A 144,179-nucleotide genomic window follows, 5' to 3' on the forward strand; every position below is an offset into this window, starting at 1 on the left:
AAAATGTCCTCCCACCATTGGCCTGAAGGCAAGCAAATGGGGCTTCTTCTTGATTGATGACTGATGTGAAAAGATACACACATGCACACACGCACACACACAAACACAAACCCACTCCTTTCTACTGGCAAATTTAATAGTTAACCATGTCACTGTGTTTCCCAGAACCTTACTTTGAATTGAATGAAGTAAATCAAAAAACAAAAATGAGTTTTCCATTTATCCTTAGGTAAGAGCTTACACAGGAGAAAGTACAGCTTACAAATTTGGACTTCAGTTACCCCAGTCTACTGCAGGAGCAAGGGTGGGTTTAATAATACCTGCCTCCTAATGATTGGAAGGATTATGTTAATCCACATAAAAATATATATAAGTCCCAGTATGCAAGAGGCAGAGGCAGGCAGATAACAAAGGGTTCCAGGTTAGTCTGATCTACTTAGTGAGCTCCTGGCTGGCCAGGGATACATAGTGAGACCCTGTCTCAAAAAAGAAAAGGTGAATAATACAAACTTTGAATATTCATATTGAATATTAAATAACAATATTCAATAATACATACTAATAAATTAACAATAGATGTGCATACAAATCTGTATTTAATCTACTTTCTGAAATATTCTCATTTCTGAAATATCAAGTAGCACTCAAAATACTAAGAAAAAACATAAGACAAAAGCTGCATATAACGAAGGATGGAGAGATGGCTCAGCAAGCAGAGCACTTGCTGTTCAGTTCCCAGCACCCACACACTGGGGGACTCGTGACCACCTTTTAACTCCAGTTTCAGGGGGATTTGGTGCCTGTTTCTGGTCTCTGTGGGCACTGCATGCACGCACAGAGTATATGTACAGACATGCAAGAACGAACACACACACACCCATAAATAAAAACGAATGAGAATCTTCACTAAGTAGTTGCATATCATAAAAGTCAGGATGTTCGTTTGAAAAATATCCCCATTTACAATTAAGCCAAAGATGAAATGTGTCCTTACTGTGTCAGACCTCATTCTAGCTTTCATACCAAAATCAGAGTAAACATGTTTCAGTAAGACACAATGAAGCCAAAAATTGATTTACAAAACTCCACAGAACAAGCCAGAAGAATGTAAAGAAGTAAAGCTAAATGTGCCATTGTCTGATCATAAAATATTTATTAAGGAATACTCTTAAGGAATATAGTGAATATAAAATTTAGGATCACAATGTGAAGCAATTTCAGTCTTCTCAAAAGTCAGCACAGCCCTCATAATCTGCAGATGGAAAACTAGTAAGAATTACTAAAAGCGGCCAGCCTACAACAGAAGTGGCTTTACATGAACATTTACAACTAGAGCTTCAGACACCTCTGTCATTGCAAAACCACACCACATTACACTAATGCAGCAACAACGCATTCATATTGTTCTCATTAGTCATTAGTAGTCAATTTGCATAAAACACCAGAAAAAAACCACAATGGAGATCACAAATGAGTTAAAAAGTGAACCTGTTCTTGTAAAACACACACTGTGATGGAAATAGACACATTAAAAAAAGTACTATGCATATTACAGAAGCTGCGTTCATTCCGACAATCTCATCAGTCTTCTTTCCTGGAAAAGCAAATTACAAGAAACAGGCACAACTAATATTTGGGAGGCAGTGTGTAGCTAAAATCTCATTTAACTAATTAGTCAATGATTTTTTTTTAAAATCCCCATAAATCTTTTCTGTCCTGAGGTAGTTGCAAAATAAATCATAAATTGGGAATCAACTACAGTGGAGGCTTTGACTGTTCGTTATGAGTTGTTACTGAGAAGAACTACCTTTTGATATCTAAAAGACAGTGGAGAATGGGCCTCTTACTACACACACAGGAGGATGGCTGTGGGAAAGAGGAGCAGCTGCTTCCAAATGAGAGACATGGTCCAGCCTTGCTTTAACCACCCCCACTCATTTTAGACTCGATTCTGTCCAAAAGCCACCGGGAACAACAAAGAAGCAGCAGATCACCGCCCTTTGCTGTAGCCAGGGAAGAACAGGTCAAGTAGCGTCTGCAGAGTCTCATTTAGAATCATCACGTAATTCGGGCCGAGATCATGCCGGCAAGCAGGGCAGGAGAAAACCTGGGCCTTAAAGGAGCGCTGTAAGCAATCCTAAGGTAAAAACAAAGGAAAGGGGGAGAGGGATGGAGGAAGGGAGACAGAGAAAAGCAAGAAAAGAGGGAGAAAACAGCTACAATTATATGGACAATCACTCAATAGCAATGTTCTTAATAAAAACTAGACACTTCCTGATCGTTCCAAGAGAACAGTTCTGAAGGCCTGAAGCAGCACCATACTGTCTACAGTACTAACACTGTGAGGCTTCCAGTAAATGACTTAAGTAGCTTGTGCTTCGATTTCCTCAGCTAGTGAGGTGAGAGACTAGGGATGCTTCCCACTACCTTAACCTTATTTAATCTTGAAAGAATTCTGCTGCACAGAATTAAAATATATTATCAAATCATTAAACATAACAGTATATCTAGTTGTACTAAATCCAGAGCTTACTGACATATGGTTAGGCATGAATATGTATGTAGAAGATGTTTACATCTTACAAAGGAAACTAAAGTTAAAGTTACATTAGCACACAACACCACACATGGTACAGCAAGCTTTTAATCCCGTCTTAGCTAAAGCTTGATTTTTCTCTTCAAGTGCCTTAACAGGACAATACTCAATTTATCTGAACATCCTGTCAGTAAGGACATTTCATTAAATACATGGAGCTCTTTCAGTTTGTAGTACAGTGTGTAAAACACTTGCCAACTATTACAGAGAAAAAACTAGTGGTACTGCGGTGCCTTAGTCTCCACTCAACCCTTCCTCAGTTTATGCAGAATAGAATACATCTAACTATAGGTATGAGAATTACTGTTATTATGAAATCTTAAATTGCATTTACCATCAAGATGTAAATAAAGTTTTCTAACTAGCAAAGGGCCCATGGTTACTCATACGCTAAAATCGGTGGCACCCACTGCGTGGCCAGTCTACAAAGGGCAGGTGACACTGTACTCACCTTACAGACATTGTGCAAACACTCTGTTGTGACAGGCTGATACACCAGCTCCTGGCAGCACACACACATAAAAGACTGTTCCAGTTTTTTCAGAAAATTCTACAATGTTGCCCAAAAGGAGGAAAGAAGAAAAGATTAACAGCTCAAATATACTAATGAATTCTAAATGATGACATAAAGTCTTTGTGACGTTTAACAGGCTTTCTACTAAGAAATCAAGTAGTGACTTTCTAAGAATAACTAACTAAATGAAAGAAACTAAGTAAACTTTATCAATGTCCCTCAAAGCTTCCCAGTTTAGCGGTAATAACTATTTTATTTTGTTTGCTTTTTGTTTTATTTTGGGCATTGTACTTAACAGAGAGAGGTCTTTCCTAACACAGAGCGGGCAGCAAAGTATTTTTCCTATTGCATAGTTGGAGTTTCTGCCTTCTAAGTTCTGGGGTAACAGGAATGTGCTACTATGAGCAGCTATTTTTGACTTAAAGGGGTAGGGATGGGGGAGCGGGAGGCAGTCAGACAGCTTAGCAGAAAACGAGCTTCATGTCAGGCCTGACAACTGGAGATTCATCACTGAGAACTCATGGTGGAAAGTGAGTTATCCTCTGACCTCCAGAGGTATGCCAAGAAACACACCCATACCACGTCCCAAGGAATGTGGTGTACCACTTGCCCAGCACTGTACATACAACACATCACAAGGCCAATCAGTACTTTAAGTCCTTTTTGTTCTCTAAGTTATACTGCGCAGATTCCAGCAAATTAAAGACATTGGCTGGTCAGTATTTCCCTGTAACAAGCTACAATGTTTTCTTTCTTTTTTTAATAAACTAAAACAGCTCTAGGCAATAGCTCTATAGTGTCCAGTGTCACAAGAAACCTATTTTTATCTTCCTAAGATGCTGTGAACTATTTTGCCTCAACTTACAAATTCTGTATTTTCCAGGGGTAGTATTTATTTATAATGAAGTACAAGTGCAAACGTACTCAAATGATATCCTGTATCTTCAAAAGTCATCATTAGTTTCAATTTGTCCTGGCTGTGTGTGCCCTTTCTTCCTTTCTTCTTGAGAAAGGTCTCACTCACTATGTAGCTCAGGTTGGCTTGGAACTCAGAGATCAGTTTGACTCTGCCTCTGCTTCCTGTGTGCTGGGATTAAACTATGTACCACTATGCTTGGCTTGTTTATGTCTATTAAACTAGAAAAGGGTGGTTTTCCAACAGTCATAAAGATGATCATCCATTTGGATTTTTATAATAAGAGATACTCTTTAAGGTTTCTTTTTTCACTAGTAGGAAGAATTTATAAGCTCTTCAAATTAAAACATCAACAAATGTTACATTTTAAAAGATGTCTTCACATTAAATCAACTGAATTATAAACAAACCATTAATGTGATACACTAAAGAATATGCCACTGCAGGTTCATAGTAACTGCCAGCTTCAAGTCATAATAGTTGGATGAGGCATGTCAGGTCTTGTTGAGAGTCGGACATCAATGCCTACACATTCATGTTCACTCAGGTGGCTTCTCTCACTGTAGTAGTATATGCTACTCTGTCCCTTGCCCATCCTTATCTGGAGCTCACTGAAGTTATCCACCACTAACCAGCCATATCTTCCCCAACAAATCTAACTGTTCATCTAAGTTATGATTAACAACTGATGTATTTTAGTGTAGCCCAAGGGAAATGAGTCTGACCTCACTCTCTCTTTATAGCTGAGTCCCTTGTCTATAAAACAAGTAATACCTCTCACAGAACAAAATCACCATACCCAAGATACTTAAAAAACAAAATCTAAGCCTCACCTTATCAAGATTAACCCAAGATATCAATCACATAGATTTCTGATGTAAAGCCAAACAGTATTTGATAACCTTTTCTAATAAACTTAACACAACAATGGTTCTCAACAAAAAAGGTAAAACAATCACAGGAGGCCTTCCAGGCTAGATGGGCACAGATACCCTTTACTTTACTCCCTCTAGACACATGAGATAGTTTAACTGTTGCAAAAAAGGAAATAAAGGCAACAGCGAAAGGAAAAATTAGAAAGAGATGGCAAAATATAATTTACTTAGAGCTCACTCATAACTACCATAATACTACTTTAGAAAGAAAGATACAAAACTACATTATACATAGGAGATCAAATTAACAAATAAAATAGGAGATACAATAAATCAAATGAGGAAATTGCTCTCATTTGAAGCTTTTGATTTGGTGAGCTCAGCTTAACATGAAATTTACACATTAACCTTGTTAGCTCTCCCCCACCCCCTCTGAAATGGTCTCTCTATGTAGCCCTGGATGTTCTGGAAATTGATATGTTATAAACCAGGCTGGCCTCAAATTCAAAGGCCTCTGCCTCCTGAGTGCTGGGATTAAATGCATATACCACTAGAGTCAGGTTCATTTTAAAATTTAACGATTACAAAACCAAGAAAAAAAACTAGATTAGAAAATCTTTAAAATTATGTGTGTATTTGTATGTGTACTGAGGTGGGGTATCTGTGCATGTGTGAGAGAAGGTACCTGTAAGGATCCAGAAGACAGCAATGGTCCCCCAGAGATGGAATTACAGGTTATAGGTGGCTGTAAGCTGCCCAGCCTAGGTGCTAGGAACCGGGACTGGGTGTTCTGAGAGCCACAGCTTCTCACCATAGAGCCACCTTTCCAATAGCAGATGAGAAACATCTGAAGGGATCAAGACTGGTTTGCTTACTTAAAAGCTGAACACAAGTTTTGAAAATCATAGAACTATTTAGGACTTACACTATTAGCAATCTCTGAACTATAATAGGAATCTTTCAGCTGAGTTTTAGATTCAGTTGATTAAGTTTTACAAGTGAAAATTCTTCCCAAAAAGAGTACCTCAATGTAAGTTAATTAGTTCATGATTAAAAACCAGAATCTTAGAAGTTTAAATTTACTGACTCCTGTTAGTTCTGAAAGGTGGAGGAAACTGATTAGAAAACTACGTAAGACACAGTTTAGACTGACTTGAGAAAATCAGTTTCCATTTGTAATACCAGAGCATCATTAGTGAAGAAAAACGTTATACCGGTGATGTGGGATGCCCTTCTGTATGCTGAGAATATGTTTTATTACCATTGGTTAATACAGAAGGTGATTTGGCCAACAGCCAAGCAGAACAGAACCAAGTGGGAAATCCAAGAAGAGATATAGGGAGAAAGAAGGCAGGGTTTGTAACATGAGGGCCGGCTTGTTGGTGTCTCTGTCCCACCCGGCACCCTACAGCCGGTATACCCCAAAGAAAATCACACACAGGACTCCATAAGATTATAAACTGATTGGCGCATTAGTTCAGTCTTCTTATTAACTAATTCTTACATCTTATGGTAACCCATAATTCTTATCTGTGTTAGCCATGTGGCTCAGTACCTTTTCCAGTGGGGTAGGTTACATCTTGCTTCTCAGTGGTCTGGGCAGGAATGGAGGAATTGGCTTCTTCTTTCCTAGCCTTCTCCTGTTCTCATTGCCCCGCCTCTACTTCCTGTCTGGTTGACCTGCCTATACTTCCTGCCTGGCCAATCAGCGTTTTATTAAAATACATGATTGACAGAATACAGACAATTCTCCCACACCAAGGGTTGAGAGAAGCCAGCAGCCACCGGAGAAGTAAAATGCCAGAGCACTACCGGTAAGCCATGGGGCATGTGGCAATACACAGATTATTAGAAATGGGATAATTGATAAATGTAGAGTTAGTCAGTAAAAAGCCTGAGTCATCAGTCAAACAATTAAAATATTAAGCCTCAAAATGATTATTTTATAAGCAATTGAGCGAAACAGAGAAAAGTCTCCAGTTACTTACGGGTCCTTCAACAAGAGATGCAAGTACTTCATCCCATAGCTTCTGGTTCTGGCAGTCTTCTCTAATCAGGCGTTGCTGCTGAGGGCTGAGTTGAAAGGCCTCTACTGCTTCTGTGGACTCAGATGTCTTCAGCACTTTGGAGGCACTTGGACACTCATCTAGGTGTAGTTACAAACTGTGTCAGTAGACTTGAACAGTTCTGCTTAGACACGGTAACAACGGTTCACTGGTACCAGCAATGTTTAGAAAGAAGATGAGCACACGGAGCAGCATCCTCTGGAGTCCAGGATACTTGCTGATATGGTTATTACTCTATTAAAGAGACCCATCCCCTCAGAAAACAAACAAACAAAATCCCCACAAAATCCTTTTATTATAATTGTTTATGAGTCTCTCAATTTAGCCTCTCTATATGAAAATGTGCTACTAATATGCTCCACGTTGCCACTTACCATCTGAAGCTGGCCTCTTGGTGGCTTCTTTGGTCTGCTTCTTTGACTGTCCCTTTGTCTTCTTCCCTTCCTTATCTGATGGGTAACCTGCTGGATACTGATGAGGAGAGTAAAAAGAAAATGCTTATTTAAATTTCACAGGTTGGGAGGCTCCAGAATACACAGTGGAAAAAAGAAAGCTTCTCAAACAAATGGTGCTTGTCTAACTGGATATCAATATGTAAAAGAATGCAAATAGATCCACTTCTATGATCTTTCACAAAATTCAAGTCCAAGTGGATCAAACACCTCAACATAAAACCAGATACACTGCCCCTAATAAAGCAAAAAGTGGGGAATAGCTTTAAATGCATTGGCACAGGCGACAACTTCCTGAACAGAACACTGATAGCACAGGCACTAAAAATAACCAAAAAAATTGGACCTCATGAAACTGAAAAGCTTCTGTAAGGCAAAGGACACTGCCAATAGGACAAGGTGGCAGTCTACCGAATGGGAAAAAATTTATCATCTCCATATCCAACAGAGGACTAATATTCAAAATATATAAAGAACTCAATAAACTAGATATCAACTAACAAAAAGTCCAATTAAAAATGAGTACAGGCCAGGCGGTGGTGGTGCACACCTTTAATCCCAGCACTTGGGATTAAAGCGGATCTCTGTGAGTTTGAGGCCAGCCTGGTATACAAAGTGAGTACCAGGACAGCACCAAAATTACAGAGAAACACTGTCTCAAAAAAAAAAAAACCAGAAAAAAAACCAACAACAACAGGATACAGATCTAAACAGAGAATTTTCAACAGAGGAATTTCAAACAACTGAGAAATAAAGAAATGTTCAACATCCTTACTCATTAGGGAAATGCAAATCAAAACTGCTTTGAGATTCCATCTTTCACCTGTCAGAATGGCTAAGATCAAAACCACAAGTGACAACTCATGTTGGCAAGGATGTGACCAAGAACACTCCTACATTGCTATTGGGAGTGCAAGCTTGTACAGCCACTATGGAACTTAATATGGCAGTTCCTCAGAAAATTGGGAAATGATCTACCTCAAGACCCAGCTATACCACGCTTGAACATGCACCCAAAGGATGCTCCGCAACAAGGACACTTGCTCAACTCTGTCCAGAGTAGTTTTATTTTTATATAGTCAGAAACTGGGAAACAGCCCAGATGTCCCTCAACCAAAGGATGGATAAAAAAATGTGGTACATTAACACAATGAAGTATTACTCAGCTGTTAAAAACTATGGCTTCATAAAATTTTCAGGCAAATGGATGGAACTAGGAAAAAAAATAACCTGAGAGAAGTAACCTGTAGCTACCAAGGTTCTTCCCTTCTCCTGGCGATTCGCAGGGCCGCGTGACCTCCTGCTCCCTGGAGACTCTGCACTAGCTCTGGCTTGAGGGGATAATTTAGCAAGAACCTGGTTCTCTTTGTTATGGTGATTCCACTTGTATTCAAGGTTTTAGCAATGGGTCCATAGCCTGGCTCCCCAGCTGTCCCTGCCCAAGGCGCTGGGAAGACTTTAATCTTCTCCTCCTGCTCCTGGATGGGAGGAGACTTTGCATTTTCGATCCTTCTAGCCCACTGGTATAAATACCCGACTTGAGTTTAATAAAGTTGCCATTTACTCTGGTAAATGAGCAAAGGTCTCTTTTGTGTGTGTCTCTTTTTCAACCCTCAGGACAATCATCCATTCTCGTGGGCTCAAGTTCGGGAAAGCGCGCAGCCTGAACCGGGTGTGGGTATCCATTGGGAAGTGCAGACTTTTACAGTAACCCAGATCCAGAAAGACAAACATGGCATGCATTCACTGATAAGTAAACATTAGCTATTAAATAAAGGATAATCATACTACAATCCACAGACCCAGAGAGTCTAAGTAACAAGGCTCAAGGAGGGGGACAGGTAATCCATGGATCTCCTGGGAAGGGGAAATAGAACAGATTTCTGTGAGTTGATTGAGGGCAGGTAGGGATGAGAACAGGAAGGTTCAGGTGGTGGAGGTGGAGGGAGAGGGTACTGGGAGATATGACTGGAATTGAGGGGTATGGGGGTGCAGTGTTGAAACTCAGTGCAACAGAAACTCCCTGGAATCTAGGAGAGACTCTAATGAAGTTTCCTAGTAATGGGGAATACAGAGCCCAAACTTGCCACCTTCTAGAACCAGACAAGGCTCCCAGCAGAGGGACTCAGACATCAACCCAGCCATAAAACCTTGAACTACAATCTGTCCTGCCTCTAAGATGTGCTGGTATGATGGTGGTACAGAACTTGTGGTAGTGGCCAACCCATTACAAATCCAACTTGAGGTCCATGCCACAAGAGAAAATCCACGTCTGACATTGCCTGGGGTGAGTGAGTAAGTGAGTGAGTGTGTGTGTAGAATCAGAAGTCAAACACGACTGGCAAAAAAGAAAAAACATGCCAATGAAATTATTCCTAATGATACTCTACTATATTCATAGATTAGTGCTTAGCCCAACTGACATCAGAGATGCATCATCCAGCAACTGATGGGAGCAGATGCAGAGATCCCAGTCAAACATAAGGCAGAGCCATGGGAATCCTGCAGAAGAGGGGGAGAAAGGACTGTAGAGGGGTCAAGGACACCACAAGAACACAGGCCACAAAATCAATTAACTAGGGTTCTAGGGGCTCAGATTCTGAATCAACAATCAATAATCTGAGTTTTTAGCTAGGTTTTCTGCATATAACTTATGACTGTGTGGCTTGGTGTTCTTTTGGGACACTTAACAGTTGGGGGTGTCTCTGACTCTTTTGCCTGTTCTTGGGACCCTTTTCCTCTTACTGAGTTGTCCCCCAGTCCTGATGCAAGGGTTTGTGCTAGCCTTATTGTAATTTGTTATGACGTGTTTGGTTGATATTCCTGGGAGGCTTGTGCGTTTTTTTGTTTGTTTGTTTTTGAAAAATGGAGGAGGAGATCTGGGGAAGAAGGGATGTGTATTGGGGGAAAGGGCACAGGGAGGAATGGAGGAAAGGCAAACTGTGATTGAGATTCAATGTATGAAAGAAGAATTTTAAAAACTTGAAAAGAAAAAAAATTTCTGCTTGTCTTTGACAAGTCCAGATTTTCCCCAGCATAGTCCAAAGTCACACAGTAATATGATACTTTGGAAGCCACCTTTTGTCTGGCTTCCTTCTGCATCCTTCTAGTCTTTATGTCTCACAGTCTACTGACCAACTACTATGTGTAGTGTTAAAAGCCCAGAGATAGCTGTACATTCTTGTAACACATGAACAGTGCAGACCAAGATCTAACCTGCAATCGCAGACACAGTCTCCTTGATCGTTCTATTCCTTCTGAGGTCCAAGGTGCAGGTTCAACATCATCTCTTCTTAATAGATAACGCCAAACCAAGAAGCCATGGCTGGATGAAATCTCTGGCCAGTATTTCACGACCTATATCATAATATTTCAGCATTACATTGAGATTTAAAGTTTAGACTAACCATGACACCATCCTATTAATAGTTTAAATAAATCTGCTATAATTAATGCAACTTCAGAATATTTGCTTTGTTATAAGAACAGTAAATAAGTCAAGAACATTATTAACACATTGTTATGAGCTTATTTCCTATTAATCTAGTTCTTACATAAGGATATAATTGTACAAATTTAACATAGTAACAAATTAACAGAATTTTGCAAATTAGGCAGAGAAAATGGTGGTAGCTGATTTGTTTACTCTATATATAAGGACACAAATACATTTTTATAGTGTATGTATTCTGCTTTCAAAAATCTATTATAATTATTAAAATTAAAAGGATTTTAAAGATACACAGTAACCAAGATATATAATGGTCAAACTACTCACATGGTTTTATTGTACGGACTATATACTAAATATAGAAACCTTGGGTCTAGAGTGCAGCGCTGGCCCAGTGTGTACAAATCATGGATTAGAGCCCCATCAGTACCAAACAAGAAAAAAAACAAAAGGAAAGCCATCTGGGCCCAAATTATAACTCTGCCTTAGGAATTTTCAAAGCCATTTTTCAAAATCTTGAAGTTAAGAGTTCACTTCATCTATCTTTTACATTTGTGGAAGAGTAGAAATGCCATGGGAACAGCCTATACTTTCTCTAGCCCACCCAGAGTAGTTTCTTATGATAAACATGTCTTAAAAGCCCCAGAATGACCAAGGAGATGTCATGCCAGATAGAGCACCTTATAAATGCCATCATATCTGTTGCCTTCTTCTGGAGCATATTTGCTGATCTTCCTCCCTTTAAAACTGCGTATCACTCTGACTGGCTTACCAGCTCTCCAATTCCGAGATTCTGCTCCAATTTTATCATCCAATGGAGCATCACAGTTTAGGGCCAATGCCCTAAAAGAAATAAAACAAAGTCTTTATACCAAGCAATCTTTTTTTAAGCATATAACTGAGTCATTAGCTCAATTAAAAAGTAAATTATGCCTTACCTGATGATTAAGATTCTATGATTCTTTCCACATTATTCCAGACAATAGGACTATGCTTTCCCCCACCAGCAGAGAAGACAAATCAGTTTTCTGATGTCACCCCCAAGTCAGGGGGTTGGTTCCCAGATAGCCTGTAGGGTTCTTCTGAAAATAATAACATCTATGCCACGTATAATAGAGAACAACTAGAAATTCATGGAATCTGCTTAAGATAATGTTTGTTGAGAAGAGAGAGGATGTTGGGAAACTAAAGTAAGTGATTGCTTTAAAAGTCAATTTTTGATGAAATGAGGTAAATTGCTGGAATAATGTAGAAAGAAATCCAGAAAAATAATTTTGTCAGCAAAGAACAAACAGCTTTTCTAAATTTTTCACATTCCAGACAATAAAAATTCTGGAAAGTCTAAAGGATATTAAGAACAAGTGTGACATGAGCATATTCTCCGAAGACGTCCACAGAAGGACAGACTTAAGTGCATCCAATGCCAGGGAAATTCTGGCAGTGAAGAGATTAGGTCCCCGAGGCTGGTCCTTGATGACACACGAGGACCACTGTGCAGACGGAGCGAGCTTTCGTGGGAATCCCCCTTGCATACAGTGCTGAATCAATAGAGAACCTAAGCTTGCATTCCTAAAATCCCCATACAATGTCATTATCAATGTAAGATACAGGCTCACTGAAAAAACATGTCAGGCTATTTCTGACTTTGTAGGAAAACGATAGCAAGGATTATGCTCCTATTTTAGGACTGCGATTTCACCAGTACATCTGATGTATCTCCTCTGCTAGTTCAGTAAAATAATTCACTGCCAGAAATAATACACAAGATATAAAACCAAGATTCTATGTAACCTGGTATATAGTAAAGTCTTGAAATAATACTGGTATATTCTTTATTTGACATAGTAAAAAGAAATTAAAGGGACAATATTTAAAACGTGGTGCCTTATATTCAAAGTGCAAAAATAATCGTTTTTAACTAAATGCCAAAATTCTCTTTATAGGGCATAACACCTCTTAACTTTTATATAGTTTACAAAATTTTTACTATGACAAGTTATAAAGCTATCTTTGCTATCTAGAGTTTCCGTTATTTTGTTAACATCAGCATGCATTTATAAAATATTTAGAAATTAAAATTTGTATCCTGTAGTAGTAAGGATGACACTAGTATTTAAAAAATCAATGCAATATGGATCTTTTGCAGCATATTTTTATAACTAAGAAGTTACTTTATTAATACAAATCCTAAAAGTGCTTAGAGTGCAGACTGATTAAGTTACCTGACATTTCACTTACCTATTCTTATAAGGCTAGTTCACATTAGTAAGTCACCTCTAAAACAAACTTGTACATGAAAGATAAAGATAGATGAGGAGAGCATCACTTTGGTTTTTGATTTATAGTTACCTTACCTCCAATTTCACTTAAATAGTATAGCTTCCTTTCTTTCAAAGGAAGAAATGTCAACATGTTTCAACATGTATACCACATGTATCAAGTGAGGAGGGAATAATGTCACTTAAAAATTAATAGGATGTAAAAATGACCAAAGGAATTTCATGTAACTCCTAGTTGAAGATTTTGCCCTACAGCTGAAATGACAAGTTATCCTGATAGGGTCTAATTTTCATGTAACCCCGAGATCGTACAGTCTTTAGAACAGCACCTGTTCATGTTTGTTAGTGTTTGATCAGCCGATGGTGCACCGATTCTTTTATTACCAGCAAGGTTTTTACCACCACTTCCAGTGTACGTGAACTCATCACCTCGGTCCTACAAGGAAAGATTTGTTTAGAGTGAGATGCTTAAACCTGAGTATAATCTTACCAATTCTCAGTTTAGAGTCACACATTAATTTAATATGTTATTGACATGTTTCTCAAGAGAATTTACCAAAATAAAGCAAAATGTAACATTGTGTATAGTATACTTTCAAAGTTTTATCACTTGATCTAAAGATTTTGCTTCAAAGTTCTAGTTTCCATTATCTTCAAACACAGTTATTCTCATGTGTGTATCTAAGTTATACGCAACATTTACAAAGTAAGGGCTTATGGGCTAGAAACATTTCATTTAATTCAACAGTAACTGACATATCAACACTAGCTTGCAGGTTCTTTATCAACTGTGTCACTTTCAGAAACATTCCATGATGGAATTCTTGGCAGTCATCTACATCGTACAGAATTTTCCTGATGAACATTCATATTTGACATGGACATTAAATAAACTTTATAAAGTTAAGTTTACAGAAAAGTTTCACCTTTGAGTTTTAATAGTATAGTAATTTTGTATATTTTATATTATGAATTCATTTATGGTATACTTAGGTTAAAAATGTGCATTACTACTATTAGTAATGTAAGTCTGGAAAATAATTTGAAAACTAAATGTAGTATTCAGCATCGATTAAATTTGATAAATATGCCCAAATGAGATGTTAGAAAACCCTACAACCCAATAATTTCTGTAGTAGCTACAAATTTATATAGGTACAACTAAATCTTAGCCAATTCAAAGCACAAAATAACTCCAGAAAATTATCAGTCTATAATTTATTCTAACAGTACTAGCTGGCTAGTTATCTGGCTCTTTAAATTATATTCTAATTAATTTATTTGGATGATGGGGCATTTACGTGACTTACAGTTCTCTCCCTCTACCATGGGAGACCTTAGGAACAAACTCAGGATGCCAGGTCTGGTGGTAAAAGAATACCCACTAGCCCAGGACTTTTTTTTTTATTGTAAACTCAAGATAAATTTAAGACAATGATTTTTTTTCCTTATTAAATTCTTTGTTGAAGGTTGCTTACTTCCCATACTGTTTCCCAACTGTGTGCATCCTAAGTGTTTTTCTGAGGCAAGCATGGTGGGGCACGCTGTGACCCTAAAACTAGGAAGCGTGTAGAAAGAAGACTAGATAAAATAAGGGACCAATTTGGGCTACACAGTGCACGATGTTGTCTATGAATGAATCAATGAACAAATAAGTGTTTCTATAGGCTCCCAAGCCTCCAATTAACATTTGGTTTTGAAATATTTAACATCTCTATTTTTTAAAGTAAGGAGTTAAATTTAACCTATAGTGTATTCCATTTGAAGGACCTCTAATAAACATATCCATAATGGTCCAGAGCATGCACCCTACCTCCTTCTTTCCTTCCTCCTCCCCACTCCTACTTCCTTCTGTCTTTTGCTTGTTTTTGAGACAAATCTCAGGCTGGTTTCAAACTTACTGTGTAGCTGAGGATGACCTTGAACTCCTCATCCTTTTGCCTCTACCTCCCAAGTGCTGGGATAATAGGCATGTGCCACCATGCCCTACTAAAATACTTCATAAATTGACGAGAAACAATCTTTCACATTGTTTCTGGATTGATTTCAGAATACCCAAATTCATAATCACCAAGTTTTCAAGTTATAGTAACGAGAGTGCTATAACAAAAAAGTAGTGAGCACACAACAGAATAGGCACAATCTAAGCTCAAAGTGATTAAAGCAGCAGAAGAAAAATAATCCTGAACCTTCTTCAAGCAGCAAACAACTAAATAAAGGCTAAAATTCTATACTATACCACTAACACATTTGCACTTCAATCATTATGCCAACAAAAGCTTTCTATTAAAGCAAATGAAAAAAAAATCAGCCTAGATTTGTTGTGTTTTCTGGACCATGAAGTAGCTTGTGCACGGCTGCTGCCTAGGAAGAGTACACACAAAGCTATGCCTGCTCAACGATATGAGGCTGCTACCACCAAGAAACAGAACTTCCCATAACCCCACCCTGCTACCAAACCCATAGCCTTGTGTGTTCAAGGCAAGTACTCTACCATGAAGCTACATTCCCATCCCGCAATTTCCCAATCTCTACTCTACCTCACAATCTGTTAAAGGGGTTACCTAAAAACAAGACTACTGTATAAATTCCTGCCCTCAAACCTAGTCGTACAGACCAGCAATTTCATCCTCACCTCCCCACCTAATTATTAGTTCAAAGCTATCTATAGCCTTAATTTATCTCATGACACTCTGCCATGCCTGTAAAACAAACATATAATATTGTATGACCCAGAAATTGCACTTCTTGACATAAGCGATGTATACAACTGTTGACTAAAGTATTATCTGTAATAGTTAAAAACTGAAAGTAAACCAGGTACTCCTTACTAGGTAAATGGTTAAAGTGTGATATATTTATACCACAGACTCAGAAATAAACAAGGCTGAATTATTAGTACACACCATAGAATCATGCTGAGTCACACACACACACACACACACAAATCTATACCCAAAGTTACAGACTACATGATCAATGCATAAAACTTGTTGAAGTGACAAAGCTATACAAATGGGAAACAGATTACTGATTATCAGGGGTTAGAGGGCCTGGGGACAACATAACAAAATCTTGAGAGTAGAAGCATTTGGCATCCTGACTGTTGGAGTCAAGATCCTGGCTGTGATAGTATCTAGTGAACAATTCAGCAAAATGATACTCTCGGGAAAGGATGCATACCATTTCTAATGCTATTAATTGTGAACCTACAATTATTTAAAGAGAGGCTTAATTTACTAAAAAAAAAAGCTCCACAGAGCATGTAATTCTATTAGTTACCAACTGTACAGGCTAAATCAACATACGTAAAAAATAGACATGGTTAAATCTTATAACTTATATAGAATCAATCTTTTCAACAAAAACTACGTTTAAAAAGACTTTTTATGCATTTTTAGACACAACTTTTGTATTTTATGAATGATCATGATAGATTCTAAAGATCGTATCATTACTTACAACTTCATCTGCAAATCCTCCAGCCAGCACAAGAGAATAAGCCCCATCATTGCTGCGACCATGAATTCCACCAACATGAGGCCTGTGAACACCTGCTTCGCTCACCTGTAAGGTAAAAGAAATATAAGATCAAAGTACATTCTACATGTGTGAAATTGTGAAAAATTAAAAGTAACAACTGGGTTTAGCCTTACAAAATGTTTCCATATGTATTATTAAAATCTAAAGCCCAATTGTTTCACCTAGAGTTTGCTTTCTCATTTTAATTTTCCCAAATAAATCCTTAAGGTCCTAGATTTTCCCCCCAGTGCTAGCCCCAAATCTTGCTTTGGGACCTACACACTAACAGATCCTTCTATACTGTCTTGTTTTGCTCTGTTCTAATCCATTCCGTCATCAACAGGACAATCCTTTTTATGTTTATTTCTAGACAGAGTCTTACAAAGTAGCCATGACTGGCATTGAATTAAATACGTATATCAGGGCTGGCCTTCAATTTGCATCATTCTTCTCCCTTTGCCTTCCTAGTACTGGAGTCATAGGCATGAGCCACCAAACATGGCTTAAAGAGTCCTTATATGGGTAGTTTTTGGTTGGGCTGGGGAGATGGCTTAGTGCCATATAAGCAAGAAGACCAAAGTTTGGATAGGTATAGTGGTCTGCCTGTAACTCCTGCCTCAGAAAGCAAACAGGGAATCCTTGAAACAGGCTATCTAGCAAGACTAGCAGTATAGGCAAGCTATTGATTTCATTAGAAAACTGTAATTCTTCACATTATAAAGCTGGTCAAAAGCATATGGCTTGGGAGGTCAAAGACCCTATCAGAGAAGCTGCTGTTGTTTTGCTACACAGACATGATGCATCAAGATTAAATTGTCTTCTAAATAACTGTACTTACACCCACAAATTATTGCTGATATTGGCTTTTGTCATGTAAGTTTCTTTTCTGCAGTGGCTAGTGTTCACTGCGGACACGCCTAATGGCCAAAATAATAGGAATAAATGGCTGTTGAATGCTCAGTCTTAAGTAGGACATATATATTACCCAATCCAAGACTCAAGGAACATTGCCAAAGAAAGGATGGAAAGAACATAAGAGGCAGAAGAGGTGAGGAAAGGTGAAGAATTTTAGTACTAGATTAACGGACACTCAATGCCTCAATAGCTTAATATTTATTCAAGAAAAGTCTCAAAGAAAATGTATAAAAGTAATTCTAAATCAAATAAGAATTTATCACATAACTTAAAATTACTTTATTAATTTTCCTAAAAGCTTACCAGTTCCACACAGAACTATAAAGCAAAGTGATAACTAAGACGGCTTTTCTGTCTGATTATGTCTGGGAAAGACATTCTAACAAGTGAATGACATGTGCTCCTTATCTGAAACCCATTTTTAAAAAATATTTATTTATTTATTATGTATACAATATTCTGTCTGTCTGTATGCCTGCAGGCCAGAAGAGGGCACCAGACCCCAATTACAGATGGTTGTGAGCCACCATGTGGTTGCTGGGAATTGAACTCAGGACCTTTGGAGGAGTAGGCAATGCTCTTAACCTCTGAGCAATCTCCCCAGCCCCCTGAAACCCATTTGTAATTTAAAACAAATGTTAGCATCACTTCAATTTTAATTACATGAATTTAACCCTTTCAAGTAAACCAATTTCAAAGCATACCTGAACTCTGAATCTCCAAGTTGATCCAACAGGAATACCAGGGATAGGTCCATAATGATTTGAAGGAACAATCGTACATTCTTTTGTACGACCAACACAAGCCATTCCCTGTAAGTTACAAAATAAGCTGTTTGAAAACTAATTAGGTAAAATTTTTTGATGATTTCTGATGTAGGATGTCCTTCTCTGTAGATGTGTTGCTCTTATTGGTTGATGAGTAAAGCTGTTTTGGGCAATGGCTTAGCAGAGTAAAGCCAGGCTGGAAATCCAAAAAGAGATACACAGAAAGAGTAAGCAGGATTAAAGAGATGCCATGTAGTCACTAAAGGAGAAAGATACCAGAACATTACCAGTAAACTACAACTTTGTGGCCATATACAGATTAATAGAAAGGGGTTAATTTAAGATGTAAGAGCTAGCTAGGAATATGCTTGAGCCATGGGCCACACAGTATAGTAATTAATACAGTTTTTTGTGTGATCATTTGGGTCTGGGAAACCAGGAAATGAAAGAACAGTCTCCATCTTCAGATTTCCAATTCAGATAAGATGCAAATAAAATAACTGGATCAATGAAATCTTTTTTATACAATTTAATTATCACTTTTAGTAACAAATTGTTTAATTTTTTATACTACCACTATTTTACTATGAATTGTTAGTAAGAAATTGAGAGGGAGTTTCATTTTTACCCTTCCCCAATCTCTCCGGCTTTCAGTGCTAGCTGAAGGCATCTTTGCTTTCTTCTTGCTCATCTTGAGTTTTTCCCCAGCCTTTACAACCTCACTGGAATCAGTTTTACAGGAAGGACAATACCTTAAAGGAATAAAAAAAGAACAAAGAATATTTGGTAACATCATACTAAAATTAGTGAAAAAATAATGGTCTTTCTGAATCAGACAAGAACTAGGACATATTGGGTTATAATACAGAGCATCAACTGTCACCAAAATTTTAAACGTTTCAAAAATATTCACATAATAAAGCTAATAGTAAAAAAAAATTCTTCTATCAATTTTAGAGAACTTCAAGATTTTATGCACCCTGAAATTTAATTCAAAATCATGGTATATGTGTGTGTCTAAGATTCAAATGTTACCACAATTTTTACTAGCTCTAATAAAATAAAACATTCATTTGAAATTATTATAAAAATCAAAGGAGAAAGAATTCTAGGTCCAACAGCAAAATATGCAATGGATCATCTTTTCATATAATTTAGTTATTAGAATTTTCATTATAAAAAATATACAAGAGGCCAGTGAGTAATTCAGTGAGTAAAGGTGCCTGCTACCAAGTCAGGTAACAGAAGTTCAATCCCCAGGGCCTACATGGTGGAAAGAGAGAAATGGTTCCCTCAAGCTGTTCTCTGAATTACATACCTGTACTGTGGTACGCACAAATGCACGTGCGCGCGCGCGTGCACACACACACACACACACACACACACACACACACACACACACACACACATTCTAACACACAATAAGAAACCGAAATGCAGTATGTATGTGTGTGTATGGTATAGTTCTTTGACAGAGAATTTCAACACCAAAAAGTCTAGGCCACTTTAATAGATTTGCAGGACAGCAACTCTAGATCTACTTCAGTTCTCTGTGCTTGTCTGTCCTTTCTCATAAAGCTGCTTTACTCTTTCTCTAAAAACCAGGTCTATAGAATGAGATAAGGCTACTCTACTACCAAAAACTGGAAAGTCTACAACAGTTTTTCCCAATCTTTCTGATGCTGTGACCCTTTAATAAAGTCCCTCAAATTGTAGTCCCCAACCATAAAATTATTGTTAGAGGCTGGTCCTATGGAATCATAGCCACGGGATCTCCATGAACAACAGGATATCTGAGAGGAGTTTTGGAGTTTTGGTGAGGGTCCAGTGATGATGGTATACCAGAAGGCAGAGGCCTTGGCCAACAACACATTACACGATGAACATTTGCAAGTAAAGTTGTCTGTTTGAACAAAAGGGTTCACTGTGTGATACAGAGCAGGTCCCAATGCCACTAAGATGAATGAGGAGGCAATGGAGAGGAGGGAAAGATGGAGGAACAAAATGGTTTTCTGGGAGGCTTGCTTTCTGTTATTGTAATTAATATTCTTATTTGTATTTTTTGTTTTTTATTTTTATTATTAAGTCTCCCTTTGGGGGGAAGCTACAAAGGTGAATGACAGATACGAAGTGACTGGGAAGTGAGTGGAATTGGGGTGCATAGGATAAAATTTCCCCCCCCAAAAAAATCAAAAAAAAATTATGCAAACTAAAATTATTTTTATTATTATTTCATAACTGTAATTTTGCTACTGCTGTGAATTGCAATATAAATATCTGTGTTTTCCGACCATCATAGAAAACCCCTGTGAAAGGGCCATTCAACCTCAAAGGGGTCACTACACATAGGTTGAGAACCACTGGACAAGAGCATACCAACAAAGATATAATTCAGTACCTAATCCATCTTAAATTTTTGTCTTTCTTTTCATGACTATCTCTTCCATATAAATATTAGAGGAAAGAATGTATCTATGCCCTAGTCACTCCTAATTAAGAGATCTACACTAGTAGGGTAAAAATGCAAATATTTTAGTTCCCTCGATTGAAACAATTCTACCTGAAAGGGTACTAAAATTCCTTCCACTATTACATTTCCACTAAAACAAGAACAAATGAGACTTCAAAGGAAGCACAGTACTAGTCATGTGATTATGCAAGTCAGAGGCAGAAAGTAACAGAAAGGAGTCAAAACCTTTCTCCATTTTGTAGTTTTCTTTTAAATTTAAAAATTTTGTGTGTGCGCGCATGCACACACGCACATGCACATTCATGGCACACATGGAGGTCAGAAGACAACTTGAGAGAGTTGGTTCTGTCCTTCTACTATATGGATCCCAGGGACTGAACTCGGGTTATTCTTGACCTACTGTCTTTCTCTACTGAACCACATCACTGGCCCCTTTCTTTTCTTTTACCCCTGAAGTTTCTGTAGTAAGACAGCCATCACATTTTCAAAAGGCACAGAAAAGACTAAAGAAAAGAAGAGTTATCTATTCTTCACATCATATTCACTAGTCACTTGGACATTAGTATTATTTTACTATTATATCCCTTCCTTAAAAATATTCCACGTAGCAAAATGTGTGGGTGGGGGAAGAGCACCGAAAAAGTGGCTCAGGTGTTAAGAGCACATACTGCTCTGTCGGAAGATCAGTTTGATTCCTAGCTCCCTCATCAAGACAGCTCAAAACAGCATGTACTTCCAGCTCCAAGGATTCCAATGCCTTCTACTGAAAACTGAGGGTGCTGCATACGTACACACGCACACATGCACAGAAGCATACATAATTAAAACACAAAAACAATTTAAAAAATACTTCAAAAAAGATCCTGCAATGTGATTATTTAAAGGTTTATTATAATTTTTACTAGGCACCTTTCTCTAAATCTTTTAAGTGGTTTGTTTCCAACTATCACTACATATTTAAATTTAGTTTATGGTAAGTATATTTAATATTAGAGCCTTGTTCTATTTAAGAACTCTGTAAGATTAGAGATATAATACATATAGAACACTGTTAATATACATTAAGTATTTAATTGCTAAGAATATAACAGAAAATCCAACATACTAGGGGTAGACAGCCATTAGAAAGGCTTATTAGGCATAAGTGAAAAACTGAAGCTAAGCATAGAGGAAAATGTTTCCAGGAGGAAAATGACTCAAGTATGAAAACAGAAAAAGAATGAGACTTACAAAATTAAAGGGAACTGAATATGGCTAGAATAGAGAGTATTTAGGGAAGTAAGGGAGAAAAGTAGTATGGAAGGTAGATGGAAAAACTATGTATTAACAGCATTCCAGGTTCCTGAAAGGCAACTTAAGGCCTCGGAAGCAAAGGCATAATCAAATATGCACTTTCGAATGTCTCCATACTAGAATATGACCAGAAAGAAAAAAATATACAATCAGAAGCCAGCTGAGAGTTATCACAGCAAATGAGTAAAGCTGCCAGTGCTAGGCAATCGCTATCCATGACATTTTAAATACTTTAGTGTACTAAGTATCTTTAGAAATTCATGTTTGGCCAGTCCTGTAATCCTAAGCACCTGGGAGACATAGGTAGGCAGTTTTCTATCAGTTTGAGGCCAGACTGGTCTACACAGCAAGTTCCAGGTCTGCCAGGGACTACATAATAAGAAACTATCTGAAGAAAATAAAAAAGAGGGAGAGAGGGAGGGAGAGAAGGAAGAAGGGATAGGAGGGGGGAGGGAGGGAGGGGGGAAGGAAGGGAGGAAGGGAGGAAGGGAGGAAGGGAGGAAGGGAGGAAGGGAGGAAGGGAGGAAGGAAGGAAGGAAGGAAGGAAGGAAGGAAGGAAGGAAGGAAGGAAGGAAGGAAGGAAGGAATCCACTCTTGGAAGATCCATTTTGTAGAAAAACAGTAATTAAAATAGAAAAAGACAAAACCCGGTGATGGTACCAGTACTCTTCTTCCGGGATTTTATCCAAAGGTGGACTCAGGCAGTAGATATGATATGCCATATTGCACTCATCACACAGAAGTTGCATGTTGGGATCCCGTTTCTCTCCACATTTATGGCAAGAACACATGTGACATTTCGTATCTGGATCTCCACCACACAGGTCACACTCAGGGTCATTTTTCCCTATAAAGAACAAAATTTTGGAAGTTTTATCTTTTTATATCTATTATTCTCATAAAGAAAAATCCAATGAAAAAGCATACAATTTATTTTTATTTTTTTAAAATATTTATTTATTTATTATGTATACAATATTCTGTCTGTGTGTATGCCTGCAGGCCAGAAGAGGGCACCAGACCTCATTACAGATGGTTGTGAGCCACCATGTGGTTGCTGGGAATTGAACTCAGGACTTTCGGAAGAGCAGGCAATGCTCTTAACCTCTGAGCCATCTCTCCAGCCCCTACAATTTATTTTTAAATGAAAAGCAGAATGTACTGAGAATAACAACCCAAGGTGAGGTTTAGTAAGTGCCTCAGGCTAGAGATGGCTTAGTACATAAAAGTACCTACTGCCAAGCTGGGTGACCTGAGTTCAATCCCCATAGCCCACATGATGTAAGGAGAGAACTCCAAGAGTCCTATAACCTCTACACTTGTGTGCTGTGACACACATGGATAAACACACACATACACACACACAACACATTTTTAAACAAAACAAAACATGTATAAGCATTTGAAACACCATTTTACAAACATAACTACTACAAACTATTCTTTTTCCTTTAAATGAAGAAAATTTATATGGTCTACTATTTTATAACTCCTCCAAAATTATTCATTGATCAAATAAAACTAAATTTCCATTACACAGCAAATTGAGTGTAAGCCTAAGGGAGAAACGCATACTTAAAAATTTTCCGTCTGCAAAGGAAAGAGGACGGGCTCCAGGTTTCTCAATCTTGAAGATTTCATCTACAAACACCACACGGCAGTCATTTAATGTTCCTTCAGAACCCCTGCTTAAAAAGAGGAAAAAACATTAATCTCTATCAGCAAAATTTAAATTATGTAAAAATAACAATTATAAGTCATTGTAAAAATTTATTTTTCCAACTTATAAATTGAGTTTATAGCTATCATAATTACTTCGGTTTTTTACTTACAGTAGTTAATCCTCAAGGTTAGCTATAATTTCAGAGCAATATCAGGAAAAGATAAATTAAGAGACTTTATTCCTAGGAAAAAATAAGGTGGCCTGTTACTAGATATGTTTTTCAAATATGAAGCCACAGTTACTTTAATTTATACTTATATGCGTATTCTTCCATTTCCTACTATGACTGAAAACTTGTCTCTCCTTTAAAAACATTATTAATTATTTGAATATGTAGGTTTTTGCAAACACTGCATGTGAATACAGGTACCTGCAAAATCTAGATGCATTGAGTCGTCCCCTTGGAGCTGGAGTTAAAGAAGGATTGTGAGCTACCTGACATGGATTCAAATTGATCTTCTACAAGAGCAACAATCACTCATAACCACTGAGCTATTTTTCCAGCCCTCTTTATACTTCTTAATCATAGCTTTTGCTTTGTATTTAGAAGACATATTATTAGGTACACATAGATTTAAGACTTTTATTTATTTGCTTTGGCCCCTGTTTCATAACAACTTTTTAAAGATTTATTTATTTAATGTGCACTGGTGCTTTCTGTATATATTCTGTGTGAGGGTGTTGGATCCCTTGGAACTGGAGTTACAGCTGTGAGCTGCCATGTGGTGCTGGGAATTGATCCTGGGTCCTCTTGTAGAGCAGCCAGTGCTCTTAACCACTGAGTCATCTCTCCAGTCCTCCTTCTACTTTTTATTTAAAAGAGAAAGCAGCATCCATTTACTTAAAACTTTCTCCACATTTACCTTTTCTGAAAAATTTAATATCAAATATAAGATAGAAAACTATACAGATAAATAACTCAAGCAACTGTGAGGTATGGAGTCTTTGCTATCATCACTGATGACAGCAGATAGAACTGTCATGCTACCTCAGAAATAATCATTTCTTCACATCTTCTCAAGAGCTTCATTTAACATAATTTCCTGTAGCCTTACTGCTTGTCTACCACCCTTAGCATATGGCATAATTTCACCAATCCACTAGTCTATAATCTATAAATTTCCATACCCTCTTTTTCTTCCTTGCAATTGCTTAAGAACACTGTTTGTCCAAACGCTTCTCAGTCTTGGTTTTGACACTTGGATTTTCAGAGAATGGTGACCACTTAACTAAAGTTAAAGACTATAACCTAGCATTCTACATGTGCGAACAAGCCCACAGAAGGCAGAAGAGGGCACTGGATTCTCTGAAACTAGAGTTACAGTTACAGTGTTTATGAGATGCCCATGTGGGTATAGAGAACTATACCCATGTCCTTTAAAAGAGCAGTAAATGGTCCAAAGCCATCTCGAGACTCTAGGAAGATTTTTAACTGTGAAATAAATACCTATCCTCGAACCACCCTTGCGTTTACAGCTTTTATGTTCCTAACACTTTAGTAAGAACTGAGTAGTGTTTCACGGTGGGAACAGCTATAATGCAACTGTTATACCAATCAATACTATGCCTGTCCATCATTCTACTCATCCTTAGTCTAGTTACTGAAGTAATTTTCAACCTTAGGATCAGTTAGAGGAATCATTTATAAAATAGCAAATTTTTTCTTTTCCTATAAATTATTTATCTTTTTGTTCATTTATTTATTCATTCTGAGACAGGGTCTCACTATGTAGCCATCGATCTTACTGTCGATGCCTCTCAGTGTTCTAATTTAAAGATGTGCGCCACTTACCCCAGATCATTTCTTTTTTGAAGTTCATAGCTATGAGTTTAGTTTTATCTCCTATTGTACACCCCTTTTTTAATATTTACTGAAGCCAAGTATATAAAGGTCCCTATACAATCAAGTTATTCTGGTAGTTTCTTCAGATTTGTATACACATCTGAATGAATTTTATTGCTTATATTGAGCTACATATTTTTCTCTGTTCTCCTTCCTTCCTCCCCAATTCCCTTCTACCCTTTCCCAAGATCCCCACAATCCCAATTTACTTAGGAGATCTTGTCTTTTTTACTTCCCATGTAGATCAGATCCATGTAGATATCTCTTTTAGGGTCCTCTTGTCTAGGCTCCCTGGGATTATGAGTTGTAGGATGGTTTTTCCTTTGCTTTATGTCTAAAACCCACCTATGAATGTCTGTCTGTCTGTCTGTCTGTCTCTCTCTCTGTTTGTGTGTATGTGTGTCTTTCTGGGTCTGGGTTATCTCATTCAATATGTTGTTTTCTACATTCATACATCTGCTTGCAAATTTCAATATACATATCTGAAATTGTTTAGAAATCTGTAAATTAATTACATTCTTAGTTGAGTAACAGAACAACCACACTTATATTTCTGTAGAAAGGTCTGAAATTTGTTTTCCAAAATATGAGCTTTGATTCTAATATTCTAATATGAAAACAATAAAGTAAAAGTTTTCTTCAACACATCCCAATAGTCTTTATCCTTGTCTCAGGTTAGTAACTATTTTCATGAAGGTTCAGACAATAAGCAGTTTAGGTTGTGTGACCAGACAATCTCAGCTGCAGTTCCTCAAAGCTGATGTACAGATAATAATCAACAGGTGGTGCTGTGTTCCATTAACTTTATTCTAAGCACATGAGCTAGTGGGCTAAACCAATGTGTGATTGCTCCCAGATCTGTCACCTTTTGCCATTAATCCAGTTAACTAAAACATGAATATACAAATTTGGCTCTTAACAAGCAAAATCTGTTAATGTCATACTAGTATACCAGTGCTCAATACATCTCACCTTGTATATATTCATCATAAAAAATACATAGAATTTACAAGGAAAATTTAGATACTCTTTACTATAAATCATGTGGGAGTGATAACTTCCCAGGTGTAAAAGTTCTCTATGAGACCATGTCTACAACTCTATCATTTGAGGAAAATTCTGCGAAGTTACAAGCCAGAAAAGAGGTTAAGCTGTCATCTACAGCAAATATGTTAACATGGTTTTTCAGTATTTTTGTATATTATTTCATCTATAAGAATTCTAAGCTAGGTGGTGGTGGTGCACAACTTTAATTCCAGTACTTGGGAGTCAGAGGCAGGTGGACTTCTGTGAGTTTAAAGCCAATCTAGTCTACAAATCAAGTTCCAAAAAAGCCACAGCTGTTATATAAAGGAACCTTGTCTCCGTAAAACAACAAAAAAGAACTGTAGGAAACACAGGCTTTTCTTGTAAGACACTTTCATATACAATATTCTCCAAAATTATCATTAACCTTAGCGATGAAGATAGATTTGGTCTTAAAAAATTCTCAAGGATTTATAAAAATATTCTTATAAAAAAAGAAAATTTTCTTTAACTCCATCTTCTTTAATAGAAATATGTGCTTCCCATCTGAGAATTATACTTCTAATTGAATAACTAAACGGTACAAAAACCTTACCCCAGGAACACTTTCACATGAACTTCTTTTTTGGTCCTTGAGATTGTCTTCAGTGTAGTAATTTCAGCATCATACCAAAATCCTCTTTTGCCTGGATTTTCTACATTGTAATTAACCATTACCACATCACCAACATTCAGTTCATTCCATTTTAAAGTGGTTCTTGCTCGTGGTCGAAGATCTTTAACATTCATTTCTAGTGTACCACTTTCTGGATACCTGAGTGAAAACGAAAAGAAACCACACGATAGAGGTCAGAATTATTTTCCCAGGAGGCTAAAATTTCATGCAATATATAGAAAGACCTAATTTGCAGAGTTGAGAGAAAAAGTAAAATGTTCAGTGGTGGTGGCACATGACGGAAGGATATGCTAAAGAAAGGAGAATGAATTTGAGATCAGCCTGGACTACACCTTAAGATGTATACGTATCTATAAAGTAATCAGGCAGCAACAACCATTATTACTGGGTATACTTCTCGCTTATACTGTGACACTCACAGGCTAGTATCTATAAATGTGAACCTGAATGAACTCTCTTCCTCCACCCAACTAAGCATTAGACAGGGCCTTTTTCATGGCTTTCAAAATGTTAGGCAAATGTATTCATCATCGTATTAAGTTGGGATTTCTTTACAGACTCATTTTCTTTGTGTGTACATGCATATGCGAATATATACCTCATGTGTGAAGGTGCCTGCTGAGGCCATCATATCCCCTGGAGCTAGAGTTGCATACAGTTGACAATTCAAAGTGACAGTGCTGGAAGCCAAAGTCATTCTCTGGAAAAACTGAAAACATTCTTAACTGCTGAGCCGTGTCTTCAAATCCTGGGGTTTCTTTATGTAATAAATTTATTCTGTCACTTATTACTGTTATAATATGCTAAATGAGATTGTTTATCTTTCTTGATACTTAAATGATAAACATTAATGACTTTAATTATCACAGTAAAAGAATTCTTAATAAAAGCTGAGGAAGATGTTAATTATTAACTAAAAGATGGAGTATTTAAAACACAAACTCTTCTCTCATACTTAGGTTTAAGAATTACATCAATGGGGCTGAAGAAATATCTCATCAGGTTAAGGGCATTGGAGGACCTGGGTTCAATTATTAGCACTAACATCATAGCCCACAACCATCTGTAACTCCAGTCCTATGGGATCCGCACACTGGCAAACACGTGGTACAGGGACATATATGCAGACAAACAGCCATACACACTAAACAAATAAAGTCAATAGAGGCTGGAGAGACAGCACAGCCACAAAGAGCACTTACTGCTGTGTTAGAGCACAGACAACCAGAGTTTGGGTCCCAGTACCCACCTGGCCATTCACAACTGTCTGCAATTCCAGTTCCAAGGGATCCAAACCCTCTTCTGAGCTCATGGGCACCAAGTGCATAGATGGTGCACATACATATAGGCAAATCTTATTACATATAAAATAAAAATAAGTCTAAAAAATTTAATCATTACGATCATTTTATTGGTCCTAGATGTCGGCTTCTCCCTTAGAGCCAGTTTAGCAAATGTCATCATTTGCTTCATTCATGAACCTAGCTAACATGCCCCAACAGCTTCCATTTCCTCGGGAAAATATCCCTGTTAAAATTATTGTTCTTAAATGTAGTAATGCTTCCTAGTAATGCTTAAGACCAAATAAATAAATAAATAGATAAATAAATAAGCCAAATAAACAGAGCCCTACAATTTTATATGTAGCAGGAAGTAGAACCATGGGGGTAGGGAAGACACCAAACATAATCCTTTTTACCTTAATCCCTTAAAATTTATTTTAAGCCCAGAATGGTGGTACACACCTTTAATCCCAGCATTTGGGAGGCAGAGGCAGGCAGATCTCTATGAGTTTGAAGCCGGACTGGCCACATAGCAAGTTCTAGGATAGCCACATACACTATATAGAGAAGAGAGAGACCCTTTTTTTTTCAGGCCCATCTTACTGATATCATCAGGCCAAAGAAAACAATCAAACAATACACCCAAGCGCCTATAAAATTAGGATCTGCTGCAGCCTTTGTGCATTATTGATTACAAGAAAACGAGTAGTACCTGCTTTCACTCCTAAAGTGTTCAATCAACTTAGGTGAGTCACACTGTTATGGCGCTTCTAAGTGTGGTATACAAACTAGGATATTACCACCATCTGCAAACTCACTTAAGAAACACATTCTCATGCTACACTTCTGGCCCAAGTAAGGAATTCTGGAAATGAGATTCAACATTAAACTTACAAATCCTTTAACATGCCATAGGAATACATAAATATTCATTATACCCTTTGGAATCAGCATTACTAAGGCAGAGATTGTTGGGAGGTGGCAGTGCACGCCTTTAATCCTAGCACTTGGGAGGCAGAGACAGGAGGATCTCTTGTGTGTTTGAGACCAGCCCGGTCTACAAAGTGAGTTTCAGGATAGCCAGAACTATTACACACAGAAATCTTGTCTCAAAAATAAATCAAGATAGAAATAAGGTAGAAATTAAGGGAAGAAAATTAATACTGAGCCAAGTAAGAGTAGCTTGTTCAGATTCAAGCTGATCTCAAGTTGCAAGCTGCTCCATGGTATTTCCAAACCAAACAAGGACTATGGAAGCCCATAACTTTCATAACATATCTGACTTGCCTACCATGAATATACTGCATGAGATCTTTAATTACCCAATTTAATCAAGGCTCTACATTTCAGTTAATCGGATGAGGGAAAGTTCAGTATTGGTGAGGTGCCCCAGAGACATTCTGATCCATTTATCTTCAGTGCCATAATTCCCTTTAGCAAAGCTTCCAAATAATTAGCCTCTGTTCAGACTGTAAATGATGGAAGGAAAGACTTGTCCTGACACAGTCCTGATACAGGAAAGAGTAGGTAGCTGATACAGAAACAAGGTAAGTATCTGGAACTTATTCATGTCTTAATCCCATGAAGAAATCCAAACACTCTCCTCAGAACAGAAAGAGCATTTGACAGCCTTAAATCCCCCTGCCCACCTTAAATTATCTTCCAAAAGGTACTGTTTTTAGTGGATTTCCTTTAGCTCATAACAAAGTTTTATTTCTTTATTATCCTTGGGTCTTCATTCAAAATATGTTCCATTTTTACCTTGCCTGGGTTTAGAGTTCCAATTTGGTTTCTTGCTATTGTGTACTCTTGGGAAAGCTATTCTCAATCTGTGGCTACTCCTCATCCATAAAACCATGAACTTAGTGCTTCACCTCACCAGGTAGTTCTAAAAACTAAAAATTGTAGGACCTTTAAGGTACACAGTACATAATAAATATACGTTGCTAAAAGGAAAAACCTCAAGAAGGAATCTCTTTCACAAGTGCCATTACATTCACAGTTCTCTTCTAGTTCAACGGTCAACGGTCAAACCTGAATATAGAAATGGTACATTTTCCTCAGTGTATGAAATGAAGGAGTTAGATTTGTTTCCTTTTAGAAATAGGGTCTGTAGTGCACACTAACTGAAACTTACAATGGGATTACAGATGTGAGCCACCAACCCAGCTAACTCGATTTTTTAACTCTTAAATCATGAATTCATTTTCTGCTTCATATTAAAAAATTTCTGTTTCAGGTAGGATTATTTCCTCAGCTATAATGTGAAACTTATACTTTAATCCCATAACTTTATCATCAGTCTGAAAAGCATGTTTTAACACCATCCATTTGTTTAAGTTTTTCAAAAAGTACATACTCAGAATGTAGACATTTTGAAAAAACAAAGAGCTTGAACACAGTTTTTCTCCTTATTTGGCTGGTTTTTGCTGATCTGAGATAGGGCCTTACTTTGTTGCTCAAACTGTTCCCCAACTTGCAATTCTCCAGTCTTGGCCTCCCAAGTGCTGGAACTACAGGTGTGTATCACCCCAATGGCCTCCGATTTTACATATAGATACAAACAGCATCAACAAGTTAATTGCTATTGTGGTCATGCAGGCTTTGGCTTTTATGTTATGAGCTGAAGTTCTTATCCATAGGCAAGGGATTCACTAGACTCATAGAACTCCTCAGAACACTGTCCATTTATGGCTATCATACAGAATGACCAGAGGAAACATACACAGCAGATTCAAGCTTTGAAGGTACTGCTCCACACAAGACATGCTTCTTCCAACCAAACCGTAACATACAAAATATTTTACCATGCCAACACATTAGAGAGTACAGAGTTCTTAAAAGCTGGCCATATAAGACTCACAGTGCATATCAAAATTCCAGACTCCCCAAAGCATATATTCAACCTAAGTTATAAAACAAAATTCTCCTAAGATCTGTAAACAAACCTTTTTTAAGTATTGTAGCCTGAGATCTGATGTCCGTTCTCTCCTAGAAATGCTAAAAAGAATCATTTTTACTACCTATTTTGCTGGCTGACGTGTTGGGAAGCAGATGTTAAGATGGTGACAGCTCTAAAAGATAGGGAGAAAAGATCGTAATTAGGCAGTAAAGGACTTTAGACCATGATGGCTAATTGTGTACAAAGGAAAGGGGAAGTGCAAGACATGAAAGGTCTCAGGGACCTGGATAATTCTTGGTCAACACAATACTGAACTCAGATAAAGAAATTAACCAGAGCACCACACTACAGAAACTGACAAGCCCTAGAAGTCTTTGGAAAGAGTATGACCTTGGTTCAAATGCTATGCTTACAGAAGGTTATCAGCTAACTCAACTTCTTGAAGCTGATGGTAGAATTCTTTCTTAGAGCTCTGAGCAGCATACTCACCAAGGACACTACAGCTGCATTTAAAACTATTTACTCCTCAAATGATTTAAACTGTGATGCTCTTCAGAATAATCCTCTGGTACAGATAAAAGCCAAACTGGCCATGAGTTAATAATGAAGTCAAAGGATTCATTACGTTGTTCTCTCAACTTGTCAATCTCTTTACAGATTTTTATAACAAAACAAAAACACTACAAGAAAAACCTCTCCACATTTTTAGAAAATTCATGCTAACATTCAATGCTTATAAGAACAAGCATTCTTCTGCCCTAGCCCACCACACCTCCTGAATTCTACAAGTATTTCACAGAGGTAACTGCTTTTACTTCTCAGTCATTGGGGGGGTAGGAGGTAAGGAGGAAGACGACAGAGAGAGAGAGAGAGAGAGAGAGAGAGAGAGAGGGAGGGAGGGAGGGAGAGAGAGAGAGAGAGAGAGAGAGAGAGAGAGAGAGAGAGAAAGAAAGAAACCAACCAACCAACCCACCCAGGGCCCTAGGCATGCTAAGCAAGCAATCTACTACTGACTTTCTCTCTATTCTCAAAGCCATTTCTCAACTATCTCCACATCCCGAAACATTACGCTACTCTGTACTTTTTGGATGTTACTCTATCATATCCCTCACATCTACTCCACTCCCTCATACTTTTTACATAGGAATTATTCACAACAAGAATTATTCTAAGTGGCTATATATCTTTATAGCAATCCTATGACACGTAGCCATTTTATCCTAATCCTGCAGATAAATTGCAGAAGTAAAATAACTCATTTAAATAGTGATAAGCAGATGCTTCAAGCTTTTCTTATTCTAGACACCATACTTTTAAACGAAAGCAGATAAACCTTCCTTGTTCTTGTAAGCATGTGGCTTTTAAAGTCAGTATTTTTAACATGTTGACTTAATAGTATTCACAGCTAAGCAATGAAGTATAGTTTAATTAATTTTTTTTTGTTTTCTTTCTGGTAACTTTTCTTCTTGGTGTTGCTTAGTATTCTAGATTCTGCCAGTTATAAAACTCTATAATTAAATTTTTTAGATTCTCTACTATTCATCTGTGATTTTCAAAATTCCTTTCCTAGAATGTTTTATCTTTTCCATTCTGAATGGCCTAAACCAATTTCAGTAATTCATGGTGGTTTATCTCCTTCCGTTTTTTGCTGTGTTGAATACATTTCTTATATACTCCACACCTCTTTTTCTTTCTTCGGTTAAACACGGCACACTAGAAATGGCTAAACAACTCTCTAACACAAATTAACCAAGCCAATCATCCCAGGCCCTGTTCGTATGCCTACTCCCAAGGAACCCAGGAAAGTTAATGCCTGAACCTTTCCAATGCCAGTTTGTTTCTGGTCAATGGATTTCAACTTCTTTGGAATGTTTCCAGGCCCCAAAAGTCATTCCAATTAGTCGCTATCTGGAAACACCAGGAAAGAGCAAACCTGGGCTCAAACACTGGGACAGATCTTAAAAGTACTATGGTTGACAATTATCCGTTAACTCTTGAAGCTCATTAGAATTATTTTTTGGAGATAAAAGCAGGGTGTCCACCAATGTCACTAAAGACACATCTAAGGCCATTCAAACAAATGGTTCTTAGTTTTCAAAATTGTGTGCTTTCTCTTTTCCTTGCCCTCACAATAAAAGGGTCATTTATTTGTTCGTTTACCGTCTCTAGGAATGTCAAAAAAAAAAAAATCCACTCATCTTTCTCTGAATGTTTAACTAGAAATACTTACTTGTCATCTCATGCTGTCATCTGGGCTTGCCTGGAATTCACTATGTAGCCCAGCTGGGTCACAAATTCATGGTCCTTCTGCCCAAGTAACACTATACCCATAACTTTTAATTTATCTTTAGTCATTTCTTCCTGCCACACACCTTAACAATCCAGTCACGTGTATCTACTCTCAAGGTCATTTTACCTTTCTCCCAGTTCCCCTCCAGTTCCCAGAAACACAACATCCTCTAGCTTGTACTCCAATTGTAAATACTTTTAGCACAGCACTTACACAGTAAAATGCAAAGTTTTCACTGAGAAGCAGGTAGGTTGTTTTCACTTTACGACATTAGGGATAAAAGCATTGAAGAGTATTAGAAAACATGTCCAGATATTTCAGTAAAAAAAAAAAAACCCTGCTTTTATGTAATTAAAGAGTTTTTAAAAATATTTTTACTTCATGTGTATGAGTGTTTTGCCAGCATGTATGTATGTGGACCATGTGTAGGTAGTGTCTAGAGAGCAATCCTGGCTGGAATTGAAGTTATGTATGGTTCTGAGTCACCTTGTAAGTGCTGGGAACTGAACATTGGTCCTAAGCAAGATCAATAACTATTCTTGACCCCTGAGCTATTTCTCCAGCCCCAAAGTCTCTTAATCAAGTATTATGCATTGTAACCACTATATCTGAAACAGATTTCGATTATGCTATTCCTTTTCCTAAGGGTCCAGTGGCCTAAGCAGTTAGGTGGCACATTCATTAGTCTTTTTTGCATCACTGTAACAAAACAGCTTCATAACTTCATAAAGATAAGTTTTTCATTTTAAATTATCTTTAGTTTGTGTTCTGGGGTTCATAGTCCAAGATCAGGTAGGCACCATTGATTTCTCTTTGGTGAAGAACTAACAGATTTGTCACAGCGATGTGACACAATGGTGACAGCATATCTGAGACAAAATGAGCCCATCATGAAATACGAAGTCAAAAGACTAGGTTCCATAATACATTTCAAGGACATTCCTCGATACTGAGCTAAAGACTTAAAAGTAGGTTCCAACCTACAAAAGTTTGATGAAAACAGCTCTTATTCTGTCAATCAACATGTTCCAACCACATGACTCCTTAGTAACAAGACTTAAGCCATATCCCAACAATATTTATGAGAACAGAATTCTAGGTAGAATTAAGAACAAATATACTTACTTCAGTGCTCTCAAAATAGCAAGTAAAATATGTGTAAGTAGCTGAACTTTTAATTATACCAGAACTTGATAAAGTCTATTTAAGTATAAGCAATTGCTAATATAGCTATCCATTTCCCACGAGGCTTGAAGTTACTGTGAATTGTCTAGGCAGCTATTTCTTCCAGCATTTAAACTGAGGAAAACTGATTATGTAAACTACACCAAACACTCTAGGGAAATGGAAGCTTGAACAATTTCTAAGTGACTTAAAGTATTCATAAAGAATTGGAGCAATAGAGCAAAGTCAACTTTTCTTACTACTATACCAAAGTCCAATCTCTACTCCTATGGGAGGAAGAACCTAAGGTCCTGTCCTGTTTCTAGGAACCTGGAAATCAAAGCATTATTCCACAAGTCCAAGTGGATTTTATACCATTTCGGTGAGATTTAGATTCCCAATAAGCATTAAATAAAGCAAAAGTTTAAGTTTTCTTTAAAAAAAGTTTCACTGCAACCAAATGTAAGGAAATTCTTTAAGTTACCCTTCAAAGTAGGTGCTTTTAATTATCCTTAACAAAATGATACCAACTAAAAACAACTCATTTTGGATAAGTAATTCCATTACAGAGAAATGGAAATAGGTTTGCATTCAATACTGAAACTTCATTTTAATATGTGGCCTGTAAACTAAAAATTCTAAGACTCAAAACTATTAAATAGGCAGTTACCAATGAAACCCTATCTTCAAAACATTGCTTACTAGAGAAAATGTTTAAATAAGGACACCATTCATCTGTAGGCATGTTCTAGTTTAGAAAATCTTTAATGTCAAGCTGCATGCAAAAAAGAAAACATTTCATATTCTAACAGAAAATATTAAAACATCCCACACCTTAAATTTAGGGCTTACAGACAACAGGTTACTTAAAACAGCTTGTATTGGGATTTTTTACAAATTATATAGCAATACATCTCATTTTCAAAAACATTAGCAATGATGAATTACTATTTTTATAAAGGTAGAAACAAAATTCTGTTAAATATATCTAAGCCAAAAATACAATACTTTAAAATACTTACCAAAATAACTTGAGTTCATTAAATAGTTTAAAAGGGTAAAGCATTCCATTGTTAGGCACTTTTTCTCAGAGTTGTAAGAAAAAAGACACATCAAGTAGATGTTTACAAGAGGAAATTAAATCAAAAAGTTTTAGGTTTTAAATCAAGCAAATATTATTCTATTTAATGCACCCAGTATTAAACTGTCCTGTGTTCTTCTCTCGGAACTCACTCTGTAGACCAGGCAGGCCTCAAACTCATAGAGATCCACACTGAACACAGCCAGGGCCTTGTGCTCACAGGTAAACACTACCACTGAGCTATTATTACCCCAGCCTGAGTAAGTGCATCTCTCACTCCTCATCAGAGAAGCATCTTTTGGCATATGGTGATTAATACAAAGACTCACAACTGGTGAAGTGGTAGAGTAAGACTATCTTAATGCCCAGCTCTAAATGGGATGTACCTATGACAACCCCCTTCCCAAGGCACAAGGGTGATCGCAGAAGAGAGGATGGAAAGATGATAGTAAGTGTCAGAAGTAACAAGTATGCACAGCAGAACAGTATATACTGAACACGAAAAGCCTATTGCACGAATGTACAGCAGCTGTGAATGCATGCATAAATCCTGCACAAGATCATGGCAGCAAAAAGCCTACCATGGATAGGGAGGGCCCATGAAGTCCCACCACTAAATGAGGACTATTGCAACTGATGGTTGCCTGGAGAAGGAAAGTAAACTTTTCTTCAGAGAAGCAGCCTAAGAAACTACTCATGCTCCAGCAGATGGTCCTATGCCCATGCACACGTAAGCAGCACTAAGTGGGTTCTGACCTTAAAGAAAGAACACATGAAGTTGGGAGTCAAATGCAGTGGAGATGTGGGAGAAGTTGGAGGGTATAGAGTGGAATGTGGATGTTATTAAAATGCATGCATGTATAGAATTCTCAAATAATTAAAAATAAAATCTTACAAATATACTGAAGACTTGTAATTCCAATAAAACACTCAAAAATATAATACTGCTCTGGTATATTTAATAGGCTCTTGGGACATCTATCTGAAGGACAGATTTCTGGGCCTTCCCCAAGATTCACTTAGTACAGGTATGAGGAAGGATCCCTCAGGAATTTGCATACTAAACACCTTATTTGGATAAAATATTCAGTATTTATGACCATCATGGAAGACACACTTTAAGTGAAGAAATGCTATTTATTTAAAAGTCAAAGCCAACTCGTATGTATAAAGCCTCTTTTTGAGTACCAAGTTCTCTCACAACTCATGGAATAATAATGTCATATGTACATCTAATGTCTTCCAGTAACCTTTTGAATTATCATCCATTCAGAACCTTGTAATTCATAAAAGACTAGAAAAATATACTTGGAAACCTTTGGTAAACACATGAGTAACAAACAAGAAACAGGACAATTAGTCATTGCAGCAAAATTGATTCTAGCAGCCTATACTCAAGATCAACACGGCAATCATTTAAGAAAAGTCTCTATTAAAATCTAGAAAACATTCTATCTGGCTTTTTTTAATTTTTAAATGATCACAACATCAATATTCTTTAAAAAAATAATTTTTACTACTTTATAGAAATTGCTTCTATCTAAAAATACCACTTGGTTTATTCACAACTGAGTCAGCAGATTCTATTTGCAGTAGCTATACTTAAGACATGCACCAAGGCTGAGAATATGGTATGGACACTGGCAACAATAACAAGCACTGCTTCAATTCTTCTTCTTAATATGTTTATAATTAACCTCCATTTACTAACTCTTCTAATAATTCTTGTCCATAGCATATTCTGCCTTAATTAAGATATTAGGGATAGAGACAACTTTGAAAATGACAAGATTTATGATCCCTATAGATAAGAGAATTTTAATACTAAAACCTTGTTTGAACATGGGTGAACACTACCTTGGCATAGTAGTGCACATACCCGTGATACCAGAACTCACAAGGCTGGCACAGGTGGACCCTCCAAGTTCCAGGAACACATGAGTTCCAGTGATAGAGCTTCTATTGACTGAAAAGTTCCTACAAAACCAAGTATCCTCCCCAATTTCAATATGACCACTTACACATTATGAAAAAATTTGAAACACCAACAGTACACATATTACACATATCTATACCCATTACCATAACCTCACAAACAAAAACATGTCTGATGCCAGTTACTTTGGTAAATAGACGCTTAAACCTTATCCTAAAATTAAAGAACTTGAACTTGGAAATGGTGCATTTCTATAACCCCAGCACTTGGGAAATAGATTTGGAATTTAAGTCTGTTTCAGTTACATAGCAAATCCAAGGCCATCCTGAGCTACATGAGAATCTGCCTCAAAAAGGGGATGGAGAGATGGCTCAGTGGTTAAGAGCACTGCTCTTCCAGAGGACCAAAGTTCAGTTTCCAGCACCCATGCTGGGTAGCACACAACCACCTCTATGTCCAACTCCAGAGGATCCAATTTCCTGACACCACTCCCCACCAAGAAATGTGCGCAAATACACTAAAAATCTAAAAGTAAATTTCAAAAAATCGTGATGCTCTCTAGTATACTAAAAATGTGGATTTATATACTTCACATACTAATAATTCTGATTTACATCATTATTCTGGCAAACCTCTCAGGTGTTATAATTGCAATACTTCACATCATTAATCCGAGTAATTATAAAAGTTATTATATTCGGGGCCGGAGAGATGACTCAGAGGTTAAGAGCATAGACTGCTCTTCCAGAGGTCCTGAGTTCAATTTCCAGCAACCACATGGAGGCTCACAACCATCTATAATGAGAATTGGTGCCCTCTTCTGGTGTACAGGCACACACGCAGGCAGAACACTGTATACATAATAAATGTTTTAAAAAGTTATTATATTCATCCTATTGCAGAGTAAATATTCACCTTTCAGAAGATGCCACTCGATACTTTTTAATACAAATAACAGCATTGATAGCTGTTGCTATTATTTGCAAATGTGCTTCCTTCAGGACAACATACTACTAATAATAACCATAATTTTAAGTATGTCTTATAATAAATAATTCTAGTATTGCTTATAGAAATCAGGAGTGTTCTCACAATTTGAAGGTTTTGGATTTGTTTGACCTAAATTTCTAGTTCATTACTGATAAATTAAGGTAGTGGGGCGTAGTGGTAAATACTTGTAATCCCAGAACTTGGAAGATAGGAGTACGAGGCTTTCAACAAACCCTTGGTTGGACTTGATTGTATAAAACTTCATCTCAAAAAACAATAATCTCAAAAGTTTGGTGCCATTAGTATAGCCATAAGCTTGTGATGATACTACTGTTAATTTTTGTTTCTTTTTGAATAATTCAGGTAGAATCCTGAAACTAGTGAGAGCCCCTAGAGATAAAATCAGCAAGTCAAATGTTAAAGTAAGCACAGACACTAAGATTTAGGGAATAACTCATATTTCTCCTGACCTTTTAATAAAAAGTATTTACATTAGATAAGTAGTCATATAGTAACCATTTCCTTTATTTCTCTTTAGTGTCAGGGGCCTGAGAACAATGGATAAAGGTGGGTTCAAATGAATCATCAAGTGGTCGTCAAACCTCAACATGAAAAGATCTAATTATAAGACTTCAACTCTTTCCCAGGCCAATCCTGGAGAGTGAATGACAGAATATTTTACTAAGGCCATTATGTACATTTATAACAAGTTATGCTAATGCTCATGGTGAGAGACCATACTTTACAAACTACTAGTCTAGCAGGGAGGTGGTGGCCCACGTAGCACTTGGAAGGCACAGGCAGGCAGATTTGAGTTCAAGAACACCCTGGTCAGACGGGCAGTGGTGGCGCATGCCTTTAATCCCAGCACTTGGGAGGCAGAGGCAGGTGGATCTCTGTGAGTTCGAGGCCAGCCTGGTCTACAAGAGCTAGTTCCAGGACAGGTACCAATAACTACAGAGAAACCCTGTCAAAAAAAAGCCAGGCCTCACACAGAAACCATCTCGAAAAAAAAAGAACCAAATGAATAGAAACCCCTACTAATCTAATACAGTTGTTATAAGCCATGTATATATATAATATTAATATATAATATTTAATATATATTATATATATTAAAATTACAGGGAAAGAAGTTTTGAAAAACTCTAAAGAAGTCCCAGTCAGTAACAAGTTAAAAAGCTTTTTAGACAATTCTAGCTAGTTATTTAGTTAATGAAACAGAATCTATCCCAAATCCACAGAGCGCAGACAAAGCTTTTAGCATACTACTTTGAAGCTAAGTGTTGAGTATTGGTACCATCTCATGGTAGCATCAGCTTCAGATGCTGATACACTTGTGGCTAATTCAAAGGGAGTTAGTTGTACATGTTCCAAAGTCTGAAGTTTTATATCAACTTGTGTTTGTTTGTGGCTTTTTAAGATAGGTTGGCCTCAAGCTCACTATGTAGCTGAATATGATCTGGAACTCCTGATCCTAAGAACTTAAATTATATGTATTATGCCACTACACACAATCTTTATGTATGCTTTGTATGTAATGGCTGATCTTTAAAGGCAACAGAGATGTAGGCTATTACTAATCAGGTCTACTGTGTTTTGAACTAAGGGTTTCACTATTGGTTAATTCTTAGGCTCTGCAGTCATACAATTTCATGAATGTAACCTTTGGAAAATTATGAAATAGGGTTGGTTTCCTCATGAGTCCATGTAACACTACTATGACACAAATTATATGATTATCAATGTAAGTTAGTTCAGAGTTTGAAACAATAAAATTTAGTATTATTGAAGGATGAAGAGGTAGCTCAATTGGTGAAGTGAATTCTGTACAAACAGGAGAACCTGAATTCAAGTCCCAGTACCCATATAAAAGCTGGGTATGGTGGTACACAGCTATAATCCCAACACCAGGGAAACAGAAACAGGAAGACATCTGGGTCTCAATGGCCAGCCTGGCCAGTCTAAATGGTGAGGTCAAGGTAAGTTAAGAGGCCATGTCTCAGGAGGTACATGGTATTTCTGAGGATGACACTCAACTTATTCAATGGCTATTTCTCAAGTCAAACTATTCTTTCTCTTCAGAAATTTGAAGTTTGAGTGTTCCTGCAGTTTTGTACAGAAATTCCTCCTAGATAAAACTTTTAAAATAAAAGTTTATCATGATTCAAGTTCTTCAAGTTAAAGATTTAGTTCTCAATTTTTTAGTTTTCAGTTGCTCTTCATGATAAGTTTTACATTTTTATGTTAAGTTCTACTCTAAATATGTGCCATATCATAAAGGTGCTGTTTTAAAACACAGGAGCTGGAAGACAATAGCCCACACAAGGAATGACCAGTCCAGTACAACTATAGCACCACCTATACCATACTCAATTGCCTCACCAGGACCTTGTGATCCAGCAAAAATAATTCACTACAGCTTGTACAGTAGCATTAGCTTGTACCCATAGCTACTTTGGAGGCTGAAGCAAGAGGACTGTTTGAGATTAAGAATATGGGGCTAAACTGAGCAACAAAAAAGATTCTGTGTATTGTTTCTTTGGATATCTTCTTAATTTTAAACCTAGTATCTTAGTTAGGCCTTGTGGTGTGCATGTTTAATTCTAGGACTCGAAAGGCAAGACAGGCCAATCTCTGTTCAATGCCAGTTTGTTCTACAGAGTGAGTTCCGGGACAGCCAAAGCTACAGAGAAACCCTGTCTTAAAGCAAAAACCAAAACAAACTGGTCTTGATTTGTGGCTCAGAGAGGCCTTAAACACCGATCCTTCTGCATCTGCTGCTGCTAGTATTCACATGAGCCTCATGACTGACTAAATGGAAAAAATAAAAAGTTTAGAATCTACTTCCACTACTAAACCAATACTTTTCAATGCATTCTTACTCCAAAGATGAACTTGTCTGATGACATAGTAAAGACAACAAATAGTTCCTTCTGTTTTAACAGTAATTTTTGTAATGACTATAAAGACTTAACAAACTTTACTACCATTTCCATGTTATGTCACAACAATCTACCTTACATGCTTCTACCAATCTTCTGTTACAAAGAACTTTTGTTACAGGAGCTCAATTATTTTATGAGGAATATATCATATCTTATAGCTGTTTTCTCTTTATAGACAGTGTGATAGCATTTATCTTTCACTAAGCTTCTGATAGCTTTTGTCTCTCAAAAGTTCAGCTATATAATTAAGTTGCCAGAGGTGAAGCATTTAATTCTACCATGTAAGATTTACTGTAGACTTTCTGTGTATGTTGGGTTAGACTCACTTCTAGCATTAGTTCTATTCAAGGAAAATGTCAACATTAAAATATTAGGTTAAATAAATATGAAGGCTTTAATGTTTTGTGTTATAAAAGCAAACAGATATACAAGTCCTATGTTACTTTGGGGTAGTGCTATCCCTAAACCATTTTCTAGAACCTCTAAAATTATAAAATTGAATAAACATTGGTTTGTGTTTAGAGCTTCAGGTCCTATTCCTATCTGTGTCTGCATAATACTGTCTGCCAAACGATAACACTTATTAGGGAGAATAAAATCTCAGGTAGCAGTTTCCAATTTATCTTTTCAGTTTATCAAAAGATAAAACTCCAGGCTACAGAAATAACTCAGTGATTAAGAACACTTTCTGCTCTTCCAGAGGATCTGGGTTAAAGTCCTAACACCCACACTGCAGCTCACACCTAGTTGTCTGCTGTTACTGATTTCTTTTATGCTTATTTATTAAACACAATATAAAAACCTAAGGTGGGTCGCAAGGTATCTCCAAAAAGCCCTGTCACCACAATCACCACTTCCTGGCTCAAAAAGACTGGTGCATCCTCTGCTCACGTCCATCCTCAATGAAAACCCTGCCTTTTGGACCAAAATGTTCCCCTCAATTGGTCAGCAGACAGGTGACAGAATTCCTGTAACATTTTCCCTTTTTGTCTAATGAAGAAGGTTCTAACTTTAACATAGCAAAGCTACACACAATAAAAATTATTATCAAGTATTGTCCAAATAAAAAGGTAATAACCTTAATAAAAATGAAACTACATACAACAAGAACAATTATCAAGTAAGAAATACATTCTCAATGTCTTAATTCATAAGTAATTGGCAAATTTATAGAGATCACTCCATTAGTTGTCCTCTCCCAGAGAATCCAAAATTTTGTACTAATGTGCTTTTTGTCAAGATCTGGGAAACTGTTAACTGTTTACTCTTCAACCCCATCAAAGACCTGGGAAGAAAATAGTATTACTTGAATAATCAAATACTTGAGTAATCAAGAAGTACAAGCAAGCAATTTCAAAAAATGTGAGAAATGACAGAAACATCTGGCTGCCTGGTCAGTCATCTAAGGTTCTTCTGCAACATTGGGGCATCTTTTGGCCTACAGGCATAGAATATCTAACAGACTTATTTCAGAAGCAAGAAATTTTGAAGAAGTGTCCTACCCCATTGGCAAAGTTCGGCAGTCTCCTTTCTCTAAGTTCTGCTTGTCCACTCTGGACAGTGTACTGTTCGCAGTCAAAGCTAGGGCAGTTTTTAATGGCTAGGTTTTGCCACAAAGAAAGCAAATGCTACATGGAGTTTCTGCAATACCCACGGAATCTACTTTAGATCAGTGCTGCTGAGAGCAGATGCATTTTGTGTCAAGAAAGACTAAGTTATCAAAACATTTTAAATACCACATTCTATAGGTCTTTCTGATGTCAAAGGTCACTGTTTCACCCAGACATGTTTATCAGTTAGCCATTTTAAAGTTAGGGCTACCGACACCTTTGAGGTCACCAACTGTTTGGTTACAAACACCCTGAAACTGCTCTAGAGAATAATTTCCAAAATTTCTCCCTGAAGCATTCTTTATTTTATGGTTCATCTCTGAAGTTAGAGGACTATGTTTTCCACTGTTGTATTATATTGTGTCTCCATAAGTTCATTGCTATGTTGGCCACATATAATTTTAATCCTCTCTGTTCTTCAGGTCCTATGCATCCCACCCATGTTGAGCTTTGTTTCACCTGAGATAAAGTTCCAAGCTCTAGAAGCTGAACCTCTGAAGAGGCCAATTTGGATGTCAAGATTTTGGTGCAATTATACTTACATCGGTCCCTATGCCTACCAGACCTTCCATTTTAATGCCATTTATCTGTACTGTTAACTTAGGTCTTTGGTTGTTTATAGAAGTTTGCCAGAAATATTTGTTTTATGGTTTCTCTTGGAAATTTTGTTTTATCTTCTAAAGCTGCTCTGTCTTCCAGAGCAGTATGGTTTTTGTTTTTTTAATAGGCATTAGGTCCTTTAATTGTTCTGTGGAAAAGTTTCCCCCATGGTGATAGGGAATGATGGAACCAAATTTGACATGGGGTCTGCGAGAGGTCCTCTAAGGTGTTTCCTGATGGCAAAGGATTACTTTGCCTGCCCCTTGTTAATTTGCATTCATTGGTCCAATGGCGGCCTTTGCGTACCTTCTGCATACTCCAGAAGACTGGAGTCATATGTTTGGGCTATCTCTAGAAAAACACTGTGTCTAGGAACGTCTGCCTACAATACTTTTGCAGGTGACCTTGTTTATCACAATTAAAACACCTGACATCTTTTCTTCAAACCTTTGGAAATCACCTCTCCTATCCTAGTGTCATCATGGTTATGAGATTCAATATTGACTGTATGTCAGATCCATTCCTCTATGGGTGTTGTTCTTATCTTTAAAGGCCCAATTACCTTTTTGTATTGTGAATTAGCATTCTCAAAAGTCAAAGATTCAATTAATATTTGTTTAACTTCTAGATCTGCTATCATTCTATTTACAGATGAAGTCAATCTCTGCAAAAATTCAGTGAAGGCTTCTTTTGAGCCTTGTAAAATTTTAGTAAATGGCCTAGTACTCTTTTCTGATTCTTGACTCTTGTCAATCTGTCTTTCCACATCAGCATAAAGGCACTCACCAATAACTCAATCTTAGAAAATCTGATAACCCCTAACCCTACCTTGATGTTAGATGGCCCTAGCTTCATCTCTCCACCATACCTGGTCCACTGTAACTGAGGTCCAGATTCCAACACTGCTGTAACTAAATCTTTCCAGTCAAAATGGTATTTTCTTCAGTAATTATTTCTAGGGCTTGCTTATTATCAGTAGTAACGTTCTCGAAGGTTTGCATCCTTTAAGTACTAAGTATTTTTAAGGTTTACATTTAATCAATCATCTTTCTACATTTTACATCAGTAAATATTTCTAAATCAATTTTAAATCAGTAAATATTTCTAAAGCTTTTATCAGTCAAAATTGCATTATTCTCCTTAGTTAATTATTTATAAAGCTTGCATATTATCAGTAGGAGAATTGGGTTGTACAGATGTAGTGATGGTGTTTGACCAGCAGGTAGAGCCAATGGTTGGAGGACTGTGTGAATGTATTCAGAAATAGTGATGATACCTGACCAAAAGATGGAGCTGGTGAAGCACCAAGACAGCAACGGGAGATCCACAGCACTCTATAAGCTGACTGCCCTCAGGCCAGTGGCCACCTCTGGTGACAGCCTTGGAGAGGTTTGGCCAAGAACAGAAAGAATTGGCCTGAGAGCCTCAGCTATGTTACACATGCCTTGATTTTCTGCTTAGACTTTCCTGCCTGCTGCCAGTGATTTGGTAACAGCAGCTGTAAAGTTCCAAGTCTTGAGCAGGTCTCGAGAGGCAAAACTCAAGGCAGGCTGAGCTGCCTTGACTGGCAGTCTGCAGAGAGGTTCAGAGAACATCCAAACACAGGCCAAAGCAGTTTGGGGGCTGGATGCACTTGGACCAACAGTGGTCAATGTGCCTAGATGCGTTTTGTTTATTTAGCAATGCCAATTGTTGAAGGTCAGGTGTTACAACTTCTTTTATGTTTATTTATTATAAAACTAAAGAACAAAATATAAGAAAAAACTGAGGTGGGCGGCAAGCTACTGCAGAAAAACCCCACCGCAGCTGTTTCCTGGTTCAACAAGGCCATACTCTCCACTCTGCCTCTCCTCTAGGTCACCTCTATCCCAAATGAAAACCCCGCCTCTTGGACCAAAAGGCTCCTCTCAACTGGTTAGGGTACTGATTACACAATTTCTTTAACAGTAAGTATTATAATTCTAGAGAATCCTATGCCCTCTTCTGGCCTCTATGGGCACCAGGCACCCAAGTGGTATAATATATACATATAGGCAAAAGACCCACACACACAAAACTTATTTAAAAATTAAGATAAAATTCTTTCAAGAACTTAAAAATTACTTGTTGGCAATAGACATGGTAAGTCTACCACTACAGTAACTTGTCTCCATGCTCTATGCCACAACATTCATTAAATTCAGAGACTGCTTATCAGTTCACTAACTCTAGACCCTTTCTGCACTAGCACCAATTCACCAGTATTGCCAGTCCCAGCCAAGTCCATTATGTTTAAATGCACTCTCGCTGCTGGTTCTACTACAGTGGACTAAGATTAAAAGTAGTATGATGATTCATTTGAGATAAGTCGTATTGATAGGTTAGCCAAAACCTATCAATCAGAAAAGCAAAGATTAAAGGTATCCACTTTATCCAGATATCCTGGAAATTGAGTTTCTTCCATGTTGTTGCCTTCTTTTTAAAAATTCTACTATTGCTATTATTTTTAATCATCATCATAATTATTATACATGTATCAGAGTTTGGGTTATATGTACATCTGTGTGCCACATGCATTCCTGATTCCCTACAGGGGCCAGAAGAGGGCCTTGGATGCCCTGGAACTATAGTTACAGACAGTTGTGATGATATGGGAATTGAAGCTGGGGCCTCTGGAATGGCAGTCAGTGCTCCTAACCTCTGGGTCATCTTTCCAGCTACCTCTATTAAGCTTTCTTGTAACTAACTTGTATAGAAAAAATGCACTCATTCTAAGATTTTAGATCATAAGATGTAAGAACTTTGTATGCTTAATAATATTTAAGCATATCCAAATATTAACTTTTGTTTCTAATTTTTAGTAAGAAAACTTAGTGCTAGAATCTGGATTCTCAAGGCCAAGTTCCATCATAATATTTCAAAACATTATTTAAAGATGGAGACTGGCACATAACTGTCAATGCACATAAGACTTCTTATTTTTGGGTAATAGTAATGAAAAAAATCTAAACTTTGTGGTAATGCATAATTCTGTGAACATATTAAAAAGCAATGAATCATTTCCTTCAAATGAATAATCTGTATGTAAATTATCCCAAAAGCAGTATCTGTATTTTGCCTCATTCTAATAGCTACAATATAGTCTATAAAATGCTTAAGATATTAAATATAACCAACAAAGAGAAATCTGAACGTTCTAAGTAATAAGTCAATAGTAAAATGATTAAAAACAAGTCACTCATAAGCCAGAGATGACTGACAGTTAAAGGGCCCTAACTTGTTGGATAACAATCACTAACAAGCAGAAACAAAGAATGAATATGATCTCTAAGTAATTTCTTCAGCAAGACTATTCAAAATAATCTTGAAATGCAAAGCTTTGCTTCTATACACGAAAACATGAATGAAGTCCTCAATAATATGAGCACTTACTCATCATACTCGATATGATAAATAACGTCTTCATCAGCAGCAACAGAGTCTGAATTAGACGTAGAGGGTACATTGTCCAATTTATTTGTGTTCTCTTTGGAATTATGATTTACATTTCCATTAGTCCTTTTATAAGAATTGCCATTCTTCAGTGGAGTTTTGCCACGTGAATGTCCATCAGAAGCTCTAGTAACACTATGTATATGTGCTTCAAACCAAGCACCAAGGCCGGCATCTCTGGCATCCACCAATTCATTTACCTAAAAAAAGTTTAAAATTAGTTAATGAAGCTTAATTTCATCTATTGCTTCAAAAACTTTAATATAACTCAAGTTATTTGAGAGTGATTATGGCAAACAGTATTTGTTGCTACTCATGTTTGAAATGATTACAGATTAAAGCATACCTATTCTTTTAGATTTTATTGTACTGTCTTAATCTTGGTATTTACTAATATAAAAGTTGAACTTCCCCAATTTCCCTCTATGAAGATATTTTAATTCTTTTATACCCATGTCTACAACAATCTATTTTGAAAACAATGATTATGTATGCAGAAGTCATGTATGAACACTGTCATTACAGAACCAGCACTTTTAGCTATTAAGACATCAAAGTGTTCTATTAATTTCTTATAGCCCTAAAAATGACTCAATCAGTCCAAAAAGAAGTGAAAATGAAACTTGAGAATGAAAGAATTACTCATAAAGAATGGAAATATACACTGTTAAACTAATGTACACAAACTGGGAAAAGCTCTGTCATGGATTAGTAACTCACTAGGCAATTATGTTCAGTTATCCCTCAAAGAACAAAGATAAAACATAAGGAGAGAGGTAGAAGACACAAGACATCCAGTAATGATTCAGACCTAACTAATAACTTTTATAAACAGAAAACAGGGATTAAGTATATCAGAATTAATAAACAAGCAGGTTAAAAAAATTTCTAGATTCTTCTGATAAAAGTTTAAATTTGACTTTATCATGAAATATCTTGTTTTCTCCTTCTATGGTAACTAAAACTTTTGCTGGCTACAGTTGTCTTTAGAGTCTTCAGGACACCTATCAAGCCTTGTAGTTTTCAGTTTCCACTGAGATGTCAGGTGTTGCAGAGAGAGGGACAGAGTCCAAATTGGAGATCTCCATCAGGTCTCACCCCTCAAAACTCAAGGAATCCCGTGGAAGAGGGCAAGAAAGAATTGTAGGAGCTAGAAGGGTCAGGACACCAGAAGATAGCCCACAGACATCAATTAAGTAGGCTTTATAAGGGCTCAGAAACTGAAACAACAATCACAGAGATTATATGGGCCCGTGGATAGGTCCTTTGTGTATTTGTTATGGTTGTTAGCATGGTGCTTTTGTGAGACTCTTAAGAGTGGGAATGGGGGTATCTCTGACTCTTCTGCTCTTGGGGACCCCTTACCTCCTACCAGGTTGCCTTGCCCAGCCTTGAGATGAGGGTGTATGCTTAGTCTTAATGTATCTTGCTATGCCATGTTTGGTGGATATCCCTAGGAGGTTTGCTCTTTTTGAAGGGAAATGAAGTAATGGATCTGGAGGAGAGGAGAGGTTGGAGAGAAACTGAGGAGTGGAAGGAAGGATATTCTAAAAATGTGAGGACATTGGTAAGAGGCAGAGGTTTTGTTTGTTTCGGGTTTAAAAAAAAAAGAAATCTTTTAAGCCTTTCTTTTTGAAAGTCCTTACAAAGAAAATCTGAAATTGCCAACACAGGTTCATCATCTCAATTTAGCTTTCCCTTGAAGGCAAAAGAGACCACTTAACATAATTCTAACAGATGGTGTTGGCTACTTTCTAATGTCAGCTTGACACAATCTAAAGTCACCTGGAAAGGGAGAAACTTAATGGAAGAATTGCTTTAATCAGACTGGCCAATGGGAATGTCTGTAAAAGACTATCTTGATTGATAAGCGATATAGGTGGGCCCAGCCCTCTGTCAGAGGCACTATCCCTAGGCGGTGGGTCTGGGATATATAAGAAAGCTAGAAGAAAATCTACAGACCTAGAGAAGTTACAAGGGTCTGGGGAGGAACAACATACAAATTTCACTAGAAGGGGGAAATTTGATAAATATTTTGGGTGAACTGGGGGCAGGAACAGGAGGGATCAGGTTGGAGAGGATAGAGGGAAAAAATACTAGGAGAGGTGACTGAAGTTGGAGGGCATTTTTGGGGTAAAGTAGAAACCTAGTGCAATGGAAATACCCAGAAATCTATGAGGATGACCAAAAACTCATACTAATGGGAGATAAGGAGCCTGAACCAGTCATCTTCTGTAACCAGGCAAGGCTTCCAATGGACGGACTGGGACAACAATCCAGCCACAAAATCTTCCGTCTTCAATTTGTCCAGCATAGAAGATATTCTAGGGTAAGAAGGGTGGTATACAGACTGTGAGTGGACAACCAATCAATGACTGGTCAAGCTTGAGACCGATGCCATGAAAGGAAGCCCAGCCCTGATACTGACTGTATAGCCAGGAACCAGAGACTGGACAGTCCAGTGTCCTAGGATAGAACCAAACATGACTGGCATAAACAAACAATAAAATTATTCCTAATTATATTCTGCTATATTCATAGATCAGTGATTAGTCCAATCGTCATTAGAGAGGCTTCATCCAGCAACTAATGAGAACAGATCCACAGACCCATAGCCAAACACAAGGTGGAGCTCGGGGAATCCTATCCTAGGGAAGAGGGGGAGGAAGGATTGTAGGGGCCAGATGAGTCAAGGGTACAAGAAAACCCAAAGAATCAACTAACCTGGGCTTATAAGGGCTCACAGAGAAACGACAAACAAGAAGTCTGCATAGGCTAGACCTAGGTCCTCTGCATATATGTCATGATTGTGTAGCTTGGTCTTCTTGTGGTACTCCTAATAGTGGGAGCAGGGCTGTCTCTGACTCTTTTGCCTGCTTTTTGAGACCCTTTTCTTCATACTGGTTTGCCTTGTCCAGCTTTAATATGAGGGGGAGGTGCCTACTCTTATTGTGCCTACTCTTATTGCAACTTGATATGTTATGTTTGGTTGATATCCCTGAGAGGCCTGCCCTTCTCTGAAGGAAAAGGAGGAGAAACAGATCTGGGAGAGAGAGGAGGTGGGGGATAAGATGGAACTGGGACAGAGGGAGGGGAAACTGCAGTTGGGATGTACTATATGAGAGGAAAAATAAATTAAAATAAGAAAAGCTAACAGGGGGAAATCTAGAGATGAGTCTAAGCAGCCTTTTCCCACAGTTTCTATTTAAGTTTTTGCCCCAACTTTCCTCAAAAACAGACTGTGGCCTGGAAGTGTAAGTCAAATCAGCTCTGTTCTCTCCAAGTTGCTTTAATCAGTGTTTTATCACAGCAAAAGAAAGCAAACTAGAATATATATGGTATTGCTTGGAAATAAAGTGTGTTATAAAATAACTTATACTCACATGTGCCAGATAATATGCAATGTTCCTTACTTAGGTTTGCCTAATCATAATAAACCTATCAATTACTGCTTTATGAAAAAACTTTTATGAAAAAGGCATCATTAGCTTGTCATAGGCAAAAGCTAACAAGATGTAAATCTAGGTATTAAAGAATCTTGACCCTGAAAATAAGTGTAGGTTACACCATTATACTAAGTAAAACCTGTTAAATCTGACAAAAATAGGTAATTATAAACTTCAAAGGTAAGTGATAAGCTCAAACACACACACACACACACACACACACACACACACACACACACACACACATACACACCTTTCAAATCACCAAGCTTATGTAAAAAGGAGAAAGTACAAGCCAAAAACAGTAACTTTCATTTTGGCACAACACTGAACCAAAAGCAGTATGCAAAGTGAATACAGCAGCAATGAAATAGCTTAAAAGACAGGGTTCAATACAACATAAGAATAAAGCCTAAAGAGGGGGGGAGGGAAGGAGAGAGGGAGGCAGGCAAGAACTACTACTACTACTACTAACTACAACTACTACTGCTGCTGCTGCTACTACCAACCATCAAGAAGGTTAGGTATAACAAGGAATCAGATGGAACATGCTATTTACTACATAATTTGATTTATATGTTAAATGAATAGACTTAATTCTACAGTAGTAACTAATAAATTTAAAGACACTCTCTTGTAAGCAACAGCTAAAACAAAAAAACCAATGCTAATGTTTATAAGAATAAATAAGTTACAATTCATTCACAGTAAGCCAAATCATAGTGATGTTTAGCATTCCAACTGTATCATTATATATGGTTGACAGTAAAAGAACAGCAGTAAACAACGAACCTTTTGTCTCAAGTGTGGGGTAGGGTGTGGTGATGTAATCTGTAATCCTAGCACTCAGGAATTTTAGGCTGGAGGATCACCAAGTTCAAAGCCATCCTAGGCTATATAGAAAGAGCTGTCTCAAAAACAAAACAAAGCACCCCCCCATGAATAAACTCCACCATTGATCAGTGAGCAGCCAAAATGAAATGTTAAAATCTGTCTAGCAATATTTAAAAAGCCAGCAGGTAGAGCTAATAATTAGCTAACACAAAATAAAATTTATTAGTTCATAAAGATAGTTGCGTACAATAAATCTACCCTTACAGCTGGAATCTAAAGTTTTATTTTTCTATTCACCAAAGCAAGCCATTTACAATAATGCATATAAAAAATTTCTGGTAGTGCTTTTAAATTCTAAATATATTGCAAACTGCACAGACACGCTAATGACAATTAGGCTAACTTCCATGTAGAAGATAAAACTTCTGTAGAGTATGGGTTTTGAGGACAGTTCAGAATAAAAATTATTAAAACAAAAAAATATAAAAACAGGATACTGTCATGGTACCCTTCTATAACTTAGAAAGAATTAAGAACAAGAATAATTTAGGAGAGTGGCAAAACAGACATATGGTAGCATGTTCATGTAACCCCAGCCCAAGAGAGGCGAAAGCAGAACAATGCCAGTCTGAGTTACATAATGAGACCCTGTGTTTCAAAATATGAAGTTACAACATGACAAAAAAAAAGTATAAGTAAAATATTCGAAGTATATCATATGATTTTAATTTATAATCAATAAATGCAAAATAGAGATGTTAAGTGCTATTTAAAGAATATTTCAATTCAAGATCACATAGCAAAGCAGCAGGTTTAGTCAAGAGGCAGAAAAAGAAAAACTAAGAAAGATCACAGCACAGTGCCTTTACTTTCCCAATGTGTCTTCTCTGGGAAAAAGCAGGGCAGGACAGGGCAAATGATCTAAGGTTAATGAGTGTGAATGTGTTACAACAAGCTTCAGGCTATTGGCGGAGGTCTCTAGTTATCTGTCACCTTGCCATAGATGATCAGAACAGAAAAATACTGTCTTAATGTGTGTGATGGAGAAAAAAGGATTGTTGGGATATGAACTCGGAAATGATCTACTGTATATGAAAGATATCCTTTCTGACAATGTATCGATTATTTCTAGGAATTTACAAAACAAAAATGGAATTCTCTGGTCCTAGGAAAGGCAGTCTCTCCCCAGCCTGCAAGGTTTCTTGACAGATGCCAAGTATCAAAAAAAGAGCAATATTTCATATATTTAAAAACTACATAAATTTGTATATAAGAAATTAAAAGATTTGCTTGGGGCTACAATTGGGATGGGGTGGAAAAGTCACTCACATGAACCTGTAATTAAGAACTGACCTTAATTCTTATAGAAATAAAGCTACAAGCACCAAGTGTGGTAGTGTACACTTGCAATCTCATGGAATTTAAAAAATAAAAAAATGATTACATGTCCATTGCACCTTAAATGACAAAGACATAAAAGGCTTAAAAAAAATCAAAACCTATTTTTTTTGTTCAAATACTCAAAGCCAGGGTATGTATGTATCTTAGTAAAAGGATCACAAATAAACCTTTTGAAAGAAAATATTCAAAGCCCCACATAAACCTGGCATGATGGAGCTATGTGCCTATAAGTTCTCTCAAATCAGAGGCCTAAAAAAAATGCAAGGTAGCCTGGGTTATATATTGAGATTTTGTCTCAAAACATAAAAAACAAGTAAGCACAAAAGCACATATACACATACATATATATGAATATATACACACATATATATATAATCTCCACATATAGAAAAGGCCACCCATATTTGCCATATTTGACATTTAACTAAACCACTAACTTTTAAAGAGAAAGATAAAAAAACTGAAGCATGAAAAGCAAGGTAACGAAAAATTAGATATAAGAAACAGCAAATGCTAGAAGAATTACTGTTCAAACTTTCTCTGAATGCATCTCTGGGACTAGGGATTGGATCTACACATGCTAGGCAAGTACTGAACTGCATAACTACTTTTTAAAAACAACCAAACAAGGCCACTTCACTATGTGTCCATGCCCAGCACTTACAATTCTCTATAGCTTCAGCCTCCTGAGAACCTAGAGCTACAGACTTCAACTACCAGGTCTAACTCTTTGTTTTGCTTTCTTTTCTTTTTACTTTTTCCTTTTTTGTCTTTGAGGGTAATGGTGGGGAACATGACCTCATCTTTGTCCAGGATGTCTGAAACTTGTGATGTAAAATTCAGACTGACCTTGAACTTGCAATTTTGTCTTAGCCTCGTAAGTAGAGAAGACCATCAAATCCATTTCTAAACACTTCCTTTGTTCTGTGGAAAACATAGCTCTGCAGATAAATCAGCATTCACACCTTTCAAAGGTATAATCCTTTAAAAGTTATTTTGTCCCAGCCTCATACTTTTGCAGTGTTAAAACATATCAATGCATTTGAGAAAATCCAACCCAGTAGACATGTGTGTGCAGAGATCGAACAACGTTCTTTTTTCATTAAGTATTAGCATATTCAACTTTGACTTATTAAAACTTGGCAATTTTATTTTCCATTGTCTGTTCAGTAAACATTAGTTGATTTGATTATATAATTTCTTCCTTTAATATAATACGAAATTAATTATTAATTAATTATAATACGAAATCATTCCTGTTTTTCCAATAAAATATAGACATGAGACCTATTTGTTCTCTGAAGGACAAATACACTGAAGGCTGAGGAGATGACTCAGTGAGAAAAACCCCTGCAAAACCGCATGATGACCTGAGCTTGAATACTGGGAACCCACATGGAAGCTGGCCATAGTGGCACAACTGACAGGAAGATGGGAAACAGAGACAAGAGAACTCCCAGAAGCTTGTGAGCCAATCAGCCTGTATGTAACACTGAAGTCACATATAAGTATGTAACACTCAACAGTAAGGAGCATCTCAAACAAGGTAGAAAGCAAAGACACCTGTGCCATGGTACCTGCACTTAGGCACATGAACATACACATATACATCCATCCAATATAACACAAAAAAAACACACAGTTAAAATATAGAGTCAAGTTGGGAACGTGGGTCTCCCCAATTCTAAACATGACTCTCTCATAATATTTAATTGGAAATACCAATTTTAAAAATGCAATATGCTTCCATTTACATAAAACTCAGAAACAGCTAAATTAGGATTACATAAACAAGTTGGATATTAGTAAGTTGTTAAAAATTGTATAAAGATCACAAAAGACTACTATATTAGTAAGTTGTTAAAAAGTGTATAAAGACCACAAAAAAGACTACTATATTTGGGCAACAGTTTCAAGAAAAGAATTATGGGCTAGAGAAGGCTCAGCAGTTGAGAGAATTATTCTTCCCAAGGACTCAAGTTTTCTCACTTCAAACATATATATATATATGCATGTAAATGCATATATATAGAATTAAAAAGAAAATGTTCTAAAAATATGAAGTTAAAATTAGTAAAAGGGACATGGAATTCTTGGGGCATGCTATTCAGCTTGATCATTTGGGTGGTGTTTAGAAATATTTACTTTATAGTAATTCATTAAGCTATTCTTTGCATGTTACTATTAAACTTTATAACTACATCATACTAAACTTTATAACTACATTGTACTATATACAAATGGAGACAACATAATAAAATATCAACAATTAAAAATAGGAATGGATAATCCTGGCTCCTACCCAAACAACTCCAGGTTCTTCAAATAGGATTGGTAGTAACTAGTTCCTCAAAGCAACACACAGCAAACTGAAAGGTTGATCACGCATTACTCAATGTCAGCAAATACGGCAATATAATGAAGCTGAGTAATGAAAACTTCATGTGACCTTTAAAATTAGCTTGAAAATTCGCATGCTCTTCTTGCTGTCCAGACAATATTTAACTTACAGGAAAAGGGGAACAAGAATTTCTGTTTTTGAGCCACAAAACAACTGTAATTATAGAGAGCTGTACATTGAAAAAGGAGAAATCTGAAGCTAAGAGGTATAAGTAGTTGACTAAGTCCTAAAAATCTACATCACCCTCTCCCCCCTGAAAAAAATCTTACAAAACAAAACAAAAGACACTGGCATTAAGACAAAAAGGCAACCTACTGACTGGGAGAAGATCTTCACCAATCCCTCATCAGACAAAGGTCTGATCTCCAAAATATACAAAGAACTCAAGAAACTAGACACTAAAACTCTAATTAACCCAATTAAAAAATGGGGTACTGAACTGAATAGACAATTCTCAACAGAAGAAGTTCGAATGGCCAAAAGACACTTAAGGTCATGCTCTACCTCCATAGCAATCAGGGAAATGCAAATCAAAACAACTTTGAGATACCATCTTACACCTGTCAGAATAGCTAAAATCAAAAACATCAATGATAGCCTATGCTGGAGAGGATGTGGAGTAAGGGGAACACTCATCCATTGTTGGTGGGAATGCAAACTTGTACAGCCACTTTGGAAAACAGTGTGGCGGTTTCTCAGGAAACTGGGAGTTAACCTACCTCAGGACCCAGCAATTCCACTCTTGGGAATATACCCAAGAGATGCCCTATCATACTACAAAAGCATTTGTTCAACTATGTTCATAGCAGCACTATTTGTAATAGCCAGAACCTGGAAACAACCTAGGTGCCCCTCAATAGAAGAATGGTTAAAGAAGGTGTGGAACATATACACAGTGGAGTTTTACTCAGCGGTAAAAAACAATGACATTTTGAATTTTGCATGGAAATGGATGGAAATAGAAGACGCTTTACTGAGTGAGGGAGCCCAGACCCAAAAAGAGGAATATGGTATGTACTCACTCATAAGTAGATTCTAGTCATAATTAAAGGACATTCATTGATCCTAGGGAAGCTAAATAAGAAGGTGAACCCAAAGAAAATCATATAGTTATCCTCCTGGATATGGAAGTAGACAAGATTGCCAGGCAAAACTTGGGTGCACGGGGGTGTGGGGAGGTGGATGTAAGGAGAGATTAGTAGAGAGAAGGGAGAAGGGGAGGATTTGGGAGAGCTTGAGGGAATGGGATGGGTGGGATGGAGGAAGGGTGGATATGGGAGCAGGGAAGTAAATATCTTAATTAAGAGAGCCATTTTAGGGTTTACAAGAGACTTGACTCTAGAGGGGTTCCCAGGTCCAAGGAGAGGTCCCCAGATTGTTCCTTGGCAGCAGAGAAGAGGGTGCCTGAACTGGCCTTGTCCCATACCCACACTGATGAATATCTTGCATATCACCATAGAACCTTCATCTGGCGATAGATGGAGATAAAGACAGAGACCCACATTGGTGCACTGGACTCAGCTCCCAAGGTCCAAATGAGGAGCAGAAGGAGGGAGAACATGAGCAAGGGAGTCAGGACCACGAGGGATGTGTCCACCCACTGAGACAGTGGGACTGATCTAATGGGAGCTCACCAAGGCCAGCTGGACTGGGAGTGATGGAGCATGTGGTCAAACTGGACACTCTGAATGTGGCTGGCAATGAAGGCTGACTGAGAAGCCAAGGACAACGGCACTGGGTTTTGATTCTACGGCATGGACTGACTTTGTGGGAGCCTGGTTTGTTTGGATGTTCACCTTTAGAGACCTGGATGGAGAGGGGAGGACCTTGGACTTCCCACAGGGCAGGGAACCCTGACTGCTCTTAGGACTAGAAAGGGAGGGGGAGGTGGGGAAGGGGAGGTAAAATGGAGGCGGGGAGGAGGTGGAAATTTTTAATACATAAATAAAAAAATAGCATAGACACCACACATATTCAAGATAAAAGGAAGCTTCTAAATTGTTTGACTTATTTATTTTTGGAGACAGGGTCTCACTACTTAACCCTGACTAACCAGAAACTCCTTATGTAGACCAATTCAATCTTGTATTGCTCTCACAGAGATTCATCTGCTTCTACCTCTGGGATTAAAAGTGAAGGCAACCATGCACAGATAATCCCCAGTTTTTAACAACAAGATTTTTATGTTAACTAATCAATATTTCAGTACAGGAAAGAAATTCATAAATAATTAAAAATAATAGTTTTTTCCAAGCTTATTTTTATATGTATAAGTGGTTTGCCTATTTGTCTGTGTGTGCACCATGTGCATACAGTTCTCACAAAGGCCAAAAGAGTGTGTCAGAACCTCCTGGAATAGTTACAGATGACTGTGCGCCACCAAGTAAGAGCTGGGAACCAAACCCAGGTCCTCCACAAAATTATCAAGTGCTCTTAACTGCTAAGCCACCCTCCTAGTACCAAAGTAGTAGCACTTAAAAATTGTTCAGTTTACCTACAAAAGTTAACAATCTACTTCTCTGTACCCAATAACTAAACAAATGTGCATTAAATACAGAAATATTTCGGGAATAAATGAACTATCCAGAAATAAGCAAAGCATTAGACAAAATTTCAAAAATTCTTAACAGCAACTTCATTTTAAACTGAAAGAGAAACAAACTTACGTTAGTTTCTGCAGCCAATAAACTAATTAAATGCAATTAAAAATATTATAGTATGAATATCACAGTAGCCTTTTATAGTTAAGTGCCAGGTCCACAATGTTCCTAAATGGGAAAAAAAGAGTAAACTGCCTTGCAAAACCTTATACAAATAATAAACAATTTAACTAGAATTTGAAACCAGTTGATAGTAAAATCTTTGTCCAAATGGCCAGACCATGTAGTAACAAAGTTAAGACACCTAGTATTTAAATTATATATTAACGTAAAATACATTAATTATTAAATAAAGCCAGACAGTAGTACAAAGAGCCTGTAACACCAAAACCTGGGTGTGCAAAAGGTTCACAAATTCAAGGACACCCTAGACTAAATAGTGAAGACTATCTCAAAACCATCAAACTAGGTGACAAAGCATAAACATGGAAACTAAGAAGAGAAACCTGCTAAGAAAACTAGTTTCTTATGAAGCTCTTCTCAAGTAGTCTGGTGGTGTAGGAGAATTGTCTGTATTCTGTCAATCATATTTTAATAAAACGCTGATTGGCCAGGCAGGCAGTATAGGCGGGAAAACCAGACAGGAAGTAGAGGTGATGCAATGAGAACAGAAGAATTCTGGGAAGCAGGGAGGTTCCTCTGCCACTCCTGTGCAGACCACCGAAGAGGCAACACGTAAGCTGTCACACTGAGAAAGGTACTGAGCCCATGTGGCTAATGTAGATAAGAATAATGGGGTAACATAAGTTATAAGAGCTAATAAGAAGCCTGACCTAATGGGCCAATCAGTTTATAATCTTATGGAGTCTTGTGTGTGATTTTCCTTGGGGTATGCCGGCTGTGGGGTACCGGGTGGGACAGAAACCCCAACAAGCCAGCCCTTCATGCTACAGTCTAGAAAGGAGGTACAGAAGTGTGCCAGAACAAAAGAACTGGAAGTATATTGACAATCAACTGTCTTTTTTATTAAAATAAGTTCATCCTCTCACTGCCTTCAAAAGCAGTAGCGTCTGACCAAATGTGATGGTGTGCATCTGTAACACCAGCATTTAGGAGGTAGAAACAAGAGGATCTGGATTTTAAGACCAGCCTCAGCTATAAACTGTTTTAGCACTACAGAAAAACAACTGAACAAAAAAGCCTACAATTGTGTTTCTACCACACTACTACATACACACACACACACACACACACACTGAGAAGTGGGGGCTGAAGAAATGATTCGGTAGTTAAGAGCACTTCTGTGCTTGCAGAAGATCCAGTTGTGGTTTCTAATACACAAACGACGGCTTACAACAGTCTATAACTCTAGTTCCTGGGTTTCTGAAGCTGTCTTCTGGCCTCAGTGGACACTGCATGCACATGGCAGACAAATATACATGCAAACAAATTTGTATTCATAAAATAGAAATAAATGTCTTTTTAAAAGGGTAAAAATAATAAATAATAGATACAACCAACAGTGACATATATTCAGATATATGTATCTATATAAATTAGTATGTATGACTCTGAGATTCCATCTTACACCTGTAAGAAGGGCTAAGATAAAAAACACTGATGACAACTTATTCTGGAGAGGTTGTGGGGAAAGGGGAACACTCCTGAATTGCTGGTGGGAATGCAAGCTGGTACAACCCCTTTGGATGTCAGTGTGGCGATTTCTCAGAAAATCAGGAAACAACCTTCAAGACCTAGAAATACCACTTTTGGGTATATACCCAAAGGATACTCAATTGTACCACAAGGAGATGTGTTCAACTCTGTTCATAGCAGCATTGTTTGTCATAGCCTAAACCTGAAAACAACCTAAATGCCCCTCGACCAAAGAATGGATAAGAAAAAATGTGGTACATTTACACAATGGAGTACTACACAGCAGAAAAAAATGACATTTTGAAATTTGCGGGCAATGAATGGAGCTAGAAAACATAGTATTAAGTGAGGTAACCCAGACCCAGAAAGACAATTATCATATGTACTCACTCATAAGTGGTTTTTAAACAGAAAGCAAAGAAAACCAGCTTACAAATCACAATCCCAGAGAACCTAGACAATAATGCAGACCCTAAAAGAGACATGCATGGATGTAATCTACATGGAAAACAGAAAAAGACAGGATCTCCTGAGTAAATTGGGAGCATGGGAACCACGGGAGAGGGTTGAAAGGGAGGGGAGCAGAAAAAATGTATAGCTCAATAAAATCAATTTTAAATAAAAAGAAGAAGAAGGCGGCAGGCTGGGCAAGTTATAAGGGGCAAGCCAGTATGCAACACTCCTTAACAGCCTCTGCATCATCTTTTGCCTCAAGTTCTTGCCTTGACTTCCCTCCATGCTGGACTATAAACTATAAGCTGAAAAAAAACATTCCCTTCCCCCCAAAAATAGTATGTATGTATGTATGTATGTGTGTGTGTGTATATATATATGTATATATATATATACATATATATATATACACACACACATATATTACAAAATATTCTTTTTAAAAATGTCCTTGCTCAGTTCAGGGTTTTTGAAAACCCAGGAACAAAGATAACAGGTACCCTCACAGCGACTGAGAAATTGACTCAGTTGGTAAAGTACTTGCTATACAAGCATGAGGAATCAAGTTCAGATCCCTAAAACCCATATATAAAGCCAGGCACAGTGGTGCATGCCTGTAATGCCAGCACTGGTAAAAAAAAACAGGGTTAGATATTATGAAGACAAATGGATCCCTGAGCTTCACCTCAACCTATATCTACACACATGCACGCACATTTGTTGCATATACATAATTTAAAAACCACATAATTAAAAAATACTTTTACAATAATCCCTTAATGTGATTATTTAAAAGTTTATTATAATTGACTACGCATCTTTTCCCTGATCTTTTGTAAATGGTTTGTTTATTTCTAACCACCACTACAGATGTATATTAAGAGTATGGCAAGTATATTTATTTAATATTGGAGCACTGCTCTACTTAAGAACTTCATAAAATTAGCTGGGCATGGTGGTGGGCATTTGTAACTCCAATGCTTAGGATGGGACAGAAACAGGCAGTTCCCGCATGCCTGCCACGAATCAGCCTCCTCAATCACTGAGAGCTAGATTCAGTGAGAGACAGTCTTACAAAATAAGGTTGAAAGTAATGAGAAACATACCCAACATTAACTTCTGGCCTCAATACACAAAAGCACGTATGTACACACAAACCAACCTAAATGCATACACACACTCTGAGGAAGGAAAAGGAGAAACAAGTGCCCCTTGAAGAATGGCTCGTTACAATGTTGCAGCAGGAAATAGGCAAGGTGACTCTGAAACATCTTACAGTACCAGCAAACAGAAAGAAACCTCGCAACAATAGTACAATAGTATAATAAAGATAAGACAGGGCCATTTTTAAAAAAAAAAAAAAAAAAGCTTCCATTGACCAAAATAGGTGGGAAAAGACAAATCTCCCATGTTGATGATTTTTTTTCTTTATACTCTGTCCTCAGGGAAATGGCATGCACAACTACTTCCGTCTTCAATATATACAGTGACTCCTTCTCAAAGAGTTCAGTATGAAGAAAAAAAGGAAAAGGAAATCAGTAAGTCAGTCAGGTGATTAAGGTTCATATCAACAATGTTAGTGAAATTTAAACTTCCACTGATGCAAAATTCAAATTATATTTAATAGCATGTTATTGCTAGCCATAAGATATGATGAAAATAGCACTTTACACTTCTGTAGTCTTTGTCTCAAAAACAAATCTAGTCCTTTGATGAGAAAAATAGATAAATCCTAAAAGAGACAAATTACAAAAACTTCTTGACTAACCCTTACAGTTTTGAAAGTAATATATATGTATCTGAGTTCCAGGCAAGCCTCATCTACATCGCAGTTCCAGTTCAGCAAAGGGTACACAGACAGACCCTGTCTCAAAATAAATACTTAAATAAATTAGGACGTCTAAAAAAGTGTCACAACTAAGAGCCTAAGGAGAAGATATGATGCCACATCCTGAGTGAGGGTCTGGATTGGAAAAAGATATTAAGCAAAACCTCACCAAAGCATTTTCTCCAAAACTGCCAACTACAAATAGACTGGAAATTATAAATGTAATTCTTCTCTGATAATTTTTCTTATTATATATAATTTTAGTCTTAGAGTTAAATAAACCCTTTCCTTTTTATTTAAACAAAAGGGGGAAATGTTACATAATATTTGTTTACACTGTAAGAAGATATGTCACTGTGAAGAGCTGAATGGCCAATAGCTAGGCATGAGAGAATATGTAGAACTTTTGGGCAAATAGAGGAACTGAGAATACTCTAGACATGTGAGATACTGCAGAAGTCAGACATGGCATAGAGTGGGGAGACCAATTCATGTGGCAGAATATAGATTAATAGAAACAGGTTAATTTAAGTTAAAAGCGCTAGCTGGGGAAAAGGCTAAGTTAAGGTTAAGCTTCCACTGTAAAGGTGGGCTTATCTTTCCTGCTGCAAGTTCCAAAATAACCAACACAGAGACTCAATATTAATTATACATGCTTGACTGATAGCTCAGGCTTATTACTAACTACCTCTTACAACTTCAATCAACCCTTATTTCTTATCTAAGTTCAATCATATGGCTCAAGGCTTGTTACCTCATTTCATACATGTTCTGCTTCCTCTGTGTCTGGATCATGACTCCCAAGCTTCCTCCCTTTTTTCCAGTGTCCTTAATCTCATTCTCATGCCTAACTTTATCCTGTCCAGCTACTGGCCAGTCAGCTTCTTTATTACACAATCACAGCACCATATATCCACACAATGTAAAGAAATATTCCACATATAATAATTAATAATAACTCTCTATGTTGTTATTTGTAAGATGGCAGACCAAAGGAAAGTCCGAATATACTGATTCACAATTATTACCCCTGGCTCTGGCTCCTGTCCATCATGAAGAAAAGAATCTCTTGCACCAAGAATTCCTACAGCCATGATGGCTGATCAAGATGTGAGGTCAAGCATTCATAGACTGAACCCTCTAAAACTGTTAATCAAATCTTTTTCTTCATTAAGTTGTTCTCTATAGTACTTTGGTCAGAGCAATGAAAAATAACCAATAATATGTTACTGTGTAGGAAGTAAATCATTCTGATCCATTTCAGAATTAAGTGGGTTCAGAACCCATCAAAAAGTTATAGATAAGCAGGAGACACTAGGCCCTTCTCTTCCTAGTTGGCAACTAGTGCCTGCTTGTTTTAGAACTCTGTGACTAGGAAAATTGAAGGCAGTCTGCTATGACTGAGCCCAAAGGCAGTAAAGGGAAAATCTTAAGGCCCAGGAAATTCATTAAACTTCGCATTCTGAACCAAGGATAGAAAATTTGGGAAGGGAGTTAATGTGAATGTGGAATAGAGGAATGTGAAGATTCTAACTTTCTGGATCACCAACCTATGGGGAAAGGGAAACAGGAATTTTTTAAAATAGATTAACTTTAAAAAAAAAAAAGCCCTGTGGTGTTTTGAATGAAAATGGCACCAGACTCATAGAAAGTGCCATTATTGGAGGTATGGCCTTGTTGGAGTAGGTGTGGATTTGTTGGAGCAAGTATGTCACAGAGGGTGGGCTTTGAGTTTTCAGAAGTTCAAGCCAGGCCCAGTGGCTCATTCTCTCTTCCTCCTGCCTGTCGATCCAGATGTAGAACTTTCTGTTTTTTCTCCAGCACTAAGTCTGCTTTCTTACCACCATTCTCCCTGCAAGGATGACAATGGACTAAAACTCTGAACAGCCAGACCCATTTAAATGTTCTTATATAAGAGTTGCCATGGTCATGGTGTCTCTTTACAGCAATAGAAACCCTAAGACAAACCCTGTCTAGTATTAAATCAGCACACCATCCATTTTTGAAATAGCTTTTCTCTATGTTAGTGTCTCTTTCTGCAGAATGGTATATCAAAAACTTTTACTTTCTTTAGTCTTAAATTCATTACAAAATGTACTTCACTTCAGAATACTGTAAACTCAACTTACTGGGCAATTCTAGAATAAACTTAGAGGACCAAAGGGATGCCTACTATGCAGACTAGGCTCCCACCTCCCACACACAAATCCAGACCTAAGACTCGTGGAAAGCTGAATATTTTAAAAATATCTATTTTTATTTTATATGTATGGGTGTTTTGCTTGCAAGCAAGCACACAGTGTGCATGCATGCCTGGTGTTCATGGTGGCCTCAAGAAAGAGCTAGATTCCCTGGAACTGGAGTTACAGATGCCATCAGCTGCTATATGGGCACTGAGAACAGACTCCAGGTCCTTGGCAAGAGTAGCAAGTGCTCTCAACCACTGAGCCTTCTCTTCAGAGCTTGTAGAAAGCTGAATTTTCAGGGAGACTGACTAGAACAAAAGAGTTCGAGAAATTCTACAGTTTGATCAGAAAAGCCTGCTTAAAAGTTGGGGCTAAGGAATACATTGTTTCTGCATGGCTAGTTTCATGTTATTAGAAAGGAGTCAAATACTTTAATAATAGAAAAGATGCTTTAAAGGGTAGGTGAGGAATTGGTCATATTTTACCCATTGAAGATTCAATGAATATAACCATTTAAAATTTTCTTTGAAAGATCTTCCTTTGGGAAAAGGAGTACCTCCAGGTAACCCGTTTATAGCAAGATGAGCCACCTAGAGAAGAAGAATTTCCCTACATTCATCAATCCAAGCCACTGTAGCCATGGGCAAGGGGACTTCTCAGGCTGGTAACAGACCCTGACATTGACCATGTGATTTTACAGATATAGAATGCAAAAGTGGTGGAAACTTCTAGTAAGATTTCAAAAGAAGGCCTGGAAAGTCAGTTAATATGTGGCAGAAGCATGTTTCATGCAGGCAACCCAAGCAAACAACAGAAAGCTGCAAGGGTAAAACCTAAGCTTCAGTGAAGACTCCAGGATATTGAAGACGCAAACAATGTTGAACAAACCACAGAAAGATGCCATGTAGGCTACAAATGGCAAAGTCATGCATGGGGTGAAGCTACCCAAGCCCACTGCAGCTCACCTGCTGACATCATATGCCCTAGAAGCTAGAAATGGAGCTATGGAACTCAGTATTTGCAGCTCTAGGTTTTGGTCTTACTTTAGTCTAACCTTTTGTTTCCTGTTCCTCCCGTTGGAGTAGGAATGATTACTTTGCATTAAGTGTTTTTACCTGACAGGGACTCATGGTAAAGATTTCACCTTCAGTATCACAAGACACTTTGAATTTAAGACTAGTGAATAATGCTTGAACTGTTAAAACAATGAAAAAATATTAGTAATTATGAGAGGGCATGAGAGGATATGAGATGTCTTCATCACATTCATGGTTGAAATCCTGGTTCAAAGCAGTCTTTAGGGAGGTTCTGAAAACTTAAGTGTTGAAGCAGATTTTAAATCAGGTCACGTGGGGTGTGCCTTTTAAGGTTATAGCAGCTCAATATTTCTTACCTCACTCTGGTCCTTATCTACTATAAGCAAAGAAGCTTCTCTATCACAATTTCACATAGTCATGCACTCTGTCAAGATGCATGGAGCCAAGCAACCATGGACTGAACTTCCTGAAACTATGGAATAAAATAAATTCTTCCTCCTTTAAACTGTTTGTTAGGCACTGGACCACAGTAATAAACCGTAACTAATACATGTCTTAAATTAAGTCTACTTTAAAAGTAACAACATGAAAAAATGTAGAGCATTAGTACTTAGTGTGTTGAGTATGGGCTAACCCTCTAAAGCTGGCAGTAGAGTTCAATCCTCATCAAGGTAACACATGAAGAGCTATTGGTGACTAGGCTGAAGCAAAAAGATTAATGGAGTCCAGAAGTTCCAGGACAGCTTTGACAACATAGCAAGACCCATCTCTCATAAATAAATGTGGATGCTTAATTTATAAGAGCAAGAAAGACCGGGCCTGGTGGCACAGGCCTTTAATCCCAGCATTCAGAAGGCAGAGACAGGCAGATCTCTGTGAGTCTGAGGTGAACCTGGTCTACAAAGCAAGTTCCAGGACAAGCCCTAAAGCTACAGAGATACCCTGTCTCAAAAAAAAAAAAGAAACAAAAACAAAAAGAAAAAGACCACATATACACTGTCTCTTTTTTTGTCACAAGCAAGAAAGGCATTACCAGATGCAATTCATTAGCCTTTCGCTATAACCATAAGCCAAAATAAACCCCTCTAGACATTACTTGTTCTGCATTACTATATTATTAGCAAAGAAAATTAACTAATATAGATGTCTACAAGATATGACAGTGTATATAAATATATACCTGAAGATTGAACTGAATGTGGTAGAATGTAGGTTAAATGGATAGGAATTCACAAACTTGCAAATGAGAACAATATGGTGTCTGAATTAATAGGGAAACTGAACAATCTATTTCTAATTATCACTCTTCAAGTATAATCAGTTTTTGCAGATTAATTTTAAGGACTCCCCATGTTTCAAATAACCCTTTGATCAAATTAACTGTACTTCACCCACTGATGTCATCCTTTGCTTTCACAAAATCTAACCATCATAATAGCTATTATTATATTTTTCTTACTTCTCTAATAAGAGAATTCATCTTTATCTCTTATTGCACTGTAGTGAATTTTGCTAGTACAGCTTACTTCTTATAATTATCCTATTGTCCATGTAAAATATTAGAATAAAAATATCATATTTTACCTGCATATCCAACATAAAAAAGAATAGTATAGACAAAATGGCATGTTTTAGTGGTTTAAATACAACAGAAGTAGCTCTTCAAAAGTCAACTAATAAGCCAACTGGATTTCTATGCACCAGTACTTAAGTGACCATTTAAGTGGCATCAAAACCATAAAGTTAGCAGAAATAATTCAAACATTCATTATAAAATGCCAAAAACATAAATCTGTGTCCATAAATTTAAAAACTCATAAATACATTAATTCCATAAAATGATCTATAGAGGCAATCCCCATTAAAATTTCAGTAAGGTCTTCTAACAATTTTTTATTACAAGTTTTGTAGCGAACTATAAAGCTAAAAACTCTTGAAAAGATGTTATATTTGAGAAATGGGAGAAAGGAAGTTATCAAAAATTCTGTGATGCTACAATACTCAAATGGCATGGGCACAGGGACAGACAAATGGACCAATGAAACAACAAAAATCTTGACAGCATACTCTTGAGTTAGCAATCAGCATCTCCTTTTTTTTTTTAATAGAAATTTTTAAAATTCTAGTTCATGCGCAGCAGGGTATATATGGGTTAGACAGCATTGTTAAAGACTGAAGCTGGAACACTGCCCAGGCATCTAATAAATACATACTAGACATAGAGTTGCATGTTGATAAAGTAGCTGCAATAACATAAAGAAATAAACTATAACTATATGCATAAGAAACATCAATGTCGAGGAAAAGGAGAACTTCATTATAAAGAGATTCAGCTGCAAATAAAAATAGCATATTGTTTAGACATGTGTATATGTAAGTAATAAAGAAGAAAGAAGAGAACTTGCACTAAAATGTTACTCTAAGTAATTCCCTTGGAAGATGGGAGAGGCAAGCAGTGCCCTTTCTCAAAAGTCCTGGCATCATTCTACTTCTTCACCTGGGTGGTATTACACAAATGTTTATCATTCTCTGAACTGTACATGTACCGCTTACATATTTTCACTACAATATTTCTCTTCCTGGTAGTGCAGAGTTTCATATCTTTTTTTAAAAAAAATAAAGCACTCCACAGCTAAGCTATCCCTAGTCCCACTGTAAATTTTCAAAGACTACTTCTGACACAATATGAACAGCTGCAATCTTTACTTAATGGAAATCAATCTTACAGAGAATAAGCATTTTTATTGTCACAATCAACAAGTCTGAAGGTAACATACCTTATAGAGTCCAAAGCCAGGATCAATAAGACAAGTGCGAGATGATGTAGACGGCTGGCTGGAAGATCCCCCTCTTGCTGTTTTCTTTACTTTAGGCTGATTATTAGAACGGGGTTTAGCCTGAACATCATTCTGCTTAGAAGTGCTAGGAAGACTGGAGTCTGGACGAACTAGCAGCTGAATTATATCATTCAGTCCAACGTCGTAGTCAAATAAAGTATATCCATTCTCCAACTAGAAAAACAGAAAACTACACTGAAGTGCTTATCTCAAAACTTACATTTCTACATGTTTTGTTTGTCCAAATATCCTATATAAGCTATTAAAATTGACAATTCTACAACTAGATGATTTTGAAATGGTTCTTACTACTTTATGGCTTCTATTATCAGTATCCTCTTTGGAACCCAGTAAATTGTTAAGAAAAACTCCAAATTAATTACAGATAACATTAATGTCATTAAAATAAAAAACTGTACATAGCTATTGCAATCTCATACTGTAGCTCCCCCCAACACACAAACTCTCTAAACTACATTTAACCTCTCATCATTTTTTGTTATTGTCTCCTAGTCTTTTGATAGTCTCTCTATACAGCCCAGGCTAGCCTCATTCATGATCCTGTCTCAGCCTTCCAAGTGCTAGGATTACAAGTATATGATATGCAGGCTCTCTCAACAAAATTTAATTTAATCAATCAACAGTGCCTAAACCCACTCCAACTGTGGGAAAATAAATTTTGAAAGTGAGAACTTTATTGTTTTCTTTACAAGCTGCATGTAATAGTGGTTATTAGCACTTTATCTTTTTGAAGCACAATTAATACTTCTTTTTAAGTGAAGAAATATTTTAAAAAACAAATCAGAAATATGTTGTAAGAAGGTCACTTGTGTGTTCCCTGCCCCACTCCGCTTGTTCATTTCCCTGCTGCCCGGACTCCAGAAATAACCACACAGAAACTGTATTAATAAAATCACTGCTTGGTCCATTAGCTAATTCTTACATCTTAATTTAACCCATTTCTAGTAATCTTTGTATCGCCACTTCGCTGTGGCTTACCCGGATAAAGTTCCATGGGGGGGGGGGGGGGAGCTACATGGCTTCTCTCTGACTCGGCCTTTCTTTCTGTCAGCATTCAGTTTAGTTTTCCCCACCTAGGTCACCATCTCAGGCCAAGCCAGTTTATTAACCAATGGTATTCACAGCATACAGAGGAGAATCCCACATCAGAAATATATTCCAATTATACTATATTCCATTTCTCTATGGTTCTCTAATTCTATCCATTTGCAAATATTAGCAAGTTTTGTCACAAAGTCATCTAGGAAAAATAACACATAAATTATCTTGCAATTCACTCACATTTTCAGAATGTTATGGACTTATCTGTGCCCGCTGTCACCTCTACGACACCCCCACCTCCCAAAAGACACGATCAGATATACTAGAAGTTCTACTCCACAGTACCTCAGAGGGCTGAGAGTCCCTACATGACATATGTTAAGACTCAGTGATTCCATTTCCAGCATCAAGGGAGTGGCTTACCTCAGAAACTAATTTTATTTAGAAATGGGGTTTTTAGATATAATACAAGACAGCACATGACTAAAGAAATTCAAGGCCTATTATTATGGAGTGATTTGTGTCTTCTAAACACTTACATGCTAAAGCCCTCTAATGCCTCAAAAAATGACCTAGGTTGGAGATAGGGTCTTTGAACAGGTAATAAATATAAAATGGGATCATTAAGAGGACCTCTAATCCAGTCTAATTGGTATCCTTGCTAAAAACAAATGTGGAGACACAAAAAGGGCAGGACAACGAAGGGAGAGTGCAAGGGGAGTGAGGGAGACAGACAAGAAAAGTCACATAAATGAAGTGGTAACAACTTCAAGATAATAAATACTATTTCATCAAAACAGAAGCCTGAAGACAGTTCCCCATACCATTCTGGTATTCTGTTACAGCAGTCTAGGAAACCAATTGTGGTAGTTTGAATGTATTTGGCCCCCATAATCTCATACAGAATGGCACTATCAGGAGGTGTGGCTTTGTTGGAGTGGGTATGGCCTTGTTGGAGGAAGTGTGTCAATGTGGGGGAGGGCTTTGAGGTTTCTTATGCTCAGGATACTGTCCAGTAAGTCGGTTGATTCCTTGTTGCCGACAAGATGTAGCAGTCTTAGCTCCAGAACCACCTCTGTCTGCATGCTGCCATGCTCCCTGCCATGACAAAAATTGACTGAACTTCTAAAACTATAAGCAGGTTCCCTCAATTTAATGATTTCTTTATAAGAGTAGCCATGGTCATGGTATCTTTTCACAGCAATAGTAAACCCAAACTAAGACACCAATTTTCTATTTTGTTTCTTTAAAGGGTATATTAGCAGTTGACTGTAAAATTAAACTCCTTAAAGATCAAAACTGCAATTTCTTTCAGAAATATCAGTTTAAGCATTGCATTAATCATTCTTTCATGCAATATCCATACCATTCAACTGTACATGATACAGTAATATATTTAAGAATTCAACTACACTCCTGTCCTCCATCATGTCACAAGATCAAGATGAAAAGGAAAACCCCACGCAGGAACTTCACATCCACAAACTCTGCCTCAATATCTGTCTGAGGGAGAGCAGAGACAGACTGACCCAGGCAGCCAAGATGTTGGAGCAGCTCACAGGCCAGACATCTGTCTTTTCCAAAGCTAGGTATACCACCAGGTCCTTCAGCATCAGGAGAAATGAAAAGACTGCTGTTCACTGCACTGTCCGTGGAGCCAAGGCAAAAGAAATTGTGGAGAAAGGTCTGAAGGTGCGGGGATTCTGAGTTACGGAAAAATAACTTCTCAGATACTGGGAACTTCGGCTTTGGGATTCAAAAACACATTGACCCGGGCATCAAATATGACCCAAGCATTGGGATCTAGGGCCTGGACTTATGTGTGATGCTGAGCAGGTCAGGTTTCAGTATCGCAGACAAGAAGCACAAGGCAGGCTACATTGGGGCCAAACACAGAATCAGCAAAGAGGAAGCCATGCGCTGGTTCTAGCAGAAGTATGATGGGATCATTCTTCCTGGCAAGTAAATTTTATCCAAAAGGCCAATAAAATTTTTCTCAGAAAAAAAAAAAGATTTCAACTACAGAGAAAGAGGAGGGAAAACATCTGTCCTTTAATTATTACTTCACTAATGTGGTATTTATTTAGGTGGCAGACCTAAGACCATAGCTAGCACAATTTTATAGGTTACAAGTATTCTTATTTGTCAAATAGTACAAGGAATCAAGAGTTTCACAACCTTTCCAGTACAGAGATCAAGGAATTAAACTAAGTACTATCTCACAGCTCAGCTAATCCAAGGGATTCAAAGTAGCTCACAGGCAGTACTCATCCTGGGTTCAATCTGCAACAACAACAACAACAACACACACACAGACACACCTCAGTACCCAAAGCCAGTAAATAAGTAAGCCTTCATATGAATAGGAATGTTAATATATTTAAAACATAAACACCAAGCCAGCCATAAACCCTTTATCTACAAAGATGTACTGCCTGCAAGATAGACCAGGGCAATGGTGGCACAAAGCTTGTGTGTGGGAGTAACCAACCAATATCTGATTTGACTTAAGGCCCTTTCCATGAGATAGAACCCACATCCAGCACCGCTTGAGTGAGCAAGAAGCTGAGACTAGATAGCCCAGAGACCTAGGGTAAAACCAAATACAGGCATTAAAAAAAGAAAAGAAAGTGGCATGGTAATAAAATGACTAAAGATATTCTGCTATGTATGTAGATCAAAGCCTTGTTCAGCTATCATCAGTGAAGCTTTCACTGGCAGTGGATGGGAACCCAGAGCCAGACATTATGAAGAGTGAGCTATCTTGGAATACTCAGCCCTAAATTGGATGTCTCCATCAAACTAGAGCTCAGTGGGGGATAGAGGACACCAAGAAAACAAGACCCTCTAAATTAGCATGATCATAGCTCATATGAACACAGAGAGTGAAGCAGCATGTGCATGGTCTGCACCAAGTCCTCTGAGTGTATATTATGGCTTCCAATTTAGTGGGTTGTTTTTTGGTATTTCTGGGTGTACGAACGAGCAGGCCTCTGACTCTTGTGCCTAATCTTGAACTCTTTTCCTTCTGTTGGTCTGTGTCATCTGACTTTGATGTGATAGTTTTCGTTTTATCTTATTCTGCTTTTTTATATTTTCAAGAATGAATCAAAAACTAGCTATTAGGGCAAAGGTTAACAACTAAACTGGAAGACTTATACCTGCCGGGAGAGGGAAAATCAGTTTTCTCCAAATCACTCTCGCACGGGTCTCATGTTCAGGAGTACCTGACCAACATATAATGGACTCCACATTTTTTTGTGTGTGCTTTTATTTGGTTACAGCTTGATATCTTTTTTCTTTCCGGATGTAGTTTTATTTGTTTCCTCAGTCTTGGGAGATTTTGTTGTATTAAGTTTTTGTTTTAAGGCTCGGTGGGTAAGAAGGGGGACAGGATCTGGAAGGACTTGGGGGAGGGGAAGAATATTATCAAAATATATTTAAAAAAATTAACTTGTTTTAAATAAAGGGAAGCTTTGAGATGGATTAGAGTAAAGGTTTGGCTGCCAAGCCTGAGGGCCTAAGTTTGATCCCCAGAATCCACATGGTGAACTGACTCCTTCAAAGAGTTCTCTGACCTCCACATGTGTTACAACAGATGCCCAGAAATAAATTAATGTAAAAATAACTAAAACGACAGTAAGAAGGTACTCGTCTAGCCCTAAACCTTACCTAGGAAGGACGAGAATCACTAACAAAATGTGGCCTTTTCCTCCTCCTGGAGCAGTTCTTAGAGGCACTCAGAGAGCTCTCTAGCCTTTGACACGTCACGGGCTTTCCTACAATACAGTCTCTAACAAAACTAGGCTGTCTCGTATCCCTGGTAACAGGATTGTTTAACCTTTGCCTCTTTTATTTGTACATCAAAAGTGTTGGGAAAGCACCTAGATCCACATGTGGTATGTACCTAGGCAGACATCAGGGGCTCATGCTGTGAGACTGAAAGTCCTTATAGAGTGTCTAAGACAAAGAAGCATGTCAGCAGGGCCTACAGTGGTTCCATGTATGCCAGGTGTGTTCATGACAGATCTAGCAGGCTTTCCTTATCGAGAAGCAGAAAATTGTTGTGAAAGTGTTCAAGGCACAAGTACAGTCAGAAAGCAAAATAATTATGCAGCTTTTTTCTTAAAAAAAAATAAGACTCAAGGCTTGGTTTTAAAAAAAGACAGGATTTACACCTTCATTTTGACATTCTTCAATAGCCAAAAATAAAACACTGTAACTCTGAAACAGGTGAAAATGTACAATTTTGTCTAGACAATGTAATAAACATTATGACAATTACTTCAAAATTTTAAAAGTAGAAAATCAAAACTCTTAAATAGTATAAAACATCCAAATGCACTAGTAATCCATTCCAAAAAAATAAACACAGACGAGACAAAAAAAAGAATAAAATTAAGATAAATCTTGTGGTACATACATCCTTCCACTCTGTAGAGTGAGACAGGAGAATCCCATGTTTAAGGCCAGCTCGGGCTCCACAGTGAGACCTGGCTTAAAGGAGTGGTGGTGGTAAATTATGAATTGAAGATGTTTTCATTACATTTTTTTATTGATATCTGACAAGCATCAGAGACCTTAGGAGTGAATACTCTACAAATTTTAATTATTTCCTATTAAATAACTGCCAAGAATGACTTAAACTGCTTTCAGTGGTGCATTCTAAACGTGGTGTAGCAGGAAAGTAACAGCTAAAGTTAGAGTGGAACACTAAACATCAAGGCAAGAAACTCTAAGAAAGTCATCTTTCTTCATAATAGCACCCCCACACACACACGCTATACACTCATTCCTATTTCATAGGCAATATTCCAGTCTTTTTTTTAAAAGTTACTATTTTTCACTGCATAGGCCATTATATTTAGTAACGCCTCATAGTCTGTTAAGCGTTATTAAGAATGTTGGAGTAATTTACCTAGACTACTTAAATTCCTCCATATTTAATATAAGTGCAGATCAAAGTTATCTGTGAATCAAATTATGCTCTGGAAGAGGGAGAAAGGGATGAGGACATCTAGAACCCAGCTTCTTAAACTGCTGGTTGTGAGTCCATACGGAGTCCCATAACTGGGTATTGGGAAAGGGAATATTACATACACAAAAACCTGACAGTAGTAATGTTTTCAAAAGTGCAATGTCCAAAAACGAATTCAAAATAAAAAATTTATGTCTAAAAATGAGGTGTTTCTGACAAGTCCATGCTGCATCGCAGTGACTCCACCGCAGCCTTAGTTCTGAAAACACAATGTGCACTTTGTACTATGCATGCTATAGTAACATACATCGCCATGAACACTACCTGAAACACTCTCTCTCTGAGTCAAAGCTAGGGAGGTCATGAACTGCACTGTTTACCTACAAGGTTTTCTGCTTCTGTAGAAACATAATGGCTTAACTGTAGAAAAGTGACTTTCAGTCTTTTCCTGCCATCATTCCTCAGCAAGTAAATATCAAATTAGTCTTTATGCTGTTATTTTGTTTAAATGTCTTATTTTAAAAAGTGTTATCTGAATTATAACTGATTTATTTATCAATTTGATTTATAAATCAATTTTAAATTGATTTATAAATTGAACTGATTTATTTTAATGTGTTGAATAAATAAAATTAAGACAGAATTTCCAACATTTTCTAGAAGCACCCTAAACAAACTTTTGTTGTACCGTATTTATGCAGAACATTCTCATCATTAACTATAAAATCAAAATTGACGATCAACTCTGAAAAAGGTTAGATGTTCTGTCCTGAAGTATTAAATATTCAATCCAGTTTTAATTCTTTATAAAATAAGCATGTCTATCTAGTAAAATGCAAATTTGCTTTTCTTTTAACACATCTGATAAGATTATGTGAATACCAAATAATTTCAAAATGAACTGTGATTTATTAGCAGATTTGATTGGCATACCTATTTTCAATACTTACATACCAAGGGTTACATTAAAATTTCTTGGACCAAAAGTAATTCCAAGTATAAAAAGTTTTACAAGTCCTGATCTAGAAATTACAAATACTTATATGTTTAAAGTATATAACTGTAGTCCATCAATGTCTTATAGAAGTAAATGGTTCAGTACCGCCTTTTAAAACACTCAAGGTACAAGATTCTAAAGAAAGAGAAATGGTTAGGATTCTGCCAGAATGTACTACTGAATTTTTACTGTGTTAAAGAAGAAATTCCAGGATATAGGAAGGGCTACAGTAACAATGCAAGGGAAACCAAGAAAGATGGGAGATGAGCTGGCAGTGGCCAATAAAGCAACAGGGGAAGTCATTTCCACAGTACTAGGGTAGAAGTGGAGGGCAATTGTTATTCATCAGTCATGGACCAGATAAACACACATACACATTATTTAAACAGACAAATACTTTCATTTCTTTACTCCATGTGGGAAAAAAAAAGAATATGGAGGTGGGTGTCAACTGTTTAGTTTTTCTTCCAGTATGGTTCACAATCCACATCTACAATCTATTTAAAGCTATTCCAACAGTGACAGCAAGAGAAGGCAGGGATATGGAATCTTTTAGAAGTCACAAGAGCTCTAGATTCTAATTAAAGATCAAAGTTTGGTGTGTGGTGTTTATGAGTAAGATTTACTCAGTGGTTGAGAGTACTGGCTGCTCTTCCAGAGGACCAGGGTTGATTCCCAGCACTCACAACTCTAATTTCAATTCCAGATCTGCAGATCTGATGCCCCAATGTCCTCTTCCGGCTTCTGCAGCAAACCAGGCCTGCACACGGTGCAAAGACATACATTTATGCAAAGCACCTACACACATTTAAAAAAAAAAAGTGGCATTCCCAGCACTGCTTTTCAAACTTTGTGTACAGAGCTCCTGGAGACCTTGTAAACCACATACCCTGCTTCAGTGGGCCACGGTAAGGCATCCACGCAAAGATAATTCTGATGGCCCTCAGAAATCAGAAAACACACTTTAAATAGAAAGAAACTAGCAAAGTTATCCCTTCAAAGTTCATTTCAAAGTCTGATGTTCATAAAAATTTCCTCTGAAGTCAGGAGATGGTGCCGCACATCTCTGATCCCAGTACTCGGGGCAGAGGCAGGTGGATCTCTGAGTTCAAGACCAGCCTGATCTACAGAATGAGTTCCACAACAGCCAGGGGTATACAGAAAAACCCTTCCTGGGGGAGGAAGGTGTTCCTGTAAAACCTAGTTAAATTCAACTACACTCCAAAGATTAAAAGCAGCATAAATAACAAGTTGGGGCACACTAAAATGAATATGTGGCAATTTTTTTTTCAGACCAGAATGTCACTGTGTTACCCACACCCCTTAAACTTCTGGGCTCCAGTGATCCTCTTGTCAGTCTTAGAGGAGCTAGGAATATGGTGCCCAGCTTAGATAAATCTGTTTCACTTATACCATTACTTGGCAGTAAAACATCTTGAGACAGGGCACCTCTTTTCTACTAAACTCATTTTACAGGAAATGAATAGCCCTGTGGCACCAATTACCTGTCTGCTACAAGCACACTTTGCTATCTCCATCAATTGGAGAATATCAAAGACAAAAGGGATTAATAACCACTGCCCTGGCTAGTTGTCATTCATGAAAAAAGTAAATAATTGGAAGCAATATTTTCCTTTTTTCGTGTCCAAGTCAATGGCTGGCACCTAAATTCTATTTTCATCCTTACTAGTTCATTGTTCAGCTGGGGAGAGGGAAGTAGTGAGTGATGAACTGGGGTGGGGTGCACAAAGGTTATCTATCCTCAACCAGGAAGTATTTTATTAGTGATATTAGTGAAAGTCTATTTTGTAAGTCCTGGATTTAAACCAAAGTCTACCTTTACATTAAGACATCCAGAAGACCTTACTTTTAGCATTATTTCAATATTATATTTTCGGGCTGTTGCCCACCACTATATTCTCATCCTTCATTTCTATCTCGTGAAAACACCTAAGTATCCTGGGGATCAATGTGCAGTATATTATTATTACTTAGAAAATTCAGATGTGACTACTTAAGTTTTCACGGGTAAAGAAAAGGAAAAGTTACTGGCCACCGGAGGCACATTAACACAAAAGTACATAATATTTAATACAGATGCAATTTTAAAAAAAAGCTTTCTAGTAAAGTGAATTCTTTACTAATCAATACAAAACTGGCTACAAAAGGAGCAGAAAGTGCTACAGGTTTTCCACAGGAGAGGCCCTCCAAACACCACAACAAAATCCTGACTCCTTTCCCATTGTATAATCTGTTACTTTGAATTTTTTTTTGTTCTGTCTGAAACGTTGTAAACCTGTAAAGGGAACAAAAATATTCCTTCCAAAGGCTTTGTGGCCTCTAGGCTACTTCCACCGAATCAGAGAACTGCATTTAATTCAAACCTCAGGACTGGAGCCAAACTGTGGTCTACAGTCTGCAAGATGCCAACTTTTCAGTGGACTAAAGACAACACAAAGACAAAGGCAAGAAAAACAAGATGGGTCCGGGATCTAATCACAGACTGAGACTGACCGGATAGGAAATGTCTTATCCTGACCAGACTGGGCGACACTTAAATTTAACGGAGATGCCCCTTGTGGCCCAAACCTACTTCCTGTCTTTTGAGTTACTGCTAGTTATGATGAAGGGCTAGTTTTAAAAGCCTGAACGTGGGGAACACTCAAAGGTGAGAGGTAAAGCTGTCCCTGCACTCAACAGATTTAAACCCGACTTCCCGGGTACAAACATCGTTCCCTAAGCCCAGGTCTGAGACAGATGTGACCCCTTCGTATCTTCAGCGTGTTCCAATCCTTCCAGTGAGGCAACAGGGGGAAGGTGCCTCACTTTTCATCCCGCATCTGGGAGCCCGGGGCAGGGGAGCGAAACAAGCCAGCGTTGCCAATAATGCCAGCTCGTCCCTCCTGCGGCCGGGCACAGCTGCGCCACCGAGCCCGCTGCCCTTTCCGGCTCCGATCACCCCCTCCCCCCAAGCGCGGGAAGAGAGGCACCCAGGAACCTCGCACGCTACGCCCGTGGCCGCTGTCCCCCTTCCTAGGACAGCAAGGTTTCCCGAGCCCTGCACCCCAGCCTTCCCGCCCGCTGGGCGCACAGCCGCAGGCCCGGACCCCGCATCCTGCGCCCCGCCAGCGGCCCGGCCCGACCCCCTGCCTCGCCCCCGGGGCTCCTCACCTGCTTGCCCCGGTAGAACAGGCGCTGGCACTCGGGCCGCACGTCGAACAGCGCCCACACCCGCTCGCGCAGCTCCTCGATGGTGGCTTTGCGGGAAACGTCCTCGATGGTGCGCGTCTGGGAGCCGTCGATGGTGCGGACCTGGATCCACATCGCGGCGCGGGGAACAGGGGTCCCGGCCCCCTTTGTCTAAATCCTGCGCTCGGGCCGCCGCGCCCCGCCCGGCCCGGCTCGGCTCCCGCCGCTTCCCCCGGAAGGCTCCGGTTCTCCGCGCGCGCGCCTCGGCGAACGCGAGGGCGGACGAGGACGGACGCGGCCAACCGCGCGACCGCCCACCCGGCCGAGAGGGAAAGGAAGCCGGATCCGCCCGCACCGCGCGCAGCCTCCGCCTCACAGAGAGAACCAGGCCATGTCTCCGCCGCGCCGAGTGTTTACTTATAGAGCTCGAGCTCCCACATGGAGGTCACGGCGCCAACCCGGATCTCGCGAGATCCACGCGGGGCCCCGCCTCACGCACAGCCCCAGGGTGCTAGCATGAAAAGGGGCGGGGCTCTCGGAGCCGTTACTCGGGTGGGGAGGCGGGGGGGGGGGGGGGGGGGAGGTGTGCAGGGCCCTGCTCGTCCTAGGCCTTCCGCCCTCGCGTGTTATCTTCCCGGGCAGACTGAGCCCGTTTCACGCTGGTCTCGCTCTCCTGAGGCCGAGGCGCTATGGTGTCAAAAACAGACTCGAAATAAGTACCCGTGATGCGCACTTGCATGGTCGAGAAATGGGGGCGCAGCCATCACACAAGGATGTGGGAGACCGCCACGCGGCCTGGCGGGACCTGCGAAAGGCTCCGGGCTGCGTGGACCTCGTGGGCACGCTTCCCGCGCGGCCTTCCCGCGAAAATCCGCTTCTGGCATGCTCCGGGAGGGGAGGCCGGTTCCACGCGACCCCGCACAGGCCCAGGCTGCTGGCTTCGCGCGGGGCCGCTGGGTCCCCACTCCCACTTCCCGCCAGGGGAGCCGAGACTGGACGTGGCCGAGTCGGCCTCCTGCGCCAAGGCCGCCTTCGGCCGCAGGGATTCCGGGTTTGCAGAACTGTACACCTCGGAGCGGAGGGAATATGGCCCTCCACACCGGGCCCATCGCAAAATGAAAAGCTTTTTGCGAAAAAGCAAAGTAAACGTGTATCTTACGTTCACTGAAACCGGGAACGTGGGGATTCAGGCCAGCACTAACTATTCCCGTGAAGCTAAGAGGCGCCACTTTGCAACAACCAAATTAATTACATTCAAAATGGCCTAACGGGGAAAGGCTGGGAACGTGGAATGCACGTACACACTTGGTGTCTCTGTCAGCTTGCTGGGGGGGGGGGGGGAGTATCCACCTAGAACCTCTAAACTAAGTCACCTTCTCTGCTTCCTAATTAACTAAAACCTTCAGTAGAGGAAGCGATAGATACACCTGAGCACAGCTGAGCTGCCCTAAGAAGGGATCAGCTGTTTGGTGTTAAAAGGTTTTGCCAGCGTCTTGGGCCATTGAAGAACTGCCCGAGTTTAATGGCGTGCTGGAAGCCCGCGCTAAGTGTTCGCCTCGTGGGTGGAGTGAGACACACAAGAATTGTAATGTTTTTCTGTTTAAAATGTGATCTTGAACCAATTGTTTGGATTTGCTCCGAGGAAGATAGTGCCTGTAAACACCTAGTGAATGTTAGCTTCCTGCTAATCCCTTAGTAGTACACAATAAGGTGCTTTAGAGCTTTTGTTATCAAGAGACTTTAGATAAACTGGGAATATGCAAAGAAGACAGTGTGCTTAACCAAAGATTGGAAGTATACATTCCACATATCAGAAGAGACTGCATATCAGAGAAAGGTTGGCTAAAGAAAGCAAGGCAATGTGTGAACATTAGCATTCCAAAGCAGGCTTTTGTAGGCCTGGGGCTGAGGGGGGCGGGGAAACCTGGCCCTTTTCAAGAGGTGCTTAGTGTTGAGAATGACAGTAGAAAGTGCCTTAGGGAAAAAGGAAACTGTGGGAAGGTAAGGGAGGTTGAACTTTAGTCCAGAGGCAGCTATTATCCACCTTGGAAAAATTAGAACGAGAATATATTCTTGAGTGTTCTAGGAAACAGAGCTCCTGAAACTTGTAGAAGTAGTGGGTGTGAACCATGAGGACAATGGGACGTGACAGTAATTCTCAGTGACGCCTTACATGGATTGGTTGGATAAATCTTGTTCTTCACTAGAACAGGAAGCAAGCTGGGGTTGAGTTCATTTGAATTGTGCTACAATTGAAATAGATCCCATATGTACCTAAGATGAAGATGTTTGATAGTTGGAAATAACTGTCCAAAAGAGTGAAGGGAAGAAGGGAGGTTCGGAGAAAAGGGCTGATCTTTTGGTTGTAGTGGTGTTTGATGGAGATAGATTTTGGCAAATAGAGAAAGAGGTGGTATTGATATAAGAATAAGAGGATATTCTGGTTGGTGAATGTTATTATAACTTGGGGAGTGACCAATGCAGGGATGAGGGCATGTGCAAAAAAAAAATATGTTGAACACTTACTGTTTGTTTGTATGTTGTATTTATATATGCTCAAAATCACATATTTATATAAAGATCCTTCTTGGAAAATGTAGGGTTTTATTTTCTACCTACTGATGGTGTATATGAAAGCATGAATCCTGTCGCTGCTTTTAGAGTTGATCTGTACAGAAATACCACAAAGGAAGTTTCCTCTGCTCTCTTAGCAATTAGTTAGAAAGAAAGCCCAATGCAAGACTTGGATCTGGTTAAAGGGTTTTGTTGTTGTTGTTTGTTTTTCATTCTTTTTTGCTTATTTGAGAATCTCATGTACCCCCGACTGCCCTCAAATTTATTGTGTAGTGCTGGGATCACACCCACTCCCTCAACCATATTCAGCATGGAAAGCTCAATTTATAGTCAATGGATTCTGCTGTTGATACTGGTGAAAGATTTGTGGCTTTGGAAATGTAATATTTGTGCACACATATGCATGTGTGTGTGGGTATGCACAGATACTCTTCTACATGTGAAAGACCCCCAGTGTGGGGAGACTCTCACTCAAACCTCGGGATGACACGACACCCCCCCCCCCAAGTAACTCATGAGAGAGAGACCGTCCTTGCTGCAATCACACGAGGTTTAATCGACAAGATGGGAACCAGTGCACTGGAACCGAGACTCATAACCCATGCAGGGGAAGAGTTCGACCCCCAGTCACTGGGAGAAGGGGTTTTTAAGGGAAGAAACCACAGCCCAGTAATCCGAAGAGGGTAGGGAGGTTCAGTGATGACCACAAGGGGGTAACTCCCTGTTCCTCAAGGTTATTCTTAAGATTATAATCAGCTAGTTCCTGAAACACAGCATCCAAAAAATACCAATGATAATCACAAGGGGGAACTCCCTGTTTCTCAAGATTATTCTCAAGATTACAATCTAACTTTATCTTCAGCTAGTTCCTGAAACACTGAACCAGCTAATCCTAGATTTCTGATTCTTTCCTCCCTGCTTAGATTTTTGGCTCTATTTTTTTTTCCTGCTGGGGGGGTCTGGATTTATCCAGGTCTTTCATCTCCCCACTTCTTCTAGTGCCTAGTTCTAATCATAGAACTAGATTTCAGTATCTTCTTGACCTTGTAAAGCACTATATTGGTGGTGTAGCTTCAAAATCTGAACAGCATTTATTCTTTCTCTAATAAAGGTAATTAGTTTTAATTCATTAAAGTACTGAGGGGCCTGTATTAGGGCAGTTACCCCGAGGCCCAGGATTACTGCTAATGTCAGAGAAATAGATTCTTGTCAAAAGCGAGTTGGGTGCTTATCCAACTCATCTTCAAGCGTGTTAGCTGGATGATAAAAGACCCTAGGTACCAGTTGTACAAGCACACAGTAATCTTTGGTGTCATTAAAAACCAATGTCGAAACACAAGGTGTCAGGCCTGTACTACAAGCCCACCATTTATCTAAACCAGGAACCAAGTACCTGGTGTCAGGAGTCTTAGGGCTCTTAAGAGTCTCATTACATAACCTCAGTAAGAGTCAGCCTATGATTAGTCCCCCAAACACAAGCTTCTTGACTTGTAGTGTTTTCAAAACCCCCAGACACTGCAATTAGGGTAGTTCAGGAGCTCGCTTCACGTGGGAGGTGTGGATCCAGGCAGAGATGCATACTTCTTTTGGTTGTTCACAGATCTGGCGTCTTACCACTTCAAGGGCCTTTGGGTGGGAAAATAAAGGTCTAGAAAGAATAGCATCAGGATTATACATTCCACCTGACTCAGTGAGCAGTGGCGGTTCTCCACATAGGATCTCATAAGGGATGAGTTTAAATTGCCCTGGGGTGCTCCAAACCCAGAACAGGGCAAAGGGAAGGAGGGCTGTCCAGTCATTCCCGCAGGTCTCTTCCGGGCCCATGCACTAATTTTGTCAAGGTCTCTTTTAGAATTCTATTTATCCTTTCTACCTGACCTGACTCTGGGGTCGGTAAGCACAATGTAATTTTAAATTGTTCCCCAGTTGGGTGGCCAGTCCCTGACTTACCTGGGCAACAAAGGCAGGTCCATTATCAGACCCAGTTACCTTAGGTATCCCAAACCTTGGGAAGATTTCTTCTATGATCTTCTCAGCTACCACATTGGCTGTCTCAGTCCTGGTAGGAAAAGCTTCTACCCAGCCTGAAAAGGTATCTATAAAAACTAATAAGTACTTGTTGCCATATCTGGCTGGCTTAATTTCTGTAAAATCTATTTCCCAGTAGGTCCTAGGCCAGTTGCCCCTGAGCCTCTTCCAGGAGTATATCTGGAGTGTCCTGCATTAGTTATAGCACAGGCCTTGAAACTTTTGACTACTTCCTATAACATAATAGTCAGAGGACCTAACCACATCTTTTTGTTTCTTGGCCCCCAAGTGGGTCAGGCCTTGTAAATTGGTAACATACTTGTGCCCTTCTTTTTGTGGGAGGACTAGTTTTCCTCCTTCTGTCTCTGCTGCCCCATATGGGGTTCTTTACCAGTCCTAATTTGCCCATAACTTGATAGTCCTTGGGGGTGTATCTAGAGTTGGTTTCACTGACATCATGATAATCTTTGGGTTCTTTTGACTGCCGGGATCATTGCTCCTTGGGCCATCTGTTTAGCAGTTAGGTCTGCATCTGATTTCCTTTAGACACAGCATCTTGAGCTTTTTGGTGTCCTGGCTACCTTCTTTGGCAAATGTATGGCCTCGAGGAGGCTCAAAATTTCTTCCCTATTTTTTTTATGCCTTTTCCTGCAGATGTTAACAGTCCTCTTTGTCTGTATATTGCTCCATGTATATGGGCAGTGACAAAAGCATACCTGCTGTCAGTGTAGATGTTGAGACTTTTCCCTCTGCCATTCGTAGAGCTGGTATCAAAGCCACAAGTTCAGCTTTCTGCACCAACGTCCTTCAGGGAGGCTATGCCCAGACTACTTGCTTCCCATCCACCACTGCTGTCCCCGCCTTCTGCTTACCTTCAACCACGAAACTGCTGCTGTCCATATACCAGCTCGGACTCCCAAGCCAAGGCTGATCCTTCAGATCATTTTGGGTACCAGCTTCTTCTGCCAAAATGTCAGTGCAGTGATGAGTAGATGAGGTGTCATCAGTCTCAGGCAGTAGGGTAGCAGGATTGAGGACAGGAGGGGTAGTGAAGGTAACTGGTTCAGTCAACAAAAGGCTTTAATCACCTCCGGCCCGGTTCGAGTAAACCTGATCTGGGCCTTCAACTTTGTTAACAAGTCTCTTTCTAATAAAGGCATAGGACACTCAGGGATAACCAGGAATGAGTCACTTGTCCTCTCCCCAAATCTACAGTTCGTAAGGTGGTCCACAGATACTGTTTCTGTCCAGTTGCTCCAATTACTGTAGTCTTTGTATTCTTTAGCTTCCCCAATGGTTGTTTCAGCACAGAGTGCTCAGCCCCTATGTCCACTAGAAAATCCACTGGAGTCCCCTCCACAGTCAGGGTTACCCTAGATGCGGGGCAGGGGGTCTGAGCCCCGTCTTCTCTAATCATCTTCTTCTAGGGCCAGTACCTTAGAGGCTCTTCCTTTCTTCTTTGGGCATTCTCTTGCCCAGTGTCCTTTTTCTTTGCAATAAGCACATTGTTCTTTGTCCAAGGGGTGCCTCTGTCCATTTTCACTCATCTTTGGTCTTCTGTTGCCCAGGTTCCCTATCTGTCTAGGTCCTATCTTCCCTTTCTCTCCTACCACTGAGGCCAAAATTCTATCAAATTTCTTTCTTGTCAATGATCTCTCCAGTTCTCTTTCTTCTGCCTCCCATCTCTCTCTCTCTCTCTCTCTCTCTCTCTCTCTCTCTCTCTCTCTCTCTCTCTTGCTTCTCTTCCTCAGTCTCTCGCTTATAAAACACTTTCTCTGCCTCCTTAACCAAATCCTGCAAGATATAATCCTGTAACCCTTCTAACCATTGTAACTTTTCTTAATATCTGATGCTGACTGTCCTATGAAGGCCATAGCTACCGCTGACCCTCAGAGGTTGGGTCAAAGGAAGTATAACGCCTGTAAGCCTCCTTTAGATGCTCAAGAAACACAGATGGCAGAGCCCTGCAGTGATAGACTGTCAGCTGCTCCCTACCTGCTTTAAATTTGACCTTGAAAACACACACACACACACACACACACACACACACACACACACACACACGGTACTAGATAAGGCCCATATCTGTTTACACATTTTTTTAACCAAAATTTCTCTTGCTTTTTAGATAACATAGCAAAAATCTCTCTTGCCTTTTAGACAACATAAAAACTCTTACCAAAGTCTTTCTTATGGTTTTTCTCAGTGGGGATGTATGACTACATTTTAAATAAGAACAGCATATAAAATCCTATACCAGTGTGAAACATTTGAGACCAACAATAGGCTCTTTTTTTTAAACATTAACCAATGATAATTTTTAAAGAAGAACAGCATATAAAATCTGTACCAGTGTGAAACATGAGACCAGCAATGGTTTTTTTTGACATTAACCAACAATAATTTGTAACGAGCCGCTATAAATGATGACAGATACTCATAATACTTATAACCCATAGGATCTGAAAGAGTTCTTCACCAGTGGAGCCAAGCCTCGGTCAGCTTTGACTAAAGGTTTGAGGCATACAGCTCCCAGGGCAGGTGGAGGGAACTCATCCATCAGCATGGGGTGGGGGGCAGGGTGGTACACAGCACTGAGGCAAAAAGATTGTTAACCTCTTTAGGTCATAGCGATTACCCTCAGATTTTTTGCTTAGTGTTTGAAATCCTATTGGGGTACATCCACCTTCTACAAATGTGTCTGGCAGTGTAACATGAGGGGGCCAGCTTGTTGGGGTTTCCCATCCCACCCGGTACCCAACAGCCGGCAAATCCCAAAGAGAATCAACCACACAGAGATCTCTATAAGATTATAAACTGATTGGCCCACTAGGTCAGGCTTCTTGTTAACTCTTATAACTTATATTAACCCATTATTTTCATCTATGTTAGCCATAATGGCTCCGTACCTTTCTCAGCTGGGCAAGTTACATGCTGCCTCTTCGGTGGTCTGCACAGGAGTGGCTGAGGAACCTCCCTGCTTCCCAGAATTCTCCTGTTCTCATTGCTCCACCCCTACTTCCTGTCTGGCTTTCCCGCCTATACTGCCTGCCTGGCCAATCAGCGTTTTATTAAAATACATGATTGACAGAATACAGATAATTCTCCCGCACCATGGCAGCCTCAATACCTTGTAACAGCAAAACTGAATGGCCCAGCCATCCATACAAGCATGCTGCCCCGCAGACACGTGCTTGGGGCTGAGGCTGCCTCTTTTTTTTTATGAAATATACCGCTATGCTTATGGCCATATCTCTAAAGTCTTGTAGTGGTCACAATATCAAAGTCAAAGAAGTCATTATTTGAGTAGTCAGTGTCAGTCTAAGTCAGGACAAAAGCAGCACAACACCCATTACACAGACATACAGGACAAAGGTGCCAAACAAACCAAAGACTTCAAGTTGCTTCACGGGTGTGACCCACCCCACCTTGGAAATGAGACTGCTATCCATGCAGTCTCTACAGAGAACTGACCATGTCATTCATGTATCATACCACAGAACTGAGAAGTGCCACCCGCATATCTCACCAGAGAATTGAACACGCTACCTGCATGTAAGACAAAACAGAGACCGAAGATAACAAAACTTTAGAAAGACAAAACCACTGATTCAAGAGTCAACGTCACAGTCTGTTCCAGTCATCTAAGTCACAAGTAAGATAAAATAAAAGGCACACAAGACATGCAAACAGATGTCCATCTTCACTGAGACAGACAAAACCATTCCAGAAATACAGACGGCTGAGAGGACATAGTTCCTCCAATCCAGGAGAACTTCCATATCCTCACCAGCACCCAGATGGGAATCTCCCAGGCGTCCCTGGGTCCCTTCTCACCTCCCGGGACGTCTCCCAGGGCAGCAGTTGGTGATCTAGCAAGCCTGCTGATCACTCCCTTCGCCTCCTCCCGAGACACGAGCGTCTCCTCCCGAGACACGAGCGTCTCCTCCCGAGACACAAGCAACTGCAAAATCGAAAATACAGAACCTGAACCTGAATTCAACCAACACGGAAACACAAAGGCACGACTGTAAACCCAAATGTACAGAACCTGAACCTGAATTCAACTAGCACACAAAGACACAGACACACAATGTTTCACCTCCAAGTGGGTCTTTGGAGATGAGGGTGGTCACCAATCCCGGACGAACCCCCAAATGAAAGACCCCCAGTGTGGGGAGACTCTCACTCAAGCCTCGGGATGACACGACACCCACCCCAGTAACTCATGAGAGACCATCCTTGTTGCAATCACATGAGGTTTAATCGACAAGATGGGAACCAGTGCACTGGGACCGAGACTCATAACCCATGCAGGGGAAGAGTTCGACCCCCAGTCACTGGGAGAAGGGGTTTTTAAGGGAAGAAACCACAGCCCAGTAATCCGAAGGGGGTAGGGAGGTTCCTAGATTTCTGATTCTTTCCTCCCTGCTTAGATTTTTGGCTCTATTTTTTTCCTGCTAGGGGGATCTGGATTTATCCAGGTCTTTCACATGCACCTGTCATTTGCACAAACATGTGTGCATGGGTGTGCCAGTGTGCCCGTATGTGTGTGGTCTGCCAGTGTGTGTGTGTGTGTGTGTGTGTGTGTGTGTGTGTGTTCAGCACTGGGGGAGTTTAAATTAGCAAAGGTTTCACAAAAGGGTAAAACTTTTAGTCACAAAACTGAACAGCTGTGCTGGGGTCTATGTTCTGTTAGTCTGGAAGATCTCTGAAGATCTGGGGAAATATTCTGCTTCTGTTTGTCTAGGGGAAGGTAAGTTGCAGGGCTCAGAGCTGGGTCACGTCCATCACTCCTGTGTCAGGGCAAGTCTCTAAAGTGGCAAATATAGCACCTCACTGGGAAGCATAAAGAGAGTGTGCTCTGCCCTGCTGTGAGCGTTGAAGGGAGAATGCTGAGGCGAACCCAGCTGATGCTAACCCAGAGGGCCCATTTGAAAGTCTTGGTCTTTTCATTTGGACCTAGAGCACCCAGTTTTACACTTTGGCTTTTGCATTCTTTTTTTTTTTTAAAAAAAAAAAAGGCTCATCTATAGCCCCAGATAACCTGGAACTCACTTAGTTCCTCTAAAAACTATTCTTGTTTTGTTTTGTTTTGTTCTTTGGTAGGGTTTCTCTGTAGCTTTGGAGCCCATACTGGCCTCGAACTCACAGAGATCTGCCTGCAGGTTTCCTGTAGGCTAGGCAAGCACTTACCAATTGAGCTACATTCCCAGTTCAAAATACAATTTGTTGTTTTGTTTTTCAAGACAGGATTTCTCTTTGTAGAACTGGCTGTCCTGGAACTCACTCTGTAGACCAGGCTCAAACTCACAGAGATCCACCTGTCTCTGCCTCCCGAGTGCTGGAATAAAAAGCATACGCCACAGCCACCACACCGAGCAGAGAAACAATATTTTTTGCAGCCAAAAGTATAAGACACAATATTTTAAAAAATGCATTACATTTTGTGTGTGTACTTGCATACCACAGCATTCATGTGAAGGTCATGTGACAACTGGCAGAAGTCATTTCCTTCCTTCCATGACTGAATTCTGGGATAACTCAGGTTATCCCAGCCTTGGTAGCAAGTAAGTTTACCCATTGAGCCATCTTTCCAGCCACACAAGGTAAAAGAAAGAAAGAAAGAAAGAAAGAAAGAAAGAAAGAAAGAAAGAAAGAAAGAAAGAAAGAAAGAAAAGAAGAGATGTTGTACCCAAAATACATGCCTTGAGAGTTGCGGTTATTCTGGATTATTCACAAACTCATGTGAGAAAAACCATTGGTTAGGAAGGGAATGTGGTCCAGGGCCTGGGGTGAAGTTTGACAGTAGAAGGCTTGCCTATGATGAGGATTGGGAGTCTATTCCCAGCAGAACTGGGGGGATAAAGTGTGATTGAAATTGATACACACCTGATAGAATGGCAGCAAATATGTTGAGTGAATTTTCATTGTCAAAACTACAAAGTCCATTCAGAGAGTGAGTGTGAGGTGGCAGAGAACACACCCTTGTGAGATACTGCACTCTGTAATTCCAACTCAGCAGCTTGCTCCGTCCAGATGTGGTCTGGAAGAAGGCAAACAGAGCCCCTCCTCGGCCACCACACACATTTCCTTTGAAGCAGGAAGTCCAACTAGACCAGTGCTAGAAAAGAAGATGATGCTGAGGAAGTGTGATTTCTCATTTCTGGGCCAGACCCAGTCCGAACACAGAGACTTAAGATGGTAACTGAATACAGGCTAGTTTTCACACAGTCAGCTCAACCCAGAAACATCATGAGCTATTCATCCACATCTGGATGATCTTTTTTTTTCTTTTTAAAATTTTGTCTTTATTTACCCTACTAAAATATAATTTTAATATTTCCATTTTTAATGAATTAATAGCAAACTGTTGGTTATATAAGACTTCATGGTAGTCACATCTTTGTAAAATTCTTTCTGTTTCATAGTCAGGATGTCTCTGTGTAGCCCTGGCTGTCCTGGAACTCACTTTGTAGAAAGACTGCCCTCAAACTCAAAGACCTGCCTGCTTCTGCCTCCCAAGTGCTGGAATCAACAGCATGCACCACGACTGCCTGGCCCACACCCAAATTCTTTTTTAAAAAATATTATTATATTTTATTTTTCAAAGACTTAGTTTTTAAATTTTATGTATATGAATGCTTTGTCTTCCTGTATGCATGTACACCAGATAAGTGCCTGTTGCCCTCAGAGATCAGAAGAAATTATCAGCTCCCTTGGAACTGGAGTTACAATGGCTGTAAGTTACCATGCTGGTGCTGAGAACCAATCCTGAGTCCTAAGAGCAGCAAGTGCTTTTAACCACCGAAACATCTCTCTAGCCCCTAATTTTATATTTTAAATTTAATTTTCTTTGATAATTTATTGGTAGATACCATGTATTTTGATCTTATACTTCTCCATTTCCTACTCCAGCTCCTCTGAAATACCACCATAACACATCCCTCTCCCAATTTCATATCTTTTGATGTAGGTGGGCCTTCTATCTATGTGTTATTTTCATTGGTTAATAAAAAGACTGTCTTGGCCCTTTGATAGGACAGAAAATTAGGTAGGCGGAGTAAACAGAACAGAATGCTGGGAAGAGGACAATGAGGCAGATGCCATGGAGCCAACCACCAGGTCAGACATGCTTAATCTTTCCCGGTAAGCCACCACCTCGTGGTGCTACACAGATTATTAGAAATGGGTTAATCAAGATGTGAGAGTTAGCCAGTAACTAACTCTCTAGAGATAATGGTCCAGGCAGTGTTTAAATGAATACAATTTGTGTGTTGTTATTTCTGGGGCTAAGCTAGCCGTGTGGGAGCTGGGCGGGACGAAAAGCAGGCCTGCCCGCAGCTCCTTCTACAAATGGCACCAATGTGTGGATAACTGCATCCACAGACAGCCTGAGAAAGCTTGGGAAAGAATAGAGTAAAGCATGTTTTCTTGGTAGCAGCAATTTCTCGGGTCTGCTCTGCTTGCTAGAGGCAAGCAAGGCTCTCATCTAAGAGAGGCTTCCTGATTCAGCTTTAGCTGCAAAACCTTGCAGCTCTTTTAAGAGGTCCTGCCATGAAATACTTAAATGGTGTTGGTGAAAAGCTGACTGCATGCTTTTCGGCTTTCAGCCATAGCAGGAAAAGAGCTGCGCTGCTGTTTTAAAATGCCAGCTTTCTGGGCTGTCCTGCCAGGACAAACTCTGACTCTTGCAGGCAGGCAGTCTGACTGAGTGTGGTCTGTGAGCAGAATGCTGCAGCTTGCTTGCTGACAGGGATCTTGAAACACTGTAGAGTTGTGATGATAAAAATGGCTCTGGGGTACCTCTGCCACGAGGCTGGAAAGCTAAGGAATGGGCTGGATCCAGCCATCAAAGCCATGGCTTTCATCCTCTTCTTAAAGACTCTTGAGGTCAGAAAAAGAGAGACATACAGTAAAGAGAGATTCAAAGACAAAGAAAACCTCTTAATGGTTTACAATGTGTTAAAAATATATGCAGGATAAAAGTTAAAGTTCTTAAAGTATAAAAAGAAAGAGAGTAGTTGGGTATGGTAGTACACACCTTTAATCCCAATGCCTGGGAGGCAGAGGTAGGTTGACCTCTGTGACTTCAAGGTGTGGTAGCACACACCTTTAATCCCAATGCCTGGGAGGCAGAGCAGACAGGTCTCTGTGAGTTCAAGGTGTGATAGCAAACACCTTTAATCCCAGCACTGGGGTGTGGGGGGGAGAATGACTGATCTCTGTGAGTTCAACGACAGCCTGGTCTACAGAGTTATTCCAGGACAAAGATATACAGAGAACCTGTCATAAAAAGTAAAAGTAAAAATAAAAGAAATAGAGGGTAAAATAAAGTTGTATAAAGATGGAAAATACACAGAGAATCTTGATACTGTATGTTATTGTGCTCTCTTTGAATTGTTTGAATGCTGAGGAAGGAGCAACAGCTGCTAAAAGATATTTGTTTATAAATGCTGCTGAACTAATCCAAGATAGATATTTTGAAAATACCTTGACTTCAAAATTTGGATCTGAGGATATGATACTTTGGAAAAGAGATTCTTCTTTTGTTTTCACAGAGGATGAGACCCTGTGGATTGCTTCTATCCCAATATGGTATGACAGACCACGCCCTCCTGAAAGATTGCTGTGAACACCCTCAAAAAATTACTTCACACAGGATACACCATAAAAGACCTAATTAACAGCGTCCTTATACAGCAGGAAGAAGTTTGGAGAGAAATAACTGTGTCCATGTTCCCAAATATTGTTTATAAATGTTCTTTTACATTTAAAAGGGGATATGATAGAGATATGAATAATTTACATTGGTATGGATTTTAAGGTCAATTTTGTTATATGTATATATATTTCTGATCTTGATTGAGGTATTGTGATTGTGTAGTTCATTTAAAAATGCATTGTATAATTAAAAATATAGGTTGTTAATGGATAATCATCGATAATAGTCAAGCTTGTAGTAATGTTAGTTCGATTTTCTTGATGTGCATAGATATATTTCAGATAGGCATTCTTCATATCTTTCAAAGACTACAGAACATGGCATTTAATGTTTTACTAACTTAGGGCTTTTCATGACAATGAGACACGTCTGCTCCTGGCAACACCAATCTACTTCAAGAGGAAAATGGGCATTGAAGAGGCTCCTTATGGAGTTGGTTAGCCATTTGGGCAAGAAACTGCTCTTGCCTGGACTGTTGTATAAACTGGACACAGAGAACCCGCAGAGAGAGGACTCCTGAACTTGCCTAAAGGTGAGATGATCTTTCGGGGTTCCTGATTTATGAAAGAGTCTGTGAGACATTCTGCAGGACACAGCAGATAGTGACTGAACTGCCTTTGAAATTTCCTGCTTCATGGATGCCCCAACGATACAGAGGAACTTTGGGTGACTGTCCAGGCAGCGAGATGTCTCTGTCATTTCTAGAGTTTTGGAAGTTGCTTACTTCTTGTTTACTTAGGTAATATTATATCCTTCTGGAGTCTTTGATGGAGTTGAAGAATGGTTAGTTATAGTTATAGTTTTCCATTATAATGATAAAGATAAAATAGATATAAATATTGTAACTGTAATTCTTACTCGATAACTGTTTTGTTATATGTAATTTTACTATGTTAAAGTGAAAGTCTCTCTTTTTTTTAATAAAAAAAGGGGAAATGATGTAGGTGAGCCTTCTGTCTATGTGTTATATTCATTGGTTAATAAAAAGACTGTCTTGGCCCTTTGATGGGACAGAAAATTAGGTAGGCGGAGTAAACAGAACAGAATGCTGGGAAGAGGACAATGAGGCAGATGCCATGGAGCCAACCACCAGGTCAGACATGCTGAATCTTTCCCGGTAAGCCACCACCTCATGGTGCTACACAGATTATTAGAAATGGATTAATCAAGATGTGAGAGTTAGCCAGTAACTAACTCTCTAGAGATAATGGTCCAGGCAGTGTTTAAATGAATACAATTTATGTGTTGTTATTTCCGGGGCTAAACTAGCTGTGTGGGAGCTGGGCAGGACGAAAAGCAGGCCTGCCCGCAGCTCCTTCTACAATCTCTTTTTATTGTTGTGGTGTGTGTGTGTGTGTGTGTGTGTAGGTCAGAGGACAACTCTGCAGAATCGGTTCTGACCTTCCACAGTTGAGTGGATTCTGGTGATCCAACTCTGGTCTTCAGGCCTGCATCATTCCTGCAAGTACCTTCACCAGCTGAGCCATCTCTAGCAGCCAATCACTATTTTCTGTGGTTTTGCAGTGAGCACTTAGAACAAAACAAAGAAACAAGATGGAGGCTTGCTAAATGTCCTGACATCAGAGGCAAGTAGCTGAATATAACCAGCATCACTCTAGGAGCAGAGGCCCTGCACCAATCAGAAGCAAGGACAAGATAATCCTCTGAAGGACCATAAAATCCCAGGATCCAGGCAGCTCAGCGGTTTCTGATCTCCAATGTCCTTCACACACACTCGCATCAACGGACCCTTCCCCTTCTGATGACCGCGTCACCCACTAAGACCTCCTGCCTCTGACCTTGGTGACCATTGAGAGTCTGGACCCCAGTTGGCCTGGCTAAATGTAACTGAGGCCCTGAGCAGTTAGTCGCTGTTGCTCTCAAGGAACACCAAATCCAAGAAGCCACAGCACCCACTCTTCCTTCTCGGGCCAGGTGGTGTGAATGTGGTGGTTTGCTATCCATGGGCAGACGTCTGGCCCTCCTGTGTCACCTCTGCCTTGCCTGCTCTAGTCGAGAGAACTCTGCTCATGAATATTTGTGGCACCACTTAGAACTAGATGTTAGACTGTTAGGTTTGTTTGTTTTAAATTGTTAACTGCCCCCACCTTTTTTTCGAAACAGGGTTTTTCTGTGTAGCCCTGGTTGTCTTGGAACTCATAGAGATCCTTCTGCCTCTGCCTCCTGAGGGTTGGGATTAAAGACATGTGCCACCAATGCCTGGCTAATAATTATTCTGTTGAAAAAGACGTCCACCTGTCTGCCTCTCTGTGACAGGTAGGCTGTGTTCAAGAGAGCTTCGTTCCCAGCTCTTGCCATCTTCTAACAGAGACAGCAGTCATACTGAATTAGGACCCCATCCTAATAACCATATATAACCTTAATTGTGCCATCAAAGCCTCTCTTTCCATATATACTCATACCAGAAGCTAGGTTTTCAAAAACATGAATTTTAATATACTAGTATGTAAATAGAGGTCACAAATAAGTCCACATCACATTTCTAAAACTATTCCTGGACTGTTTGGTTTACTCTGTTTTTTTTTACATTTATTAATTTTGTATGTGTTATAACACACATATGGGAATCAGAGGACAATTCTCCCTCCCCACCTGGCGTTGCTTCTTTTTTTCTAACTTGTGGTGCTGGAGTAGCAGACTCAGGTTATCAAGCTTGGTGGCAGAGCAAGCTCTGTCAAGGGTGCTCTCGGTCACATCACATTCATTCTCTGAATTTCTTTTGTATATTTTGATAATTAAAATTCATTCAGCATATTTGCTGGCATTGGACAATTTGTCTATCAATTTCAGTCAACTTTATTCCCTTAATGGTGTTGGGGATAGACTCCAAGTCCTTATGATAGGTCAGTGCTATTGTCAGCTCCATTCTAGCCCCAGGACCACTTTCCCTTTCTAACCCATGACTTTTGTCCCATGAATAATTCAGACTAACTGCCATACTCCAGGATTGTATCTTTTATGCAGCAGCCACTTTTTAAAAAGATCTGTGGGGTTTTGTTTTTGGTGTGTGTGTGTGTGTGTGTGGCTGGAGAGACAACTCAGTGGATAAAGAGGCTTGCCACCAAGTTTACACAGCTATAGTAGAGATAACATTCTCTACCCATTGGTTCTAATAGCCACACTAAACCTAGCTCTTATACCTTCCTATGCACTTAGCTCCCTGAATTCCAGGGTTCTTGGATGTTTATGGCAGGAACTCTAGGGTTCCAGTGGATAAGGAAGTATATTGGTACTATCACGCAGGGGGCACACATGACTAAAGTGATGGGAAACAGGAGGGAGCCAGCCGGATATTCCTGTGCTTCATTTTCTTGAAAGCACAGTGACTCAGGTGACTGCCCTGGAGAGGTCTGCAGCCCTGAGCAGCTCTAAGTTGTTAAGGGATGCAGATCCTCAGACCCTGAACTTTCTATGACCTCTTGCCTGCTGGAGTAAAAACAACTTGCTTTCCTATGCTTGCAGTTGCTCTGAGCAGGTGCAAGACCCTCATGAGTTCCTGATAACAAGGAAGTGGTTTCTGGTGGGCTTGCAGTAGAAAATCCTGAGAGCTAGGGCGTGGCCACTAATCAAGGAGAGCTCTATATAAGCTGCCCTGGACCACAATAAAGTTGCCATTCTTGCTTCAAGAGTGACCCAGGTCTCTGTGCTGTTTAATCCCCAGACCCTTGCCCAGTCGCGGTTCCAGGCGGTGCACACGCCACAGCCTATCTTCTGCAGCTCAGCGGTCTCCTCTGTAATGTCTGTTCCCTTTCCCCGCTTCACTTCTTTCTCTTCATTCTTGCTTCCTTGGAATTGTGCCTTCCCCCATCCTACAAATTACCACAGATGATTTGCCTCTGTTTGGTGGCATCAGTGGGGGAAATTGAAGCTAAGAAAATGGATGTAGGAATTAGTCCTAAAAAACAAACTTTCAGGATGAGATTTCAGTTACCTACTTGATTGAAGGCAATAGGCAGTCCACTGTTGATGGTGAGCCCTTTATAACTCCACAGGGAGACCACAATTGATTAGCCAGTGGTTAATTGGGAAGGAAATTCAAGGCACTCGGAGATCAGTGAGCAGGAAATAATAATCATAAGGCTTATGAGATGGGTGGCTGTTTTTGTAAGTCATATAAAAAGAGAACAGTACACTCAGGACAGCTATCTGCCAGTTTACCCCCTGGACTCTAAGTCTCAATAGCAGTTAGGTATTGGAATAGAAGCAGTTGAAATCATATCCAAACTCAGTTGCATCTTGAATGAATATACCACGCTGAAGCCGACATCTAGATGGTGAGGTGGGCATTTAGACTTGGGGTAAGGACATTTGCAGAAACAAAACTAAGGATGCTGAACTGGAAATGTCCTTGGGTGTTTCTGGGTTAATGGATTTTCTCTGATCCTTCTCATCAGTGGAGAGCAGTTCCTCCTTGCCTTGGGACTGTGAACTAAGGCAGGCACCCAACTGGTTGATATCTGTACCACTGGAAAGCTGCCCCCACCAAATTTGGTTTCTTTGTTTGGGTTTTCTTGGTTGGTTGGTGTGTGTGTGTGTGTGTGTGTGTGTGTGTGTGTGTGTGTGTTTTGGTTTGGTGTGGTTTTTCAAAACAAGCTTTCTTTGCTTACCTATGGCTGTCTTGTAACTCTGTAGACCTACTAGCCTCAACATCAAGAGATCTACCTGCCTCTGCCTCCCAAGCGCTGGGATTAAACATGTGTGCCACCACTGCCTGGCACCAAATCTGATTCTTTCCAAGCCAGTATACCATGTATATCAGTATAGTACACCCCGAAAGGGAAGGTGCAGACTGCACTTGAGAAAGAAATAGCTTACCTATAAAAACAAATAACAGAATCGGGCAATTATATATGAAAGGAAGCAGAAGCATGTGTGGGGGTGGATTCTGAAGTGCCAGATCACAGCGCTGGGAAGGGGAGACTTCACTAGTAGAGGGCAGTCTCCATGACTAAGGGACTTAGTGTTCTAGGACCTAGAGGGTTTTATTTTCTTTCTTTTTTTCAAGATAGTGTTTCTCTGTAGCTTCAGAGCCTGTCCTGAAACTGGACCAGGCTGACCTGAAACTCACAGATATGTGCCTACCTCTGCCTCCTGAGTGCTAGAATTAAGGGTGTGCGCCACCACTGCCCGGCTGACCTAGAACTTTTCTTGACACACATTGGCTAGTTGGCTCCTTGACCTTTGCACACAAAGTGGCTTAGAGTCTGTGGACTAAAACTACCAGGCATCTTGAATACACTGAGCAAAGGGGACCTGGATCAGAGAAGTGGCAATACAGAGATGAGTTCCCCTGAAACGTCATCACTGTGCTCCTTTAGAAGAAACTGAGGGATGCTTCCATCCCTAAGGCAATAGAAGATATTCTAGAACTAGGTACATTAGTTTATTTTGGACCACAGGAATATTTGTTTTCTGCAAGCAAGGCTTAGAGATGTGGCCATAAAGTTGGGCTGCCTAATATCAACAGGATGACAGGGCTCCCAGATGACAGAAACCAGTGTCAGGACTTAATTCTGAGAGGCAAAATAACTGTAATTATTATAACAAGAATTCATGCCAGAGAAGCAATTAGAATGCTTTAATCTACACAGATTCGTGGCTATTTTAGGGGAAAGGCAGATGGAAAACTGACAAGGATATTGCTTGATTTGTAAGATGAAAGAAAGTTAAGACACGGAAAGCAGCAGGCTGATAGCAGTGTTGCAGCGGGAACACCACCAAGTTTTGAGAGCTAAACTGAGATACATACTACCCAGAGTCTCCTGATGAAGTGTGAGAACTCAGAGTCCCTTGAGAAGGATCTTGACAATGCTTCCCAAGGAAGTACTCTGAACCTTTCATTATGGACTCTGAGCATTTGCAAGAATAACTATGCTAGTCTATCAACTTGTACTAAGGTTTTCCCCTAGACTTTGAATGTATGAATTGAAAAGACCCTGAACTGTGTATTTAGAGGCTCAGCACCCTCCCACCTCAATCATGACCCTATATCCTAAAGGTTCCACAACTTCTCAAAGCAGTGCCACCCAGCTAGGGACAAAGTGTTCAGACTTTCATGTCTGGAGACAGTTCAAATGCTCCCTATAAAAACTGCACCAGATCTGTTGACGATACAGTCTCGTATCTTTTCCTCTTTGTCAGCTTCAATGTCTTTTATCCCTAACTCTTGACTCCTTGGTATGGAATCTCCAATGAACTAGCATCAGGATTGTTTGGTGTTCTGTTTTCGCAGAAATTTCAGCTTAGAGAATGGTCTTCACACCCTCTTTACCAACTAAATAGATCTAGAAAGCAAACAAATGTGTAAGCAGAAATCATTTTTGAAAGACAGCTTCTCTTCATTGTTTCTATGAATATTAACACAATGAGGTAGAAATAAAATACTTTTTGTGAGTTTGTTTTCGTCTATTGTCATCCTTTGAATGTACTACAGTTGTTTCTTCATATGCATTATGACTTGCTATATTTAGTTGTCATTGAAAAAGGTAGACATTTGGACTAATAGTATGGAAGCTCTGGAAATCAGATTCTTGATTCTCATTCCCTGTCTATCTCTGTGTATGTTCTTTCATGATTATTGACATTTGTTTTTTTCTTTTTGATTGCTGTAGCCTATCCTGCTGTTCAGCCTAATGTGTACACTTAAGGTCTATTAGGCCTTTTCCCTGGACATATGTGATTATCATCTTGCGCTCTTCCCTATAAGTAAACTTAAATTGTTTTTCAGACCCCCCCCCCCGCACTCTTGTGGGCTTGGGGACCAGCTGGTACCACTATGAAGAAGAATAAATTTGGGTGATGGAGAGGTGGGAAAGGGCTGAGGTTGATAGTGGAGTTGTCAGAGTGGTGTGCAGCAGCCTGGAGTTTACAAAGACACAGACGTAGCCCCTGAACATGCTGCAGCTGCAGGATTGCCCTGGCTCTGGGCAAGGAGGAGGCCTGAGATGAGGAACAGTTCACTTTCTGGACCTCCTTTGAAGGACCACCATGGTCCATGAGTTCACCGAGGGCCATGTGTGGGTCAGTGGCCCTGATGTGGCCAGGGCCAGGTTGTTATCCTAGGCTAGTGTTACTACCTAGTGCATACTCATGTTCATGTTCCATGTCACAGCCTGAAGCCATGTTGAAGTCTGTGGGCCATGTTGCTGCCAGGGGCCATGTTGATGTGTATGGCCTGAACTGCCACCTGATGCCATGGTAATGCCTGGATCTGAGACCCTCCTGCAGCTGGGGTCTGTGTTGATGTCCATAGCCCATGTTACAACTGAAGGTCATGTGGACGTCCATGGCCTATGCTGCCACCTGAAGCCATGTTGATGTTTGTGGGTCATCGGGGCTATACTGATCTGAGTGACCTGCACTACCACCTGAGACCATGTGAAGTCCAAGTCCATGCTGCCACAGAGGACCATGTCTGGGTCAATGGTCTTACTGCAGCCAGGGTCTCTGTTGATGTCCATGGTCCACGCAGATGTCCATGGTCCATGCTACAGCCTGAATCCTCATTGATGTCTATGGTCTGGGCTGCGTCAGAGGTCCTTGTTTGAGTCTGTGGTCCTACTATGGCCAGGGGCTGTGCTCACGGCTCGTGCTGTCACCAGAAAACACATGGAAGTCCATGATCTGTGCTCCTGCTGACTATCAAGAGCAAGAAAGCTACTCTGGCAGTGATACTGATGTCTGCAGATCTCCAGTTGAAAAAGAGAGATATGGAAGGCTTCTGTGATAATCCCTACCCTCCCAGACCCCGAAAAGTACCAGCTTAAACAGGAAGCTATCGAAGAAATCTCTTTAAAAGTGTGACAAGGATGCTGAAGTGTAGCTCTCCACAATAGATGGCTTCGGGTGGGAGTATGGGTGGGAAAGGACCCAGTTCTATTTAAGGGGCAGACCACTGAGGTTTGACCACACTTCAGTGAGCATCATGGAAAGACTGGGGAGTGAGTGTGAAGGTGTGTGTGATGTGAGATTCCCAAAGGATCAATAAAAACATGTTAAAAAACAATTCTGCTAATTTTGCTTTAAAATTTTCTTTACATCTTTCTTTACTTCTACTGTTCCTTTCTTCCTTTTTCTCTTTCTGTGGTGCCGGTGATCACATCTAGGGCCTTGACAATGTTTGTCAGGTTATCCACCACTGCACAGCATCCTTAGTCTCTGTGCACTGATCTGTTAAACACCCCAGAGATTACTTTTTCCAGAGGAAGAGGCCAGAGCAACAGTGGGGAGGTAAAACGGTACTGGCTGCCCATTTCCTCCTGTGCACATCTGTGATCAGACGTAAGAGTCAACAATGTGCTGGTGTTCTGTATTTGGAAGACAGTTCTCAAACCCAGCTCCTATAAACTGTATTCAGAACACTCAATGAGCATCTACTTAGCTGCCTGACATGAAGGGTCAGTTAAGAATCAGCTGCTAGGAGTTAAATTTAACGAAAATTAAACACAATTTATAGTCCAAGCCTTATACTTAAGGTTGCAGTATTTCAGTAGTTTCCAGAGTCCATAAACTATTCCATTCAATGATTTTGCCAGTGAGACTGTTGTCTGGGTCAAAAGACAAAACTGCTGTGCTTTTTTTTCTCTTTTTTTTAAAATTCATTTTACAGCCAGGCGGTGGTGGCGCATGCCTTTAATCCCAGCACTCGGGAGGCAGAGGCAGGCAGATCTCTGTGAGCTCAAGGCCAGCCTGGTCTACAAGAGGTAGTTCCAGGACAGGTTCAAAAGCTACAGAGAAACCCTGTCTCAAAAACAACAACAAAAATAAAATAAATAAAATTCATTTTACATAGCAACCACAGTTCTCTCTCCCTCCTGCTCCCCCCGCACCTCCTCCCATCCCCTATCCACTCCTCAGAGAGGGTAAGGCCTCCCATGGGGAGTCAACTAAGCCTGGAATATGAAGTTGAGGCAAGACCAATCCCTCCCAACCCCCACATCAAGGCTGAGCAAGATATCCCACCATAGGGAATGGGCTCCAAAAAGCCAGTTCATACACCAGAGATAGATTCTGGTGCCACTGCCAGGGCTCCCACACACTGCCCAAGCCACACGACTGTCACCCACACTCAGAGGGCCTAGTTTGGTCCCATGCAGGCTCCTCGGCTGTCAGTCCAGAGTCCATGAACTCCCACTAGCTCAGGTCAGCTGTCTCTGTGGGTTTCCCCATCATGATCGTGACCCCCCCCCCTTGCTCATATAATCCCTCCTCCCTCTGGACTCCAGGAGCGCGGCCCAGTGGTTGGCTGTGGATCTCTTTATTTGCTTCCATCAGTTACTGGATGACAATTAGGGTAGTCTGTCGTGCCAGCGCAGTCTGGGTGCCAAGTCTGAGCCAAGAACGTCAGGATTAATGAACACACATTCTGGATGTTGCAGAATCAGACCCCCTTTATTGTACATCACCAAGGGGGTTTTATACCTAACCCAGACAGGTGGGTCAACAGGATGGAGACCTCATCGCCAGATCCTTGGGTTAGGGCCAAGGCAATGCGTACTCAGGAAGCAGGGTTGGTAAACAACTCTGAAAGTACGGAACTTATAAGTTTCTCAGAAACCCAGAACAACAAGGGCAAGAAAGGTCACCAACAAGGAAGGTGAGTAGAAAGGCCAGGACTCCATTAGGTCCCAACAGTAGTCACCAATCTGAGTACAGGAGAAGGCTGGTTCAGGCACCTTCTCCACTACTGCTAGGAGTCATCGCTGGGGTCATCCTTGTGGATTCCTGGAAAATTTCCTAACACCAGGTTTCTCCCTAACTCCATAATGGCTCCCTCCATCAAGACGTCTCTTTCATTGCTCTCCCCATGTTCTCATGTCCCCCCCCCACCCCCAGTTTATCCAGGAGAGTTTTATCTATTTCTCCTCCCTGGGGAAATCCATTTGCCCAGAAATTTCATGATGTCATTTGTTTGTTTGCTTGTTTGCTTGTTTTTGTTTTTTTATTCTCCTGCAAATGTACATTTTCTTTATCCATTCTTCAGTTGAAGGGCATCTAGATTGTTTCCAGGTTCTGGCTATCTGCACACCTGTGAACACCTGATTTTTGACAAAGAATCAAAAATTGTAGTGGAAAAAAAGAAAACATCTTCAACAAATGGTGCTGTCATAATGATGTCAACATGTACAAGAATGCAAATAAATCCATATATATCGCCATGGAAAAAACTCAAATCCAGTGAATCAAAGACCTCAATATAAATCCAGTTACACTGTACCTGACAGGAGAGAAAGTGGAAACTTCCCTTGAATGCACTGGCACAGGAGACCACTTCCTAAATATAACGCCAGTAGCATAGACACTGAGAACAACAATTAATAAATGGGACCTGAAACTGAGAAGCTTCTGTGAGGCAAAGGACATGGTCAACAAGATAAAATTTCTTACTTTCCAATCATCTCTCTACAGTCAGTTGGATAGAGTACTGCTCATCCTTTTTTCTTATACTTGAGGCCATGCAAGCATTGCAATTCTATAACCCAGGTGTAACTGGTCTTACTCCTTAGTACCACCAATACACTATGTCAATATTCTCTTAGTGGGTAAGGTCATCAAACCCATCACTTAACATAGGCAACTTGTGCAGTTTGGGCTCAGTGGCCATAGCCTACCCCTCATTGATAATTATAGGTTTTCCTCAGATCTGGAAGTTTGCATTTTTAATTGGATTATGAGATAGAAGCAAGTGCTAGAGAAGCCTCCAGAAGTTTCTGGTAAATTTTTTTTGAAAGTAATGCTGTGGTATGTAGGGCATATATAACATTACTATACATGAGGCTTGGTGGTGGGCTAGCCCCATCCTTACCACGAAGCATGTGACACGTGAGACAGAACATTCAACTCTTGTGTCTTGGTTCATTTAAGCTGCTATAACAAAATATTGTAGACTGGCTTATAAACGACAGAAATGTATTTCTCATTGTTTCTTGAAGGTCAAGAAATCCAAGATTGAGGCAGAAGAGTCACTGTTTCCTAATCCATAGATGACACTTTTTAAAATTGTATTTTCCTACAGTGGAAAGGGCAAATGTGTCCTTGAGTCCACTTATAAGAATATTCGTGAGAACTGGGGTGCCCCATCCAGTCTTAATACGAGGGGAGCTGCCTAGTTTTACTGCAACTTGATATGTCATATTGGGTTGATATCCACAGGAGGCCTGCCCTTTTCTGAATAGAAATGGAGGAGGAGTGGATGGGGGTGCAGAGGGGAAATGGGAGTGACAGGGAGGAGAGGAAGGACGGAAGATTGCAGTAGGGATATAAGAAAGGAAGGAAGGAAGGAAGGAAGGAAGGAAGGAAGGAAGGAAGGAAGGAAGGAAGGAAGGAAGGAAAAGAAATCCGCACCAAAAAAGAAATTCATGAAAGTTAATTACCTCCTCATAGGTCACATCTCCCTGTATCATCACCATGGCAACTGGATTTCAACACATGATGGGGGAGGGCCCAACTGTTTAGGCTACCTTCTAATCTCTACTCTCTAATCTCATATTTCTGTTAATATGGGTGATGCAAGACCAGAAAATGGCAGATCACAGGAATTCTGTTCAATATTCAGCAGCCAGTGCTTCTCAGGGTTGAGTCAACTTAGCAATGGGCATCTTTGAGCCTTCCTATATTCCAGGAATGGTTGGAAACTGCATCTTAAAATAGATTTAAGACAAACTGCAAAATCCAAAGGCCTAAGTGCATGGAGGTGATTATGAAGATACATGAGACAAAGAACTGAGGGAACCCAACACATGAGGCAGAAGCAGAAGGGAAAAAATGCAAATGGAGAGAAACCTTTATAAACCAAACCCATGTTTTTGAAGGCATTTTGTATGAACCCCCCCATCCATTGTTACAGCTATGTTGAAATCTATTTAAAATCCAAAAGCAAAACGAATGGGCCATTTCTGTTTCACAGTTATATATTCTTATTACCTTACAAGTGTAGTCATCTGTCCAGAGTGTTGGAGATTCTCTCTCTAAAACTGTTCTCAGTCTACTTCTATGGCCACTGTCGCCTTTGAACTGAAGTGCTCCAATCCGTCCTCATTTCCCCCAGGGCTAAGTACCACTGCCTGCAGAACTGCAGACAGCTACTTACTGATGCTTTGGGCCTGCTTTTCTCCATACCCATCACTCACCATGCCCTTCCATTTCTGGCTTCAGTGACTTCCAGGTATTTCCTGGAGTATGTCTTCTGGTGCATTCCTTCATGGCTCAGTTCTCTGCACACCATATGAATGCTCTACTTGTGTCTATCTGGCAAACTTTTACTCTTTTTAAGACTTTATGCTTCTGTGAAGTTTATTTTCCCTCCAGACAAGGTTTTCCTGTACGGTTCAGGCCGGCTTCAACCTCTTAATCCCCTACCTTAAACCCAGGTACACTGGCCACTATGGCTGACTCTAGTCTTTATTGACCAAGACAGAATTGAACACAACCTTCCAGAGGACTTTGTGGCACACAGCTCTGTTTAGGCACCTCCCACAGAACAATCCCAATTGATCTAGCAATCTGAGCATTTCTAAAGAACTTGGCCCACATCTACATAATCTTGTGCCTTCACGGCCAGGCACAGCTCCTTACACACAGGAAGGCCGGTTTATCTTTGAGTACCTAAAATGCTTGGGACAAACATTACTTTTGTTTAAAATCAGGAGGTTCCTGTGTCAGTTTATATTGCTAATAATCTCTTGGATCCAAGATTTAATATCTAAAATATGTGATAATCTTCCATTAATTGAATGAGAATGTATTGACTATTTACTATAGACACGGTAGGGTACTCACTGATCAACAAAATCAGAACTGTGCTTTACTGGTCTCAAGAACTGAGAATTGATTGAAGATGTTTAGACATAGTAGAACATAAACGTGAGTACTGTAGTCCCGGTACTCAGAATTCTGAGGCAGGAGGATCAAAAGTTTGAGGATGACCTGGGCGATTATATAGTGAGACCCCCATCTCAAAAAATCATTGAAAAATGTTCTATCATTCTTATGAGCTATTAAATAAAGGAGAACGTATTTTAGGTGTGGCCCCTGGTACCATGAGACTGCCCATAACACGAGCCTTCCTGACTTGTAGCTTGCTGCTCATCGGCTCATTCTTCACTCTTTCTTGTTGATTTGTCTTTCATTCTCCAGCCTAGAAAACTATCTCGGTCGATAACTACAATAAACCAAGAAACAAACAAGCAAAAGACTTGTACATCTTATTTTAATCCAAGCAAAATATGGCCTATGGGACTCGGTAGAGGGCCAGGATTTATCAATGGCCTTAGTTTTACCCGGAGCTTCTGCACTGACAGCAGTGTTTAGTTTCGCTTCTGAGAACAAAAGGGATGCGAAAAGAAACACTCAGGAAACAGCGAAACAGGCTAGGGGGCTTGGACGGGAGGGCCAGCTTGTAGGAAATAAAGGGTTAATGAAAGGGAGTCAAACAAATAGCAGAGGGCTGTGAATCAAGGCAGCACAAACTCCTCTTTCACTACAGTGGGAGAAAAGAAGGAAGATACTGGGATGGGCATTTTGCAAGCGGAAAACAGAAAACAAAATCCAAACATAAACCAAAACCAAAACCAAAATGTAGTTCCTATGAAACTCAGATATTAGAAAGCTTGAACAAACTCAGACCAAGTTTCCACAGGTTTCTATAGATCTGCTACCTTGGGAGGACTGGGTCCTTCTTCCTTCTGAGTCGAAGTTAAAACCAAGGGCAGGTTTAGAGTCAAGCAGAATAGTGGTATGTGTTCAGTTAGGCCGATTCAAAGGCATAACAGTCAGCATTACATGGGGCTGACAGTCTTTTCAAAATGTTTAAAATGGAGGTTGGGGAGGCTTAGCTTTCTTAAATCTGGCTATATTGTGTTCCTGCAGTCGTCCCTTAGCTTAAAGGTGATTACTAATTAGCAATTGAAGCAGAGTAAGATGCGACTTGTGGTGGAGACATGCTGCCACAAGGGTCAAATGCCAAACCCCATCTTTAATATACAAAGAGAGCAAAGTACATGCAATGCAAATTTGCATTTTCACTCTGAGTCCAAAATAGTAATTGCCTGAATCAAAGCTAATTTGATTTGCTGAATTAGCCACTTTGAAAAAATAAAGTTTATAAAATGTATAGGAGCTAATATTTTTTTTCCACTTTTCTGGAGGGCTTTAGATGGACAATTTTCTTGACTGTATTTTAAAAACAAAAGCTATGAGACCAGGGATGTAGTTCGGGGGTAGAGAAATTGTACAGCATTGTAAAGTGCGGGACTGCATCGTCAGCACTATAATAAAATAAACATTGTAGGTCAAGCGGTGCTTGAAGAAAATGGGAAGAATATATTGCCAGGTTATTTTACACCTTTCCCCAACCTCAAATACAAATCTCTCTGGCCTTCTAACAGGCTAATATTCCAAAGAGTTTGGGATCTGGTCTATGACTCCTCTGGACCCATTTCCCTGTCCGTTAAAAGTAACCTCAGAAAAGCTAACGGATGCATTTCATCTAGTAGCGTCAATCACTACTGTAAAACGTGGGCTTCTCTCTCACTGAAGAGCAGCAAATATCTATTCACAAACGGGCAAGCCTGTTATCGAAACCGAACTGTGCCCTCATCCAGAATTATAATAGCTTTACCGTCGCTGGTGGCTTGCTGGTTTTTGTTTGGCAAGTGTGACGAAGGAAGAGGGCTTCTGGACTGGTTTGGCAGCCACGCAAGGCTAACAAAGGGCTCACTCTGGCTTCAGGACAGAGAGCAGTTGATCTCCAAGTCCCGGAACAGTTTCACACCCACTCCCCGGAACTGAGTGTGGATCACTGCCACCCGCTGGTGAAGAAAGGAGGCTACTGCCAAGCTCTCTGCCACCTGCAACTCTTGACTTGACTGTCCCCATCAGCCCTTCAAGAGACCTGAAAGCGGACGACTTCTTCACGTCTTCCAGCTTCCGGCAGATGGCAGAGCCCACCGAGGACAGGGCAGTTGAAGTCTTCTGCTTCATGCAGGTGTTGGAGTCCTGGACGTCATGCCAGCTCTTGGACAGATTCTGCCTCAGTCCCATCAAGGCCAGGCAGCCTAACTTCCTCCTGAGTTCCCCGCACCGCTTCTCTTTGGATGCCAGCATGTCGCGTAATGTGACGATCTCTTCTTCCAGTTTAGTGAGCTCAGATTTGAGCTCCATTTGTTCAGCCTCCGACAAACCCGGTTCTGAAGCTGGGTGGGATTCATAGGTGGATGCAGAGGTCTCTGTCATGGCCTCTGGAACAGACAGGGAAATGTCTTCACCCAGGGAATCCAGATCCAGTTCTTGGTAGAGAGAGTCCTGTCCTTGGTTTGGGGACAAATAGTTGGGGTTGGTGGAGTTGCAGTCTAGGCCTGCAGGCTCAGAATTCTCGCCAGTGGGACAGAACACTAGGTGAGCCGGCTCCATATCTTGGGAAGCAAAATTCATTGGGCTGGCTGGCTAGTGAGTCTACGTCCTGACAAGGAGTGGGCGCTTTCGGTGGGAATCTACTTCCTGTTGGTGGGGGTTGGATAGACACGTGAGGTGGAAGTCGCAGAGGTGGGACTTCCGGCCCAAAGGGCTGCCAGTCATCCAGCGTCTCTGTCAATTACGGAATGCTCTGTGGAGATATTTCAGGGACTTGTTTCTACATCATAAGGACCTTGTGAGGTAGGCAGAGCCCAGATTATTATTGAGAGAAATCTCTTTTCCTCTAGTAGTAGTGACATAGGCCAGGTGTTCACATCAAATTATGTGGCATCACTTTTCTACCACACGAGTGTTTTTCAGACCCCTGGAAATCCATAAGCAGTTACTCTAACAGAAATTATTTAAGAGGAAACCCCGCACATAAGACAAGTAAATGAGATGGAGTGTAGCACCCAAAGCTTCCAGACTTGCCTACCTCCCCGACTTCTTGACCCAGGTTTCCAAAGGAGCCCTGAGAAACCATGGACTCTTAAGATAGATTTGAAAGTAATCATTGGTGGGTAATTCAATCTCAGTGAAGTATCAGGAGTGCCTGGGGACTGCAAGGCAGCGTTCAGAGTAAGTCTGGGCAGCCATGAGTGGATGGGAATAGTAAACCTGGAATACTGGGATTGCCTTAGGTTTTGCTTTGTTTGAGAATTAAGCTCATTGAAAGCAAAGAATATCGTACCTTGAGAATTTAGGGATAAAACATTTGTAACGGACAACATGGATTTTTAATACTGCGATTGTGTCTTCTTTTCCATACTGCATCTATTCATGTTTCTGAAAGCAAGTCTGTCTATTTTTAACGGTTGCCAGTTGTGGGAGCTAGTCTGACCAGCAAACCAGAGCCAATTAGACGGAGTCTGAGAGGGTAGCTCTCTTCTTCTCCTCAGTTCACCCAGAGTTTGTAATTCATGGGCAGAGGAATCAGAACACTAATCCAGGGAAGGCATGTGTCAAGTATCTGTTAGTTCCTTGTCTGGTTGCCTGTTCCCAGGAAATACCCTTGATCAGGTCATAGACCCGATGATATTGTTAAATAGTCTGCTCATCTTTGCGAGCATGACATTGTGGAACAGAATACATCCCTCCACACACTTAAGGAATGTGATGTGCCAATGTCTGTGTGTCTACATCTTAGCCAATTTTAGCCCTCTCGGGTTTATAGTCAATAAGCCTTTCACTCAACCTTGTAGTATTTATAATTATTATTATTATTTTATTATTATTATTTTACAAGGGAGGTGTGCTACCATGGTTTAAAAAAGGATAATTTTTTTTTTGTTTGAGAGTATGAAGACTGGTGGGATTTGGCTATATGTATGAAGTTTTGAAAAAAATACAGCAACACGTGCCTAAACAGCGTTTTGTTACTGGATAGACTTTTCCTCCTTTACCTGGTTTAAACTCTCGTGGTTTCAGAAATACTTCCAGCCTCTAACCTCACTCTGCGCATCCACAGCTGACAAGGAAAGGCTTTCAAAGTGAGAAGCCCCTGGATTAAACCAGTTAACGTGGACCATACATTGATCATTCGGAATTGATATTTCAAATTACCAGGTCGGGATTTCCACCGGAGTTTTTCCTCCTTGGATTGTTTTGACCACTGACCTCACTGCCCATTTTCTTGTGTTTATGTTTCCCTCCTCTTCTATTAAAAACATGATTTCTTTGTTAGCTTTGATTCTATTTGATGCAATCATTTTTATTCTCTCCTAGGAAAACTGGGTTGGCCCTTTTTGGACACTTGTTTTCCAAATCCCAGATCCAGGCACTGCAAACAAAGGAGGGCCCCTAGCCGGCGGTGTGCGCACCTCCCGCATAAACCGAGATCATTAAGTGGCTCAGTAGAACGGTCTAGTTTATTAGGCTTTTGTTCAACTGTATCCAGAAACATTTATATTTCGAGATACATCTACCAAACTAAACTTTATTTATTTAATTCCTAATTTATTCCTTCATTAATCTAATTCCTAATCAGTGGTTTTTAAAAGCTATCTTTTTAAGGTGTAAAAATAGCAAACAGTAAAATAATCTGTGTGATACAAGAAGACACGAAACTCCTCATCAGAAACTGATGCAAGCTTTTGGAATCCATTTAGGCAACACCAACAATCAATTCAGGAAGTGGTGGTTTTTCCATCCTTTGTTTATAACAAAGCCGAAGTCGTTGATGATCTACAGTTAGTACATTATTCACCTCTTAAGAGTGATGGGTTTATAAAAGTCTCTCCAAATGTAAAAAGTAAACGAAATTTCAAAGAAAAAAAATTCTGCTATGTATAGAAACCTATCTATTTTATCAATAAAAATTCCTAAATATAAATGCAAAACAATCCCCTCTAGAAGAGAGCCTTCCTATCCAGACGTTTGGACCAGAGATTCCTCTTTATGTACTGGGAAAGGAGAGCATTGTGGAAAATAAGCCCAAAGGGAGATGTAAGAATGTAGATAAAGCTGGCCTCTGAGTCAGAAAAGATTTGGTTCTTTACATGCCGTACATGTAGGTTGTCTGCCGCTGCCAAGGGAAAATGAGCTTGGCATGTTTCTCTCCTCATGACCTCGAAATTCAGAGGACCCTTTAGAAGAGAGCAGGGGCCGGACAGGATTGAGATTGCCACTGGGTTCTCATGACCCTCTCTTACCTACATCTACCTGCGTTCCATGCCTTTCCAGCAGAGGCAGAGACCATGCTGTATTCAATGGAGCTAGTGGCTAGTTTTTGATTCTATGGCTCATTAATGAAAAGGAAAGTTAATCTCCAGACTATGCAGCTCTCGAGTACCAGGAGGCCGGGTTCTGTCAGGGCAGGGTTCCGAATGTTGGCAAGCATCCTTCTCTTCAGTGGCTGGCTACAAGGTGTTTATCTGCTTAAGAAGAGAACTAAGGCACTGGAAGGGTTAACCCTGAGCAACAGAGGACTCCCAGAAGTAACTAAGAGGAGAGTCAGAGTGGGGGGTTGTGTGTGTGCATGCGTGTGTGAACAGCGTTTATATGTGCCTGGATGCTAAAGTCCTGAAGCCGAGCATTGAGGGGTTAGAGCTAGCAAATTGAGGCCAAAGCATTCCGACTTCCTTTTATCTGAGGCTGCAGGTGCCTGAAGATACAAAGGCTATTAATAGAACTTCCAGACCTTTTAAAGGTTATGATCATTGTGGTGGATTTGCTGCAATGCAAAAAAGCCTCACCACACCCTGAACTACACTCCCAAGCAGCTTAGCTATTCCTGTCTCAAAACTGTCGTGCCTGCTATGGCGACAGCATAATTATTTTCTCAATCCTGGGGCACAACCAATTATAAGACACATCTTCACTTTAATAAGAGGTTTTCAGAAGGAAAGCCCAACAATCTTCAATTGTGCATTGGTTTCTAAAATGAAATTCTGACTTTAGGAATGCGGAAGTGCCACGAAGTGAGTGTTTTTAAATCGGAGAGATGCAGTCGTGATCAGCCAGCTGTAGACGTCAGTGCGGCTGCTTGGTTCTACTGCAGCTGAGATAGGGTGTTCTTTCTTCTTCCTGTTCTAAGAGAGAAGAAAGATGAGGAAGTGTTTTTTTTGTTCATTTCTGCTATAAAAATAGAACTAACTGAAGAAGAACAAAATATATTGATATTTATGTATGGAAATGCCACACTGAAACTCTTTATTTTATATGCCAAATTACAAAATTAAAACAACAACAAACAGAGACAGCTGATCTTATTAACTATGCCCTAGGTATTGTTAATATTTTCACATTGGTTCACTCCTCTATATTTTTTCCATCTTTCTCTTTCTTTCTTTCTTTCTTTCTTTCTTTCTTTCTTTCTTTCTTTCTTTCTCCTCCTTCCTTCCTTCCTTCCTTCCTTCCTTCCTTCCTTCCTTCCTTCCTTGTCCCGCGCTACCTTTCGCCCGCAAGAACGGCGCGGGACACTTAGGATCCTTCTGCAGCAAAGCTTTAATGCGTCTTGAGAGGGAGAGCATAAGCTTACATGGCGGAGACCCAGAATGAGGGGAACCCAGCCCTTATAAAGGAAACAGTCCTCGCTTCTGACGTGTCACTCTTGGATTGGTCCGCTGCCCATTATCCCAGATGATGCCTCGGAAGTAGGCAGGGATGCAGCAGTAGAGAGTTACCAAGCACATGCGCTGGGATTAAAGGCGTGTGCTACGACACCTTGAACTCACAGAGATCTGCCTGTCTCTGCCTCCCAGGCATTGGGACCAAAGGTGTGTACTACCACACCTTGAGGTCACAGAGGTCAATCTGCCTCTGCCTCCCAGGCATTGGGACTAAAGGCGTGTACCACCACACCTTGAGGTCACAGAGGTCAATCTCTACCTTTGTCCCTAGAAGCGATGGAGAATGTGGTTGCGGCCCTCCACCCTTCCTTCCTTCCTTCCTTCCTTCCTTCCTTCCTTCCTTCCTTCCTTCCTTCCTTCCTTCCTTCCTTCCTTCCCTCCCTCCCTCCCTCCTTCCTTCCTTCCTTCCTTCCTTCCTTCCTTCCTTTTATTGAGACAGGGTTTCTCTTTGTTATCCTGGCTGCCTTGGAACTCGCTCTATAGACCAAACTTGCCTTGAACTCAGAGACTCACCTGGCTCTGCCTCCCGAGTGCTGGGATTAAAGGCATGCACCACCATTGCTTGACCCAATCCTCAATATTCTTGAGAAGGAGATGTAGAAATACTATCAGGAGTCTGGGGAGATGGCTCAACATGTAAAGTGCTTGCTGAACAAGTGTGAGAACCTGAGTTCGAATCCCCAGAACCCATGTGAAAGCTGGGCTCAGTGTTTCTACAGCAAGATGGGAGGTGGAGGCAGGAGAATGCCCTGAGATTTGTGGGCCGGTCAGCTTGGTATATGCAACAATGAACAACAAAGGAGAGACCCTGCATCAAACAGGGTGGAAAGCAAAGACTGACCTTCACATATGTGTCTTGGCATGCACAGATCTATACTCACATACATGAATATGCACACACACGTATACATCACATGCACACATGTATACGTCATACATACTTGCACACATATACATCATACACTTTTCTAGTTTCATTTCTGTTGCTGTGACAGATACCCTGACCAAAAGTAACTCTGTGCAGGAAAGGTCACATTTGACACACAATTCCAGGTCACAGTGTGGTATTAAAGCAGAGACCTGCTGGGTATCCCACACAGCATTCATTACCTTTCACCGTTTACTTCATAACAAAAGAAGCACAGAAGGAAACACGGAGGATCCTGCTTGCTGCCTGGCAGGAAGGCTTTTGCTCCACTGGCTTTCATATACAGCTTAGGATATGGTCCTAGGACATGGTGCTACCCACAGTAGCCCGAGACCTCCTACATCAGTTAACAGTCAAGGCAATCCCTCACAGACAAATCCACAATCCAGTCTGATCTAGGCAATGCATCAGTTGAGATTCTCTTCCCAGATAGTTCTAGATTACATTAAATTGACAGTTAAGGCTAACCAGGTCCCTCCCTCCCTCCTTCCCACCCTTGCTTCCTCCCTCCCTCCCTCCCTCCTTCCCTCCCTTCTTCTCTCTCTCTCTGTCTGTCTCTCTCTCTGTCTCTCTCTCTGTCTCTCTCTCTGTCTCTCTCTCTCTCACACACACACACACACACACATACATAGGGGTGGGAGCAAGAAATGAGTCTTGTGAGGGTTAAGCACGTAGCTCACTGGCCCTGGTTTTGAAGTTCAGCCTTTCAGACAAAAAGCTATTAATGTATGTGAGACAGTCTTCCCAGTTTTATAAGTCATGAAGTGGCATTGCCTAGAGGATTATTTTCTGAGGATATTAAGTTATTATTTGCAAACTTGAGATATTAATCTCCTAAGCTAAATTGTTTTAAAAAGAAAAAAACCTCACTTTCAAAAAAAATCTTTATCATAAACTTTCTGAAATGTATCATACATACAAAATAGGTTTGTACCTCTGATGATTATCAGCAAGCAATTACTGAGGGGCCATTCGTCTAAGAAAATGGCATATTTCGATGATCTCATAGTTCTTTGCACGCCCTTCTTGTTATCTTTCCTTCTCCCCAGTTAATTGCACCAAAATTTTAAATTAGCTATTCCTTTTTTCTTTTTAATATTTTACCACTCATGTGCCAATAGAAAATGTTTTATTTAGTTGTGCCTGGTTTTAAACCTTCTATAAATTGAATCATATCTTTGTGTTCTTCCCAGACTTGCCAAGATCCATCCATGTTGATATTGTCCCTGTAGTTCATTCATTTTCACTGATGTGTGGTATTTTATGATGTGCCTAAATCTGAATATATTTGTGTATTTTACAGTTGATGGAAACTTCCTGAAACACTGGGTGACTCAGCATCTCCAATGTTCCCCCCCCCCCAAGGCTCAGGTTCATCTAAAGTATTTTCTTATGCATATATTTAATGTTTTAGGCATAAGTGACTTTATTTACAACTAGACTTCCCTTTCCTGATATATGTCCTGATGCTCTTTTAAGATCTCCCTTCTCTAGCCCCATTCCCTACCACTTCCTAGTACTCATTCTATCCTGGGCTTCTAGCCTACAGCACATCTACAAACTGTAAGCTTCTTCATACTCTCCTGTTTCCAAGCCTTTGCCCACGTCCTTTGCTCACTCCACCTGGAAGTTCATTGTTCTCCTGCCGCTTTCCCACTTCTTAGGTGTTTCCTGGGTAGTGAAGCCATTTTCTAGTTTGGGTTTTCCTTGAGCTGGCAGAGGCCCTGCTGTCAGTATCTCAGGTTTGTTCATTTGGCTTTCAAAAACCGTCAGATGTCAGGAAATAGAACTGCACAGCTGTTTTCAGTGCCTGGAAAGGCACACCAGTTCTGCTTTGTGTAATTGTCAGTGTAATGGGCAAGCACTATGGAAATACCACTTAGCATTGTCAGTACCTAACTTCTTAAGCTTCCTTGGTTAGGGCAAGTATTGTGGGATATTTGTACACTGTGTTAAGATATATTGCTGTGATTGGTTTAATAAAGAGTTGAATGGCCAATAGTTAGGAAGGAGATATAGGCAAGATTTCCAGGGAGAGAAAGGAAGAGGAATCTAGGTGCATAGGAAAAGTCAGAAGACAGAGAGAGAAAATAGAGGCCAGGAGACATGGAGAAGAAATAGAAGGTGCAAGATGAAAAAAGGTAATGCCGTATGATAAAATGTAGATTAATAGAAATGGGTTAATTTAAGTTATAAGAGCCAATTAGGAATAAGCCTAAGCTATAGACTAAGCTTTCATAATTAATAAGTTTCCATGTTGTTGTTTGGGAGCTGGCAGCCCCCCCCAAAAAAGGTCTACTTACATATGGTACACAATGTCTGGCCACATATATCCTCATAAAACCTGAGAAAGCTAAAAAATAAAAAAGGCTCGGAGCATAGAGTCGAATGTGGCTTGGTCTCCTGGGTAGGTTCAGTGTACAGAAAGGCATGGCTCTTTTGAGAGGCCCTGCTGTGCAGCTGAGCACTTGAGCAGCCAGAAGAACTAGGTAAATCTGGACTCAGCAGCTTCTCAGAGCTAGAACAGTTAGGCTTGCCTGCTGCAGCTGCCTGCAGACCCTAGGTGGTGGTGCCAGCCACCTGCATACCTAATATGCTAAGCAGAGCCAGCTAACAGTTTAAGACTGAGCTCACATAGTCAGAGGAGGCTGTAGATGCTTTTGAGAGCCCGTGCACTCACATGTGCGCATGCGTGTGTGTGCACACACACAGACAAGCCAGGTCCAGGCTGACAAAAACTTCTGAGCAGGTTACGAAGTGTTCAAAAATGTACTTAGATGCTAAATAAAAACAGAAAGAAAGAAAATGGGTATAGACAGTCATAGAAAAATTAAATAGTTTTAAAATAATAAAGTCTTTAAAGAGTAAAGTAATATGTAATGAATCAGCCATGTAAGGATGAGGAATACACAGGGCATCTGGATCCTGTATGGTGCTTTGTTGACTTTGAATTTTTTGGATGCTGACGAGCAAAAGACAGCTGCTGAGAGACATTGGATTATGGAAGGGACTGCTGAATTAAACCAGCCTATATACATTAAAGATGTCCTGACTTCAAAATGGAAGACGAAAAATGTTGCATTGAAAGAGAGGTTATGCCTTTGTCTCCACAGGAACAAACAGGTTCTGTTAACAAAAAGGTTCTCTTCAAAATTAAGATCAAATTTGATTGGGGGAGACCTGAAAATCTTGGCTACAGACATAAATAAAATATCAAGGAAGACTGTAGGAAAAGTGGCATAGATGCTGATACCTCTACTCTGGGAACAGCTCTGAGACTGGATGAGATATGATCAGTCTTGTTGTCTACAGAGTCCTCATGACTTATTACATTCTGTCCTTTCATATGGCATGGATAGAGGATTAGTTATACAGTCCAAATGGACTTACAAAGTTAACAGATGCTTTTTATCTGGTCAAACATAAAACAAAAATCAGATTTAATTTATTTGTACAAACTTCACTTTCCCATACTTGTGTTCATACAAATATGTGTGTGTGTGTGTGTGTGTGTGTGTGTTACCTTTAAAAGTTGGTGTGCTTTCAGAACAAAAGGACCATACACCAATGAAGACAAGTAGCTCAGGTGATCCAGCCTTTCAGAATACCTCTGCTGCAGTTTCCTCAAAATCCTGCATTCAAAACAACTTCAAAGCTGCTAGCTGAGATAGTCCAGTCTCACAGACTACTCCAATCATGACTTCAGATAAGCCCTATCCTTTCCCATTGCAAAGAGAGTGGACAACAAATGATACAGCTTGCACTCCCAGGACTTGACCATTATTCCATTTCTCAGGGTTCCCTAAAGATGCTGTTACCTCCAGACAATCAGACACAGTCCAGAGAATACAACACCCAAATTCCCAAGAGATGAAGTGAATGGTTTTTGATCATTTGGTGGGTTATGGATGTTTGCCATCATTTAGGAGGGTTGGTTACAAGTTGTTACTGGCCATGGTCAGGGAGGAAACTTAACAAAGGAGTTTAGATTCAGGGATCTTTTTCTAAGGTTAAAAAAAGAGATTAAAAATGATAAAATAAAAGCATAGATTATTAAATCTACTTCTAATATAAAAACAACTAATAATCTCAATATTTTACATTGGTATGGGTTTGCATATTGATACAAATTTAAGGTTAATCTGGTTATGACATGCTGTGTGTTTGTTTCTACTCTTGTTTAAGATATGTGCCTGTACAGCTCACTTAAAAATATATTTTAAAGTTCTAGTCCTTTAAAGTTACTTAGGATAATAAAGAAGTACAGGTTAGTAGTTAGTCATCTATAATAATCAAACTTATAGTCATATTGAGTATGCTTTTCAAGGTCAATCAGAGACATATTTTAAATATAGATGGTCTTCAAACACTTCAGAGACCTACAAAATATGGCCTTTATAAAATGTTTTAATAACATAAGGCTTTTCATGACAGTGAGACACATTTGCTTCTGGCAGCACAAGTTTACTTCAAAAAGGATAGAAAGCATGAAAGAACCTCCATATGATGTTTCCTTTCATTGTGACAAAGTTAGCCACTGGGCAAGAAACTGCCCTTGCCTCAACTGCTAACAGTATACTGTCCAAACTGGACAAACAGGACATAGAAAAAAGTGAGTGCTGAACTTTGTCAAGACAAAGTAGGACAGCCCTTCAGAATATCCTGCTTTATAGAAAAGTCTGTCGGATATTCTAGGCTTATAAACTGAAGATGGATGCATATCTTCAAGGTTACAGAGGAACCTTGGATGTCTGTTGAGGCAGCCAGATGTCCCCTGCAGTTCCTGTTTACTCAGGTAACTTATCCTTCTCAGGTCTTTGATGAAGATTAAAAACTAGATGCTATACAGCTTTCCATATTAACAAATTAAAAAAACTAATATAAGAAATATAACATTTATAAGGTTAAGAAACATATATGCTCAAGTTGCTTATCCAAAAAGATGTTTTAAGGTTTAAAGGGTTATTTTTCAAATGGTAATAAAAGTTATGATAAAAATGGTTTAGATATAAAACTTTGGATTCACTAAGATAGGATAGATAATATAGTATTTTCTCCAAATTTGCCAAATACCTGTGGACTAAGCATTGTAAATGTAATTCTTGTCTGATAATGGTTCTTATTGTATGTAGTTTTACTGTGTGAAGATGTGTTGCTGTGATTGGTATAATAAAAAGCTGAATGGTTAATAGCTAGACAAGAGAGATAGGCAGGGCTCCCAGGCAGAGAGAGGAAGAGGAGACACCACCAAGTCATGGAATGAGTTGGACACACAGAATGGGAGAGAGGTAAAAGCTACCTGCTAGAATGTAGATTTAAAAAGATATATGGATTAATTTAAGTTATAAGAAGTACTGGAAAAAGCCTATGCTAAGGCCAAGCTTTCATAATTAATAAGTCTCTAAGTCATTTTTTCGGGGCTGGTGATTCAAAGATAGTCCAACAAGAAAGTTTGCTACAAGAAAGGACACAAAACACATTCTTGTTGTTGAAAAGGAGATAACTCTTTAATTGAACTAAAGACCCAGTTAACACAAGAGAAATTATGCCTGGTAATGGAAACCTAGCCAGCTACCCAGGGCTAGTGAAGTCATGGGTCTTGGAAGAGAAACTACAACCACCACTTTACTAAACCAGCATAATCCCTAACTACATTCTAAATATTTACCCATCTCTTACAGCAAATGGAAGCTATTACAGAAAACCACAGCCAATCACAATTCTGAGTTGTGGAGCCCAGTCCCAAGTGGGTACATCTACAGCACATCCCCGCTCCTAAGATCCAGGACAAGAGGGGAGAGGAAATATTTTAGAACCAGAGGAGTGAGAAGTTTGCCATGAGGTTGTATCTCTAAGAAATGTCAGAAGAGGCGACACCCATGGACTCTCGCCAACATGGTTGCTTAAACAGGAGCTGAACAAGGACACTGATAGACATGGAGCAGGGGACCTCAGGAGGCCTCAGACCCATGCAAAGAACTAGAGGCAGCTGAGGAATGCTGAGAGCAGGGTCGTCGTCTCCAAGGAAGGACATTTCATATGAGTAACATTATACAAACTGAGCCGGCTGCATTTTTATATTTAGGAATCCAGACATGCGTGCGCACATGTGCACACACACACATAAACACCACCACCACCACCAAAAACAATAGCAACAATTAAAGAAAAAGAGGTCTTAAACAAGTTTTGGGGGACACGTGGGAGGCGTGGGAGGGAGGGAGGGAAGGAAGAATGATATAATTATATACTAATCTCACAAAAATGGTTTTTAAAAGGAAATGGATAGATCATATTTTATTTTTACTTGCTTTCGGGACAAGGAAACCCCAGGTTACTTTCTCCAAAAGTAACAAGGTAAATTCACCCCTTTTCGTAGGAGTTAGTCTTATTGCATTAGAAAAGAAATCTCCCATTTGGTTTCCTCTGTGTTTATTTTATGCTGGCTGCTTATCTGCTGAATAACTCACTAAGAAATACCTGAATGGACAGGTGGAAATGGGAAGTAAACACTAAGTTAGTTAGTTGCATTTTGTTTATCTGTTTGTCTGTCATCTATTTTTGTTTTGTTTATTTTTCAAGACACCATTTCTCTGTTTAATAGTCCTGGCTGTTGAGGAACTCCCTTCCCTAGACCAGGCTGGCCTTGAACCATCACAGAGATCTGCCTGCTCTGCCTTCCTGGTGCTGGGATTAAAGGTGTGCACCACTACCGCCTGGATAAATTAGTTGCATTTTTTTTCAAAATAAGCTTTACATTTTAGAGCAGCTTACGGCCTACGTGAAAGCTGAAAGAGTACAGAGACTTTCCCAGCCTCTCACTTAGCTGATTCCTTATCTATCGCGACATTTGTCAGCGCTAAAGAATGGTTCGTGTGTTGCTATTCCCTGAGCGCTGCAGTTTTACTGTTTAGGCCCTCGTGAATATTTGTATTCTCAAATCCCAGCCACTGTACTTCACTACATCTCCTCTTAATGCATCCCTGGCCTCCTCTAGTGTGTGACAGTTTTTCAGGCTTCTCTTAGTTTTGATGTCCATGGAGTTCTGAGGAATTCAGGTCAGGTATTTTGTAGAATGTCTGTCCACTTAAGGTTATCCAATGCTCCATATGCAGACAGCAGTGCTGGGTTTTGGAGAAGGTGATCAGAGAGGTAGGTTAGCATTATTTGCACTGGGTTTACTTCAGTTGTTGTCTCGGTTCAAAAGCCTGGTAGTGAGGGCGTGGAGAAGCCGGAAAACCACTCACACAGAAGCTCAGCCATTTATTATCTGTGCAGCTTTGGAAAGTTACTCCGTTTGTCCATTCCCTGGTTTTTACCTGTAAAGTACAGACAGTAATTCACTAAGTTATTCAGTGTAGAAAAGTGACTTAGAGTAGTGCCCGGCAGATGGGAACTATGATGTATGTGTGGGCGTGTGTGTGCAGTTGGTAGTGTTCCTGACTGGCATGAGATTTACACGCTTTCCTTATGTACAGCCACCAGCCCTCTTTATCTCAGACGACTAAGCTATTTGTATTTAGTGGTGAGAAATTGAAATTGTAAACATTGGCAGTGAAAGAGTTTTGTATTGCTGCTTCTGGGAATTGTGAGTTTACCTCCAAATTGTTTGCCTTACAAATTGTGTCATCGGGACTGGAGAAATGGCTCAGGAGTTATAAATGTTTGTTGTGCAATCATGAAGACTAGAATGTTTGCATCCCAGCATCCTGCAAACGAATATTCATAAGGCCAACTCTGAGAGAGCTAAAGCCCTCCACATATTTATAGGCACTGACTACCTCTGCATGTGTGTGTGCATTCACACCACACACACACACACACACACACACACACACACACACACACACACCCCATGCACCAGTGGGTGCTTCTGCAGAGACTATGGTGTGAATTTTCGTTGTCACTTTGTCCAGTTCACGTTAACCTGGCATCTGTGTACCTATCATTTACACACTCACTTGAGCATCCTGGCTCTTTTACCCACCGAGCCATCCATATGCTTTAGTTCCCTAGGCCAGGGGAGTGCTTTTGACTGATAATCTATCATCAAGTTATGACTGCTTTCTTCCCTTCAGCCCAAGCAGAAGGAGCCTCAGTGCTTACTAGTATTAGAAACAAAGACAACATTGTTCCCTGACTGTGACGGGTTGGTGTGGACACCCGTACAGAGGAAGACAATCACACTTGCAAACTGCTCAGTGTTCGAGTGTGCTTACCGGCTTGCCATCTGGGAGTCTATGTGACCATATGAATTGCTGGTTCCCAATGTGCAAACATGCCTAGGCTGTTTGAGTTTCTGAAAATTCCATTAGAAACTTCATGGAAATGTTTGTGCAAATCCAAACATGCACTTCTTTCAGATTGTTAATAAAGACGTAAGTCTCAATGTCTACAAGGCAAGTCTTGAACTCACTACGTAGCTCACTCTGGCTTCAGTTCCATGGTGATCTTCTTGCCTCAGCCTCCCAAATCCCAGGATTATAGGCATGAACCTCCATGTCGAAAAAAAATGCATATTATCATATTTTGGCCTAAATCTTGCCTTACAATTCTTTTAAAGTCTGGATTTTACACTCTGCTTTGTTTCTTGGTAAACAGGGCCGGTGGTCACAATAGAGCAAGTTGTGGAGACTCTTAGAGCTCCATGTGTGGACATGAGTTTGCAAGTGGGTGACCACAGATGGGCGGTTCATGTATTGAGAGGAAAAAAAAAATCTCTGTTTTCTTTCATCAGAAGGAGCTTTAGCTGAGCACTTCCCCCAGCCCACAGCTTTAAAGCACACCATGTGCCCATTCTTACCCCCATCCTATGCGTAGAGAACCATTGCTGCCCCATCTTTGCAGGTAGGGGAGCAGAGGCAGGGAGTTGAACAGTTTGCTCACATTCGCAGTGCTCATAAGTATCACCTAGGCCTGTCTGAGTCCTGAGTCCATTTCTTTCCTGGTGTATGATCTCAGTATGTATTTGAGATGTGTATAGAACTCACAATACATTTCTGCGAATGTGCGTGGGCATGAGTCCTCCTAGAATTACTTTGAAAAGAAAGATGTATTTAAAGTGCCTACATCTGAGGTATAGTGTTGGGAACTTGGAGATATATATACACTCACGTCACCATCCCCAGATCAAAGTAAAGCATATTTCTAGTACTCCAGAACAGTCTGAAGCCCCTTTGCCATCATAACCTGCCCCCACGCACACCTAACTAGCAGCTTTTCTGGTTTCATACCAATACACAGCTTTTTCCTTTTGTGAGCACGTGTGGACTTGACAAGAAACACTCTTTGATGGCTTTTTACTAAAATCTTTATTACATTATTTATGTGTATGCATGTGTGTGTGTGTGTGTGCGCACACACACACACACACACACACACACACACACACAACTTATGAGACATGATTCTCTCCTTAACCTGCAGATTGAACACGGATCGTTAAGCATGGTGGCAAAGTGACTTCACCCACTGAGCATTCTCACCAGCCCAGCTTCTTTTGTTTGAAACGGTTGCTATGGGGATTATTTCTGTTCTTCTGGAGACTTTTTGTACGTTTTTAAACAGATGTAAGGATGTGTTTCATTTGCATTATCCTTCTGCTAAGTGTAGTAGGTTTTCCTTTCAGTGCTGAGGATTGAACCTGGGACCTTGGGCATAGCAGGCAAACACTCTGTTGCTGAGCTACCTCCCAACCCTCAAGGCTGGCATTTTCTTTTGGCTTTGACAGTAATATTTTCAGAGCAGAACATTTGGAAAGTAGGGAGAGGCACACAAAGGAATTCTGCCACCCAGAGCTAATCATGAAAGCTTTTGATGGTACATTCCCAGCATGTGTTCCCTCTGTACTTGTGTGTGCTAGCTTTGGATTGTATGGACACTTCTGTTTTATAGCCTGTTATTTTCTCTCAGAAGCCCATATCATCATTTCCTATGCCACTTAACACACATTCTTTTATAATGATTTAAGACTATTTTAAAAGTACTTTTTATTTTCAAAATTATCCTCTTTTTTATGTTAGTGGTAGGGAAATATGTAAAGCAGTCACAAGACATAACGGTATGACAGAAGCCCTGCCTTTTGCCCCTGCTCCAGGAGCCCTAAAGTTCCAGGCCTTTCCCTTCCAGTGTGCGACTCCACAGCTATTCTAGACGTATATAAATAGATATGGGGACAAATTGTTTTTCTCTTCCTTATGCACAAATGTCAGCACACTGAACTAATTTTACCCTGTGCTTTCTTTACTTAAAGCTTCTGAGAGAAAGCTTTGTATTAGTACTTAAAGAGCTTTCTTGTTTTTAAAATATAGGATTAAATGCTTGCGTGAGTACAAAGCACAGCTACAGCGGAGGCCATTTTTCACCTGATCGACCCAAACAAATGACACTGGGCCTTGTCAATGGCATCATTCACATAAGTAGACTGCTCTTATCTCCGCAGAGAGCAATTAGGCAGTGTTTATCAAAATCACGCATGAGCTCTGACCAACAATCCGCTTTTAGGAACCTATTTCCCTGTGAGCTGTCTCCCATGTGACATGGTATCCATGCATGGGCTTTGTGGTTTTCGTTTTCTGTAGAAATATTACATCCTATGATAAATACACCAATGTTTCTTAACTGTATACACACATTTAGATGGTTTTTTAAAAGATGGTCTGACTGTGTAGCCCAGGCTGTAATATCCCTGTGTCCCAAGTGTTGGGACGACAGAAATGTGCTCCAATAATCAACATGACCAAAAAAAAAAAAAAAAAAAAAAAAAAAAAAAAAGGAAAGAAGAAAGAACAGCCATGCCAAAAATGGCTGCGGTCATGTGTGGTCAGTCTGCTGCACCAACTGTGCCCAGAGGGTACCCAAAGGCAAGGGCATTAAGAAGGTCATCAGAACATTGTCGAGGCTGCCTCTGTCAGAGACATATCTAAAGCAAGTATCTCCGATGCTTATGTGGTTCCTAAACTCTGTGTCAAGCTGCGTTACGGCCTGAGCCGTTGCTATTCATAGCAAGGGAGTCAGGAACCGAGCTTGCGATGCCGGGGAAGGAAGAAACACTCCCACCAAGATTTAGACCTGCTGTGTTGCACCACGACCTCCACCTAAGCCCACATAAAGAGGGGACTTCATAAGAGCAGAAGGAATGACACCTTGGGGAAATAAAATGGAAGTTACACTTTAAAATAGTCTAACATAGACAACAAAATGCACAAAGGAAGGTGTGAACACAGTCCCTGCCACCACAAGTTATACAGTCACAACGCCTGAGTTTGGGGAAATTACAGAGGTACCGGGTGTACAGTACAGTGGGGTGAGTCTCAGGGTGGGAAAATGACCTCTATAGTCATAGTATCTCCCCTACCACGTAAGCACCACACTCCAGTGTTTTAGAAGAAAAGCACTGGCTAATAGACTATAAAACTTGGAGAACAATCTGCAAATTATTTCACACGATTTGAAAGTTACAAGTGTGACACTGTCAAAGAAGGAATGTGCCTGTACTTTTTGATGAAGACCACTAGAAAGAAACAGCATTTAAAAAACTAAGGTAGGATGCCAAAAGGCAAGTAAAAACACTTGCTGCCAAGCCTGAAGACTTGAGTTTGATCTCTGAGCCCTACATAATGGGAGGGAAGATTTGACTTCAGCAAGTTGTCCTCTGACCCTCCACCACATGCTGTGGCCCATGCCACCCTCCACAGAGTAAATAGATAAAATGTAATGTCAGTGATAATAACAATAAAAAAACAAAGGGGGCTGGGGAGGTGGCTCAGTGGAGAAGATCTTTTGCTACTTAAGTATGAGGAACTGAATTTGAATTCCTGGCTCACACATAAACAGCCAGGTACGATGTGCAAGCCTGTAACCCCAGCACTGTTGACGGCAGGGACAGGAAGATTGTTGAGGCTTGCTACTACCAGCCTAGCTCTAGATTCAACCAGAGACCCTGTGTCTCAGGAATAGAGTAGAGAGCCATAGAGTTGCCTTCCTCTGGCTTCTGTGTGCACTCTCATGGGGGCTCACACCTGGACATGCATGTGTGCACACCACACACACAGAATGAAAAGGGCTAGAAGTTGTATCAAAGGTTTTAAAAAAAGATTTCCTGAATGGTAAGGTAAAAGTTATTAAATAATCCCCTCTTTTTGCCAAATCGTAGCCTGCATCTGCTCTCGTGCCTCCTGCCTTCTCAATGCATCTTTGTGCTTGACTGAAATAAAAGTTTCCCGAACATGAGTAGATCAATAACTCGGAGCTGTTCTGTACACAGTTACGTGCGTATCTTCCCAGGGCCTGCAACAAAGCATTTCAAAAACTAATCGTCCCTGAAGAGAGCTGAGCTGCCCAGGAAAGGCAGCAGTCCTGTAATTCCTCTTGTGCTATAAGCAAGATATGAATCAAGAGAGAGCTCAGGATCTCCACGTTCCCATTTTGCCACCCACAGTGTTGAGTGGAAGTCAAGTGGGTCCCAGCCAGTGGAGCCCTGAACTAGAGGTTCTTGTGGTTTTAGCATCTAGGGGCTAGGAAGAGGGCTCAGCACACCACAGGAGTGCTGGAGTGCTGCCAGAGTGGAGAGAAGGGTCCTCAGGCTTGCCTCCCTGCAGGGAACTGGGAAAAGCTGCTGTTGGTTGAGGAGCCTCCACTGCAAATGAGGTGTCCGAGCAAGAAAGGATTTGCAGAAGAGGCCCAGCTGGCCAATGGGAGCTGAGTCCTTTGGTGTGAGAGGTCCTTCTGTCTATGTGTTACTTTTATTGGTTAATGAATAAAGAAACGGTCATGGCCTGTGATAGGGCAAAAGAATAGAGCTAGGTGGGGAAAACTAAAGTGAATGCTGGGAGAAAGGATGCAGGGTCAGGGAGACGCCATGGAGTCACCACCAGAGTCAGACATGCTGAAACTTTGCTGGTAAGCCCCTGCCACATGGCAATACACAAATTAATGGAAATGGATTAAATTAAGATGTAAGAGTTAGCTAATAAGAAGCTAGAGCTAATGGGCCAAGCAGTGATTTAATTAATACTGTTTCTGTGTGGTTATTTCAGTTCTGGGCATCTGGGATGAACTGGCGGCTCCTTGCAATATTCTTGACAGTGACTCCTGTCTGAGATCACAGTACCTTGGCTGTGCTCCAAGTCTGGTGTGGGCGGCCAGATATTTTCCCATGTGTTCTGTAATTGCCTGTGGTCAGGCCTGAGAGATCACACACAGGTTTCTGGGTAGAGGTCAACCTCCTCCCTAAGATTAGAAACAAATGTTCTCTCTAGGGTATTGACTATGGCAAGCCCCTACAATGTTTTACAGTATAGTAGAGAAACCTGAGTCTGTGGCAGTATGGTCAGGAGCCTTGCCAGAAATAGATGATTTACTTGAAATAAATGATTGAAGAGAGGGTACAAGGGTTTAAGGAATGCAGTGTCAGCAGGGCTAGCAGTGTGGAGGCCGTTAGTGTTCCTAGACTGGACTTGAGCCAGGAGAGAGACTGGTGAGAGAAGTTTCTTAAGAGATGTGTGGTTCAGTAGATGAAGGTAACTACTTCCCAGCTACAGCCCAACAAAGTGCCTGGGCTGTGAGCACCCGAAGAGGAGACTCCACAAAGAACCCGTCTGTCTTTTGCTAATGCTTTTTATCTGCTTCACCCAACTGAAGCCAGAGGGCCAGGCAACCTGTTTGATGTGGTCTGTAATGGAGTAGGACATAAAAAGTGGAGAAAGAAGAGAAGGTTGGTGTTGCAGAGGCAAGCAGACTGTCCAGTTCAGTGGTGCAGCTATATACATGCTCAATTTGGTATCCGTTATGCGTTTAGTTTGCTTGCACATAAACCTTTTGCTCACTATTAAGCCATTTGATTAATGATTTGCGTGCCTTTTCTACTTTCCGTAAGGTGGATGCAGAAGAGTGACTGATAGAACCTCCTAAAAGCTAACACTAACTACATGTGGACCAGCTTGTTTTCCTGTGCCTTCGTTAACTCTAAGTATAATTATTAATCTTTGCCATTTTAATAGAGGGAAATCCTGACTTGCTGTTTTAACCAGCATGTCTTTGACTTCAAGTTTTAAATAAATACAAGAACAAGTTGATTTTGGCATACCACATCCCATTTGACACTGGAGCGCCCTAGCTGAAAAGGGCCTCCTGATATATCTAATGGGGAAGCCCACAGCTCACCTAATATCTAATGGAGAAGCCCACAGCTCAGAGCTTTGCATAAATGTTCTAGATCCTCACTTTAATTTGAGGAAACCTGTATGAAAAGAAAGGTAACAAGACACACAAACAAATAATAGTTTTGAGGGTTGGAAATGCGCTGAGTGAACAGAGGCTTTTGTCACCAAGCCTAAGGACCTGAATTTGATCCTCAATACCAACGTGGTAGAAGGAGCTAAAGCATTGACCTCCACAAATGTGCAGTCGTCCACCCCCAAATAAATAAATAAATAAATACAGACATTTAAAATGACTTGGAGTAGACAAATAACGTAGGACTGACGAGGTGATAGCTCAGTTGGTATGTAAGCATGAGAACTTGAATTTGATTCCCAGCACCCATGTAAAAAGTCAGGAATGACGGGACGTTCCTCTGATTCCAGTATTGATAAGGCAGAGTCAGGTGATTCCTGGAACTCCCTGGCCACCCGGCTTAGCCTTCCTAATGGGCTCCAGGTCCCAGTGAAAGAATCCATCTCAAAACAGACAAACAAAAAAGGTAAAAACAAGGTAGCTGGCTCTTCAGGAATGGTTGACTTCTGGCATCCACAAGCACACACACATGCATGTGATGCATATGCACCTATGTGTGCATCCCACATACACGCAAGCCTACCTTCATGTATCCATCCCATTCCATCACCAGAGTCAATTAGAGCCTTGCATTGTCATCTCTGTATTAGGATTGAGTCCTTGAGACCTATGCCAAGGAGTGGTGTGGTTGGGATGTAACAGAAGATCTACTCTTAGTCTTTCTGAGAATTCTCCACACTGACTTCCATCGTGGCCGCACCAGTTTTCAATTAAAACAAGAGTGAGTAAGGGTTCTTTCTAGGCCTCCTCGCTAGCATTTGTTGTTATTTGTCTTCTTGACCCTAGCCATTCTGACTGGGGCGAGATGGAATCTCAAAGTACATTTAATTTCCATTACTCTAATTGCTAAGGATAGTAAACACTATTTTCCCAAACATTTCACATAATTTATTCTACTTTCCAGAGAATGGAGAGCTTTTTCATCCTTTTTAATTAATTAATTAAAAAATAAATGATGCTTTCTGATTTCACATACCTATTCCAGCCCCACTCCCTCCTCTTCTCCCACTCCCCTTGTCTTCCTCCACCCCACTTTCTACTCACTCCTCAGGCAGTAGGTAAGGCCTCGCATGGGGAGCCAACAAACTCTGACATATCACTTTGAGGCAGGATCACGGCTCTCCCCTCTATATTTAGGCTGAGCAAGGTATCCCTTAAAAAAGAACAGTCTCTAAAAAGCCAGTTTATGCCCTAGGGATAAATCCTGGTCCCACTGACGGTGGCCCCAACCATACAACTGTCACCCACATTCAGAGGGCCTAGTTTGGTCCTATGCAGGTTCCCTCACTGTCAGTCCAGAGTCAGGGAGCTCCCACTAGCTCAGGTAGGCTGTTTCTGTGGGTATCCCCATCATGGTCTTGACCCCTTTGCTCATATTATCTCTCCTCTCTTGGACTGGTCTCCTAATGCTTAGCCCAGTGTTTAGCTGTGAATCTCTGCATTTTCTTCCATAAGTTGCTGTATGAAGGTTCTATGATGACAATTAAGGTAGTCATCAATCTGATTATAGGAAAAGGCCAGTTCAGGCACCTTCTCCACAGACAGTTGTGAGCTGCCATGTGGTTGCTGGGAACTGAACTCTGCCAGTCCTCTGAAAGGGCAGCCAATGTCCTTAACCACTGAACCATCACTCCAGATTGGTTAGTAAATACTTTTAAAAGGTATTTATAGTTTTTCTTAAGTGTATTTCTTATATATTTTTATTTCTTGAGAGAACTCTGCTCAGATCCATAGCCAATCTGTGTTTCCTCTTCACTTCATTGACTGTTCTTTTGCTGTAGGGAAGCCTTTTAGCTTTATGAAGTCCCATGTGTCAATTGTCGGCCTTGATTCCTGAGCAAATGGAGTTTCATTTGGAGAGCCTGTTCCTGTACCTGTGTCTGGTAGGGTCCTGCCTGTGGGTTCTTCTAGCAATTTCAGCTCTTCAGGTTTCACACTCAGATTTCTGATCCATTTGAAGTTAAATTTTGTGAAGTGATAGATACAGATCTAATTTCATTCTACTACATATTGGTAAAACATTAAGTTTTGCCAATGCTATTTATTGAAGACACCATCTTTCCTCCAGTGTGTGTTTCTGGTATTGTTGTCAAATATCAGATGTCTGTAGTTATATGCATTCAAATCTGTGTCTTCTATATTTTTCTATCCATCTAATCATTTTGCAGCTTGTTGTCTATTTCCGTGTGGACCAAATATAGCAATCTCTGAGGCCTCAAGGCCGAAGCTTGTAGTCTCTGCATTTAGACAGTCGCCCAAGTAGGCTCCAACTTTCCTGACACTGACAGTGGTCACGTGGTTGATGTGACTGACCTATGAATGCCCTCCCAGTATCTGTGTTGGTGATTCTACGATGGATTCTCCAATTACCGACTAGAAAAATACCACTGCTTGTCCTAGTGTCCTTCCCAGCTTAGGCTGGACCTTTTGTATTTCTTGTTGTCTGTTTCTATTCAACTTCATTTGCCTGTTTTCTTGTACAAAGGACTTTATTTTTAGTTTAATTTGTTTTTCAGTTTCTCCACGTAAATTTCACACAGTCACTTTAGTGCAGAACCGGTGTAATAGCTACAAAGATTTGTTCTCATCTTTTCCTTCTCTCCTATTCCACTTTACCTTCGTGTGTTTCTCTGAACTTTTCTGCACAGGGCACAGAGGAATTAGAACCCCTCTGTTTTGGGGGAAAAGAGCAGAGAGTAGTTTGAAGATGGCTCATCATTGCCACGGCTTAATGCTGAAACTCCTGAAACAAAGTGCTGTAACATGAGGGCTGGCTTGTTGGGGTATCTGTCCCGCCCAGTACCCCATTGCCAGCAAGTCCCAGAGAAAATCAATCACACAGAGATCTCTATAAGTTATAAAGCTGATTGGCCCATTAGGTCAGGCTACTTATTAGTTCTTATAACTTATCTTAACCCATTATTCTGATCTACGCTAGCCATATGGCTTGGTACCTTTTTCAGCTGTCAGATCACATGTTGCCTCTTTGGTGATCTGGGCAGGAATGGCAGAGGGAGCTTCCTGCTTCCCAGAATATTCCTGTTCTCATCGTCCCGCCTCCACTTCCTGTCTGCTTGACCCACCTATACTTCCTGCCTGGCCAATCAGCGTTTTATTAAAATACGTAATTGACAGAATACAGATAATTCTCCTGCACCAAAGTGCCAGAAACCATGTGACTCTCGCAGTTCTAGAAGCTGGAAGATGGACATCTGAAGATGGTGAGAGCTTGCTTCTTGGTGAAGACCTCCCTGCTGGCTTGGTGCCATCTCATTGTGTCCTCATACGGCCAGAGTTCCCTGGTGTCTCTTCCCCACCCCATGACTTCATGTGTAAGTCAGACTTTCAATGCCATGACAAAAACCTGGGAGAACAATTTTAGATGAAGAAAACTGGCTGGGTGGTGGTGGCACCCACCTTTAATTCCAGCACTCGGGAGGCAGAGGCAGGCAGATCTCTGTGAGTTCAAGGCCAACCTGGTCTACAAGTGTTAGTTCCAGGACAGCTAGGGTTGTTACACAGAGAAACCCTATCTCAAAAAAACAAACAAATAAACAAACAAAAAAAGAAGGAGGAGGAGAAGAAGAAAACTTTATTTGGGGTCATGGCTTCAGGGGTTTCTAAGGTAGCCCAGATCCTTAGCTTTAGACCTGAGACAAGGGAGCACAGCAGGGCAGTAGGGGCACGTGGCAGAGAAAGTTGCCACCTTCTAGAAACAAGGAAGTGGACAGTGATAAGAAGGGATCTTTGAAAGTGTGCCACCAGAAACTCATTTTCTCTTATTATACCCTACCTCCTAAACATGCTGCCACATCCCACAATAGTGCACCAGCTGGGGATTAAACCTCAAATACATGATGAACATATCAGGGACATTTCATACTAAAACAATAATACCTTATTGAAGTGAAATGAAAGAAACCATTAAACTGAGCTCCTTAAGGCTCTGTGTCCAAAGACATTACAAACAAGGGTTTTGACTTAGTAATTTGGGGAGCTCATTGAAGTGTTTGCCCAGCCTAAGTTCCACGGAAAATCCTAGCTTCAATCACTGGCCAATTATTTCATGTCTAACATTTGCAAAGCCTTGAGGGGCCTCAAATTCACGACCCTCTTGTCTGCACTACTGGAGTACTCAAATGCTGGGATTGCAAGTATGAACTGCCAGGCCTGGGAAGAATCTGTTTCTAACCTTCTGTGATAAGGACTGTCTAAGGACTGTACTTTCAGTAGCTATGATACAGACCTCTAATACTCAGAAGCATTGATTTGGAAACTTAGAAGAAAAAAGTTTTGAACTTTATTTATAAGCACCACTTCATACATATGCATAAATTACAGATGTATAAAATTATGTGTAAAAATGTAATGACTGTTAAATATGGCTTAATATGTTAAATCATAGTTGGTTTCAAATAGTATACCAGGTCTTGTAGATCTTAGACCCAACCATTCCAAGCACTTCCTCTGCCTGATTCTCTTTAGATATTCTAACTCTATCCTCCTGAGATGGGGATGAACAAAGATTCTCTCTTCCGGGAAGAAGCTCGGAGCTAGAAGATAAAGACAGATGTTGGTAGGCATGGGTCAACTTCACTTTTTTTCAAAAACTGTATTGTGTCAGATATGGTAGTGCATGCCTGTGGTCCATGCACTTGGAAGGTAGAGGCAGAAGGTTCAGATTTAAGGTCATCCTTGGCTATGTATTGAGTCTGGGCTACATAAGACATTGTCTCAAAAACCAAGCATTCTGAACATTAAAAATACTTCCCACGCTCTAGTATCTGTAACAACCTCATAGGATGCTTGCGGACACTGCAGCTGACTGGGCTGTGCTCTGATGTGTTAGTACTAGCAATGGCAGAGGCAAAAGACTAAGGGGGCACTCCAGGTGAGTCTGACAAGTTGGCCCTGGACCCTGTTTTGAGAAACGTGGATTTTCCAGACTTGCAGTTGATACGGGAGAATTGTCTGTATTCTGTCAATCATTTTAATAAAACGCTGATTGGCCGGGCAGGCAGTATAGGCGGGAAAGCCAGACAGGAAGTAGGGGTGGAGCAAAGAGACTGGGAGTATTCTGGAAGCAGAGCTCCCTCAGCACTCCTGTGCAGACCACTGAAGAGGCAGCATGTAACTTGCCCAGCTGAGAAAGGTACGGAGCCAATGTGGCTAATGTAGATAAAGCTAATGGGGTAACATAAGTTATAAGAGTTAACAAGAAGCCTGACCTAATGGGCCAATCAGTTTATAACCTTATGGAGTCCTGTGTGTGATTTTCTCTTTGGAATTTGCCAGCTGTGGGGTACCAGGTGGGATGGAAGCCCCAACAAGCTGGCCCTCATGTTACATGCAGTCACCTCTGGAGAAGTATAAGAAAATGGGCAAATATTCCCATCTGGTCAATTGTAGTTTTTGAGTTTTAGTAAGAGAAAAATAAAAGAGCCCCCTCCATCAGCAGACAGACTGCCAGTCATCCCTCTGTAAATTTTCCAAATGCAAATCAACATCCCCCCAAATCCACAAGAACCCAGGATTATAGATCTGTAGCTGCCAATGTTTCCTCCCTCATTTCTATATGAGTCATATAAATAAGCACGCTTTACATGGGGTACCAGGAAGTATACACCTAGAGGGCACATTCACAGTGTACACACCACACACACACACATACACAAACACCACATATACACACATACACCACACAATACACAAACACCACATACACATACACACCACATACACACACACATACACCACATATAAACACATACACCACACAATACACAAACATCACATACACACACACACACACACCACATACACATATATACACACACCACACATCATACACACACACACTCACCACATGTCTTTCTCTCTCACACACACACTTTTCTGAAGTAGAGGTTTAATCAGAATTTGTAATACTGACTTTGTGGTTGTTACACTCAGATGTTTCACTGCCAGGAAATGAACCATGACATGAGGTCTGTGATTAGCGTGCTGAACTCATTCCTTCAGAAGTACTAGCCTGACATGGTCACGTCTTGTCACAGTGTCACAAGCTTAGAGCGTAATAAGACTCAATTTAAGACCCTGTAGCTTCGAATAGTGGATCTCAAAGCTAGCACTCAGACATTAGACTCTTCATTCAGTGGTAAGTCCACCATGGCCTTTCTCTCAGGGAGATCTATTTGAATTATTTTGAAGGGCACAAATGTCTTTTCCCTAAACAAGCCACTAGATGGTAGTGTAAACTCTCTGGACAGTGGGCCTATTAGCCGAGTTTAGCTGGGATAAATTCAGGTTTGGATTCTCTATTTGTACCCATGTCCTGTGGCTTTTCAAATTGATTCTACTTTGTGGGGAAGCTGAGAATTATTCCCACCCGGAGAAACAGTGATGTGATAATTTCTTTTAGCATAGAAAGTCTAATAAGATGGTTAAACACAATTGTAGTAGCTTTGTAGTTATCATCTTCAAAGAAATACTCTGCTAAGTAGAAATAACCCAATTTTAAAAATGGACTACAGAATTAAGCAGAGAGTTCTCAAAAGTTAGAACACAAATGACTGAGAAACACATAAAGAAATGATCAATATCCTTAGACATCAGGGAAATTCAAATAAAAACCACTTTGAGATTTTTATCTTACACCAGTCAGAATGACTAAGATCAACAAATGACAGCTAATGCTGGGGGAAGATGTAGGGAAGGGAGAGAACACTTGCTCATTGCTGGTGGGAGTGCAAACTTGTCCGGCCAGTATGGAATGTCATGTCGGTTCCCTGGGAAACTGGAAATAGAGCTACCTCAAGATCCAGCTATACCACTTTGGGCTTATACCCAAAGGACTCTACATCCTGCTACAGAGACACTTGCTCATCCATTTTTTTGATGCTTTATTCACAATAGCCAAAAATTGGAAACAACTTAGATGTCCTTCAGCTGATGAATGGATAATGAAAATGTGGTATCTTGACGCAATGAACTATTACTCAGCTGTTACAAAAAATTATGAAATTTGAAATTTGCAGACAATTGGATGGAGTTAGAATCATCCTGAGTGAGATGAACCCAGACCTAAAAAGACAATACTGCGTGATTTCCCTTATATCTGAATGCTAACTATCTACACGTAGCATTCTACATTCTATATAATCATAGAAGTTAGGTAACTAGTAAGGAACTGGGGGAGGGGATCTTCTAAAGAAGGAGGAATAAAATATAGTGTTATGAAAAGACAGGAGTGGGGGCTGGAATGGGGGGATTAAATGGGGAAGGGAGAAAAGGGAGAATCGGTGGTTTGAATGAGAATGATCCCCATAGGCGCATATGTTTGAATGTGTGATCTCCAGTTAGTAGAACTTTTTGGGAAAGATTAGGAGGTATGGCTTTGTTGGAGTAAGTATGGCCTTGTTGGAAGAAGTATGTCACTGGGAGTGAGTTTTGAGGTTTCAAAAGCCCATGCCAGGTCCAATTCCTATTTCTCTGCCTGATACCTGTGGATCTGGATGTAAAGCTCTCAACTACTGCTCTAGTGCCATGCATGTCACCATGATGCTCATGGAGTAACCCTCAAAACTCGTAAGTAAGCCCCTAGTGAAATGTTTTCCTGTGCAAGAGTTGCTTTGGTTATGGTGTCTCTTCACAGCCATAGAGCAATAACTAAGGTGGGGTGGGGTAAAAGAGGGACTAAAGGGAGGGACAATTAACACTAAGTATTATTTGAGAACCATATGGAAACCTACTACTGTAGATGCTTCCTAAATATATATAAGAGAAATCTAAATGGAGTCCCCAAATGATGACAGAGACAATGCACTAAGTGAAGCCTCCACTGCCAGGAATAGGTACATCTAGTTGGATTTTATACCAAAACGGCATCAAGAAAAACCCCAAACATCTTGGGCATTTGCCAAGCCTTTTGGTTGTGCTCTACAAACTGATGGTAATGCTCTGTTGCTGAAGACAACACTTGCATATCTCACTGAATACAGAGCCGTCAAGCTGGCGCCTAACTAGGGACTTTGCCCCTGCTGACTGTTGTTCACTGTACTGTAAGGAACCCTGCACTCGATTAGAGGAGAAAGGCAACCATCAACTCAACGTCAGACCCTGAGATGTACAGTGGTGACCTGCCTGCAAGGGATGATGCTGGTGAAATACTGGCACACTGGTTGTAACCAGCTTCTCTCTGATTGATTGGATTTAAGACTCACTCCATGAGGTAGAACCTATCCCCGACACTGCTCTAGTGGTTAAAAACTTGAGACTAGATAGGCCATGGATCAAGGGAAAACCAAATACTACTGTTTCACTAGAGGAACATAGCAACATGATGTATCCTGATGATATTCTGTCAGACCCACAGATCAATGCCTCACTCAGCCATTCTCAAAGACGCTCCTTCTTGTGGAATTAGCACAGAGACCCACAACAGGACAACACACACACACACACACACACACACACACACACACACACACACACACAGTGTATTGTGAGCTACTCAGTCCTAGATGGTATGTTCCAGGGAACTCTGCAGAAGAGGAGTCAAAGAGATTTTAAGAGTGAGAGAGATGGATGACACCAAGGAAACAGTGTTCTTCCAACATAACAGAGCTGATGCACAGAGACTTGCAGAGACTGTGGCAACATGCACAGATCTTGCACATGTTCAAGCCAGATGGGATACCAGCCCTGAGATGGGGAACCAAGAAACTTCTTGGTTAGTGTGTTGCTATTGATGCCCTCTTTCAGAGGAAAATTAGTTTTCTCCAGTGGAATCTGACTGGGTATATTAGCCACATTTCAGACTAGGCCCATTGACTGCTAAGCAGTGGATGGTCAACACAAAACGAACTCAGTGATATTTTTGTCAATTTTTTTTGTCACATATTGCTTTATTTGGACATTTTTATGTGTCTTCTTGGCCTTCTACTTCTGTATTTTGGTTTTTATTTTATGGGGGAGTCTGTGAGTTTCTTATTATTTTTGTTATTTTTTAAAAACATGAAGGCATAGAGTTAGTTGGGTGGCTAAGGAGGTAGACAGGATTAGGAGGAGTAGGGGAGGGGGAAAAGTGATCAGAATATATTGTATGAAAATTTTCTTCAATTAAGATTTTTTACAGGAATAACAGAAGGAGAAATGTTCTGCTTTGTATGATTTTTTAAAGCTGCATTAAGGGTAGAAGCATGACCTATGCATGTACCACCAACTAGTGATCTCTCTCTCTCTCTCTCTCTCTCTGTTGCTCTCGTTCTACTATTTCTTTATTTCTATCTTCTTTTCTCATTCTCTCTTCCCCTCTCTTTCTCCATATACTTTTCACTCTTTTTCTTTGAAGAATCCGGATAAATACAACCATCAAGGGGATAATTAGAATAGGCTACTTTAAAACAATCACTTTAGCACACGAAAAAGAAACTGAGTTAAGGTAAATGGAAAGATAGCTAGAAAGCACTGCTGTCGTCTCCCACCCCCAGTCACATTTCTCTGAGGCCTTGTGAAATGAGGTGCCCATCTGTGACCCACACTGTTGTGTGTCTACTGCTGCCCACAGCTTTTACCACATCAGTGACCCACACTGTTGTGTGTCTACTGCTGCTCACAGATTTTTATTGCATCTGTGACCCACACTGTTGTCTATGCTGCTGGCCACAGCTTTTACTACATTATGAGCACTTGATAATAGTTTTTAGTTGAATGAGTGGGCACTTTTGAAGTCTTACAAACAGAAGAAAAGATGAGCACGTAGTGTGAGAGGATCCGGAGAAAGTTATGACAACCACATACTCAACAAAAGGTCAGTTTCCAAGATCTGCACATGAGTTCTACATCCCAGCTTTAAAAAGTTCAAGAGAAAGATAAACATGGGGACAGGACTGTACCAGCACAGGAAGCTAATCAGCTCATAAGCCCTTAAACTTTATTAAAACAGTAACAGAATGACATGAGACTGTCAGGAAGCTGCTAATCTAACAATAAAGTATGGGTAAGAATATGAAGTAAAAGAATTCATACATTATGCTTGTGAGTGTAAATCGATACAACCACTTTAGGAAACAATGTAGCATAAAAATTTTTCTACCCAGGAGTCTTTAGCCCCACTCTATTAGTTCTATTGGCAGAAACAACATCAGGGAGAAAGATTTAAATTTGGTTCACAGTCCATCACGACAAGATATGGCAGCAAGAGTGGCACAGGACTGGAACAGTGGAAGCATGAGGTGGCAGCCGGGAAACCACATGTTCATATTGGATGCAACCCTATCTTTATGCCCCTGTGAAGATGGAAGTTTTGTCCTGCCTGGTCCCACAGCCGTTCAGTCCCATAGAAACACACAGAGACATATATTAATTATAAACAGTGATATATAAGAGTTTATAACAGTGTTATATATGTATATATATAACTGTTAATTATAAACTATTAGCTCAGGCTTATTATTAACTAGCCCTTACAACTTAAATTAACCCATAATTCTTGTCTATGTTCAGCCACATAGGCTTGGTACCTTTTCTCAGTAAGGCATTCTCATTCTGCTTCTTCTGCGTCTGGTTGGTGACTGCGTCTCTACCTTTCCCCTTCCCAGAATTCTCCTAGTCTGGTAGCCCTGCCGATACTTCTTGCTTGGCTACCGGCCAATCAGCATTTTATTAAACCAAGATAGGTGACAAATATTTGCAGTGTACAAGAACATTATCCCATAGCACCCCTGCAGCTCAGTCCCATATCCAAAAGGTTCTATAACCTCCAAACAGCACCATATGAGGACCAGGTATTCAGAGCCACTAGTCCATGGAGGACATTTTTATCCAAACCAGAGCGTACTCCTAGAGAAACCATTGCACATCAGTCATGGGAAACATAAGAAAAGCATGGGAATGTTCAGAGCAGTGCAGCTTAGCATGCAAAGAAACAGAAACTTGATGAGATATCTATCGGCAGGTGTGTCTAACTATTGACGAGCAAAGAAAGGTGGCGTGACGATGTCAGCTCTTGCGTAGTCCCTGAACAATGTCTTCTATGCTATCCAACCAGAAAAGGCAGAATAGATTATTTCTTAAACTCAAGCAATGTAGTTCAGCTTGTCCTTTCATTTTCCTTCCACTCTCAAAATGATTTATAAGCCAGATGTGGTGACTTTAATCCTTGCTTTAAGTACCTTGGAAGGCAGGCAAAAGCTGTGAGTTCCAGGCCAACCTGGTCTACACAGAGAGGGTGATATAGTGAGACCCTGTCTACAAACAAACTAGAAAAGCAAACCCAAACAAAAAACTTACAGTAGGAAGTATGGCTGTGAAAGAGAAATAATTTGCCAAGTTGAAACTCTGACTTTAGAAAGTCTGCAGTGTGAGCGTACAAACAAAATACTTTTAAAAACATTTTCATGACCAACTTTGGAATGTTTATTAGTCTCTGACTTGCACACTGCCTTTGTTTTCATTTTGAAACCTACTTACACCCTAATAAATTGATCCAGAAAAGCCATGGGGAGGGTGTGGTCAGTTCCTTTTGCAATAGTAATGACCTAATGCTTGAGAGAACTGCCCTTTCCTCATAGCTGAGGCCACTTCAGCCACTGATGAGAACAGCAGATACTGCAGGACGTGCCCCCTCCTGCTCAGCAGATGCCAATGGCTCGCCCGCTGAAGGCGGCAGTGCCAGGGAATCTGTTTACTCTGCTAAGCCCAGTTATGAGAATCCCAAATGTGCCCTCAAGAAAAGCAACATCAGGGTTAAAGATTGAATTCCATATCTCAGGAACAGCAGGAGGGGGTGGAGGAAAAAGAAAAACCCTCTCAGGAAGCAGTAGACTCAGTTGATATGCTAGGGGAAGAAAATATTATTGAGTTCTTAGATAATCTTATTATATAAAACAATAAGTTCCAAGCAAAGAGTGAGAAGATTAGAGAGGTCAGACACATTTGGCTCCCAGTGCTGGTTATTGCTAACCAGTCAAACTCGGTTATGTAGTTTGAGAAAGCTGCTTAAAATGTTAAGTCCTGGCTCCTTTATTTGTAGACTAGACGAAATAGAAGAGTCACCTTGCAGATTTCTGAGAACATAATAATGTCTGTTTCTTTTGTAGCCTATTCCATGGAAGGCACACAATGGCATTAAGAGGGACTTCTGGGTTCTGAGTTGAGTGGCTTGTTTTATTTATCAAAAGTTGCTTTAGAAGTCTCTTAAAGGATTTTTATACTGACAAGTTTATGTGCTGTATTTAAGCCACAATTTCAAGATAACTATCCTGAAGGCACAATGACGATATAAATCTACCACTAGAAGTGGGTTAGGTAGCAGATTTTATCTCTGTGAGTGACACTGAGAGGCTCCACAGTCCTACCCAGAAGAACTTGTTTGACATCTGCATGAGGTGTGTTAGGCCTTCCTAACCTAACTCATTCAAACTGGAGCTCTTCCATCAGCGGGTCGGTTCTTTCTCCATCTCAGTAAACTATGTTATACATCCAGATGCTCAGGCCAGAAATTTTAGAATTATTTCCAAGTCACTCCATCCCTTTTAAAAATATATTTTTTAAATCTTTGAGAATGTCTAACAATGTATTTTGATCATATACACTCATCCCCCAACTCCTAGATCCATCCTTACCCCTATGCACCCAATTTCTAGTTTTCGTTTTTGTTTTTTAAACTCCTGAGTTCAGTTTGTGTTACCCAACTACTCTTGGGAGTATGACCTGCCTTAGAATGTGGTCATCCTACCATGGATCAACGCCATCTAAGAAAACTGACTCTTCTTATTCCAGAAACTATCAAATGCCAATAGTTCTTAAGTTAGTGGTGAGATTTCATGTCTACCCTAACCCTTCCCACGATGGCATTTTGGGTGGCATGATGTAAAGTAGGTCTTGTGTATGATGTCACAGTCTCTGTGGGTTTATATGTGCAGTTGCCCTGCTGTGTCCAGAAAGCAGTTTCCTCTAAGTTACCTATCACCTCTGGCCTTTGCAGTCTTTCTGTTTCTTTTCCTTGAAGATCCTTGAGTTTGAGTTGAGGGGTATGGTATGTCAATCCCATGTAGGGCTGAACACTGCAGGGTTTCTTATTGTATGCATGACGACCAGTTGAGGGTCTCAGTCTCCTGTTAATTGCCATCTACTACAAGCAAAAACTTCCCTATGCTTATTCCTTTTTTAAAATAGAGTTTTTTTTTCATATTAGAAAGTCAATAGTACATAAACCCATCCTAGCTAAAGAAGTTCGATAATGAAGATAACTTTATTTATAGGTGAATTTCTCATCTGGTCTTTGCTTTCTCTTGATTTGTTTTGTGTGTCACTTAACAAGTCTGCTCTCCTGAGGGTTCTCTGTAGGCCTTTCCTCCCCTGGATATGTCCATGCATGGCTTCCAGGGTCTTTTCTTCTATTCCATTCTTTGCTGGAGCTAGGTGCATCTCCCTTTGTTTAGCATTCCCAGGACCTCAGCTCTGGCGTCTCTACATCACGAAAAAGCTTCTGCTCTCCCTCTCCTTCCAGGTCCCTTCTTTCCCTGGCCATGCTGATGGCTTCCAATAGTTGATGACTCTCTAGTGAGAATGGCTCCATCATTATTCTCCCCAGAACTCTCTTAGTTTTTGAAACCTAGGCTTGGGGCAATGGAGATGTAGTTTAGTGGTAGAACACTTCTCTAGCATGGGCGAGGCCTTGTGTTGAGCCCTTGGTACTAAGAAGAAGGGAAAAGGGCATAGGGAGAGAAGAATTTTCCTTGGTTCTATTCCTTACCTCTAGAAAGTTCCTCATAAAGATTTCTTTCTTACAAACTTGTCCTCTTCAGAGTCACTGTTATTTCCTGAATAGTTGTTTTTCTTTCCTTTCTTCAGTTCTGTATTTTCTTTGCGTCCTGAAATCTCAGAAGAGAAAGAGAGGGAGGAAAGAAGAGAAGAATTTTTTTTGAATGAGCGTTGTGTGTGTTTAATTCTGCCTTTTTTGCAAACTTTTCTTTTTAATATGCCTTCCTTCCCCTCCACTCTCCCTCTTCCTTTCCTTTCCCCTTCCTTTTACTCCCTTCCTGTCCCCACTCCTCTCCTGTCCCCTCCTTTCTTTCCCAGTTTAACCAATTTACTGAGAAGTTCTGCTTTTGTCTGGTTGTTGGTAACATTAAGAATCCAGCTAGGCAGATCCTCTTCATCCCAGTGGCAGCATTCTCCTGTAATGAGCCTTTTGTAGTCATTTCTCCGCTACACCTGAGTTCAGTACAAACCCACTGTTTCTCCTGTCTCCCTTCGAGCTGTGTTGATGTGACCACATCTGGGACAGGAATGCGCTGCGCATTTTGAACCTGAACAATTAGTTAAGTGCCAATCCCAGATGTCTGTGTTACCTATGGCATATTTTGTTTTGGGGAAGCTCCTTTCTACCATTCTAATTTGTTTTCTTAGGATTTCTTTCACTTGTTTTATGTTTTAGTTCCCAATAGGGCTTCAGACATGAAATTTAGGCCATTCTTTCCTTATTCATCTCCCAAGAACTTGATAATCATGAGATGGTTCTTATTCATCAAACAACAGCTGTTCCACTTCTTTTTATTGTTTCATCCTTCAGTGTTTTCTGTTCTGCCATCTCCAGCTTTCCAATTCTGATTTTTCAGGTAAGATGAAAGTCCTTTTTGTACATGGGACTGATGATGGCATTTTCCATCCTGGGGTCAGAGCTGGGAAGGGCAGTGGCCATGTCTGTGAGCAACATGACCAAATCCTACTGCCCATCAGAACTTCCCGTCCATCACTTCTTAACCTGGCATGGCATTTGGGAATTTCCAAGAATTTGGAGCATACTTCCCCAGAACTGTGGATAAAGGCCAACCAAATCCCCCATCTCTGTTTATTTATTCTGAGATGAAATCATGCTTTTAAATATTTTAATAGCATAAACATCTGCTTCTCAGCATTCCAAAGCACCCTGGTGTTCAGAAGGGTGTTTACAGCTAAGGGGAACTTTAAATCTGTCAACAGATCTCATCTTAAAAACTGAAGTAAGACAAATGGGATAAGGGTACAAGTGAAATTAGAGGGCTGTTCATAGCAGAAGCACAGTGAAAGGATTCTTCTCAATCTAACCACGGTGAAACTTTAACACACTGCTGAAAACCAAGATGAACTTCTCTCCTTCGTGTATTATGTAGCTATATATATATGTATATGTGTGTGTGTGTGTGTGTGTGTGTAAATACACACACACACACACACACACACACACTTTTAGTCTCACTGTATGGCCCTGGCTAGCCAAACTTGCTATCTAGACTGGGCTGGCCTTGAACTTACAGTGATTGGCCTGTCTCTGTCTTTTGGGTGCTTAGATTTAATTTATAAAAGCCAACTTGTATAATAATTTTCATAAAGTGCTTCACCCATTTAGCCAAACACCTTTACATATATAATCTTATGTGAGATTTACAGGAGATGTATGTAGGCTAAAACGAGCGGTCTCCCATTTTGCAAAGCAGGTAAGGTCAGCAAGGTTGAGGGCAGTTAATGATTTGCTACTGGGTGGAGCCCATAAGAAAAACTCTGCTGTCCACTTTGACTGACTGCTTCAACCTTCTACAGTACTCTATGGCAGCAAGGATGCCACTGACCCAGTAATGGCATGGCTTAAAGTGGATTTATAAACATTAGTGATGAATGCCTGAGATTTATCTCTACCCGGAGGCAAGGGTTATTGTGAAATAGGAGTTAAGGTGCTGTAATGTAATAAAAATAAATATCTGGACTTCTACCACATTTATTGTGCATAGCTCCTTAAACACTTGGTAAGAGTATCTTTTGTGTGCCAACAAAAGAGTTGGCACCTGAAAGGGCTCTTAGAGAACTTCCGATGAAATAAAAAGACTAGGTTCTAAGTGGGTACCTGGCACTCTCGCACTAGTGCCTCGGACCACGTACCTAATCCGCAGGGAAGGGTGAAGGGCTGAAGTGGGGTCAGCCACCAGTGGCATTGATTATTTGATATCACTGTAATTGCACCAGCCTGAAAAATCTCCGAAAGAGAGACCTCAGAGGGCTTCCTGGTGGGTGAACATACATGAAAAGTGACATTCCCAGAGAGACGGGTAACCTCAATACCCCTGCCCATACCTCTTTCTTCTTACTGTTCCCGGGCCGTATCCTTTATAATACAATGACAATGGCAGGCAGAGTGGTTTTTGAGTTCTGTGGATCACTATAGCAAATTATCACAGGGTGTTCCAGGAGCCCCTGAAATTAACCAGATTGGAGGTCCAAGGATGGGGTTTAGGATATAGCTCAGTTGGCAAAGCGCTTGCTTGGAATACACAAGACCCTGGGTTCCATCTTCAGGACTTTGGGTCGAGGAAGAAAAGGAGAGTGCCAGCGTCAACTGTGGGCTTGTGTGTAGAATATATGAGGTCAGGGTGGTTTTGTAAATCTGAGCTTCGATGTCAGAATTAAACCGTAGAACAGACAGTATCTGGAGAGCTGGAGAAGCGGCTGGTAAGAGAACTCAGTATCAGCAGCGTTGTGGGTCGCAGCAGTTTGGGATGCTGCTTGTGCTTGTGGGCAGAGAGAAATTCCATGGTTTACATGGGACCTGGAACCTTTGTCTTGTTTGGACCTCCGTAGTTAGAGCTATCACACAATCTCCTATAAGATAAAGACCCTCAACAATAATAGGAAATCATGAAGAAAGTAAACTTGGGTGCTGAAGTGTTCTATGTTGAAAACAGGGAGCCAAAAGATAAAATAATAAGCATCTATCATACTTCAATTGAATCCCCCCCCCCACACACACACCAGGCAAGGTTTCTCTGTGTAGCTTTGGAGTCTGTCCTAGAACTTGCTCAATATACCAGGCTGGTCTTGAACTCGCGGAGGTCTGCTTACCTCTGCCTCCCGAGTGCCGGAATTGAAGGTGTGTGCTACTACCGCCCGACTTCACTTAAATTTGTTATGGAGTATTTTCTTTCCCTCAGGAAAACCCTGACAAATATTTATATTCGAGCACTGTATTTGTAGCCTACTCTGCTGATAACATATGACCCGTGGGGTCCTTGATGCCTCAGAGGAACGAAGGATCAGGACAGTTACTGAGAAAACAAACAGAAGGGCTGGGGAGATGGCCCAGCAGTTAAGAGCATTCACTGCTTTTGCCAAGGACCTGGGGTTTGTTTCCAGCACCCACATGATGACTCACAACCATCTGCAGCTCCAACTCCAGGAAATTTGATGCTTTTTTTTCTGGCCTTTACAGGCACTGGGCAGGCACATGGTGTACATGCATGCACACTGCAGAACACCCATATACATAAAATAAATACACCTGAAAAAAAGTAGATGAACTGAATTTCCACAGATTCTCTTATGACATGGAGACGGACTGGAGGGAAGGGGTCATCCGTGTCACCCCCTCTTGCCTGATACATGTGGGTGTTTCTGTTGTCCGCCTGAACGGGAGTGTCTTAGACGTTGTCTCAAATGAATTCTTCAAGACAGGGGCTTCCTGAAGGACTCAAAGGGATGTCACAGCTCT

General features: G+C 40.2%; 2 protein-coding genes, 1 long non-coding RNA gene and 1 pseudogene across 4 annotated transcripts in view; 2 read left to right on the forward strand and 2 right to left on the reverse strand.

Moving 5' to 3' along the window:
* Positions 1-1,133: 1,133 nt before the first annotated feature.
* Uhrf2 (ubiquitin like with PHD and ring finger domains 2) lies at positions 1,134-78,970 on the reverse strand. 2 transcript variants are annotated; one of them, XM_085693781.2, is made up of 16 exons: positions 78,547-78,970; positions 68,279-68,512; positions 47,600-47,859; positions 27,304-27,522; positions 23,692-23,801; positions 22,777-22,963; positions 18,982-19,105; positions 18,291-18,398; positions 16,612-16,716; positions 13,479-13,585; positions 11,551-11,713; positions 10,636-10,776; positions 7,342-7,438; positions 6,890-7,047; positions 3,048-3,146; positions 1,134-2,137 (listed from the first exon to the last, which is right to left on the reverse strand). In XM_085693781.2, exons 1-16 carry the CDS (start codon positions 78,697-78,699, stop codon positions 1,991-1,993), a joined length of 2,412 nt encoding a protein of 803 aa, XP_085549907.1. In that variant the 5' UTR covers positions 78,700-78,970; the 3' UTR covers positions 1,134-1,990. The 2 variants fall into 2 exon arrangements, with proteins under 2 accessions (XP_085549907.1, XP_087764132.1); XM_087908006.1 differs by lacking the exons at positions 47,600-47,859; positions 78,547-78,970 and having other exon boundaries at positions 68,279-68,414.
* On the forward strand, positions 70,829-71,366 carry LOC125403374 (large ribosomal subunit protein uL5 pseudogene; annotated as a pseudogene).
* Positions 78,971-105,124: 26,154 nt separating the features above from the next.
* Positions 105,125-107,557, reverse strand: Tpd52l3 (TPD52 like 3). The gene has a single exon (XM_048438678.3). It carries the CDS (start codon positions 107,339-107,341, stop codon positions 106,625-106,627), a length of 717 nt encoding a protein of 238 aa, XP_048294635.3. The 5' UTR covers positions 107,342-107,557; the 3' UTR covers positions 105,125-106,624.
* Positions 107,558-125,174: 17,617 nt separating this feature from the next.
* The window catches only part of LOC146893627 (uncharacterized), a 33,817-nt gene continuing 14,812 nt past the window's right edge, over positions 125,175-144,179 (forward strand). The window contains exon 1 of the long non-coding RNA XR_015738366.1: positions 125,175-125,260. This is a non-coding gene — a long non-coding RNA (uncharacterized LOC146893627). The remainder of the gene's footprint in view (positions 125,261-144,179) is intronic.

Source organism: Myodes glareolus, chromosome 7, assembly GCF_982192425.1.
Source record: "Myodes glareolus chromosome 7, mMyoGla1.1, whole genome shotgun sequence".
NCBI lineage: Eukaryota > Metazoa > Chordata > Mammalia > Rodentia > Cricetidae > Myodes > Myodes glareolus.

Excerpts from the sequence above, each read along its gene's own strand:
- Uhrf2 (XM_085693781.2), bottom strand. The coding sequence starts at position 78,699 with ATGTGGATCCAGGTCCGCACCATCGACGGCTCCCAGACGCGCACCATC. Across the intron at positions 27,523-47,599 it reads TATCATATCGAGTATGATGA|GTATCCAGAAAGTGGTACAC; the intron begins GTAAGTGCTCAT and ends GTTTTCACTCAG. Across the intron at positions 16,717-18,290 it reads CTTGGAGATTCAGAGTTCAG|GTGAGCGAAGCAGGTGTTCA; the intron begins GTATGCTTTGAA and ends TTTACCTTACAG.
- Tpd52l3 (XM_048438678.3), bottom strand. The coding sequence starts at position 107,341 with ATGAATTTTGCTTCCCAAGATATGGAGCCGGCTCACCTAGTGTTCTGT.